General features: G+C 38.1%; 8 protein-coding genes, 2 long non-coding RNA genes, 4 other non-coding genes and 3 pseudogenes across 15 annotated transcripts; 7 read left to right on the top strand and 10 right to left on the bottom strand.

Moving 5' to 3' along the window:
• Positions 1-2,678: 2,678 nt before the first annotated feature.
• On the bottom strand, positions 2,679-17,157 carry LOC147568472 (ARM repeat superfamily protein). Its single transcript, XM_086654913.1, has 24 exons — positions 16,697-17,157; positions 16,475-16,584; positions 15,736-15,808; positions 14,958-15,019; positions 13,992-14,133; positions 13,547-13,750; positions 13,378-13,444; positions 12,066-12,465; positions 10,701-10,848; positions 10,420-10,580; positions 9,968-10,067; positions 8,677-8,751; positions 8,405-8,539; positions 7,639-7,728; positions 7,348-7,530; positions 7,152-7,256; positions 5,746-5,904; positions 5,495-5,539; positions 5,132-5,353; positions 4,229-4,335; positions 4,090-4,140; positions 3,914-3,986; positions 3,366-3,594; positions 2,679-3,253 (listed from the first exon to the last, which is right to left on the bottom strand). Exons 1-23 carry the CDS (start codon positions 16,835-16,837, stop codon positions 3,433-3,435), a joined length of 3,015 nt encoding a protein of 1,004 aa, XP_086511039.1. The 5' UTR covers positions 16,838-17,157; the 3' UTR covers positions 2,679-3,253; positions 3,366-3,432.
• A 6,572-nt stretch (positions 17,158-23,729) lies between these two features.
• LOC147568473 (uncharacterized) lies at positions 23,730-31,971 on the bottom strand. The gene is made up of 3 exons (XR_015231049.1): positions 29,791-31,971; positions 29,419-29,663; positions 23,730-23,849 (listed from the first exon to the last, which is right to left on the bottom strand). It is a non-coding gene; the product is annotated as an uncharacterized LOC147568473 (long non-coding RNA).
• On the top strand, positions 23,866-28,988 carry LOC147568474 (uncharacterized). Its single transcript, XR_015231048.1, has 7 exons — positions 23,866-24,260; positions 24,720-24,813; positions 24,924-25,065; positions 25,197-25,326; positions 25,879-25,980; positions 26,555-26,701; positions 26,929-28,988. It is a non-coding gene; the product is annotated as an uncharacterized LOC147568474 (long non-coding RNA).
• LOC147568475 (small nucleolar RNA snoR27) lies at positions 31,357-31,452 on the bottom strand. Its single transcript, XR_015231668.1, has one exon. It is a non-coding gene; the product is annotated as a small nucleolar RNA snoR27 (small nucleolar RNA).
• On the bottom strand, positions 31,515-31,607 carry LOC147568476 (small nucleolar RNA snoR26). Its single transcript, XR_015231669.1, has one exon. It is a non-coding gene; the product is annotated as a small nucleolar RNA snoR26 (small nucleolar RNA).
• A 4,852-nt stretch (positions 31,972-36,823) lies between the features above and the next one.
• On the bottom strand, positions 36,824-42,380 carry LOC147568477 (glucosamine 6-phosphate N-acetyltransferase-like). Of its 2 annotated transcripts, XM_086654918.1 has the most exons (5): positions 42,003-42,329; positions 41,407-41,502; positions 39,283-39,603; positions 37,208-37,548; positions 36,824-37,109 (listed from the first exon to the last, which is right to left on the bottom strand). In XM_086654918.1, exons 1-3 carry the CDS (start codon positions 42,297-42,299, stop codon positions 39,520-39,522), a joined length of 477 nt encoding a protein of 158 aa, XP_086511044.1. In that variant the 5' UTR covers positions 42,300-42,329; the 3' UTR covers positions 36,824-37,109; positions 37,208-37,548; positions 39,283-39,519. The 2 variants fall into 2 exon arrangements, with proteins under 2 accessions (XP_086511044.1, XP_086511045.1); XM_086654919.1 differs by lacking the exons at positions 36,824-37,109; positions 37,208-37,548; positions 39,283-39,603 and adding an exon at positions 40,182-41,116 and having other exon boundaries at positions 42,003-42,380.
• Positions 42,381-42,424: 44 nt separating this feature from the next.
• Positions 42,425-42,498, top strand: TRNAV-AAC (transfer RNA valine (anticodon AAC)). Its single transcript has one exon. It is a non-coding gene; the product is annotated as a tRNA-Val (tRNA).
• A 16,872-nt stretch (positions 42,499-59,370) lies between these two features.
• Positions 59,371-61,227, bottom strand: LOC147568479 (uncharacterized). Its single transcript, XM_086654921.1, has 2 exons — positions 59,882-61,227; positions 59,371-59,784 (listed from the first exon to the last, which is right to left on the bottom strand). Exons 1-2 carry the CDS (start codon positions 61,169-61,171, stop codon positions 59,764-59,766), a joined length of 1,311 nt encoding a protein of 436 aa, XP_086511047.1. The 5' UTR covers positions 61,172-61,227; the 3' UTR covers positions 59,371-59,763.
• LOC147568480 (disease resistance protein RGA2-like) lies at positions 61,192-64,099 on the bottom strand. The gene is made up of 2 exons (XM_086659879.1): positions 62,241-64,099; positions 61,192-61,342 (listed from the first exon to the last, which is right to left on the bottom strand). Exons 1-2 carry the CDS (start codon positions 64,040-64,042, stop codon positions 61,192-61,194), a joined length of 1,953 nt encoding a protein of 650 aa, XP_086516005.1. The 5' UTR covers positions 64,043-64,099.
• A 1,638-nt stretch (positions 64,100-65,737) lies between these two features.
• Positions 65,738-66,385, top strand: LOC147568481 (RING-H2 finger protein ATL66-like). The gene is made up of 2 exons (XM_086659890.1): positions 65,738-66,134; positions 66,229-66,385. Exons 1-2 carry the CDS (start codon positions 65,893-65,895, stop codon positions 66,383-66,385), a joined length of 399 nt encoding a protein of 132 aa, XP_086516016.1. The 5' UTR covers positions 65,738-65,892.
• Positions 66,386-67,460: 1,075 nt separating this feature from the next.
• TRNAV-AAC (transfer RNA valine (anticodon AAC)) lies at positions 67,461-67,534 on the bottom strand. The gene has a single exon. It is a non-coding gene; the product is annotated as a tRNA-Val (tRNA).
• An 86-nt stretch (positions 67,535-67,620) lies between these two features.
• Positions 67,621-68,149, top strand: LOC147568483 (glucosamine 6-phosphate N-acetyltransferase pseudogene; annotated as a pseudogene).
• A 17,382-nt stretch (positions 68,150-85,531) lies between these two features.
• Positions 85,532-103,951, bottom strand: LOC147568484 (putative disease resistance protein RGA1; annotated as a pseudogene).
• Positions 103,952-113,985: 10,034 nt separating this feature from the next.
• On the top strand, positions 113,986-118,070 carry LOC147568485 (disease resistance protein RGA2-like). The gene is made up of 2 exons (XM_086654922.1): positions 113,986-117,665; positions 117,762-118,070. Exons 1-2 carry the CDS (start codon positions 114,201-114,203, stop codon positions 117,780-117,782), a joined length of 3,486 nt encoding a protein of 1,161 aa, XP_086511048.1. The 5' UTR covers positions 113,986-114,200; the 3' UTR covers positions 117,783-118,070.
• Positions 118,071-126,977: 8,907 nt separating this feature from the next.
• Positions 126,978-127,712, top strand: LOC147568486 (uncharacterized). Its single transcript, XM_086659935.1, has one exon. It carries the CDS (start codon positions 126,978-126,980, stop codon positions 127,710-127,712), a length of 735 nt encoding a protein of 244 aa, XP_086516061.1.
• A 732-nt stretch (positions 127,713-128,444) lies between these two features.
• Positions 128,445-130,433, bottom strand: LOC147568487 (uncharacterized). Its single transcript, XM_086659947.1, has 5 exons — positions 130,386-130,433; positions 129,570-130,282; positions 129,152-129,311; positions 128,717-129,072; positions 128,445-128,634 (listed from the first exon to the last, which is right to left on the bottom strand). Exons 1-5 carry the CDS (start codon positions 130,431-130,433, stop codon positions 128,445-128,447), a joined length of 1,467 nt encoding a protein of 488 aa, XP_086516073.1.
• A 9,425-nt stretch (positions 130,434-139,858) lies between these two features.
• On the top strand, positions 139,859-142,402 carry LOC147568488 (putative disease resistance protein RGA1; annotated as a pseudogene).
• Positions 142,403-143,871: the final 1,469 nt, after the last annotated feature.

Raw genomic sequence — 143,871 nt, forward strand, 5'->3', positions numbered from 1 at the left:
GATTTGATCAAAAGTATAATATTTTTACTAGTAAAACCCATATCATAAAAGCTAAGAAAATACTCAAGGATGATTTTTTCAACTATTTTACATCACCTCACTAAACCAATAAAATATGAAATCTTCAATTAACTCTTAAATTACATGTTAAGGATTAATTACTGAACTAAGTAATGACATTGACCTTGTTTTTGCTCATGGTAGATGTATTAGAATATCCGAGGATCAACTTCAACCTCAAGATCAACTGTCAGTTGAATGTTTTTTTTTACGTTGACCTTCAAATCTTGACAGTTGATGTTGACTCTGATTTCCGAATAAACTAAAAGAACACCAACCTTGAACAAAACCAAGATCGACCTCATTATTTTCTTCAATAATTACTTGTCCCTAACAACGAAATTAACATAAGAGGTAAGTTGAAGACAAAATTGTTACTGGTGGTACCTAAGGTGATGTTAGGTTAATTATCTTTCCTTTTATGGAGGGTCAAGAATTGAAGTAAATAATGACATTAAAAATTGTTATTTTTACTTGATCTTGTTATATAGTTGTAATACGCGAGAACATCAATATACTACATTTTGATCACTAATGTTGAATTCGTATATTATAACTACAAAAACATCAGAAACAAGGTATACAAACACAACAATTACTAATTAATCCCACTACTTCATTCATAACCCTAATTCTGATTAAATTTCTCTTCTTTGTATATGATATGCATAAACTTTTATTTAACCAAAAGCGAAAAGATTATTCTTTTCTCCTTAAGAAACTAGTATTATTTCAAAATTGCTACTCACAACAACGAAAGCAGTTCAATATTGAAATTAATGAAAAAGACTACAATGGAAAGAACAATTAACTATGATATATGTCAATAAAAATTGAGGAAGTATAATTACCCGTTTAATTTAATGAAAACTTGATAATGAATGATCTCAAAACATTCCCTTCCCCCATTCATGTTGAAGAAAGAAAGATAGCAGTTCCTCAATAAATAATTAGGATCGAAGTAAGATGAAAAATCTGCATTACTAGTTGTTAATTATTAGGGCAAATAATATACAAGAATATTAGAAAGAAATTAGTTACTCCATTATTTACAGATTAGGAAAATGAGACGTTTAGGAAGTAATTAGAACATAATTAACACTAAATCATGCTGGGAAAATATGCTAAAAATCAATTGTTATGATCAATAAATTTTCTAATTTGATTAAAACAAAACAATAATAACATTATCGATAAATATTATATCACCCATACATGCAAATATAATGAGAAATTGATGGTGAATGATTTAAACAAGGTTGGTTAAACCCTTGACTACAAACCAAAAAAAAAAATGTAGAAAGTAATAAGTAAACGAGGTTATAGTAAAATAAAAAAGTTAATAACTACTACAAGTTGAAGAAACGATTAAATACCTGAAGCAAATCTGAAGAACTTTCATGAAGTTCCGACTAGAATAAAACTCACAACTATTTGCCTCCCCAAGCCTTCCTTTTATATAGGGAAAGATTTCTTGAAGACTTTCTAAATCCTAAAAACGGTTAGGGTGTTTTCAGTTAACAGGGATGTTTTCAGTTAGGCCCCTCTAAAAGATTGAAATAGGCAAATAGCATGTGCAAAGTGTACATGATTTCAGTCATATAGCATTAACGTCAAAGCTTCACTTAACCGCCAAGCTACCACCACATATAAGAGCTTCCTCCACTCTTCTCAACTAAGAAGGGTCAATGTGGGACTATACAATAGAATAGGGCATCTGAAATAACACAATATAGTGACCGGTTGCTCCATCGCCCAAAACCCAATATACCGGACAATCTAAATGGGCATGGGCGGACTTTGGTTTCCAATTTTGCCCGTCCGAATTACCCGGTTGCCCGATTAGCCTTTTTGGATTTACACCAGACTCACGTCGAGCCCGAAGGGAGGCTATCCCTGGGTGCTCATATGCCAACCCCTACCGAAGATGTCCAGTTTTGGAATGACCATTTTTAAACAACTTCCCATTTTCCGTTTTTTATCTTCACTTTGAAAATTACCCCTCCAGTCCTCCACGTCCTTTATCTTCTTGTTTTGTTGAAGAAGGGTCAATGGCTAACTAGCCGACGAGTTCTTTCTCCTCTCATTTCTTCCACCACCATCACCATTAACGGCTACTGCCATGTAACCACCATTAACGACCATCAGCATCATCTTCTCTCTTTCTCTCTGCTTCATTTGGGGTTTCAATTCATTTGGCAGAAATATAGGGACCGATTCCGGCTAACACTCTGGGGTTTGGGTCAACTTGAAATCCGGTGGAGTTTCAGGACATGAAGCTAGAAATTAGACTTTTAATGTTTTCACGATTTCAATTTACTGATCAACCCACACAAGACTACCACCCATTTCCACTCCCATCTCCCGATTCTACGACCTTCTGCATTCCTAAAGTACTAAACCAATTCTATGTAAAGATCTTTTACAGCAACTAAACACCTTACAAAATTTCCCATTGAATGAACATATTCTAAATCCATTGGGTAAATTAGAACAGTGAAAGTTAGAAACTGAAAATTGCTTATTTGCTAAATCACTCAGGGTCCTAAAATTCATTATTTTAACCTTCGATTAAGAGGATCTTCAATCTTGGTTATCATTAAAATGAATAAATCTAGTTTTCATAATTGTCATTCATTTCAAACCCAGCATGATCTATAACATCAAATATTTACCTCAAGTATTCGACTAACCAAAAACTCAAAAAAAACACTCAAGCTCATACTAAAACAATGTAAAATACACACTCAAAGAGGAATCGACCTCCTTGAAGTCAAACAAACACTGCCTAAGTATTTGACTACAAATAATGTTCTTCAACAAAATCCAGACTAGCTAACTAAAACAAATCCCAACCAAAATCAACCCCCAAAATCAAATTTTGTTCCTAAGTATGCATTTCTTTTGCATTTTTTTTTTGTTTCTCTTTCTCCCAAAATTCCATTTGCTGTCACAAATGAAGCTATGGATCTGTGAACCTCTCATCTCCATTGCTTTATAAACCAGCACAAGAGATAGAGATAGAGAGAAAGATGATAATCTATATTTACAATACTTGCCTGTGACTATTCATCCTCATTCAGTCACAAGACAATTTACAACAATCTCAAATGAATAATCTAGAAATTCTACTGGCTCGCCGAATAAGAGAATGTCAAACCTCGTCACAAAATGTAGAAACTTCAATAATCACCTGGATAAATGTAAAAACTTGCTCATCAATTTAACGGACCTGATAGTTGATGAAACATAGAGATAGGCAAAGTAGAAAGAATGAAATAAATGGATCGTTCAGAGTAACTCACCATGTAAAACTTGAATATGCTGAGAAAATTGTGTAAAGAATGAATTTCAGATGAATTTACTGGGACTCTACTGCATCTTCAGTGCCTGCTGTAATTGCTTGAATGCAACTGGATGGATTTTGCTAATGGCAGCATTAAAAGCCTCCCCATGGATTGAGGAGCATGTTTGGAGGTTTTCTTTTACTGAGTTCTCCAACGATAGCTGTTTAATAGGATCTGAAGCTTTTATCTGATGAGAAAATGATCGTCAGTTAGAATACGATTTCGACGCCTTAGATGGCGATTGTTAAGAATTTCAGATTCAAAATCTAACTTGTCGAATCTGACTCGCTCAAAGAGTCCGACTCTGAGCTATTTCAAACCTTTTCGTATCAGACTTTTTTGCGAGATAGATATCTAATATCCAACTCTTTTGAGAGTCAAATTGTCAGATGAGGTTCAGAAAGATTCAGATTTCAAACTCAGATTGAGGAGGGAGAATCAAAATTGCTACCTTAATGGCTAACTTTGCTCTCAAGGATGTGTTCTATAAAAGAAAAGACAATTACCTGTCTCTTTCTAAAATCTTTACTCGGAATAGTACCATCAGGTAATGACGCAGAACCACTTACGTTATCACCGCTGACATCAAAACGAACAATTAATACTCCAGCAAAAAGTAGAAGCATTGTAAGATTAAGAAATTTAGAAGAGTACACTTTTTAGCGAAAAGAAAGGTCCTAACCTGGACTCTTCCTCACTTAGGTCATCACCCATAATCACACTTGTACAGACACTGCATGAATTAAATACAAGTAATCCATGAGATTCAATAAAATGCTATCTGATGCAGTTAGTATAGAGTACCATAGTTAAAGCAGTACCTTAGGATCTGATCAAGTTTATCAAGGACTTGGGGTACTCTTAAAGTCAAAATAATAGCAAGAGCTAAACCAAAAGCTTTCTTCTGAATCGCTGTAACATTGTCAACCTGTAGTCCACGAATAGGGCCAATATTAAAATTTGAAAGTTAATTTGAAATGAAAGGATAGATATATACATTAAAAAGAAAATTGATTTAGACCATGAACAAAACCCTGGTCTACAAAGTTGTACTAATTATTATCTTATCCCCACCCGGCACTTGAATGGAGGTGATTTCTGAGGGCAGTAAATTGAGGAAGAAAAAAAGTTGGGGTTTATAAAGAATAACCTGTAGATATTAAGTTTCAGATATAATTTCGAAAGCAATGAGTTCTAAAGCAGTAATTAGAAACTTGCTAAAACATTACAAAATTAATTTCTCGAGGCCATTAACTCTCTACAGAACGAGTGGATAAAAAAAATTCATCTGTTTCTATCACAATCCTAGAGGGTTTATGCATCCAAAAGCATGGTGATGAACTCTCAACTTATTTCTTTCATAGGTCATCTGGGAATCATCAAGTCCCATGGACCTTACCAGTAATAATTGGAAATTTGGAGCTTAATTACACATTTGTTTTTTTCTTTATGGGTTGTCTGTCATTAATTCTCCGAATTGTTTGTCATGGGTGATCAGAGAATAATTAAAATTTTATGACTTTTACGTTTTTTTAAGAAACTAATACCCATTTTCCAATTTCCATATGTACATGAATTAATAGGAACTCATTTTTTGAAGTAAATAGAATAGGTGATTTTAGGTATTGTAAGAGTAATATAAATCCAGAAACAGATAAAAATGTAGAAGATCGCGAAAGATTCAAGAATTTCAATATCATGGAAATTTGTTGTTGCATTATTACCTTCTCAACCCATATGTCAACCAAGCAAAGAAGCAAATTTTCCTCCACTGAAACACCAGCCTGTTGAAGAACCACAAATGTTGATGGTTCTGACGTTAAATGGGCAAGGTAATTGGTGTTGGTTACCAATATTCGTGCTAGAATAGCTGCAGAAGATGCCTTGACGGATGTCTTAAAAGGATCTCGTTCGTCTCCCCCACTAAGACATATCACTACTAATTTCTACCATAGGATCAAAAAAATATGTCAGGCAAGGGAAGTACCACTAGTGAAAGATGAGAACAAAGTAATCAACTACTTAATATTAATAACTTTACCTATCAAGAATCTACATCTACACTGACCAATAAACAACCCAATTACCTGAAGTGTACTACCTATCAACGGGGGAGCATCCATTGGAAAGCACTGCAAAAAAGCAAGTAGAACTACAACATTAATAAAAATCTTCTTCATTAGCAGATTTCCGCAAGGGTGCTCTCTAAATGACCAGATGACCTCACCAAAACCACCAACTTTCCAGCTCAAGTGCTCCAAAGGTGCAAACTTTTTTATTTATAGAAATTAAACCTAAGCAAGCAAAGGTTAAATTACAATTAAGCAGATTGAGATACCTGAATTAACGTTTCAATGACCGGTAATGTTGAGACGAGCCCCCTATCGTTCACATTTCCAACAATTGCATCAAGAAGTTTAGCCACAGATGAAGAATGCATATTCAGAAATTCTCTTCCACCTAAAATTATATAGGCATCAATGATACTGACAGCAACCTGAAATTGGAAAATAAATATTTATTCAGTAACAGTATACAACAAAATTGTAAACAAAATCAACTGCCATCTACCTGCTCACTACTGAAATTTTAAAAAAACAAGAAATTAGTACCAAACATAACACACACACATAAGGTAACAAATGTTCCGCAAGCAAACAAGTAGAGAAATAGAGCTACAAATTATTTGCAGGCGCTCCATCTTCATGAAGTCATCATAAAATGTCTGCACAGTTCTCCCATTTATGTCACTACATAATTACTCTACAAAAATCTTAAGTCAGAACAGAACTGAAGACCATGTCACATTATCAGAAGTTGATCCCCTGAAAACAATTTTGGAACTTAACAATCACTGGAACAAAAAAAAAAGCCTAACACAAATGTGGAAGAGGTAATATATGTGAAGATGAACTGTGAGAAAACCAAGGAATGAAACTTCCCGAAATTTCGCGAAACGTTTCTTAAAATGACATTAGGTGCACGAAGTAACACTTGCAACTATTTCCTGCATAGTTTCCACCGACATGATCGAAATGCCACCGAAGTTGTGGGAAATATCGAAATTTCCACCGACATGATGGAAATTTCGACCGACATAGTAGAAGTCTAGCAAAAAACCGGAGAAACTAATACTAGAAACATATCCATTTCTTCGTCTTTTTCATCTTCATTTCTCTTAGATCTTTCTTGATTTTTATGTTATGTTTTCCATGGTCTTAAATTGATTTTATCTTAGTAACACCTCTAATATAACTGTGTGATTTACGCCTTGACTTAACTGCCTAAATTGATTTTCTCTTACTAACACCTCTAATATAACTGTGTAATTGACGATACCTTCTCAAACTAACATAGCTTGTTAATTATTATTAGTAAGAATTTTATCTTTTGGGTGTTATAGCCAAAAAATTATTCAATTTACCCCCGAAAGTAACTGTGTAATTGTTAATACTCCCTCAAACTAATAGATAATGTTAAACATCATTTTTATGCTTCATTATGGTTTAATAATCTAGTTATACATAATTGCATCATATTTCTATCATTTCTGTAGATTTGTAAGATTTCCACACTGACCGAAACATTTCTACGAAACGTTTCCACTTTTGGACCGATCGAAATTTCCACTGAAACCGAAATTTCATTCCTTGGAGAAAACTATAAAAGCTGAAGCTAGACCACAAAAGATAGAATCACAGGAATATATGTTACTGGAGAGAAGTTGGTTTGAAGTAAGTTAACCTGCAAATGATCGAAGCTTCTTTCCATTATATCTACAAGGTATGGGAAGAAGCTCAACAGTTGGGGCACCATCGAAGGAGCATTAGAAAGGGTCACTTCCCATAGCTGCAGAACATTTTAGATGTCAGCTATGTAAAATATTTCCAACCGCTACTAGTAAAAAAAATAATAATAAAAATAAAAACGTGTGTCTAACCAGCACACTATCTTCGAGGAGATTGAGCTCGTCGGGGCTATTAATGTCAATGCCCTTCTGGAGAATGGGTAGTAGCATGTTGTAGCAAATAGGTGACTGATAATTGAGTAAACCCACAAAATTCCTTAGTGCCACAAGAAGTTGAATCTGTAGTAGACTTTCCCCAGTAGATTCCTCCCAAATCTTGTCAAAATAAATATAATGCAAAAACATAAGATCATTAGGCATACAAAGCTTTCCTGACAAGCACTTCACAAATGTTTGTTACAACGAATTCAAGTTAAACTATACCTTTTGGAAAAACTCCACCAGTTGGTTTGCAAATGGAATAGTTCCATTAACATGTGCAATAAGCACCGAAATTAAATTCAAAACCTGAACCTGTAAATAGAATGTGTTTAAGAAGTTCAGATACGAATGAAAGGAGTCAAAGGACAAGGTCGGAAAATAGTGACGAAGTAAACAAAACCTAAGAACACTAGCAATATTCCTTATTGAATATAATGAGAAACCATGAATTGCAATTCCAAGACTTTACGGCTGCTCTGTGTTTCATCCAACATTGGAATCGTTTAATACAAAAGGCAGTAAGGCACTCAAATTCAAATAACATGTATGTCCAATCATAAACGCCCAAAAGGGCAATATAATAATCTTCTCGGCCGGGAACTTGTTTTCTCCATGAATAACATTCCATACAAGTGACATTTGTCCAAACCTTAATGACAAATTTAATTATTTCACTGACAACAAAAAGGTTATCACCTTGTCAAACAGAATAGAAGTTGAGAGTAGGAAGAGAAAATTGAAGGACATCCTAGCAGTTCTTATTGTAGTTAGGGCATAATTAAGTTCCCGGGCTAGACTGCCTAAAACAAGTTCCCAATCAATTATTGTGATCAATCTAATGGAGATAGAGAAAAGAAGGTAAAACGTCAGTAACACATGAAGATCAACAAAAAACAGCAAGAGATAACAAACTCCTTCACTTTGGTCTGAAAAAAAAAATACTGATTGAAATAGTTAACAGTAAACAAAACCAGTTCCAAGAATTAACCTTTGAATCAAACTCCTGCACTTCATTTATCAAATTAAAGCATAAACTCCAACATGTAGGAAGAAGATCCGTGAAATCTTGTTCAGAGAAATTTGCATCTTCAATAAGAAAATTTAGAGATCGACATGCAGCCAGCTGAAAAAATGAAACAAGTAACAGAATTAAATGTGAAGCAAGTCTAGAAGTCAGTAGCTTAGGGTTATAATATGAGGCTGTAAAATGAAAACCAGCAAGGAACATAACACTCTGATAGGGAAGAATGAGCACCATACCCTAACAGCTAAGTCTTTATCCTGAAGCAATCGGATCAACGCACAGTAAACCGGTCTTTTCATATCGTCTTTAATCTGTCAGAAGAGAAGCATCAGAAGCCCAAGTTCATTGAAATTCCATCATCCTCAATAATAAGTTCATTCACGACTGTCAGACAATCATAGATTTAGAAAAAAAGAAAGTGTCGTTAAACAGGTCCATCGTCTTAAGGTTGTGGAGAATTGTAAAAAAGACACTCTTCTTACAGAGTCCAGGAATAGCGGCCGTTCATATTTTATCGTGAAGTCACAAAATTGACCACCATTTTCAATCATTTCTCAGTGCTCAAATATAAGACCAAGCGACACTGAATAATCATGATTCATGGACACTCGGCGCTTATAGGCTTTTTGGCCATTGTGGAACATCCTAAGGCTTCATCAATTATATCCTCCTTGATTAGCTTTCTAATGTGTTATGTTAATTTAACATTAAAAAAAATCAGTAAAATTTAGCACTACTTCTTTTTCTCGAAAGACCCATCACTTTCTTAATGCGGAAGCACTTCATTAACAGGATTGTGCAACCACAAGGGAAAGCAGTTTATACTCATGAGAAGCTAGAAGCTAAGAAACAAAGATTACTTATGACAATGTAACATGGCGATAGTGGTGAGTAGGATAAGAAACTGAAGTGTTTGCAAGTTGATGCTGTTGTATAACATGACAATTAAACTTACTGACAAGGTGTCAGCGATAGTGGTAATGTGTTGGAGAGGTGATTGAGTTCAGTGGAGGTGGTAATGAAGATGCATCGAGGCAGGAATAAGTTCAGTTGCATGCAGGTGATGCTATATTAACATGGCGTAACGTGGTGATGAGGCAAGGTGGTGGTAAAATAGAGTGGTGGAGATGTGCCGTGGTGGCGGCGGTGGTAGTGTTGTTGGTGAGATGGTGGTGGACAAGGAGATGCATGAAGCCATGAACTAATACAATTTACGAGGAAAAGTAACTCTTCTGGGAATTCAACATAAAAAAGATAGAATTTGTTTCAAATGTAAGAGGAAACGCGTAGTCGCGTAGCATTTAACAGATGCAAAGTCTTCAAATATAAACAAAATATAACAATAGTATTTGTTTATTTGGAAAAAAAGTATAAGTTGGGAAAAGGGAAATAACATCTCAGCTCTGATTAGCGATAGAAGTATGGACACAGACTGATGACAAAATGCTTCATAAACAATAACATCCAGATATGAGACATCAACCAGTATAAAATTCAAATACAATAGAACTGAGAAAACTACTTCACCTCGGATATCCATTGGCCCAGTATCAGGGCCACTTTTCGACGAATAATGCGCATATTTGGGTGTTCGTTTGTGAGTTCATGGGATAAAGCACCATTGAACCTGCAAAGAAGAAGATCACAACATTGATGTGAAAGATACAAGCCACACCAATACATAAAAATAGCGTTAAATTTAACACAAAAAGTACAGAGAAGTCATTATTAGTGTTAGGTTACAGTTTTAATTATAATACTATGAAGTATGAACTACCCTGGGAGCAGCTATACCGCGTAGTGCAAACGTAATATGTTGGAGTTCAAAAAATAATGTAAATACGACAGCAAATGCTTGCATAAAACTCTAAGATGTCTGATCAAAAGATAAAATATATCATAGAAAGAACAACATAGGCCTTCCTCTGGGAGAACCTAAAGATAGAAGAAAACAAGACAAAAGAAAAATGTAAACCTACCAATCTTTGAAGTTAAGATAATTTGAGAGCTCATAGTATACATGTCCAGCAGCACCATAAGCAGCATCCTTCAGAAGCATTCCTGGAGTGACTGCTGTTTCTGAAGTTGACGAATTACTCATTGCTTCTTGAAGAATGGATACAACCACGGGACCTAAGAGCTGAAAAGTGAAAAGAGCGGTCATTTACCCACAATCCTATATTCATGCTTAACTTAAAATAATTATATACACAATCATTCCACTGCGCAGAATAACTGAATACCAAGAAGATTTTCTAACCTGACTATGGTTTTCAAACAAAACTATATATAAAGCTTCAGCACATGGCCTCAGCTTTTCTGTCCACTGGACGGCATCTTGCTCATGATGAAAGGATTCAGGGTTTTGATACCACTCGTCCAAATCACTTGTTGTGAGCACGAAATACCTATGAAGGAGTTACCAACACAGAACATAAGTTAGAAAAACATTTTTGAAAGAACTTATAACCAGATCCGAAGGAGCACTTGGGGAGTTCAAAATCTGATGGGGTGTCTGAAAGCACACCATTTCCATAGAGTTGGATGGTTCTTGGGAAATAAGCATGGTCCAGTTGTTTGTTTGCAATTCAAATTTCCAAGAGCTAGGGGCAGTAAAAAAAAAAAAGGCTTGACCTATGTAGTTGGTCTCGGCCGAGACGGCCGAGACGGCCGAGAATCTCGGGTTTCGTTTCGATCTCGGCCCTCTCTCGAGACGAGACTCGGCAGAGATTCCGAGTTAGGGTTTGACCGAGTTTCTCGGCTATCTCGGACGAGGCAGACCGTGACCCGAGACATAGACTTCTAATTTATTTGGAAATTTTACATCCGAACAGTATACTACTTATTTTATTGAACTACTAGTCATTATGGAAATTGAAGATGATGATTAGAGTACTACTAGTTACTAAATACTAAACTTATTACTTATTAGTTATTGAATGATTGTAAATTATGAACTGCGTTATTTACTTATTTTATTGCACTATTGAAGTTAACTATAATAGGATTTTGTTTATGATGAATGATTGGAGTAATTTTATGTTTACAGGCCGGAAAATTATGAGGTAATGAAGAGCCAAGGAGTTGAACTTATCACTTCGTACATATTATTTATGATTAACTATACATGTTGTCTCGACCTCATCTCGGTCTCGGCCTTCGGCCGGACCGAGACCGAGATCAACTACATAGGGCTTGACAAAGAGTTCGGTTTCTAACATTATTCCGCCCATAGAGTTGTTTTTACTTTTCTTAGGATCTGGTGGGGATGAAGCCATTTCCAAAGAACTTACTATCAAACCTAGCCACATAATAATGCATTTCTAAATTTTAATTTCGTACATAATGATGTGATTGTGTGACAAATAAAGAGCTAACAAACTAGTGTAGTTCCTCTATAACTTTATAAGTTTGCATCCACATGAAGAAACTTAATAAACTCGTGATAATATTACTTATCATAGGAAGGAAATAGTGAAACTGGGGAAGAGATTTCCCGTGTACGAAAAATTTGGAAGCGACTGGAAACTCGAATTATTTGAAGTTAGAAGTCAGAACGAACAAAAAGTAAAAATATTATTGAAAATTGAAATTTAAGCGAGAATATGGTTTGAAACTATATTACCTCCGTATCAAAATGTTACACAAGAGCACTACACGCTCATTGGGCAATAGAGAGGTTAGTATGTCTACAACAGCTCCGGATATGTTTTTCTTCATCTGCTCAAATGTATTCCCGCTCTCATTTATTACACGACCAGTGAGACTCCGCTTGTATTCTTTACATTCCAGTATGGCTTTCGCCATGACCATACACTGAATCAAGAATTCCTCGAAAGATCCTACCTCGGGTTCAGGATTTGAAATCCTACTCAAACAGAAGTCCATGACAGGTGGAAGAATACATTTGTCACCAAAGGAATATGGGTGTCTGCTCTGTAATGTGACTAAGACTTTCATCAGTTTCACACATGCTGTCTCCGCGAATTTCTGAAACTTTTTATGTTGCTCCTGGAGAGATGAACCTGCAGTGTGGAGCAAGTGTGAACAAAAAAAACTCGCCTGTAAATTAATTACTATCTGAAGAGCAATGAAGTCCCACAGCCAACTTCAAGTCTTCAAGTTTGGAACATATACTAATGATTATGCTCATGACTCATCAATTGAGGTGTCAAAGGTGTACTTCACGGCTGGCACATTGCAAGAAAACAACATATATGGACGACACAACCCATTACTATAAAACGCTTCATGGCATGGCTTGGTGCAGGCCAACATGTCAAATTACCAGCTCCCGTCCCTCCCGTTTCAAATGTTTTTAATGTACCAAATGCCAATGTTGAACTGGAACATACAAGTCTGCTTTGTTTAGTAGTATAACCTTACTGTTAAGCTTATTTATTTTTTCTTGACCTCAATTTATGCTACGTGGTGATTTCATTTTAAGACATATTTTAGCTATATATTAATATTGATTAAACACTTAAAAATAATAATTAAATTTAAATAGAACAGACAAAAGGAAACAACTAAATGTCTTAATATAAAAATTGGGTTGCGTCGTGTGTATGTGTGTGTGTGTGTTTTCCTCATGGGTCATGTCTCGTGCTAGATTGAGGGGTCAATTGTGAACTTTGAGCCACATGCTAATGGGCGGAGATCTTTGGCACGACAAGGCTCGTTCCTTCATGGTCAACACAAGCAAGATTTTTAGTCGTGTCAGGTGAGATTCGGCCACCAATTACGCGAGTTGGGTAGTTTCCGCACAGACTGATTAAGCCCTCTACTTAAGATCAAATATAATGAAGAAACTCTAATGTCTAAAACTCACCTTTCAAGATAAGTTGATGGAGGACAAAAGAGACTTGTGATATGTGCTTAAAATCTCTAGAATGGGGGGTAGAGGGGATAAAAGAGAAAAGGAAAAAAAGACTTACAATACGGAAGAAGTGACTGGATGGCATTGAGGAGAACAGGGCACACTTCCACAACTGGCCGGACCTCCTAGAGAAGCAAAATAGAGAATGGTTATAGCTCTCTGCAACGTGGAGAGTAAATAATAATAATATTAAGCCAACTGAAAGTTGATAAGCAACACTTAACAACCTGAAGAGATTTTGCATCACTTTGAAATCCTGAAACAATTAGCTGTCTTATTATCTTCAAGCATAATAACCATCTTTCACAAGTCAAATACAATTCTTCTTGATTCTCCACAACATTTTGTGCAAGAGCAGTGAATCCATGCAGTATCGTATGCACATCACTCTGCCAAAGGCGCCAAATATACTCGAAAAAATGGGAGGATATCTGTAATAGGAATAATTTAGACCGCTCATCATTTTATATATTAGGTTCCGTTCTTGATAGTTGACACAGAAATTGATAATGTAACATAAAGAATGAAAGCAAGGAAATAAATTTCGAAATATTTCGGTCATGCCTACCTAAATTTCCACCGAAACCGCAACTTCATTCTTTGAATGAGAGTACAAGTGAAGTTAACTACTGGATTAACATGATAATAACATGGTACAAGCACAGTTATTACCTCTGCGAAGTTCTTTTGGTCAGAAGTAAGGCGCTTGGTAGACAACTCCTTCAGGGTTCTGAAGAGAACCATAAAGATCCTGTGAGAAGTGAGTGTATCTGCTGATTGAAGCTGTTGTGCTAAAACTGAGAAGATCTCTGGCCTGAATGAACAATTTCATCAATGAGTGTACAACCTAATAAAAATGTAATTTCAAGAAGAAACTAAATTTCTGTACTTAGTAAATCAGTGATAAATAAAGTGAAAGAGACTAAAAGAGAACTTTATCACTTCGCATACTCTAACACTGAATTCACCATCAAATTCATCAATCAATTCTATGAGTTAATCGGGAAATTAACATAAATCAAGGGTTCAAAGTTTGGCTGTGCTTGTTTCTAAACAACTGCAAAGCAAAGTAGTAAACCACATTCCAGATCAAATGAAAACGTAAAATTCCCACGTAACACTTCCAACTCTTCAAGGAAGATCTCACATAAATTTTCTCTACCTCTATTTTCGAACCACTATACAATCTTTTTTTTACAGTCTCTCAAATCTGGTGAAAATATCTAACATTGACAACCGTAGGTTTTAAATGCACCAACCTACAAAACTCAATAGGAGGACACGGCTGTAGAAATAATGACATATATATATATATATATATGTATATATATTTACTTTTTTCGTAAGTATACATTTTATGCCTGTATGGTCCTAGCAAGAACTGTTCAAGTATAACCAATCTACAAGTTCTCACACTTCATCCATTAAAAGGACTGTAACTCTGTAAGTACCCAAGAAGTATGTAAAGTATTTGTATCAGTTATGGCAAAAAATACAAAAAGAAAGAGATGTTTCCATCAAGCAGCAGAATTTGAAAGATACCCAAATTCCATAAGGCAATGTTTTTTACTTATTTGTCATGCAGCAGATTGTAGCTATACAAATACAAAAAAGTAGATGTAATAGCAGGAGCTGTACCAATCTTTTGGATAATCAATGCGAGCAATTTTGGAGATTAGAACAGCCAGCTGAACAGCAATCTGCATTGAGCAAAACATGCAAAGGTTTTACATTTTTTATGACTAAAATGGATCAAGAATCCTCAAGGTTACTCAATTAGACACGTAGAGCAGCTAATTTGAAGAACATATTCCTTTTGCCCTAATTCAAAAACAAAAAGATATCTTGGTGTTCAAATAATTTGCTTAACATACTGAAAAACACTGATGGATTTTCATTGTTTAACACATCGACACATATCCAGACTGCACATAATAATATCTCTCTTGATAAAAATGAATAATTGGAAGCAACAAATTTCCAAGATGTTTACTTGACTACTTCTACGGTAATTGTGTCCTTGTGTTGCTTCAGTAGAACATTAATTCCATGGATGAGATTAAGTAAAAGTTCCTCTAATCTTTTGTGGGAGAGGTACAAATCAAATGAGTAATTGTTGGCTATCATACTACTTTATTACCAGTGTTTGAAAAATGTTGCATCCAACAATATTTTGTACCCTTTCCCTTTCGCTATTATACTACTTTCTTCAAACAAGATTCAAGTGTGATGTAATTAATTCTTCTAGCATGTTACTGCATCTGTAGTGTAGAGAATCGCAAAATCATTTCCCCTCTTTCTAATGGTACAGAAACTAACTTAGGGGAAGACAGGAGTGTAAAGGAAATAATCAAAATATTCCACATTAACCCAAGGTCTCAGATAAAATGTTGTAGAATACACAAGACTAAATCACCTGATAATTTTCTTCTCGCATGTGCGATAATAGTTTCTGTCTCAAATGTATCTTCTCTTCATTGCTTATTCCTCTGCAATAAAGAATTACTATAAGTCTATAAGGTTTTAAAGATATGGATGCGAGGGACTGGATTCTCTACAATCCCAAATAGTTAAATTAACCGTCTAAAAGATAAAAAGATTAAGAATAATATAAAACAGGAGAAACTTAAGTACCTAACAATGTAACATGGTTGTTCATATCTCGGAAGTTGGGACTCGGGACCAGTTAAAGTTCATACTTTACCAATAGTACGAAGTATGTTTCAAACCTTTGGAACTTAACATATACTTCGACCCTATCGCAACTGCTCAGAGTTCGCTTCACACTTTTATTATACACATAACTATTTACTCGTTCCTAACCAAGAAATCAATGCTGTGAATTGGTACTCAAATAGAATCAATGGTCACTGATTCCTTTTCATAGCTGTTTTTCGGGTTGCACGACTAGTATATCACCAATAACCATCATATATGCAAATTGTAATAAGCTAAAGTTCCTATGCCATCAAATAACTCAAGTGAGGTTTTCCCATTATGTTGTCAACCTACTAAACTATAAGCCTAAAAATGAATATGAAATCAACAAACAATTCTTAGCATTCTCAACTTATTAAACATAAACTAAACCAAACAATTTTACTAGTTTTTAACAAAAGAAGGAAGAACTGCAAAAAAAAAAAAAATCTCCTTACTGTGAGTCACGCCTAGTTCTCCAATACCGATTAATGCTATTCTTAAAATAAACTGAAGCCATAAGACGAATATCAGGTTGAGAAACCAGATCCTTTGCCGTAATCACTTCCTGCATTATAACAATAATCTTCTTCAGTATCAATTTGATACATACGACAAGTTTCAATTCAAAATGAGAAGAAAACAACAGAATCAGATGATCAAGAAGAGGTAAAGATTACCATTAAGCAAGAACAAAATCCAGGTCTACTTTCAGACTGTGAAAGAGCGGTTTCAGCAGGTTTACGCAAGTTTTGATCTCCGCTAAGAGAATTGGCAATCAATGAATAGATCGTTGGAAGATCAGAAGCAGATAAAGCCATAATGATTTTACTCAGAAATTGAATCTGAAAGATGAAAGATTATTCGACCTAGATAGATAGTGAGGAATGAAATTGGGGAAGTGATGATAAGTAATGGCGTCCAAGGAGAAATGAATGGTGAGATTTTGAAGAAGAAGAAAGAAATGGAAGTAACTTGTTTTACAAGGTAGCAAAAGTGGGAACCATGTTTTTATATCAGATTGGCTTTCCGGCGAAATGAAAATATTAGAGAGAGAGAGAGAGAGAGAGGAGACAGAGAGAGGAGAGAGAGGTACTGTTTTAGTGTCCAGCCGCGAGTGTTGGAAAAGAAAGGAAGTTCTGGACTTTTATTATATATGGGTAACCGGGTATGGCCCGAGTGACGTAGATTTAATATATGCCAGCTCACCAAGAATTAATGTCCGATAGGATATACCTGGCCAGTTTGGCTAAAGTAGGGTCAGAGTTTCGGCGGGTTGGCTGTAGAGAGCTCGACCCTAACTCGTTTGGGTACAATCGTTTAGAAGAGCATCATCTCCAATGCAAAACTCTAAAAAAAACTCTATTTATCATTTGTTTCAAGTTCTAATTGAAGTTTTCACTTCTAGGTAACGAAAATAGAGATCGTCAATATTTTTTGTCTTCAATGCAAAACTCTAGACTTATCTTATTTACTTGTGTGGCATAGTTATTTTTTTGAATAAATTATTAGTTATTTAGAAAATATAGAAGACTCGGTTTCTATTACTCCGTTGAAAATCAATTATCGATGAGTTGGACAATTAGAGATTTTTCAAGAGGGCACTCTAGAAATAGAGTGTACTCTTAAGATATCTTTATTCCACTCTCGACACGTCACCTTAGAGATCAAAATAGAATGTTCTATTGGAGGAAGTCTTAAAGAAAAGATTCTAAAGATGATAAGTGACACTCATAGTTTTTAAGATTGAGTAATGCACTGAAGATGTTCTAAGAATTATTACACTGTAATATGAAATGGTCGTGTTATAAATAAATAAATGAATTAAGAGTTATTTCCTTTTTGGCCCCATACTTTGTGACCAGCTTTCTTCTTGACCATCCATTTTTCATAAATTCAAATTTAGCTCCTTTTTTGTAGTAAATGCCATAACCACCCTTCCTAATTACAAAATAAAAATATAAAAAAACTGAGTTATTTCCACCTCACTTCTCTTTTCCGACGAAAGTCGTCGGGCGAAAAATTTTCAGGTCGGCGACCTTCAAACATTAAAAAAAAAAAAAAAGATTCTCCTCTCTCTCTCTCTAAACACTCCGACGAAGGGGTTTTCCTTCGCCGGAGGTCTGTTGAACTAGACCTTCGAAGGTCTGTTTTGAACAGATCTGAAACAGACCTTCGAAGGTCTAAGGTCTGTCCCGAACAGATTTCAAGGTCTGTTCGAAACAGACCTTCGACTATCCCTTCGCGGGAGTGTTCAGAGAGAAGAGTTTTTTTTTTTTTGAAGGTCGTCGTCGGTCGAAAAAAAATTCGGTAGGCGACCTTCGTCGGAGAAGAGAGGGGTGAGGTGGAGAGATAGAGAGGTGAGGTGGAAATAACTCATTTTTTTATATTTTATTTTAAAATTAGGAAGGGTAGTTATGACATTTACTTTAAAAAGAGGTCAAATTTGAATTTAAGAAAAATAAGGGGGCAAGAAGGAAGCTGGTCATAAAGTAGGGGGCGAAAAAGAAATAATTATGTACTAGAATTATCTTCTTTACGAATATCTTGGATCCGGGTCATAAAAATTCTTAAGGCTATCTTAGGACATAAAAGTCTAAGGGTGCTTCTAAAGGCACCGGGCCAAAAGACTGTTAGCATCCGGAAATTTTATTGACTTGGGTCAATGGCCATTGACCCTAGGTCTCTATAAGCACCTGGTTTTAATGTGGGTGACGTTCACCTTCGTTTCCTTCTTCCATCTCTCTTTCTCTCTCTAGTTTCTGCCTTCGGCTAGTTTGAAGATTTCATAAATTAAGATTTTTAGGTTCAAGTAACTGAATTCAAGGAAGAACTCTACAAGAAGTTTGAGTTCACGATTTTGAGGTTTTAGAGTGAGAAAAATGAAAGATTGTAAAGAAAGAAGAGTTTGATTTTGGATTATGACGATGGCTCCGTCGATTAACTACCAGTAGTGTTGTTCCTAGTTCACTGGAAGAGCTGTTAGATTCATTAAGACAGAGAGATGAGAAACCAAAGGATATACCACCGGCATTACCAGTTCGTCCAACTTCAAAACCAGACATATTGATTTGGATATTGTACCAAATCAAAACGCATCTCATCTATTCTTGAGATTTGACTTCTACAACTAAACATCCTTCTCCTTCAGTGATTCATATCCTACTCGTTCCTTCCAAAATCGATTTTACTACTGAAATCGATATCATCACCGACCAATAGGAACTAGTTCTTGCACTATACATTGATATCATCACCAACCAATATAATTGAAGTGATATGACCTAAAACTTGAAACACATTCCCTGCCATATAATTTTCTTAATGTTGATGGTTTATACCCATCTTCTTCCATTGATTCTCTGAAGATTTTGCTGATGATGGATTTGGGGTTGATGATGTTGGAACATCTTCAATAATAGCAACATCTTCAGTATAAAAGTACCTTCTTGGGTAAGAGTTGAAGTTTCTCTGTCTAGGCCTATGATTAATTTGGGGTTGATGATCTTGAAAATTAGTAGAGACATCATAAAAAATGGCAACTTCTTCACAGTAGTCAGACATTCTAGAGTTGTTTCTCTGTTTAGGTATCATCTGATGAAGTTGATGAAAAAAAAAGTCCAATACAGCAACCCCACCATCCAATTGAAACATCCCATTACTCTAACTTGATGAGAGAAAGAAGGAGATAAGACCGATGGGAGTTTTATAGAGGAAGAGAAAGGAAGCTGGTTCTAAGAAAAGTTTTATTGGGGGTAAAAAACGGTTGAGTATTGTGGTGGATCATCAAGTTGAATCTCCTTACCCTAGGAAAAAGGTAGATAAGACCAATGGGAGTTTTATAAAGGATAATTTTGGTGAGAGATTTGAAGAAAATGGTGATAACATTGGGTTTGTTCTTAAGAAGGTAATGGATAGGGTTAGGGTTAACAGAGAAAAGACCGGTGCCTACATAGTTGGTTGGTGCCATTAGAGAAAAGAGTGGTTAGGCATGGTGCTAACAAAGATGGATGCTAACAACATTTTGGCCCGGTGCCTTTAGAAGCACCCAAAGTCTAACCATACCTTTACTTTATTAGTTTATTCACATCACCTACACAAGTCAATAAGTGATGGATTTCAATTCTATCGTCGAATTTGAGACTTGCGGTAGGTAGATGCACAGCTAAATAGTCAAATTGTTGTCAAGAGTTTATTAAGAGTTTTTCTTTCAAAATTCAAGTAATAATGTTCCCTCGCAAATTGTTTGTTTGTTCCCTTTATGCCTTCTCAACATCATGGTACCATACTTCCAAAAAATAATCATTGTACTATGTTTCGTCTTCATAGTTTAATAGTTATCAACTCCATAATACTACAATATGAATCAAAATGTTTCTCAAATTTAGGAATGATGTTTGTGAAAAGAATTGGTGAATAGAAAGAGATAAAAATTTTATTTTGATTTATCAATGATAAAAACTTACAAAGCAAAGAGAATTCTCTCTTATGTCTCTCGATTCAAATACCACCTTTATTTTTATTGTCGAATCAAGAATTAACTCTGCCTCTATTCGATTTTTTTAACTTTCTGTCGGGTATTTGAAACCTAACTCCTCATACTATAAATCTTTTACAATCTGATCTTGTCCTAATACAAATGTTTAAGGTTGTGTTTGATATCTCCTATTTCCATGAAAATAAAAGAATTTCCATGGAAATAGATATTTCCACCATTTGATATTAATTTTATTTTCATGGTTTCAATTTCCCTGAGAATTTGTTTTCGTGAAATCAAGGGATGAAAAATCGACATATTTCGCTGAAATATGTCGGTTTTTTCCAGATTAGGCAAACGAAACATCACTTACAAAGTTTTCTTGTATAATTTCGATCGAAATCATTCAAAATTTCACTTTCTTCATCGTTTTTTTCTTGATTTCTTCATCATATCTTCTTGCTTTCTTCTTCATAGCTTAGGGTTTCAGATTGTAAGGGTGGAATTAAGGTGAAGAAGAAGAAAAAGAAAGGGGTTAGGGTTTCTTCTTGAAGAAGAAAAGGGAGAGGCGCGGCTGAAGAAAAAAAGGATTAGGGTTATGGGTTTCTCAAAAAAATAATGCTAAACATACCCCTACAAAGGTTATCCGACACCCCTTTCATTCACTGTCCCAATGCCTTGTAGGGGTGCCAGTAACAATTTTGAGGGGCGCCTTAACCCGATATTTATTTTATTTCTTGAAGGTCATCTTTTTACTTAACCCCTAAATAATTATTTAAGTGAAGATAGTAGGTTAACAACAATTCTATTTACCTCCTAAACTAACTATTTTATCAAAGATTAACCCCTGACTTAAGTGTTTTAGGGTTATCAGAGGTGAATAATTCAATTTAGCCCCTAACTTAACTACTCCAATGCATATTAGGCCTATAAGATATAACATTTCATACTAAAGAGACGTTGATAAGGAAACTAACATTTCTGCAGATTTGTAAAATTTCCACATAGACCGAAACGTTTCCACAAAACGTTTCCACTTTTGTGGACTGACCGAAAATTCTATCGAAACTGAAATTTCATTCCTTGCGTGAAATACCCACTTTAATTCCTGGCTCCACCCTAGGAATTAAAATTCACGGGAATCAAAGAAATAGTGTTTCAATATATTTGGATACTTGAACCTATATTTATTACTATATTTTCTTTTAAAAAATCCCTCGTCACTTTTATACCTATAAATTAGAAACTATTTTCGAAATTGTTTTATGTGTACTTTTTTTCGAAGTATGTTAATTTTTTTTTTGTTTACTTTGCTAAAGTAGTGTTTATTTACTTTAGATAAAGTTCTGACTTCAGATTTTCTTAGTAATTAGGTTGGATTTTGTGGATTTGTTTACATTAAAACTTTTTCTGTAAAAATTAATTAATGTTTTCGTTCATATTTTTGAAGAATATAGAGTAATATTATAATCAATTCTACAGAAATTAGTTCTCTACCAACAACAAAATTTCACTTACAAAATTATTACTAAAATCTTATCTGAGAGATTAAAATACAACCTTAACCCCATCATATCTCCCTTCCAAGCTGCTTATGTCCCCGGGAGACAAATATCTGATAACATCATTATCGGTCAAGAACGTATCCACTCCTTTAAAAAAATGAAAGGATCCACAGACTACTTTGACCTTAAATTAGATACGTCTAAGGTTTTCGACTGGGTCGAATGGTCTTTTCTTGTAGATATTATGAGGAGGTTGGGCTTTTCGGATCACTGGCTTAATATGATCTCCAACTGCATCTCCACCGCCTTTATGTCCGTTTTCATCAACGGTCGTCCAGGTCCCACCTTCTTCCCTTCCAGGGGCATCAAACAGGGTGACCCGCTATCTCCTTTCCTCTTCACTTTGGCCATGGAAGGCCTTAGCAAACTCCTCTCTTCCAACTCTAGCCAAACCCCATTCTTGGGGTTTCCTACCAACAATCCAAATCTCACTATCTCCCACTTACTGTTCGCCGATGACTGCATCATCTTCGGCAAAAACTCGATGGTTAACATCCACAACCTCAATATATCTGATAGTTCAACAAAAAAACAACAAAATTTCTCAATTCCACGAAATAACAAATGACAACAAAAAAAAAGGAATTTGTATTTCCGTGAAACACGTTCCATGGAAATATTTCTATGAAAACTCTTTTATTTCCATGGAATTGTTTCCCTGATATCAAACACAACCTAAAAGACTTTATATCAAGCTCGTCGAGTGAGTATAGATCATGGTGTTGGACATATGAATGAATTTTTTCTCTAAACATAGTCAAATCAAACATGAACAGAAGTTAAGCAGGGAAAATCATTTATGAATAATCTAAAGGCATGTGACATAAGGGGCAAGCTGACATGGAGCATGTGGGGGTACATGCCCCCACAAGCCCAAATGTGAACTCCTTTAGGTTTTAGAGGTGTCTTTAGTATATTCCTTTTACGTAGCCAAATTAATCCTAACAAACCCGTCATTAGCCGCCCACTTATTCATTAACCCAACCAACGCCAACCCACTACTCCCTCCCATTTTGTTTGGTTGTTATTCTTTTTATGGATGTCCCAAAATGTTTGTTACCTTTCCTTTTTATAACATTCATTCAAATAATAAAATCACGGGACTTCCAAAACCACCCTTTGTTTTGAATACCAATAAAAGTTTCTAATTGGTTCTGCACTTCTACCAATGATATATTTAAGGGTTATTTCCCAAATAGCCCCTAACTTTGTGAGCAGCTTCCTGCCTAGCCCCTAACTTTATCAAATATTCCCATATGGCCCCGTTTTTCAGTTACCGTTAGCACACCGTTAACTAGTCATCACCTTCTCTCCTCCATCTCATCTTCTCTCTCTGCCACATCATCTTCTCGTCACCTCATTCATTCAAACTTATGGTATGGTAATACAAACGGGTATGGTTTTGATGAGTATAACCCTCGAAATCGAGAAGGAAATCTTTTGTTCGGCTCTTTGAGAAGCTTAACTCTACTATGTTGTCAAATGTGCACCATGGTGTCACTAAGTCAACACCTGACAATAAATGGAGGCAATGAAGGCGGAAAAGACAACTTTAACTTTTTTATTATAAGGTTTAGAGGAAGAAGACGGTTTTGAGATTGAAGAAAAAGAGAAAATGAACGAGGCTTTTAAAGCTTAATATCGATCTAAAGGTCACGATTAAATAACAAATTTAATGGTCAAATCTTAGGTCTCGAATGTATTGTTTAAAGTTTCATCAGAGATTTTTAAAGACAACAAAGTTAAGAAATTCTTTTGACCAAATCTAAACTTTTGACAATTTAATATAATCTTCTATATTCTATATAATAAGGGAGGAGGGTATCTTTCCCCCTCCTCCCAACGGGTCAGATTGAAGCTCACAGGTTATATCAAGTGGTGGAGATTAATCTAAGATTTGGTTTTTCAAAATTGGATGGCCTATATTTCATGAAAAATTATCGAGGGCTAAGATCATGAGAAAGAGCATCTCCCAAAGATGCCCAATTTCAAAAGGTTAGGATTTAATTTTTCCCTCTAATACTCTACTTCTAAAACTCTTTCCCGCTCATCTCCTTGCACGCCCATCTCCCTCCGCCTCTCTCTCCGTATCTCTTGCAGGGATCTATCTCTCCCCCACCCCCTCTATCCCTCTCTCTCTCTCTCTCTCTCTCTCACAATCTCTATTTACTATCACTGGATTTAGGATTTTAAGGGTAGCAGGTTAGTAAACTCTACTCCTCTCTGTAGAAAGTTTTGAGATTAAATTTGTTGGGTTGGTTTTGATAAATTTTAATGATAAATTTTAGGTTCAATTGGTTGAGAATGTTAGGGTTAGTAACTTGCTGGGTTTGAACATCAATGCAACTAACCCAAACAGTTTTAGGTTAGTGAACTTGGTGGGTTAGTTTTGATAATTGTTGAGGATGTTTGAATTAGTTTTGATGTTAAATATGATTTATGATAACAAGTGGGTTAATGAGTCTATGTGACCTTCCTTCCTGTAGTTACGGTGCTTGAAGAAATGTATAAATCAAATTTCTTAGATTACTTTCTTTCTTGAATTATATCATTACTTCATCTCAGTCTTTATTTCCTAAATTTTATTTCTTACTTTAACTAAAATCATATGTTAAATATAGGGAAGAAATCTGATAGGTCATGCTAATGTGTTTCAAATAGGCGATGAAGATGGAAATCACCCTTGGCTTTCGAAGTTAGGCTGTTGTCTCCCCCACCCTCATCTGAAAATTCAGACCAGGTTGTTCATATTGAGGTTAGTGTTCCATATTGTTTACATTTTCAATTTGGGTTTGTTTTCTTATTCCATTTTGTTAACCAAACATATCAGTTTTACCTTCAGAAAAATGTTTTTCGATTTCATAGGTTTTACCTTCTGAAAACACACTCCGATATCAGATTGTGGTAAATGAAACCCTAGCTCAAATGGATTTCAAAATGATCACTGAACCACAAACATGATTTCTGAAGAAGATCATCAGTACCCAATCATTTAACTCAATGGCAGGTATCTCGGTAACCTTGCAGTTGGAGAAAATTTTATCTTTCTATTTCTTACTTTGGTTATTTGTCTGTATGTTCTTATTGGACTTCTTTCCAGTTCATTTCTCTAACCAAAATGACTGTGTGTGGTGATAGGAAGAGTGTGAACTTTAAAGACTAAAGAACACCGCGACGACTATCTGAACTTTATATAAGATAATTCAAGTGGGTATACTGTAGTCTCCCTAAACGTAAAAAAGACTACAAAATGGTAATATCTATGTATGTAAGTACTTAACCATTCCTTTTATTCTGTTTCCTGTTTTGTTAATGTTAATTAGGTTGATGATGGATGATGATTGATTAGGGCTTTTATATTTTAATCTTAAAAATCTATATAATAAGTGCATAAACATTCATTTTATTCTGTCTCGGTAATTTTCGATTTTCATTTTCATTTGATCAGGATAATGGAGAAGACGAGTTCGAGTCAAAAACCCATTTGTCGCTATTGGTAATGTCGCTATTGGTAATGTCTCTATCTCTCTCATATTTTTTCCTTTCTCTTTTGTAGTCGTTTTTACTCACAAGATTATGAACCTTTTAGATGTGTATTAATTGTGTATCTATGATCAACAGTAGTTGAAAATTTAGAATCGCTTTTATACCGGGCATTTGTTAACTTCTATTAATTTCGTGTTTGTTTGGTCAGATCATATGTTATTTTGTAACTTTTACCGATTTTTGATACTTGAACTGCTCAAATTTCTTTATCATTTTGAGGTTCAATTACAAAGTTTATTGATCAACCAAGCTAATGAAAACTAGGATTTTGCAGCTCATTCTCGCCTAACCCTTCCTTTCACCTTCTCGCTCCCCTTTATCTCCCAATGTTTTCCCCTCCTCCCCGCGCATCCCCTCTCAAGGTCTCTCATCGCAGGTAACCCTCTCTATATCTCTCCGTGTCACCCTCTCTCTCACTTGCTGCCTGTCTCTCTCACTTAGGGTTGAATCAACTGGGTTAGTGAATGAATTGAATTTCTTCGAAAACGTGAAAGAACAATTTGGGGTGTTTAGGTTGAAAAGCAATGAAATTAACATAATTTTTTTCACTCTTTAATAGTCTATACCCGTTGTCGCCCACTCGCCCACAAAGTCGGCAAAGCGAAATATAAATAGGAGCGATAGACACAAATACATCTATTAAACCAATGGATTTGGTGGTGCAACTAGCATCAGAGACCATGTTAATGTGTGATTTGTATTCATTCCCATAGTTCACCAAAACCAAATTCAATGCAAACCCAATAAATGGGATAGTTAATGAAACGTATTCTAAGCAAATTCTTCTCAAACTTTATAAGCAACTACTTTTTTTTGGTAAATTTTTGGTCTGCCAGGCTTCGACTTGACTTAAGTTTTTATTTTGCATTCCTGTTATTATCTAATTTACCCGACCAAAGATTTGTATGTAATTATTGAGTTTTTTTTCATCTTTATCTTTTTTGTTCCAGAAAAAGTTGAACCATATACGATCATCCTCATTTGTTTGAAGTCTCCACTTAGCTAAATTGATGCCAAATCTGAAAATTCAATGTTCACTGATAGTAGTTTTGAAGTGTTTAAAAGAACATGGCGTCGAATGAGAGGCAAACTTCATTGTAAGTATCTTTTTCATGTTTACTTTTTCTGTTTAGGTTTGGATGAAAGTCATGTTAGGCTTGATCATTTTAGGTTCAATTTTTTTTTCGCACCTTTGACGGAGCAGCTCTTGCGTCTGTAAAGATTAGGTTCATCACATTTTTTTCTTAGTTTTGTTTGTGCTTTGAAAATTATACTGATCTTCTTTGTTTCTTAGCATGGTTTGAAAATATTATTTTGTGTGTAGAATAGCTACTTCACCAGGTTAGGATGCGTTCCAAATTTACTGAATCTCTCTCAACCAAATACTGTAAATTTTACAGAGAAATTGACAGGTATGTTACTGTTCACGGATCTTACTTTTTTTCTATTACTCTGAGATGCTTTTTTTTCTACTTACAAGTTTATAGATAACTAACTAGAAATCAAATATTTTGGTCGATCAGTTATAGTTACATCTATTTTCGCATACGCACTTCATTTAATGCACTTGATGAAACTGCAAGAAGTCGCTCACTTATTTTAACTGAAATTTAGGAGTTTGATTTGTAGCATGAGTAACCACTTTGTTCGAACTTATTCTGGGTTCTCTAATTTTGTAAACATGATTTTCGCTTGCATTTGGTCTAGGGATCTTGCAGTGAACAAATTAAGTCTAAACTGTAAATCTTAGTTTAGCGGTAACACACTGCTCATCAAAGAGTCTACCAGGACGGTTTCCATCCTTGAGCCTTCCAGAATTGTAAGTTCTTTCTCTATTTCTTTCTCCTAATTGTGGAGATTCTTAGATGTTAAGTTCAAAACTCATTTTATATCTCTGTTAAAATGATATGAATATGATATATGTCGGTTCGTTAGGTCTATTTTGATTTTTCTGGTGTTGTTGATTTTAAGATTTTGATGATGAATTTGGGAGAATTGCAAATCTTAGTTAACGATAACACACTGCTGCTCGAAGAGCCTATCAGTATGGCTTCCTTCCTTGAGCCTTCCAAAATTGTAAGCTCTTTCTCTCCTCATTGTGGAGATTCTTAGATGTTGAGCTCAAAACTCATTTGATATCTCTGTTAAAATTGATATGAATTTGGATCTAGGTTGGTTCATTACATCCATTTTGATTTTTCTGTGTTGTTGATTTTAAGATTTCTCATGATGAATTTTGGAGAACTTTTACTCTACATTGACAAGAATCGTCGAAACACTAGGTTCTAAATCGAGATCATTCGAGGTTATTTTAGGATGTCTGGTACGATTTAGGTCTTCAAAACTGAACCATTACTGGCAGGCATGCTTTTCCCCCTAACTCATTTTGAGGAAATATTTTGGATTTCATAGGTCTACATTTTGAACCGATACTGGTAGGTATGCTTTCCCCCCTAACTTATTTTCGACTTACCCATATAGACGATTAATGAGAAGATTGTCTTTCTGAGAAGATTGTCTTTCTGAGAAGATTGCACTGTTCTCAAAGAAGCTCTCTCTCTCTCTCTCTCTCTCTATGTCATCTGATTCCACGACAGTGGGTGAGTCTTTGGAAACATTGATTTGTTTTTGGCAATAGTATTACTTCAAATCATCTTTTTGGCATCTTTTTGTGTAAGTCTGGATTTTCGAAGTTTGGGTTGGTTGAAATTGTTCACAATTAGTGTTTGATGCTGAATATTATGCATGCTTTCAAGGTTATTTATTCAGAGTGAGTAGAAAAGGGTTATTTATTCTCTTTTTAACTCTCATTCTCTCCATCTCTCATGCACAGTCGCTCGTTGTTTATGTCTCTGTCTCGCACATATAAACTTTTTTATTTCTTTCTCAATGTAGGGTTTGCTACTTGATATAGTTTCTAACTGTTTCTTCTGTTTTTGCAAATGTTATGTAGGGGCTAGACCATCCATTACATAAAAAAAACCATACACCATTATCTTAATGCATATTGGTTCTAGCAGTGCTCAAAACTTCTTTTTGTTTGTTCGCAGCTTGAGAGGATCATCGGGAATATAGAGTTTGTGTCAGAAAGGTCACCCCAAATTCAAAAGACACGGTGAAGGCCTATCTGTCGAGCACAGATTGATTAGGATTGAAGCCTTCTACGGGTTGCATTTTCTGTTGTCCCATTTGGGCAGTAGACATCTACTCTTAAGACCAACTCTGGGGAAGTTGTGAACTATGGTAAGATGCAGTTTTTCATTGATAAGAGGAATGTCAAATATACTGCAATCACGATAGGTATTTTTAAGATTAATAACAATAGGAATGTGTAGATTCATTCAAGGCGTTAAATGATGAGGAATGTTGATGTGCCAGAGGCCATTTAGGAGGGAAAAGCTACACAAACATTTCACTGTGGAATTTCCTGACTCTTCGACTTTAAACTGTTCGAGGAACTAGAGCATCTGTTCCCCTGTTAGGGAAGTAACTCAAATGATCGATATGCAGTTCGACGAACGAAAGGATATATCAATACATGATGTGAACGTCATAGACTATATGATCCTTTTGTACTAAGATCAAGCTCAAAAGGCATGTGGAGGGGATGAAAGAGGGCCCAATACTTCAATGTGCCTCGCAGTGAGGTGTATGAAATGATTTTGACTATTTTGACTATTTTTTGGTGCTTTTTGCGTAATTGATTTCGAGTGTTCAACTCATGTTTATTTCAATATATGTTTCAAATTGAATGTTTAACTCTTTATTGCATTCGATAAAACTGTCTGTGCCCCACGGGGAGCACGGGTTACACCCTCGTCTAATATAAGTGTGACGGTCTAAACCCTTTTAGGTCTTCCGCAACAAGCACCACATTTCCCTTTCATCTTCTTTTCTTTTTCATCACTACTCTTCTTCACAACTTTCAGTCCCGCCAAGGCGAACAAGGTTCAAGGCAAGCAAGGAGCAGGCAAAAGCTTTGTTGCCTCGTCTTGAGCTTCAAACAAGCCTCGTCTTGAGCTTCAAACAACAAAGTTGTTGATTCATTTGCTTCTCTAACTATCTACTTTGAGAAACTTAAACCCCAAATTCTAAAATCAACACTCTTTTGCCTCGTCTTGAGCTTCAAACAAGCCTCGTCTTGAGCTTCAAACAACAAAGTTGTTGATTCATTTGCTTCTCTAACTATCTACTTTGAGAAACTTAAACCCCCAACTCTAAAATCAACACAGTATTTTTGTCATCATAAAAGATTATCTAATTGATTGTCTTTCTTTTTTTCTTATTATCTTCAGTTTTTAATATAATGTAATAGCTCTCTAAGTTAATGAAATTGTGATTTTTTTCTTTTCTTTCTTGTCAAATGACAATGTATACCATGTGCCCAACCGGTGTCATGTATGTGCACTTAAAAGAAACTTTTTTGTAAAGAAAACATCAAAATACAAATCCAATTTGTAAACGAATGCAATTTGTAAACGAATGTTTCACCCACACCAGATGGTAGTTGTATGTGGTCAGCCAGACTGATTCTCACCCCTTTTATTTGATTCACATTACGAGGCAAAAAGAAAAAATCACCAAAATTGCAAGACTCAATTCTAGAAACCCAACTACAAAAACAAATGAAAATCCAATTATAATAATTAACACTATAGGATAAGAAAACATGAATAAAATTAGCTCATTAGATCCCCAAGAGTCTATCTTGTAAATCTTGGAGCAATATGACTTATGTGAAAAGGCAACTATTTTGGTGTACTCCCATTTTCTTTAATATGAATTCAAGAGTCATTACACAGTTGCATTACATAGATACATCATGAATATATTAACATATAAACTGAATAAACTCTATAACTAGAAATATAAAAATATCTTAGTCTTAAAGGCTATATAAAGACCCTTAAGATCATCCAATGATGTCTAGAAACTTGTTCAATAAATCAAAGATTTTCCACTTCTATAATTATCAAACTTAGAACAATCAAAATACGGAGTAAGTATCCAACCACTACACCAAGTAACTATGAACATGGATAAACCCCACCGATTATTTAAAACATACTCATTGCATGTCATAAAATTCAGAGTGGGTATATATATACATTTTGTACTATAAACAATATATATGTTCATCGAAAGGTATGTGCATTTGACCGAATAAATATTTGTACACAACATATTCAAAATGTGCAAACGTCATTTGGTAGTGTACACCTGACATAAACCATGTACACCTTTGATGAACATATTACTACACCTTTGATGAACATATTACAATTAGCACCCATATGACATTTTCACATTCAAATCTAACTTGAAACCCACAATTTCCAAAAGTCATATTGAGGCTAAGGGTCAAATTTCCAAAAGTTGGAGAACTTCACCCTACAATTGTTTCAGATAAAGGTGCACACTGGATTGTATCAAATGTATTCAGCCAAATGATGCAACACATATTAAAGGGAATGATATACACATAAACTTTTATATTTTACAATCTTTACATCACTTAGTGCAGTGGTTGGACACTCACACCACATTCCATTGATTTGAAGCTCAATTCTAAAAGAAGTAGAAATCCATGACCCATTGAACTATAAGATGATCTTAAGAATCTTTATATACTTTTACGACCCAAGATACCAAACTAATGATAATTACAAAACTTATTCAAGTGTGATATAGTATGTCTATAAATCGAAAAAGGCATAATATAAAATGCATAATCTATATAATGAAGTGATAGTGAGGATCTCAGTAAACAAGTTTGTCATCGAAAATACTCCATTATTATGAAGTTTTCAGATAGATAACGCAGTTTAATAAACATCATTGATCCTGAAACAGAGAAACCATGAATAAAAAAATTGATCTTGTTTCAAAGAGAAAACCAGAAGAAATAAAAAGCATCTCAGAGTAAATTCCCCATGAATTTCTTCATTTAAGCAATCAAAGTGCAAGGATAACAAAAAGGAGTTTGTTCATCACTGATGCTAAAATAGACACCTGGGTAATATTTGTTTCTAACTCAGATCTGAAAGAGAAATCTGACTGAAGATGGTTCAAAAAGATTCAAATAAACTAAAAAAAATAAGATTTAATCGAAAAAAAAATACTGAGAAATTAATCTGTGAAAACGAAACCTAACTGATTCTAATATCAGTAATTGAATCTGTGACGGCTTGATGAGAGGAGCTTAAGAAGAGGTGAAATGATAGGCTGGAAGAATCGGAAACCTTCGGTAAGAGCGGAAGTGGGAAGGAGAAATTATTTTTCTTCATTCCGAAACCACTAATACGATAACTTCAGATTTTTCCATCTTTCATTTCAACTCTGGAATAGTCACTGACCAAACCCTAGCTCAGCTGTAGGAGAAATCTGTGGTCGTTGATTTATAGTTTAAAAATTAGGGCAAACCAGTTGGAAAATGATGGTTACCACTTACCAGAAACACCCCTGACTTTAATAGTCTTGTAGTAGTACATCATCTGAAGACGGCCCAGCCCCCCTAAGGAAACGTCCCATAGTTTAGAAAATTGAGTGGGGCAGACTTTTAAAGGCACCGTCTAGACTTTTTGCCGTTGATATCCACACTAAAAGAAAACCCGTAACTAATCAATCTAAGAGCAAGTCCAACCCCAGCCTGTCCCAGGCTGCCAGACCCTAAAAACCACTTTTTCATTCAAAATTTAGGGCCCGGGCTCAGTCCCTAAATTCAGCTCAACCCCAGCCTATCTTGGGGCCTCAAAATTTGAATTTGAATTAATTTTTTTTTTTACCCTTCAACCACCATATTAAATACTTTATCGGACGAATTCAGCTCCAACCCCAGCCCCTAAATTCTTTTTTACCCCTAATGGGTTCGTCGCGGAGAATCTTTATCGGATGAATTGCTTAATCGTATCGGTCGAGTTAGAAGCCATGACATCTGTACCCGATTGAAAGCAGATCTTGTGAACACTTGTGGAATACGAGATCTAACGACAACGAATAGATTATTTAGGTTTTTAAGTTTTTTATTAATGAACTATTTTTTTTAATTATTTATATTTTTAAAAAAATGGACGGTTGGATATGAGATCCCTTGTGACCGTTGGGGTGCTCCCCAACGGTCACAAGGGGCGCCCCAACTCCGGTTCAGGGTTGGACCAAAGGGGAGGGCCCCTAAATTCAAAATTAGGGTCCCTCCAGCCCTGGGTCGGAGTTGCTCTAATTTAGGGGTGACAACTTGGTTTGAACTGACGGATTTTCGTCCAAACCTGCTCCTAATAGGACAGGTTTTACCGAACCATTTATTTACCTGTTCAGGTATGGTATGAAGTTAAAACGAATTATCGGGTTCGGGGGGGTTGGTATTAGATCGTACCCCACCCAAATTAATATATTATATATTAAATATATTTTAAGATTTGCTTCGTGTTTTGAAATTGTTTCATCTTGATTTTAGTTCAACATTTTGATTGGGAGATTCGTGTTTTGAGATTTGGGATTTACTGAGGTCTGATAGTTCTAAAGCACTAAAGAAAACACATGTGAAGTCATTCATTAAAGATTATCAATTAGTGTGTGAGAGAGAGAGATAGAAAAGAAATGAAGAGATGAATATTAGAGGAAAAAAGATATCAAGACAAATTTTGGACCCAAAATGAAGATGCCTCATAGGTCAAATCTCACTGATTGTAGTCTTTATGCCCAAAGACTATTCATTATGTCCCAAAGCCACATTTTTTTTTTCTTATCTATTTTCTTATGTCTCTTGTTCACCTTTTCCGTCCGTCGAACAATCCCTCTCTTTTCTCCAGAGCACTTTCACACGAATGACAAAAGTAGTGGAACAAACGCAAAACAGGTTATTGGTATCCATGAATTGAACAAGATGAAGATACAACATAGAGAGGTGGTAACAAAAATTTATGAAATAAATACGAGGTACAACCCATGCTTGTTGACCAGGACAAATATATTAAATGTGTAATCTCACCTTTTGGAGATTAATTCGGGAGACAACTTTAGCCATGTTTTGAGATAAGTTTTAGGGCAAGTCCAATGTAGGGGATCGACTCCCAATTTCGGGAGCTCTCAAATTTTTTCAACTCCAATGTCAAGCCCCTGATAACGTAGGGGTTCGAGCTCCCAACTTTGGGAGCCCTCGAATTTTTTCAGTTCCAATGTTGGGATCCCGACAGGGGTTCCTTAATCCAAATTATGTATGTGTGTGACGGCGTGTGCGAAATTTTGATTTCAATTTTCGACTATAAATAGCCATACAAGACTGATTACTGATTGTCTATCAAATTCCTAACCAAGATTACCATATACTCTCCTCTACCCTATGTACCGCGTACCCGATTCACCGTACCCGAATTTTGTACACGTTTTAGGTGGGTTCGCGATCCAGTACCCCACAATTAGTGTACCTGAATTTTTAGTCTTAATTAACCTAATATCTTTGTAGAAAACTATAAATTCGATTACTTGGGTAGTTAAACCACAAAAACATTTTTAATTGGCTTGATATATTGTAAGTTTGATGGAGAAATGATGTCTAAGAGTAGGTGTATCTATTATAAATGCATCATAGAGAGTATTTATTGTCTATGAAAAATAGTCCAAAACGTACCGAACTCGAAAACGGCGTACCGGAGAAGTATACCCCTAGCGTACCCGATGCTCACATGGTAGCGTTCCGCGTACCGGTACCCGTACCACGTATCGGAGCGATTCGCGTACGAGGTAACTTGTTCCTAACCTAGCATGTTAATAAGAACCTGAACCAAGAGCAGCTAAGCTGCAGATTAAATAAAATCAAAAGTCCTAGATCAAGTGCTAATATGAGATGAAGATCAACTAAAAGGTTAATAATTTTAAGAAGCAACTAATGAAAATAGAGATTTCTGCCCTGATTATTGAAAGAAGCCTTGCTATTTGACGATTTGAGCATAAATCCACTCTCTCACCTACTTCCACTTGACTAATTTGCTGTCTTTTAAACGCCGATCAAGGAGAAATCATCATGCAGAGCATTTTCTGATTGTTTGTTGTTGTTGTTTATTTTGAGTGTTTTTGGTCTCTTTTGTTGGATTAAAGTGTTGATTTGGACTGTTCGGTGTTGGGTTTGTGAGAATATGTGGTTGCATGTTGGTTGTGGTGGAAGGATTGATTGATTTTTGGTGGTATTTGCAGGTGGTTTAGGATTTCAGCCGTGGGAAGAAAGGAGTCTTGGTTGTGGCGGAAGGATTGATTAGAAATGCCTTTAAAGGTACAATTTCAACCCTTTTAATAAGAGGCGTAAATTAAAACCTTTGAAATAACTTTGAATAAATCCGAGAGATACATCCCAACTTTTTAAATATATAAATGTGAAAGATATAATCTCTAACTTTTTGAGATAATTTTCTCGTTAGTGTGTGTGGTCACAGACTAACCGTTGACCCAGTTGACTAAAGACGGTCGATAGCACCAGATTTGGTGAAAAATGTGTGGAGTTCAGGGATGTATACACCGTCAGCATTGCGACAGACACGAACCCTGACGATGATCTACCGTTGGTAGAAAGACAAACTGGAGTAGCTTAAGTCACTCTAGCGGACCTAATACTTAACATAGTCCCCTTCAATGTAGCTAGGATTATTAAGTTCCATTTGATATTTGTGAAAAATATTTTGCAAGACACAAAGATCCTAAGATAAGAAAGACACATGCCATAAGAACGAAGAGAACATGATATATAGAATTTGTAAGAAAAATAATCACATGTTTCGAGTCACTGGTACAACAATTTCCGCATCGAAAAATAAGCAACAATTTGAAGACACGCATCAAGTGTAGAATATTAAAGTGGACTCATCTTTTGGAGAGGTCAAAACAAATCTCTACCAAATAGAATCTTTAATGAGTCCTCAAACAAAATCTGAATGTCAAATTTAAAACTAAAACTTATCAAGAAAATATTAACAATTTAAAAGGAGTCAAGTTTTAGTTTGGAAATGTCATTTGCAGAAGTTACCTACAAATGCTAGTATATGTAACATTTTACGTTACGTGCTTTATGTTCCCTCTACGAGCGACATATTAAAATCGATTAACATTTATATTTTTGATTTACATTGCAATTTTGTCAGATTGAATATCATGCTTTTATTCAATCGACATGTTAATTTCCTTCGAGGGTCAACAAAAAATAACATTAGCATTTGGGACATAGACCAAATATTCCTATTCTAAAATAAAATCATATACATTGACCAATTTTTAGTAGCTTACCTCATCAAAGATTTCAACTTTAGTTATGCTACTCTTTTAACACAAAATACATATGCTTTCTCAACATTCAATGAACACCATTGAAGGAAGGTTTCTGAAACATTGTTTGGGTGAGGTATCAATCCCAAAACAAATATTAAGATGACTAAAAAAAGACGGACAACAAGTTCTATTTAACTGAAGAAAAGCTAAAATGAAAATATGAAGCTACAATAATTGCCGATTAACCCTCACAGAAGCATGGGATAGGTGAAAACAAATGAAAGACTAATTCTAATAGTGAATACATTAAAATGCACAAGAAGTTGAGGACAGCATGGGAAAAGGGAAAGGGAATTAACATTATCGAATATAAGAGTTCTTCCTGACCTTTGAAAAAAGAAATGAAAATGAACTAAGCTTAGAGAACAGGATGAAGCAGGGGAAGAAAAGGGATATAACATTATCGAAAATAAGTTTTTAGATCTCCAGGACAGCAAAAATAAAGTCTGATAACACGTACCTAAGGGTAGAGCTAGTACTTGGTAATTTCTATGGTTCCACAAAAGGCACAAAGGAAAAGCAATCTACCAATAAATAATCCTAACACCAATTCCCAAAACACTTCAACACGAAGAATCCGTGAAAATGTAAAAGTCACCAAAAAAAAGCAATCTGCGAATAAATAACCCTAAACCAAATACCAAAACACTTCAACACGAAGAATCGGTTAAATTGTTATCGCCAATTCGATACTAAGATGCTAGTAGAGAATGAACAACTTCCTATATGGTAAAAAAGATTAATCCTAACTAATTGATGTCACATCATTATATGCCCTAGAAGTGACATTTAAACAAAGAACATCTTTACAAATCAAAGCATATAAAACAGCAGAAATCAAATACTAGCATTATCAGTAACAGATTATCAAGGAAATAAAGATTAACAAACTAGATTAACAAACTAGATTAAGCAAGGTAAATTTAATCATGAAGTCATTAATAAATCCTGGATGAAAGTTGAACGACATCATTAAACCAAGCTAATAAAATTCATCAAAGTGAATGTATCAAAACTTTCAAATATAAACCCTAAATCAATTGTCTCATTGAAAAAACAGAAAGCGAAAAAGAGTTACGAGAAATCTCTGAGAGAGAAACCTCTGGCTGAGCAAGAACCAACAAGTTTCTACTTAGATCTCTGCCTCATCTTTCGTCGCTTCCTCTTCAATCTCCTCATACGCTTCTTCTTCCACTGTAAAACCACACAAAAGCAAGAAAAATCAGTATCCGAACAGAAGATTAATCGTTAAATTGAAGAAATAAAGAAGAGAGAGAGTTAGGGTTTCAGACCTTGGCTCTCATGATGACGACTCCGAGAAAGTTCTTTTCGCTTCTTCCAAAACAATACCCTAAACAATTTAGGGTTAGGTTAGTGACTATTTATATTGGCCAACAGCCGAGTTTTTGTTGTAGTTTAGCTCCACGTTTATCTCACGTGACTTGGTGTTATTGAACCGGAACGTATTCGAACCAGAATCATTAGCCTATTTGGAACCGCTATCCTTGCAATCCTTTACTATTGGGAAAGTTTTAAAAGCGCCTTGTATCTGTTCTCAAGGTAAATTTGAGGAGTTTGCTGAGGGATGAGGCGCCTTACACACTTATAAGAAGCGCCTTTAAATTTTTCTTCTCTAGCACCCGACCAAAGCAAATTTTGGAAGGGAAATTTTATGGTGGACAACCGTTTTTCTTATATGGACAACTATTTTATGTGGACAACCAGAAAAATTTAAAATTTTATATGGACAACAATTTTTAAGTGGACAACTCTCTATTATTTTCATTCAAGTCATCTTAAAATTAGATTTATTATTTTAACTCTTTTTTTTTCATAAACCCTAAATTTGGTCTTCTTCATCTACTACTTCTTCATCACCAACACCCAAATTTCTAGAGAGAGAAAATTTTTGAGAGTCATTGGAAAGCAGACATTATGGGGCTATCATGTTTAACCTTTCAAGTTATTCCACAAAAAAAAATTCTTTCAAGTTAAATGTTTGAAGACATACTCTTGAAACTAGATCGCTATTATCTAGAAATTACACTTGAATCTTGCCACCAAAGAGAAAACATCATTCCAAGATACAACCAAGGAACCATCATGCCACCAATATTATCATGAACTGCCGGAAGCATGATCTTTGCAACTTGGGCAAGTTATTTAGATTCCATTGAGTAGAAGAATACTCCTCCCAGACCTCAACTGATGATGGTCTTGAATAGTTGACAGGAGGATTTGCCCCCTACACCCACATAAGCCATCCATTCATAAATTCTAAGTATATAATTTTACTTCCCTAGCATCATATGTAAATTCTCATAAAACAAGAAAAATAGAACATCAATCGAAAAGACTCAAGAATTTAATGAGAAAAAAATTGAAAGAATTAGAAACTAGGGTTTCAAGAAATTGGCCAAACTAGGGTTTCAAGAATTAGAAATTGAAAGAATTTAATACTAGAAGAAGACAATTAGGTTTTCTATTTTTTACTAATTGTTTTTGTTAATGTTCCACAAACTAGTAACGGTTAATATTTAAGGCTTTATGGAGTTATCCCCTTATTAAATCAAAGTCAACTAAGTCAAACAAAGTTGACTCGCAGCGACCCTAAAAATAGTTGTCCGTATAAGAAAAACGGTTGTCCACGTATTGGCCACCAATTTTATAAGCAATGCCTTTATTGTTAATGACAATGTATTTTGCAAAATTGACTTAGTCAATTCATAATGACCAATTTTGGTTAAAGACAATGCTATATTTAGGGTTGATTTTTTTCTCTCTCTTCTTCCTTCTTCATCCTCCTTCATCTTTTCCGTTCCTCCTTCATCTTCTTCTCCTCATCTTCCTTCTTCTTGTTCCCTCTCACCTCTATCTATCAGAAAACTAAATTCTAAAGAAGGAACAACGTGGAGAGAGAAAGTGTATTTGAGGTACACACCATATTCGTATTTGTTGTAAATACAAACTAGATTAAATGAAAGAAAAGTTTAACAAAAGCATATTAGAAAACTAATAAGTACAACAGAGCATATTTGGATATGGAAAGAGAACTTTCTGAACTTTTAATTGTTGAACATTTGTATTAGCTTATCAACGTGAACAACAATATCATTGATATGTGGGTGAAGTGTGGCTTGAGGCTGGAGTATCCAATTTAACAATACCTTGTCGTCAGGCGATTAGAGAAAGATGTGAACAAAAAAAAAGATGAAGAAAGAATAAAAAAACAGTCAAGATCGATGGTCGGACGATGAGGTTGTTATGTCAAACATTTGTTGAGGCATTGCCTTTTAAACACACATTGTCTTTAACCAAACTCGATATTGCCTTTAGCGAGATTGCTTTTAATAACTTTGGTCATTGCGTATAAAATCTCTCATTTTGGAAGAAAGTGTGAGAAAAAGAGAGTCAACAACATTATTGTGGATGCCTTACAAAATTACCCTTTTCGTAATGTTGGGCAAGAAAAACTATGTAGATATCGTGTAGACATTCTATGTGGTTTGTTGTGGTTCGAAAGTCAGTGACTCGTAATCATCAGAAGCACGAAGCAGTGCAAAATATTAGATATCATTCTAAAGTCAGCCTGTTTTTCTTGCTCTCAATCTTTGAATTCTATTAGCCATGCCATTTCTCTCATCTCCAGCTTGTCTTGATGACATCGCACAACAACATACTTGACATCCTACATGGCGAAAATTGTACTCTTGTCATTATCATGAAGCCAAAATTGTCCACTTGAGGTGATATTCTAATTCTTATTATCCTATCAAATTAAACAAATTCAAATTAGTCCACCAAGTAAGAGAAAAACAAATCTAAAATATGACTCAAGTCCATTTGGAGCTCAAGTAACATTTTGAAGGATAGGAAAATGCTAGTCGGAAATCAGGCACTTTGAGAGTGTAGGTGAATCAGGTACTTTGAGAGTCTAGGTGGTAAAAGTGGTTTGACCAAAGTGGCCTGGGTTTGTAAACCCAGACTCTCAAAGTGTCTGATTTCGTGACTTTGTCAGCACTTTCAGAGTCCGACTAGCATTATCCTATTTTGAATATGGAAAACACTCTCTATAAGAAGAATGACAATCCTTAAAAAGAGGCTTAAAACCATTGTAGCAGTATGAGATTGAACAAAACAGGAACATCACACACTCCTTATGAATGCTTCCTTTCCTTATTTCATTTAAAAAAGTGTCTCTCTCTCTCTCTCTCTCTCTACTGAAAAAATGACCAACTAAAATTACGGATTTTATAGATATAAGAATGGAATACAAAACAAAATCAACATTTTCAACTTCATGAATCTTTACAGAGTCCAGTAACCAACAACTTCGCATAATCCGATAATCATATGATCATGAATACCGACCAACTTTTCCACGCTCCCATCTACCATATCATTACACAACTCCATTGCTTCCTGTGATTTTCCAACACCAGAAAGAGCTTTAATCAACGGAATATAAGTGAAAGTAGATGACTTCAAACGTGACTGAACTAGTTCTTCATACAATTCAATTGCCTTCTCTATATATCATCTGATCCCTGCAAAACCCTTGAATCATTATATTATACGTAATGGTATCCGGTTTAATTCCCTTCTCCGACATTTCTTCCAACATGGTGGAAGCTTTGTCCATTTTCTATGTAGTTGTAAACCTGATAACAATGTACTATAACTTATTGTTGTTTCTTCCGGACCTTGATCACACATTTCACTGTAGATTTTCTTAGCTTGCTCTAACTTGCCAACCTTGCCGAATGCCGACAACCCTTGGTTGGAGTGGTAAGAGGTTTAGTCTTCCACCTTAGAGGTCAAGGGTTCGAGGCACGCCGACAATTCAAAAGAAAAACTTACCAACCTTGCAATATCCATGAATGAGCACGTTATATGTGTATCCGTTTCATTGTTTGGAACAAACTCATTAGAGATCATCTTGAACCAGAGTTTTCATGCTTCTCTGATCTTACCCATCTTGCAAAAAGACCGCCAATAGTCGTGGTGTACATACTCCTATCAGGGGCATAACTTCTCTAGACACGGAAAGCTTCAGTCCCTATTCGGTTCTTGCAGAGACCATATATGATTTCCTAATAAGTAACTAGTGTTGGAAGATGATTTGTGGCAATCGTCAGATGAAGAAGCTTCAGCCCCATTCGGTTCTTGCGGAGCCCATATATGCCGTGTATTCAGGCGCACTTGATATTCCCCAAACAACAACATAGCCGAGAAATTGAGAATCTTAATTTATCTAAATATGGATAATTTTCAGCATTGTACACTCTGAAAAGTAAAATAAGTAGTAGTATGTGCAAAAAGGACATGGATAGTGGAAACCACTAGTTCTTGCATTACGAACTGGGCTCAAATGTATCCGAGTTCTTCTTTAAAATCTTTAAACTCAGTTTTGTTTGCCTCAAACCTCTTTAGCATGTTAGAGCAGGGTAGTAATAAACCGACAGTAGGCAACAAGTTCGAAATATAATACCTCATGTGCTGGTATATGGGGCCTTCGGAAGGACAGAAATATGCCATACCCACATACATTGAGCAACATACCCACATTCTCGTCGCAACGGAGCATCTATTAATCAAACAAAAATAAACAAGAATATCAACAAAATGAATCAAACACAAAGTGAACAGAATCAAAACCATTTTGAAGGTGCTCCTATTAATCTCAAGTAATAAAATTATCAAGTAAACAACTATAATAAGCATGAGCAAATAAAATGAAATCAAATTCAAAAGAAGAAATAGGGTTATTAGGGTTACTATTTCGAGACATGAAGGAGCTTCTTCATCCTCTTGTAATAATGATTGATCTAGATTTGGGTATAGATTAATTGCATGATCATGTAAATTTAGGGATAATCAAATATTGATCCAAATAAGAACAAACAAAAAATACATTAACAATCAAAATACTTGGACATCTAAATACCCTTTTGCTCAAAACCACAGTTGTCATAAAACCCTTTCTTTTTTCTCAGAATAATCAAGAATTACTTTATAACAACCCATTGATTTAGCTCGTTCATTAAGAAATTCAACAATTTTTTGCCCTAATTTCAACCCTCTTACATTTGAATCCATAATCACATCCTCAATATGACCTACTTTCCCACAATTCCTCAAAAATTTCTTCTCCACAAATAAACACCCAGTTGCAATTATCTTCTTGGATTGATTGTCTTCAATGACGGCTATTAAATGGTCTTCACCATCAAACCTTAGTTCTTGAAATCTCGCATCAAATTCTTCATCTGAGAAAGAATCACAAATACTAAGTTGTTGGAGAAGTTCAATGAAACCCTTGGATTTGTCTGAAATTTGCAACCTTCTAATCTCAAATCGTTTATTTCCTCCTTCCATTGCCATTATCTTTGATCATGATCCAACTTCCAAGAAAGAAACAATCTGAGGAATTTCAAGATTAGGTTTTCAATTTTACAAATTTAAAGACAAACGTCTATAATGACAACCTGATGCTTTCTCACATCCAAGGTTTCGTGGTGTAGTTGGTTATTACGTCAGTCTAACACACTGAAGGTCTTCGGTTCGAACCCGGGCGAAGCCATTTATTTCTGTAACAAGATAATTTTGGGAGGCGCCTTTAAATCTCCGTGGGAGGGATATAGGCGCACCAAAAGTTTATCATCGGTCCAGTTAGCGCCCCACGCTAGGACTGAACCTAATTCTTGCTGGGTTTAAACAGCCCAAGTATCCTCAGATTGCCCTCTCTGTGGGCTTCGGACTGAACGAGTATCCTCAGATTACCCTGTCCGTGGGCGTCGGGCGGAACGAAAGGCCCTTTTGAGTACTATTGACTAGATTGAAAGAAGTAATAACATATGTTATTTGAAAATTGTATTTTGTACAACAAATAAAAGCACACTCTTGTATCTGTAAGAGTGTATTTCTTGTAACTTTTTCCTTATTCATATAGGACGTAAATGATTCTTGAATAATTGAAGAATTTAGTAACAAAGATGGCATGACAGAACTTACCCACATAACTTTTCATATACAAGTCATCTGATACAGGCGCATAAGCGTGTGGGCTCACGTCCACGCGTGCCCACACCCTATTGAGTCATAATAGTAGTTTATTTAGCAGAAGAGAAGTTACTTTAATTTGATATTTCTTTAATTTTAAGTTTCTATGTTGGAGTAGTTTATTATTTTAGGAATCCTAGTTTGAGTCTATCTAGGAAGGTTTATTATCTTATAAAAGGAGATCTAGTCTACGTTATTATTCACCTTGAAGAGACAAACAATTGAAGTTATTAAGAATTTAAGTTTAGTTTATCGTTTCTTACAGTTTTCTTTAATTGTTCTTAGTTTATTTTATTGTTCTTTAATTATTCCGCTGCGTCTACATCAAGTGGTATTCAGAGCCATTTTTTTTTAACCAATCACAATAGTTAATCCTACCGTTCCTACTCCAACAATCAAAGAGAAGACACCAACTTTTGCCTCCGAATGGGACAACATCAACAAGAAGTTATCCTCGGTTACAAAATTGGAAGAAGCTTTCGAAAATTACAAGAAGGAAAATATGAAAAAATTCGATCAAGTCAATGATTCCATCATGAAGTTATCTAAACAACTCGAAGGCATATGTAAGTCTCCCTCTTTTACCACCACTCCTTCTTCTACTACTTCCATTCAAACATCATTACCACTCCCAACCACAACACCAATTTCAAATTCCCTACTTGGACAACCTAACACTAACCCAATCCCGACCACTTTCCTCCCACCGATTCACATCAACCCTACATCACCACTCTCACCGGTTTTCCCACTAACATACATAAACCCTACAACCATTCCAACCACACCACCTTTCTCCTTCAACGAACAACAAACATCAAACCAACCCGAATCGTTCTCCCACCATTCTACTACCAACCCAAGTATCACCCAACCGTACCCCTTTCAAACACCTCGGCAATATTATTCACCAAACACCATCCCACTCGATACCCAAACCCAAAGCCGCCACACCGAACCCTCACGAACCAACATGGACACACATATTCGCCAACACTCTCGTGCCATCTCTCTACATCTCACGCCCAATCGAGGAACACCCTCTTCTGACCAACAAACCGATAGTCACCACCCCTCCCATCACCACGAACCGGAAACCGTAACCCACCACACCCATGAATTTGCCGATAGCTACCAACCTACCCGAACCCGTATACCCGAACCGGCCATCAACCGACCCACTGCCTACCCGCCTCCCTCTCATAACCGAGACATAGGGTCCCCATTAACCCATACCCAAAATCGAGAAGACCTATTTGAGCCCGACTACTCCCCTTACCATCATGAAGCCCGTCCACCAAACCGATCACACCTTTATGAACCGGCTAGAACCAAAAACCGACCCACCTTTCCGGAACCACATCATAACGGGTCCATGCAACGTAACCGTTATACTCGTCCCCGTCCCAAGTATAATGAACCAAACGACTATCACCTAGAGGATGATCACGATTCTCCGCCACCTTCTTCTATGTACCGTGTCCGAATGGACGTCCCGACATATGACGGTTCAATCAACATTGAAAACTTTTTGGATTATATAGCTCGAATGGAAATCTTCTTTGATGTTATGCAGGTATATGGACAAGAACAGGTTAGATGTGTCACCGGATATCTTTCAAAAATAGCTTTAACATGGTGGAAACAAGAATCTGAACAACGACGGTTATCAAATCTTCCTCCCATATCCTCGTGGTCTGAACTTAAGCCACTTATGATGGCCCGTTTCCTCCCTCCCGATTATGAAAATCAGTTATGTCTGGAATATCTTCGTCGTCGTCAAGGACGACGTTTAGTTGAGGAATATGCCTCCGAATTTCAGCGTTTAAGTACTCGGCTTAATCTACCCGATACTGAATCCATGAAATTGGAAAAATTTAAAGATGACCTTCGAGGTGACATTAAGGATCTTGTCAACCTCCGTCCATTCTCTTCCGTATCGGAATGTATTAGTGTGGCTCGTTCTTTTGAATCGGATTCTCGATCTATTTACAGGGGGAACTACAATCGTACTAATTATATTCGACAACCTACAGATGATACTGATCTTTCGAAACAAACAGATGACGGAGCTAAGATTGTTCCTGAAAATCCTTACAAAAAACAACCTCCAGGTAAGTGTTATCGTTGCTTTGAGACAGGTCACTATTCTAATAATTGCCCGTTACGTGGTAAGGCAAATTTAGTGGAAAAACAGGATTACTTGGATGAGAAGACCGATCATGTCAATATTGACCCGGATTCAGGTGACCGTGTTATGTTAGTCACTCGTCGGGTACTTTTTACTCCTCTTGAACATGACCATTCTCAACGGAAAAATTTATTTGTTACACGAGGAACAGTCTTGAACAAAGTTTGTACGATTGTTATTGATAATGGGTGTGTGGAGAATTTGATTTCTTCAAAACTTGTGGCTTACTTGGGTATTCCTACTATTTCAAAACCACACCCTTATCATACTGCTTGGATTCAATCCGGTACTGCTACCCGTGTTGATCGAATGTGTACCTTTTTCCTCTCTTTTGGCTCTTTCTATTTATCTGACGTTACTTGTGATGTTACCGATATGGATCTTTGTCATATTATTTTGGGACGCCCTTGGCAGTCGGATGTGGATGCTATTTACAAGGGCCGTTTGAACGTTTATGAGTTTCCATGGATGAAGAAGATTATCACCTTATTACCGATTGCGAAAGGGTCTGATGAACTTGCTTCCATCTTACAATCGGTTCGGGACGAACCTTCTGGACAGGGTGCTGATGCAGGCGCATAAGCGTGTGGGCCCACGTCCACGCGTGCCCACACCCTATTGGGTCATAATAGTAGTTTATTTAGTAGAAGAGAAGTTACTTTAATTTGATATTTCTTTAATTTTAAGTTTCTATGTTTGAGTAGTTTATTATTTTAGGAATCCTAGTTTGAGTCTATCTAGGAAGGTTTATTATCTTATAAAAGGAGATCTAGTCTATGTTATTATTCACCTTGAAGAGACAAACAATTGAAGTTATTAAGAATTTAAGTATAGTTTATCGTTTCTTACAGTTTTCTTTAATTGTTCTTAGTTTATTTTATTGTTCTTTAATTATTCCGCTGCGTCTACATCATCATCATAACATCTTTGTAACTCACATTACAAATTTGGAACTAAAAATGGTGCTTTCATGAGTTTGAGAGGGGAAACATAGAAATTTGCTCCTAGTGGGTCGACGTTGTGAGCGCCTGGACATTGACTCAAGGCCATTTAACCTACCCGTCCACGCTTCAAAAGCGAAATCACTTCTTTTTTGCAATACTTAGAACCATTCTGATGACGTTTCAATGGTTTATACCGGGGCCTAAAGTAAATTACTTGAGTTTACACTCCAAATTCATGTGATACTTAGTACCATTTTGTCAGCCCCGTTTTTCTTCTTATCACAAATTAAGTCATTTAATAAGTTGAACCATCAAGAAAGTTCTTGCAACAAAAAAAAAACCAAGAAACTAAAAAAAGCGAGAGAGAATTTTTTAAAAAATAAAAGAATAGAAATTCAGGTTCACAAGAAAGTCTAATTGAGCATTTGAAACCGGCAAATAGGACAGTAATGACTTGTTTGCAGCCATTGAGTTATACAATCAATATGAAACATATGCAATCTTTGTCAATGATGAACCTTTGTCGAACTCCTCCAAACAGACGCTGCAACTAGTATTCTTTGTCAATCGAAAATCACTATCAAATTCCACCAAAGCCCTTTCGATCTCGGACATTGCTTCATAAACATAGACATCAGATACTTCGAAATCCATTCGAATTAGATACTTATTATTCTTAATCTTATCCTTGTTGGTTTTTTTCGTTGACCAGTTGAGTTGCAAAGCTTGTAATTGTCTTGACTGTTTCCAAACTTTCATCATAAACAAAATCTACTCACAATTTTGTTTGTTTCCAAACTTTCATCATAAACAAAATCTTCCATTTCTGATGATCTTATTATCCATTGAGTTTTTCTTGTGTATTCCAATATCAAACAAGAAATTAGGTGATGATGAACTAGTAGTAATAGTAGTAGTTGTGGTCTCTGTTTGATCATCTTTCTCCAACCAAATTTGATGATAGAGATTACTACATTCAAACTCAAAGGGGAACTCATCACTAACTTCTGAAGCACACATTTCAAACAAAAAAAAGGTAAAGTAGAGAGCTAGTCAATCGTTGAGGGTTTGAAAGATGATGAGAAATAGAGAGAGATGAAATCAAGAAGAAGAGGAAGATGAGTAAGTGTTGTTATGTGGGGGTCGATGGTGGTGGGGGAAAGTCTGTATTTATTTATAGCTGCTGAGATGTTTCACCGGCTTGTTTCTAATTTTTTCAACCCTTGGGAGGTTAAGCGAAAATAGAAAGTTTTAAACAAAGAATTAGACACTTAGGTGCTGTTTGTTTTTTTATTTTTTCAGATCTGAAATCTGAATTGGAATTCAGATTTCAGATCTTTGTTTTTGAATTTAACAAAATCTGAAAATCTGATTGAATTGGGTCAAGATCTGAATTGACTAAAAAATGACCCATGTATTTCAGACTTCAAAACAAGTCTGAAAGGGAAATCACCATTTGAAAATAAGACAAATGACAAAAATACTCTCATGAAATCAATGAAATACTTTCAATCTCCATCTTCACTTCAACTCAAAAAATTCTCATCTTCACTTCATCGACCACCACCACTACACCACCGACCGCCGACCACCACCACACCTCCGACCACCACCACTACACCTCCGACCACCACCACTATGTAGGGATTTACACCCTTCTACTAGTGTTTATAGCGGAAATATGACATCTAATGTCTACACTAGTATTCCCAGGATCACATGCAAAACTAGTAATTAATCTAATGGAGATAGTAGATTACCTTAATCGCTTTTCCCTCGAACTAGTTGAATTGATTAAAGAAGACCAAGAGCTTCAAGTGTAGCTCCTCTACTTGGGACACGAGCAATCAATTTGATCTCCCACCTTGTTGTATAGCTAGCACACCAATGGTGGTAGGAAAAGAAGAACACCTTCTTCTTTGACTAGATTGATAGTTATGGGAATTAGCTCACTTTCTCCTCTCTACTTGATGTGGTAGAGTAAGAAAGCTTAGAGAGAAATTCCACACCTTATTCTCTGTCCTAAGAGTGTTTATATAGAACCCTAATAAGAATCCACCTCCTTTTAGGTTTCCTAAAACACCCTTTAGAATAAGATTTAGGGAAATAGTCGAAAATAACAACTATTAGTATTTTCTCAATTCCCTAAGGAGGAGGTTCCCAAACACCACGAAAATTGGCAGATATAATGTTTATTATATCAGCAACTAACCCTCCAAAATTCAGCCCAATCCGAGTCCTAGAAGTACCCGAACCGGTCTAGGCCCAAAAACCCTGTTTTTGGCCTTTTTGTACTATCTTTGCCTAATTCCTTTTTAGGCCTATGAGATATGTTTATGGGACACTCCCATGATTATATCTCACTCCCACTAGTCATATCCTAGATCAATTTGTCACTCTTATGTGTAACCCGTTGTAGGATCCGATCGAAGTTAGCCGCGAATTACTTCGTAATTCGACGATCGTAGTTGGTCTCTAGCTACAACTCTACGATCCCTAAATCAATCGGACTTGATGATCTTCCACATCAATTGTCCTATCCGACAAATTGTTCGCATTGTCACCTTGGTCGAAGGACATCTCCTTCAACTCCTTCAGACTCCCACTTGGACTTAGAACAAGTGCAATGCCTCGATTCCCGTGTCAATTTAGTATCCCATCTGATACTTCACGTCATTCAGACTTTATTGATATCCGAGTACAACTGTAAAAGACAAACGATTAACTTTTAATCCGTTTGAGCGCGGCCACGCATTTTCAGTTGCTACTCATCAAGTGGCCTTGAGACACTTTGTACCTAATGTGATTAGGGTGACACAATCCATTCTTGCGCTCCCACTTAACTTCATGTCTATCCTGTCCTTCCCAGTATCCGTCTTTATAACCTCCTTTTACGGCGCGGCGTTTAACGGAACCAAAGTCGGGCATTCCTTACATAAGATGAGTGGAGCACTCATGTTTTGAGGAATCTCTCCAATTGTCTTTATGAGAAGTATTGACGTTCATCACGAATGATGTACTTCTCATTTGAGGGTTATCCAGTGTATAAACCTTTTATACACCCACGTAGTCGAATAGAATATACTATTCCTATAGCCCATGAAACTGCGCTAACCCATCGACTCCCGTGCTAGTCTTCATGAGTCATTGTTGTCCATGCAATGACCTGGACCAGGGATTTTTGATAATAATTATTCCAAGTTCACTTAATAGGGTTTCATTCATCAGATCACGTATCTGACAAACCTATTCGGAACGTTTTATTATCGATGGACTGTCGTTTAAACACTAAACCAAGTTTAGACGACTGGTGAAATAATTCTTATTATTTCTGATAACGAGAGTTGTAAATCTGAGCCTCTTCCGTAAAACTCCTTTTACCCACTCAGTTTTACTTGTCGAGGTTTAAAATTTATACCTCATGCCTTAGACTGTGTATGAATCTCATACTATGTCTTAGGTGACAGTTTAGTTTGACTACGATGGTAGTCGGTTTTAAACTTTGCTTATTATCAATTAATTTGAAGATTACTATCTTCAACCTTGATAATATCTAGTAATCTTTACTAGAGTTAAGGCCTTTAATTCTTTGTGCAGTATTTGCAACAGTTCCCGGCTTAAAACACTTTTAGCCTACTTTCCTTCCATGTCTGGAAGTTTGCTACGATGACATGTTCAACTTTGTACTACTTCATCCTTTAGCCTTCTAGGATGTACTAAGTAGTGTTTCGGTTTTCCAATCCGAATTCGGATGTTTAAATGCTAATCATGTCCAACATGATTGACTTTATGTTTTCGAACATAAATGTCTCTCTCATGCGTGCTAGCTCATCGGTGTCTTTTAGACTCCGAGTTTTGTAACGCCCTCTATCATGAGTTTTTGGGTCGAAATTCTTTTAGACTTTCCGAGTCTTAGATTTTCTGTTTCGGATCTCAAACATCTCAGCGTACTGAGTCTCTCTAATCCTATCATCCTTTTGATCTATGCTTATAGATCTTCAGATGCCCAAAATGACATTTTATCCTTTTGTGTGTGGTCCTTTATTGAGTCAGTTCGTTACTGTTATACAACACCTTATGTCGTACTCAATCTTTTGTATGTACTCTGCATACGGACCCGGAAGGTTTGTTTACTCCCACTTACCTTCTTGAAACTCGTGATTCAAGATTTTCTTCATTCTCCAGGAATCAAATTTCTCTGATTGCCTTTTGAATCGAAGATTCTAACTCTTGCGTGCTTTTAATCCGTCGATAGATTTCTGAAGCATGCTTGTGGACATAACTTGATTGGAAGAATCTTTATTCTTCTTGTCTCGTTTCGGGAAACACGAATGTTTCCATCCTTCTCAGTTTTCTATTTTGGAAAACCAATTTAGGTCTTTTGTTGACTTAAATTATCAAGCTTCATGTCTTGACGAGATATGGATTCCACGATGATTTTGGGTTCTAGCCAAAATCTAGAGTCAGTTTCCGTTTCTGCGCAGGTCTTTTATCTCTTCAGAAATAACCTTTATTTTCTGTGTCTTTGAGATTTGACCTTTTAGGGCTTTTGAACAACAATTTGGAATTTTCTCAATTACTTTAAGATATTCCTTTAGAGACACTTTCACTTGTTTTGAGAGTTCTCCGGCGAATGACATTCGCTTTTGTGCGGTGGGTTTATAAGATCATGTCTTTAACCTTTCCTTTTCCGAGGAGCCGCAGTTTGTTGCTCTTGGTCGACTTTAATCGTCTTGTACAAGTTTCATGATTGTTCTTCATGACCCTCCATGATTTTTCTCATGATCGAATTAAATCGACTTGTACTTTTCTCCCACTTATTCTTGTAATAATTAGTGTTTTTCTCCCAGACGACCAGGTGTGCTAATTATTAGAAGAATACTATCATGAGCAACAAACACTTTCTTCTCTTGATTGGTTGTGGAAGAAGCCCAAATTTCTTTCAAAAGAAATTGCGTCAGATATTAGCTAGTTTTTGTAATGCTTTTACAAGCTTAGCTGTTAGACGGAATTTTGGTAGTTTTGTGAGAAGCTATGTCTAGACTAAATGGATTTTGGAGGATAGAGTTTGATTCGTGTTCTTCATCTTAATCCTTTTGGACACTCCAAATATGGATAGGTTAGAAGTACGTTTGAAGATCAATCTCTGTTTTTGACTCAAGGCTTTCTTTCTTGTCAGTTTGATTCATGTTTTGGTTATAGTGGACTTGTTGTCCTCATCCCTTTCCGATTGGGATGAACCTATCTTATAGGTTTTTGACCAATTTTAGAATCTTTTGGTATAGTTTGTTAAATTTAACACTTATTAACATCTCAATTTAGAAATAATGTTCTTTATTGATTCTCCATAATACTTAGTACAGAGATGATGTTAAAAACTAGAAAACGATTAATCTAGAATAGTGCCTAAAGTAGACTTCGATCCCTTTCAGCATCCTTAGCAGTCGAGGCTTCTGCTCCCTCTTGGATCTTGTCTTCCTTAGCCAAATACTCAGTTCCCAGCTGCGCCTGTACATTCACAATGAAAGGGCAATTTTAGGTATTACATACCATAATTTGGGAATTTTACAGTATTTGATAAGTTAACTGTTTATGCCTGAATTGGAAGCTACTGTTCCATTCTTTTTGTCCTCCAAGAACTTAGGGCAGTTTCTTTTCCAGTGGCCTATGCCACTGCAGTAGAAACATCTTGACGTAGATTGAATACCTTTGTTTTGAGGTTTAGCAATACGTTTGCCTTTTCCTTTTAACGCGGGTTTCTTCTTCTGCCGCTTGTTCTCTTGAGCCACATGAATCTTATTCTTTGGCTCCAAGTCCATTGTTAGTCGTTCTGCTGCCTGAAGCATTGCATCAAGTTCCTCTAAAGGCTTGTTCCATCCATTCATCGCATATTCCATCTTAAATAGATTGAACCCTTCATGAAGTGAATAGAGGATCATGTCATTAGCCGCCGATTGGCTAACAGGAGAACCCAGCTCTTCTAGTTTAGCAAAGAGTTCTATCATTTGCCGAACATGAGGACCTACTGGTTTTCCTTTCTCGAGGCGCAGACGCAATAATTTACTGGTTGTATCAAACCTCTCCACTCTCGCTTTGCTTCGGATTGAATCCTCAGTTTTCGGAGTGATGGAGGGGACTTCCATGTTCAGAGGTTTCTCGTTAAGAGTAGCCTCCATGGCTGATAACAATCGAGAAGTCATTGATTCTGGTTCTGCCCTCTTTTGATCATCCTCTTGATGCTCTATTTCCTTAGCAGTCAAAAAATCCAAAAATGGATAGTCTGAGACATTTAGCTTGTTTTTAAACTCTCCATCCAATATTTGAAGTATCTCCCGATTCCTTCCTTCATGGATGTTTTCGTTTAATACCTTCCTTAGGTATGTTCCAAGGTCGAACTTGTTTCCTTGTGTCATCTTTAAAACTACATAAAGTAATGGCAAAGTTTTAAAACTCGTTATCGTTTTTGAAAAACATTAGTTTTCCCACATTATTCAATATAAAATCGTCCCCGATTGAATAAGTGATTCCAAGACCCCAGTTCTTCGAAGTAAAGCGGACAAAGGCCCTACCCTTTGACTCCGTCGTTCCGGGTGAGCGAACTTCTTCACTGATCATACCTTATGACTCTTGGTTGATAGATTTCATTAATGAACGACTAATCTATCCTTTTGCCTCGAGTATCCAAGACTCTCTTGCTGATCTCGTTGAGTAGAACCATTTAGACGTGTAGGCCTCTTCTATAGACCTACCCGCATTGTCCCAAGGTAGAGGAGGTACTCTGCGAAGGCCGACCCACCTTCCTCGAACAAGGGCGCAACGAGTGTCTTAATCTGGATAGGCGATTACTCAAAATTACTTTTGGGGACTTTTACGCTAGTCTGGCGTTTGTTATAGTGAACTATTTAGCCTAACTAACATCCACGACATAAAGCGTAAATAAGTAAGTAAATGCGTGCGAGAAAGTAAATCAAGCAGACATGGATCCTAGTATGGCCCCTAACCTAGAAGATCTAATCACCCTTGGTTTTCTTCTTGTTTCGCCTTTTGGTTCGTCTTAGATCGCCATCTTTGAACCTCCATTGATTTCTCCCACTCGCCTTTGGATTTCATCCTCGAGTTTCTTCAATGGACTCATAGACCCTAAACTCTAATTACAAGACTCTAACGATTCGCAGATCGTATAAACTTGAAATTAAAATTAATTACAAAGCATGCACCCATCCGTGCTTAAAACAAGAATAAAGAAATAAATCTATGGCCATACTAGTTTCCCGCATTCACATCACATGCAATCATATAATATATCAAGGCTAAGAATTATATATGCATGATTATCGTGGGAGATACTTTTGTTGACATCACATGTCACATTACGGACCTTAAGTCTAAATTCGAAGAATTCTACTAGTGGTGCTTTCCGGTTTTATCTTTTATGATTTCTAAAATCATCTTTAAGAAAAACTCCGTTTTGGGCTCGAGAAAGCCCGGGTCAATTTCGGAAAAAGTAATGGTTCGATTCTTAATGATTTCATAAATCAATTTAAAGAGAAATCCGTTTTGGGCTATTGGATGGCCCGGATTGATTTTGGAATTATTTGGTTGGAATCGGAAAATTTTTTGGCAAAAACTCCCACTCGAATGATGGTCCCTTTTCGTGGTCCGAAAAGCCTCGAAAAAGCCCGGGACAAGTCCTAGACAAGTCCCGGCCCAAGCCCAAAAAGGGCTCGGACAAGGTCCGGACATAGCACGGCCCATAGGGCCGGCATGTCCTGGCCGAGGCCTATCAAGGCCTGGTCTCGTCCTGGCTGGAGCCAGGACGCTAGTCCATGTACCAGACGCGTCCTAGACGTGTCTGGTACTGGACCGGACTAGCAACTAGGTGTCTCGGACTAGTCCGAGACACCCAGAACCTCCCAGACGCGTCTCCAAGACGCGTCTGGTCGAGTGCTCTGGACGCGTCCAGGAAGCTCCTTCGCAGCTGCTGGTCGCATCTTAGACGCGACCTGGACGCGTCTTCAAGACGCGTCCTTAGTAGCTGCTCTGGACGCGTCTCAAAGACGCGTCCATAGTAGCTGCTCTGGACGCGTCTCAAAGACGCGTCCAGAAGCTTCTGTCGCAGCTGCTGGTCGCGTCTTCAAGACGCGTCTCAGCAGCTGCTCTGGACGCGTCCAGAGGACGCATCCAGGAGCTTCTGGTCCGGCCACTAGGGTTTTTCAAAACCCTAGTTTCCAAAAAGAAATTTTCTTTTTTTTTTTCTTATGCAACTCTAAGTTGCTATTTTCCAATTTTAAAACTTTTCTTAAATTTTTGAAATTCCTTTTAGAACACTTCTAAAATTTTTTTTTAAAACTTTTAGAAACTTTTAAATTTTTCCAAATTTTTTTTTGAGAGCTTCCTAAAGTCAAAACTACTCTTTTTAGAACACTTCTAAAATTCTAAAATTCTAAAATTCTGAAATTCTAAAATTTTGTTTTTCAAAAGTTTCCAAAACTTAAAAACAACTCTTAATCAAACCAATTTTGGATCAAAATCTAGGTTTTTGAATTTTTTCAAAGAACAATTTTGAAATCAATTTTGAAAAATCTTTGAATCCAATTCAAAATTAATCAAATTTTATGTTTTAAAATCTTTTTAAACATAACTATCAATTTAATCAAGCATGGATTAGTTTGAAATTCAATCAAATTGAGACTTTTAAAACACTTTTAATCATCAATGTGATTCTCAATTTGAAAATTTATTGAATCCTATCAAATTATGAGTTAAAAATACCTTTTAAAACACCTTTTAAAATACTTTTATAAACTCAATTTTCAAACTATCAAGCATATGAATTAGTTCGATTCTTAGCAAAAACTAGTTAATAGCAAGAGGTTCTGACGCCACTGTAGGGATTTACACCCTTCTACTAGTGTTTATAGCGGAAATATGACATCTAATGTCTACACTAGTATTCCAAGGATCACATGCAAAACTAGTAATTAATCTAATGGAGATAGTAGATTACCTTAATCGCTTTTCCCTCGAACTAGTTGAATTGATTGAAGAAGACCAAGAGCTTCAAGTGTAGCTCCTCTACTTGGGACACGAGCAATCAATTTGATCTCCCACCTTGTTGTATAGCTAGCACACCAATGGTGGTTGGAAAAGAAGAACACCTTCTTCTTTGACTAGATTGATAGTTAATGGGAATTAGCTCACTTTCTCCTCTCTACTTGATGTGGTAGAGTAAGAAAGCTTAGAGAGAAATTCCACACCTTATTCTCTGCCCTAAGAGTGTTTATATAGAACCCTAATAAGAATCCACCTCCTTTTAGGTTTCCTAAAACACCCTTTAGAATAAGATTTAGAGAAATAGTCGAAAATAGCAACTATTGGTATTTTCTCAATTCCCTAAGGATGAGGTGCCCAAACACCACGAAAATTGGCAGATATAATTTTTATTATATCATCAACTAACCCTCCAAAATTCAGCCCAATCCGAGTCCTAGAAGTACCAGAACCGGTCTAGGCCCAAAAACCCTGTTTTTGGCCTTTTTGTACTATCTTTGCCTAATTCCTTTTTAGGCCTATGAGATATGTTTATGGGACACTCCCATGATTATATCTCACTCCCACTAGTCATATCCTAGATCAATTTGTCACTCTTATGTGTAACCCGTTGTAGGATCCGATCGAAGTTAGCCGCGAATTACTTCGTAATTCGACGATCGTAGTTGGTCTCTAGCTACAACTCTACGATCCCTAAATCAATCGAACTTGATGATCTTCCACATCAATTGTCCTATCTGACAAATTGTTCGCATTGTCACCTTGGTCGAAGGACATCTCCTTCAACTCCTTCATTTACAACCAATAACACAGACTTACCTTCGGGCAATGGGACAACCTCCCATGTCTTGTTCTTGTGAAGAGACTCCATCTCTTCTTGCATAGCAACCAACCAACTATCTCTTTCCTCCGCGGTAATAGCTTGTTTGAAGGTGACCGACTCGTCGTCTTCCACCGAGAGTGCATATTCAGCCACATTTGCCTGCCCGTAATGCCTAAGAGGTTTGTCTGACCCTAACCTCTGTACCGGCTTATGTAACCGTTTCGGCCTAGTGTGTACCGAAACATCCTGCTGCTGTTGTTGTAAAACTTGTGTACCTTCCCCTTGAACCTCCTCATGATCGGGTTCATCAATTTCCTCATCCTGAGTACTATCCTGATGCTCCACCTGATCATGATTCCTAGAAACCCACTGGTCTTCGGCTTCTACTTCCAATACTTGAGCTTTAGTAGACCCAACATCACCAAAACTAGGCACCGTAGCTTTCGCCATAGCTACAATAGACGACTCATCAAACACCACATCTCTGCTTATTACAAACTTCTTGTCTTCCATACACCATAGCCGATAACCTTTGACTCCTGTAGCATATCCTAAGAAAATTGCCTTCTTTGCTCTATTGTCAAGTTTGTTACCTTTAACATGGTAATGGGTCGCACAACCGAAAACCTTAAGTCTCCCGTAATCTGCATGTTCACCTGACCACACCTCGTAAGGTATGCCGCCATCTAAAGAAGAATGTGGAGACATGTTCACAATATAACAAGCTGTAGCAACAGATTCTGCCCACCATTCTACGCCTAACCCCGAATTGGAGCGCATACATCTAGCCTTCTCAAGTAGTGTACGGTTCAATCTCTCTGCGACTCCATTCTGTTGAGGTGTGTTTACTACTGTCCAGTGCCTCACAATGCCTTCCTGATTACAAAACTCCTTGAATTCCCCATCCGTGTACTCGGTCCCATTATCTGATCTTAACGTCTTCAGCTATCAACCAGTTTTGTTCTCAACCATTGCTTTCCACACCAGGAACGTGTTGAATACCTCATTCTTATGCTTCAGAAACTAAAGCTAGACAAATCTCGAATGATCATCAACGAATGTAACAAAATACCTGGAACCACCCTTGGAAGGTACCTTTGCCGGTCCCCAAACATCGGTATGTAAGTAGTCTAATACCTCTTTGCTCCTGTGCTTGCTTGTAGAGAACGTCACCCTGTGTGCCTTCCCGAACACACAATGCTCACAAAACTCCATGCAAGGCTTATTCATGTCCTTCAACAAGCCTTTCCCGCACATCAAAGATAGACTCTTTTCTGACATATGCCCAAGGCGCATATGCCAAAGCCTCGTACTAGCCGTTGGATCCCTTCCACTGATGCCTACTGCTACATCTCCTGTAATTGTTGTCCCCAAAATTTTGTATAAATTTCCGTAACGAGTACCTCTCATTACCACCAAAGAACCCTTAACGACTTTTATGGAGCCATTCTCTATAATCATCTTACAGCTGTTCCGCTCTAACACACCAAGGGAAATTAGATTTTTCCGCAAATCGGGTATGTGTCTTACGTCCGTCAATGTTCTCACTACTCCATCGTGCATCTTGATACGTATTGTTCCAAGTCCCATAGTTTTACATATACTATCATCACCCAGTATAACTGTACCACCATCTATACTCCTATAGGTAGTAAATCACTCCCTATTTGGACACATATAGTGTGACGCCCCTGAATCAAGCATCCACTTATCGGAGATCTTCCAAGACACCTCTGTTACCGAGAAACATTCGTCAGGATCTTCTGACACATATCCCGCCTCTTGCATCTCTTGTTTCCCCTTGTAGCCTTTGTTCTTTTGCTTCAACTTTCTCTTTGGACAAGCCGCTTTAAAGTGGTCAAGCTCACCACAATTAAAGCACGTTTTCTTGAAAGAGCCTCTAGATTTGGATCTAGATTTCCCGCCCTTTCCCTTTCCCCTTTCATTACTCCTCCCCCTCGTTACAAACAACCCTTGTGCTTGATCCTTGTCTACTCCACCTGACGTCATACTGCTAGTAGCAACCTTACAAAGGTCATCCGCTAATAACGAATTTCTCGTCTCTTCCATGCTTAGACTGTCACCAACAAGCATCAAAGTTTGAACAAGGTTCTCTTAGGATTTAGGCAATGAAAGTAACAATATGAGGGTTTGGTCCTCATCATCAACCTTAACATCAATATCCTTCAAATTTGAGATAATCCTGTCAAACCTATTCACATATTCCTGAATAGAAGAACCCTCTTCCATTCTACATGTGAATAATTTGGATTTTAAGTAGACCCGATTCGTTAAAGTTTTCGTCATGAAGTTGCTTTCTAGCTTTAACCACACACTCGCCGCCGTTGTTTCTCCGTCTACTAGGAACGCCACGTCCCTCTCAAGACACAACATAATGGTGGCCCGTGCTTCGAGATCTAACTCCTCCCAATCCTCATCTGACATATCTCCTGGTTTCTTTCCCATCAACGTCTTCTGTAATTTCTGCGAGATTAACAGATTCTTCATCTGCATCCGCCAATAAGAAAAATCGTTTTTCCCATTGAACTTCTCTATCTCATATTTTCCTGATTTGACCGTACCACTTCTCGATCCCATCTTCTCTTCGTTCAATCTCAACAAGGCTCTGATACCAATTGTTAGTACTAAAAGTCGCGGAAGCTATCGAACCTATCCTAGAAATTGATCCGATTATGAAAATTAATCGAAAAGCTATGCCAAAAACTAAATATGTAAACAGATATTAACGAGGTTCGGCCTAAAGCCTACGTCCTCGGGCGAACAAGAAATCTTTATTGAAGGATAGATGAAGACGACTCACACAACCCGCAAGTTCGTCCCAAGATTGTACCGAATAGAAATTAACCTTCTATACTAGATCTTCGACGACCGAGAAATTAAACACCGCTCAAAACTATAAACAAAATCTCTCTAGCTCTCTAAAGAAGAGTTGTTGTGTTTGTTGTTGATGGTTTTACAAAACACTTAAACCCCCTATATATATAGTATAAGCCACCGCCCATAATAGGATTCAATTTAGTTTCTAAAATTTAGAAATTGCCTCAATTTGAAACCCAACCAACCCGCCTAAAGCCATCCTAAACCGCCTAAGCGATTTTTTAGAAACTGCCTCTTACACACTCTCTCTCTCTCGTATTTTCATCATCTCCAACTTAAAAATCTTTGGTTAGACTCAAACTTCATCATCTTCCATGTTTGTTTGTTTGATAACTATCTTCATCCATTTCTGATTGTTTGTTTTGTTCATCATTGTTTCAATAGTTTTGGTCAATTTCGTTATGATTTTGGTCATGTTTTGGTTTTGATTGTTAGATTAGTTTTTAATGGATTCGAAAAAAAATTCAGAAAAGAAAGAAATACAAATTTGATCCATTTTTTTTCGTGGTCTCTCTCATCAACTGTTGTTTTTGCAGCATTAATTATTTTTTACAAACTAAATTGTATTTTGGCGAGAGGCTAGAGCAATATGTATTTTGTTTGTTCTAAAGATATTTTGCTTTCAGCAAAATGTTGTTTGATTTTCTAAGAAATACAATTTCAAATTTCAAAAAGGCGGCATGTCTTTATCGCACACTTGATTTTAATTTTGGAGCAAAATACATTTTGTAACACCAATTCTCTCTGTTATGGCTCGTCATAAGTTAATTCTCTGTTATTCTATCTTTTCTTACACCGTTCTTACATCGTCTTCTTCGCTAACAACTTGCTTAAGGATGACATTGACCTACTCGATCGATCGTTTGAGGATCTGAAGATTCATTTGTCATATTCAGATCGCTGCAAGTATAAGCAAATTAACCATTAGAATATGAAATTAATTCAGTAACATAAACAAGAGATAAAAAATAATTAGGTATAATGATAAGATTCTGACCCAGTCGTTAATGGTGATCCGTGGGATGTGGGATATGATGTTCCAATCTTCTCCTTCACGCCAATGTTGTTCCTTCTTTAAGGAACTACTACTGATATACAGTTCTTGAAGATTTGTGAGATCATGGATGAAATGTGGGATACACATTAATGAATTATATTGTTCTATCTTCAACTTTCGAATTTGTTTGAGTTGTGAAATACCTCCGGGAAGTGATAGTTGATCGTAATTATACGCAGAACACGTCAAGGAAGTAAGGTTGGGTAAGATTGGTAATTGAGATATTGATGGACAATTATCTACAACTAAAAACTTAAGGTTTGGTAAGATTGGTAACTGAGATATTGATTGACATTTAGTTAAATTCAAGGATGCAAGGTTGGGTAAGATTGGAAATTGAGATATTGATGGGCAATTATTTATATCCAAGGATACAAGGTTGGGTAAGATCGGTAACAGAGATAGTGATGAACATTTGGTTATATCCGAGGACGCAAGGTTGGGTAAGACCATTGGTATCTCCAAAAGGGATGGACAGTTAGTTATGTCCATCTTTTGGAGTTGTTGATGATCAGACAACGACTTCAACATTTTGCAGCTATCAAGCTGTAAAATTTGAAGACTTGGCGTGAATTGATAATTAAATACCACCATTTCGTCCACTTGAAGTATATGTATTTCTTGAAGAGAAGAGTGTTTGTTCACAACTATCACTTTCAACTTGTTTAGAGATGAAATATGGATTTTTTCGAGACATGGCATTACAGTAATAATCTCCATCTGTCGTGGTTGTGGTTGTGGTTGTGGTTGTGGTTGTTGTTGGCTTCCGTTGCTTTGCTCTTCTTTTTCTAGTACACCTACTAGGTCTAGTTCCTCTAATAATTCAACCCTCTCACACGATAGAATTTTCAATCTGGGGAAAAGTATTGTTTTTCGGACTTGTTGCTGGCGGTTAACATTGGAATATGTACCAGTACCGATTCCAAGGTGTGTTAGTTTCTCGGCTTCATATATCCTGAGATATTCTAGAGACGGTAGAAGTCCCAAACTAGCAGGTAGTTCTATACATTTCATGCAACGTTGCAATACCAAACTACGTAGATTTGGCAACATTGAACCGTTACCTATCCAACTTGGAAACTTCAAACCAGAGTAAGATTCTATTGACAACTCTTCCAAGTTGGAGTGCGGTTGAAGTTCCCTAAGCATTTTTTCCACCTTCGGGTTTCCCTCTTCATAGCTTTCACTAAATTTTAGACATAGACTAGTAAGATGTTTCTTTTTATTCATCTCTGCTTCTAAAACTTCATTCAAATTTCCAACTTATCAAGTTTCTGGACAACCAATTTTCCTTGTAACAAGTTAAGGTCTTTAAGTTCTTTGATTTTGCATCTTTGGCCTCCGTTCCCGTACCAAGAGCAAACTTGGTTACAGTCCGAAGACACTTTAATTTCCCAATGCCTTCGGGTAAGCAACGTAATCGTGAAGTGTTTTGAATCCCAAGGTGTCTCAAGTTAACTAGTCTACCTATTCCTTTTGGAAGTCGACGGAGGAGAGAACAATATGAAAGTTCTAAGGTTTGTAAATTATACAAGTTACAGAGTGAATCCGGTAATTCTTTCACAAGAGGATTAAAAGACAAATCAAGGCATCGTAAGCGTACTAGTTTCTCGATCTCACTTGGGATGCTTTCCAACTCACCATGCACTAAAGATAGTACCCTAAGATACCTTAGATGATGGAATATATAACTAGGCCAACATGAGGCAACCTAGTGGTGGCCAACGGGCCGTGCCGTGTCGTGTCGTGCCTAGACTACAAGGTCTTGGCACAGAAACGCCCTATGGCAACGACCCAGCCGTTGTCGTGCCGTTTTCGTGGCGGTCCCAGCCGTTTCTGTGCCGGGTTGTGGCTAATGGGCCAGTTGTTGCCAGACGTAACAAAAGAAAGCACTAAATAATTTTTAAGTCAAACGTTGTTTGTTTAAACTGTAGAATCTATGTTTATTTTGTTACTTAATAATTTTATTAACTATTAATTTTATCAATTAACAACTACTTTGAACAAAATAACAGTAATGTTTTGTAAATTAAGTACCCGTTTCTAACGGGTTAGCGTGCCGTGGCGGGTTAGGAACGCCACGGGCCGTGGCGTGTCGTGTTTTCGTTCCTAACGTGTCGTGGTTGACGGGTCTGGGAGCTTAAAATCTCAGACCCGCCACGGCCCGCTTGACCCGTGACGGGTCGGCACGGCCCGCTTGACCCGTGACGGGTCTGCACGACACGACACGCGACGTTCCGTGCCGTGCCGTGTTGCCTTATAAACGGGTTGTGCCGGTCCGTTTCCGTGCCGACACAACCCGTTGGCCACCACTAAGGCAACCACAAAAATTTCAAGAGTTCGTAGTTTCTTAAACTTACATACTGAGGATACTTGAAACTCTATGGATACACCAGACAAACTTAAATGGTGGATATCTCTACCCATATTCCACAATTCATGAGTATCCCCTTCGACAGTAAGAAATTTATTCTTCATGAGAAATTGTGCAAGATCATGAACAATATCGTGCATCTTGCAACTCGTTATGGTCCCATCATTATCTGTGCTGAAATTTTGGAAAAATGAGCGCATACCTAAATCAACAAAGTAACTTTCACCAACTGACTCTAGATCATCTTCACTTGATCCACTACTTGATGATGAGTTAAGAAAACCATGAGCCATCCACGACTTGATTAGCATGTCCTTTCCTATGGGCTGTCTTCTTGGGAATGTGACACAATATTGGAAACAATTTTTTAATGGCGGTGACAAGTCATTATAACCCAACAATAAAGCAGGTTTTAGATATTCATAAGCCTTGTGATCCAAGTCCCAAATATTACTATCCAAAAGACTTAACCATTCGTTTTTGGTTTTCTTGAGGCCTAAGAGGCTCCCTAAACTCTTCGCCGCAAGAGGTAAACCTTTGCATTTCTTTGCCAGTTGATTACAAATGGCTCTCAATTCATCACAATCTTCTTTTTCTTTATCTTGAAACGCTATACGACTCACCAGTGAGCAGCAATCTTCGTCAGATAATTCTTCGAGACTATGTAGGTATGTAGCGCCTATAATATCCGATACTATTTGACTTCTAGTGGTAACTAGAATTCGACTTTCCCGGGCTCCATGCTGTAGAGAAAGTCTTAAAGGATCCCACTTGCTCTCGTCCTCGTTCCACACATCATCGAGCACAAGCAAATATCGTTTCCTTTCAAGAGATTCACATAATGACTTGTGCAAATGATTATTCCACCCGGGACAATCTTGTGGGATTCTTCCACCAGCCTCTTGGATGATAGATTTGGCAACATTAGTAATATCAAAAGGACTGGAGACACAAACCCACATAGTCTTTTCGAAATATGTTTTCACTTTGTCATGGTTAAAAACTTTTCGGGCGAGGGTAGTCTTGCCAAGTCCACCCATGCCAACTATAGAAATGATCTGGGGTCCTTGATTAGTATTACTACTAGTAGTAGTATTACTACTCTCATGAACACCTAATAGTTTATCCAAGATGGTCTTTTCGTCGTGATCACGGCCACATATATCCTCCACATCAATAATAGAAGTAGTATTTAGTCGGCTGTCATTAATATGATGATTAACCGAGTTTGGAATAAACTGGAACTTAACTCTATTATCTTCTATCAATTCTAATCTCTCTCTTACTTTTTGAATTTTAGAAGCGATTTCATGACGTAAAGGAATTGTTTTAAGCCAAGAGAAAGCAGAGGACAATAAGGAATATACCTTCTTTTTGTTCTTCTTGTGGTTCGAATCTTCTTCTTCATCACTACCATCGGCAACTCTAGCTTCCGCGGGCATTTGTGTTGCTGCTCTTATTTTAGTTTTAGTTATCCACTCGTCTAAGAGGTCTTCCATGTCGTAAACTACTTCTTTCAAATTTTCTAACCATAACTTTACAGGTTCTTCGTGGATTTGTCTTCGCTCTGCTTCATTGATCACGGTCTTGATACTCAGGAAAGTTTGGGTCAGCTTGTTAATCTCGTCTCTAACACCTCTCACCAGCTTCACCTGTTCTGTGACTCCATCTATCAGGATTAGAGCTCCCAAATGCTCAATCAGAAGGGAAACAATTGCTCCAGCCATTTGAACCAACAAGAAGATTGAATATTAACTTTAGAGCCAAGCCAAATTCTTGAGAGGTTAAGGTTACCAAGTTAAAGTACTAATTCTTATATAGAGAAAAATGTTTATGTGAAAGGGGCCTACTCTTGGCAATGTTAACCTAATATAATGCTATAGATACATACTTCACACAAGTGAGCACTTGGCTGAGATTGTTAGAAGCGTATTTTTCCATGCTCTTGACTCAAGTTCGAAACTCCCCTGCTACCTATTAATTTTGCCTCCTTTTTGTAAAGCTCATGGTACCATGCTAAGTGAACCTTTATTTCTACTCTGCTACACTTCATTTTATTTGGGTGTGATTCTACCCTTTTTGGAGCTTTTCAAACTTAAAAATTTAATAATTACATAAAAAAATTCGAAAATATGTAGGTGAATTATGATACAGAAAAATTATATTTAGATACTCACTTTTAGATTCTAAACTATATCTTGTACGGAGAACGAATATCTTTAACAAAAAAAACTATACCTTGTTAAATTTTGCTTGTAATTTTTTTTGTTTTTCAGAAGGCCCACATTAAAATTTTGCACGGGGCCCCTAAATTCACAGGCACGGCCCTGGAATGGAATATGATAACAACATATTATCACACTAGGAAGGAGACCAAATCCAGGGTTCCTAGCAATTATTGAAGTGATAGCTGTTTCTTTGGGCATTTTGGTTGCAAAACAAAGTCAACAAGTTGTTTTATTCTTAAACAATTTTTTGGGTTATTGACTTGAGAAATGTTGTTTGGCCCGACTTGCCCGGCCAACTCGGACCCGAGATCTGACATTCTAACGTGGACAGTCGGATCAAAACCCATTTCCGTGGAGAGAGAAACTAATTTTATGCCCTATTTTACTTGGGTCCCTGCTTTTCTCTATTATTTTTTAACACTTCCTTCTTCAATCTTAAGCCTAGAGAGAGGGAACTGGCAACTTATCCAGCTCGAATTTGCCGGGGATTTATCACAAGGAGCTCCAAATCTGATTTCCATGAATAATGTCCATCACAGACAAACCCACCTCACATTTGCATAAAAATCACTAAAGTAGTCATTTGTTGAATGTAAACTCTGGTAGTTTAGCACAAACATGTTCGCAACTATTTAGGCAACAAAAACTGTAAGTCCGGATAGCTCAAGCTATACCCCGACCGCCTCAAAAAATCATAAGCACATATAGCTCAAGTGATAACTTGGAAGATCAAAAATTGTAAGTTCGGATAGCCCAAGTGATAACCCGGCAACCTAAAAAAAAATTATAAGTCCAGATAGCCCAAGCAATAACTTAGGAGATCAAAAACCATAAGCCCAGATAGCCCAAGTTGTAAACCACACAACCTCGAAAAACCATAAACCCAGATAGCCCAAGCTATAACTTGACATACCAAAAACCGTAAATCCGGATAGCCCAAGCGACAACTAAGCAGTCAAAGAAAATGTCTTGGTAGCCCAAGCTACGACCAAACACAAAGAGAAGCCTTAGTCAAAACTTAACAAAGAAGAGTCTTATTTGAAACTCAGTGAATATGGTCATAACTAGTATATAGGTTGGTGAAGCTTTTGCTATGTTATCACATAGAGAAGTAGAATTTTTGTATCACATAAGGTCATATCTAGTTCTTTTTTCTAGTAAGTATTAGAGATCTTCCTCTCTTAATCACCTCTTCAAAAGGAAAAAAAAAAAGGAAGTATGGATCGTGAATGGGTAGGTCATCACTAGCTGGCCAAAATTCACCAACTCTCATATCAACAAGTTCATGGCTACTCTCAAATGAACAAAACCGACAACCACCACCACACCAGTAACACCACTACTCTCTAATGTCAACCTCTCGTCCCTTTCACTGGCACTACGCTTACCTCGACGACAAGAACTTCCAAGTCCATGGCAGGAGCCTCCTCTTCATTATCATCATTCTCGCTCTCTTACTCCTCTTCTCTCTCTTGTGCGCCCGGTGGCTCTATCGTTATCGCCACCATTTATCATCTTCATCTTCCACCACTCCCATATCCATTACTACTACTCCTCACCAAGATGAAACGAGACATGGTCGCCCGGTCGGGCTAGATTTAGCTACCATTAATAGCTTCCCTATCATACTACACCATTCAACCCATTCCTACTCTGGATGAAACTCCGTGCTCTATCTGCCTTAGTATACTCCAAGATGAAGAGAAAGTTAAGGTCTTGCCTTTTTGTAAACACTCTTATCACCCGGAGTGTGTTGATCAGTGGCTCAGTACTCAGTCTAGTTGTCCACTCTGTCAAGCTTCTCTACAAGTTAACTCGTCTATGCCCGACTCAACCAGCTGACTCGGCAACTCAACCAGCTGACTCGGCAACTCAACGAAAGTACGAAACTAGCAACTAAACTATACTTATTAATACTTTGTTTAGATTTTCTATTTGTCAAGAAAAGTGACTGAATGCGTCCGGGTAAAACGGTAATATATATTGCAAATTTTCACGTAATATGCATCATTTCTCACAAAATCTACAACAAATAAGTGTGTAATATATTTTAATCATTTAGATGGTTCTCAATAAATCATATGATCATTTGTAGTAAATGATTGCTTTTTCTGAAATGTGACTTGAGATCTGACTGATTCCAATTAGACTTTAAATTGCTTTTTTTGTCTTGTTAGCCTCGACATATTTTTATCAAATTTAGACGAGTCAGATCGATACGTAAGGAAAAACAAACGCCACCTTCATTCAATTATGGATGGTTGTTATGTTTCAACCAGTGGGTTTGCCCATTTTAAGGTGGAGTTGTCCCATTTTTCCTAACAAGTTTTATGTCATCTAAACATGGATTTTGTTTTCTTGTACTTCCCATCTCACAAAAACAAGAAGGCCAAGATATGCTCAAAAGCTAAACAGATTCATATTTAAATGTTGGTTGTATATGAAAAGTTTGTGTGGGTAAGTTCTGTTATTCCATCTTATCTCTTTGTTACTCATTCTTCAATTATTCAAGAATCATTTACGTCGTCGTCCTATATGAATAAGGAAAAAGGTACAAGAAATACACTCTTACAGATGGATACAAGAGTGTACTTTTATTTGTTCTATCAAATACAATTTTCAAAAAATATATGTTATTACTTCTTTCAATCTAGTCAATTGTACTCATATGGGCCTTTCGTTCCGTCCGAAGCCCACGGACAGGGTAATCTGAGGATACTCGTTCAGTCCGAAGCCCAGGGAGAGCGGGAGAGGGCAATCTGAGGATACTTGGGTTGTTTAAACCCAGCAAGAATTAGGTTCAGTCCTAGCATGGGGCGCTAACTGGACCAATGATAAACTTTTGGTGCGCCTACATCCCTCCCAAAGCAAGATTTAAAGGCGCCTCCCAAATTATCCTGTTAGGCAAAAAATTAAATGGCTTCGCCCGGGTTCGAACCGGAGACCTTCAGTGTGTTAGACTGACGTGATAACCAACTACACCACGAAACCTTGGATGTTGAAAGCATCAGGTTGTCCTTATAAAAAGGTAGTCTTTGAATTTGTAAACTGAAAATCTAATCTTGAAATTCCTCAGATCGTTTCTTTCTTGGATCATGATCAAAGACAATGGCAATGGAAGGAGGAAGTGAACGATTTGAGATTAGAAGATTGCAAATTTGAGACAAATCCAAGGGTTTCAATGAACTCTCCAACAACTTAGTATTTGTGTTTCTTTCTCAGATGAAGAATTTGATGCAAGATTTCAAGAACTAAGGTTTAATGGTGAAGACCATTTTATAGCCGTCATTGAAGACAATCAATCCAAGAAGATAATTGCAACTGGGTGTTTATTTGTGAAGAAGAAATTTTTGAGGAATTGTGGAAAAGTAGGTCATATTGAGGATGTAATTGTGGATTGAAATGTAAGAGGCTTGAAATGAGGACAATAAATTGTTGAATTTCTTAATGAACGAGCTAAATCAATGGGTTGTTATAAAGTAATTCTTGATTGTTCTGAGAAAAACAAAGGGTTTTATGACCACTGTAGTTTTGAACAAAAGGGTATTCTTTTTTTTGATGAAGGAACAAAAGGGTATTCAGATGTCCAAGTATTTTGATTGTTAATGTATTTTTTTGTTTGTTCTTATTTGAATCAGTATTTGATTATCCCTAAATTTTACATGATCATGCAATTATTCTATACCTTAATTTAGATCAATCATTATTACAAGAGGATGAAGAAGCTCCTTCCTGTCTCGAAATAGTAACCCTATTTCTTCTTTTGATTTTGATTTCATTTTATTTGCTCATGCTTATTATAGTTGTTTACTTGGTAATATATTGCTCTCTAGATGAAAACTTCTTTCAACTTTGCCAATGCATTTCCATATGATTGTTGTATTACTTAAGATGAATAGGAGCACGGGGGTGTACATGAGCCGAGCTTTTAACGAGCTGCTCGAGTTCGAATCGACTATTGCTCGTGTTCGACTCGAAGATTAACGAGTACGAGCTTAACACGAGTCCAAAATCATGCTCGTTTATGTAAACGAGTCGAGCTTGATCATTCTGTAGTGTATCACGAGATACTCGTGAACAGTTTGTTTATATAAACGAGTCGAGCTTGATCATTCTTTAGTGTATCACGAGCTACTCGTGAACAACTCGTTTAACATACTCTTATAATAGTGTAATACATAATTACGTATTAGTATTGAAACTTGTACATGAAATATCAACCATTAAAAGATTATTGGAATATGAATCATTAATCATTATTATTGTATGTGGCAAATGATCAATGAAGTATTTTGATAGGGCCGGTTATTATTAAGCCCAAAATATGGGACTCAAGAGAGGATCAGGCCCAGTCTTAAATATTAATGAGAAAAAGACCCACTCTGCGAAAGTACAAGATTACCCTTTGTTACACAATAAAGTAACACCTATATCCTTTCCCCTTTTCCCGCCCAAAATTAAGGATTTTGAGATGTGACTGAAAAAGTTTCTCTCTCTTCCTAAACTTTCTTACTAAAACAACCCAACATTTTCAACTTCTCACTCAACAGTTTCCCAAAAACCATTACCACTCCTAGTTTTTCTCTTTACTTTCTCTGAACCGTTTAAACCTTCCAAAAAACCAAAACCCATTTTGGAAGATCTCTTAGCGTTTCTCGACCGAATCTCTTAGCATTTCTCGACCGATTGAACACTTTTAGGGTTTTGTTTGAGAAAAATCATGGATTTTATGTTCTATATTTAGTGGAAACAATATGATAGATTGATTTTTAGGGTGAAAAATTCAGGGTTTTTTTCTTCTTTATATTTAGGGTGAAAAAGTGCAATCTGTTTGAACACTTTTAGGGTTTTGTTTGGGAAATATCTTGGATTTTATGTTCTATATTTAGTGGAAACAATATATATTTGATAGATTGATTTTTAGGTGAAAAATCTAGGGTTTTATGTTCTATATTTAGTGGAAACAACATATTTTACAGATTGATATTTAGGATTCTATTGAAGATTCTTAGTGTTTGGAACACATGTTTTTTTTTTTTCTTTACATTTAAGAATGATTTTTTATCATGGTTGATTTGTTTTTTACATTCATTGATATGTAATCAACATTTCTGATTATGCAGAAGTTTTTACGCTATCAAAGAAAATCACTAAAAATCCAACTATGACATCTGCTTCATCTAAGGCAAATCAGGTAATTTCGGAAACACTTTTCATTGTCAACAAATTCAGATATGTTTTCATTTTGGATGAGCCAATTTCTTTTTGCATGTAAACATATTCAGATATGTTTATGTTTTGGATGAGCCAATTTCTTATTGCATGTAAACATATTCAAATGTGTTTCCATTTTGGACGAGCCAATTTCTTTTTGGATGTCAATAGAGTCAGATATGTTTCCATTTGGATGAGGCTATTTATTTTTTGATGTCAACATAGTCAGATATGTTTCCATTTGGATGAGCCAATTTCTTTTTGGATGTAAACATATTTAGATATGTTTTGAAATACCTAAAATATGTTACTTGCATACGAAACTTTGTCTGCATTAGCCAACATATGTCCTGTTGTGCAAACAATATATTTAATGGGAACTTTGTCTGCATTAGCCAATAATGTAGAAATCTAGGGTTTTATGTTTTATATTTAGTGGAAACAATATATTTTACAAATTGATATTTAGGGTTCTATTGAAGATTTCTAGTGTTTGGAACACTTGTTTTTTTTTTCTTCTTTACATTTAAGAATGATTTTTTATCATGGTTGATTTGTTTTTTACATTCATTGATATGTAATCATCAATTATGATTATGCAAAAGTTTTTACGCTATGGTAACATCAAGGAAAATCACTAAAAATCCAACTATGAAATCTGTTTCATCTAAGGCAAATCAGGTAATTTAGGAAACACTTTCTTTTTTGATGTCAACAAATTCAGATATGTTTCCATTTTGGATGAGCCAATTTCTTTTTGCATGTAAACATATTCAGATATGTTTCCATTTTGGATGAGGCTATTTATTTTTGGATGTCAATAGAGTCAGATATGTTTCCATTTGGATGAGGCTATTTATTTTTTGATGTCAACATAGTCAGATATGTTTCCATTTTGGATGAGCCAATTTCTTTTTGCATGTAAACATATTCAGATATGTTTCCATTTTGGATAAGGCTATTTATTTTTGGATGTCAATATAGTCAGATATGTTTCCATTTTGATGAGGTTATTTTTTTTTTGATGTCAACATAGTCAGATATGTTTCCATTTGGATGAAGCTATTTATTTTTTTGATGTCAACATAGTCAGATATGTTTCCATTTGGATGAGGCTATTTATTTTTTGATGTCAACAAATTCAGATATGCTTCCATTTTGGATGAGTCAATTTCTTTTTGCATGTAAACATATTCAGATATGTTTCCATTTTGGATGAGGCTATTTATTTTTTGATGTCAACATAGTCAGATATGTTTCCATTTTGGATGAGTCAATTTCTTTTTGCATGTAAACATATTCAGATATGTTTCCATTTTGGATAAGGCTATTTATTTTTGGATGTCAATATAGTCAGATATGTTTCCATTTTGATGAGGTTATTTTTTTTTTGATGTCAACATAGTCAGATATGTTTCCATTTGGATGAAGCTATTTATTTTTTTGATGTCAACATAGTCAGATATGTTTCCATTTGGATGAGGCTATTTATTTTTGGATGTCAACAAATTCAGATATGTTTCCATTTTCGATGAGTCAATTTCTTTTTGCATGTAAACATATTCAGATATGTTTCCATTTTGGATGAGGCTATTTATTTTTGGATGTCAATAGAGTCAGATATGTTTCCATTTGGATGAAGCTATTTATTTTTTGATGTCAACATAGTCAGATATGTTTCTATCTGGATGGGGCTATTTATTTTTCGATGTCAACAAAGTCAGATATGTTTCCATTTGGATGAGTCAAATTCTTTTTGGATGTAAATATATTTAGATATATTTTGAAATACCTTAAATGTGTTACTTGCATACGAAATTTTGTCTGCATTAGCCAACATATGTCATGTTGTGCATATAGCATATTTTAGTATGTTCAGATAATAAGACCTATATTTTGTGAAACATTTTACTTTATTCAGATAATAAAATCGTTTATATGTTCTTCAAGGTTAAGGAGGAGCTGGAAGCAGAGAGTGAAGAAGAGACAAGATTGTTACAATTCAGTGAAAAGTTGGTTCTTCAAGTGAATATGGAAGACAATATAAAACTTGTCGAAGAAACTTAATATTTGGTGGAGCAATGTAATAGTTGCTTAGAGCATATCTAGATTTGTTTAGATAAATCTGTTTCTGTTGTTAACTGGTCTGAGAATGTATATTGAGGATCTTCATTTTGAAGTTAATTAATTAAAAGAGTAATTGGCTTATGATACTGGCATGAAAAACTTAATATTTGGTTGGAGCATATACTTAATATTTGCTTAACTTTAGTTGCGAATGTTTTTTTGGTCAAAACAAATTTTTAAGTTGTCAATTTTCTTCATGCAAAAACTAATTTGATCGGAAATATTTCTGAGGTTGTAAATTTTCTTGGAGCATATATGAATTTGTTCGGAAACAAAAAATTATTGAGAACAAACAAAGATTTGTTCAAACAAATCTTTGAAGTTGTAAATTTTCTTCATGCAAAAAATTAATTTGTTCGGAAATATGTTTGAGGTTGTAAAATTCCTTGGAGCATATATGAATTTGTTCGGGATTACAGAATTATTGAGAACAACCAAAGATTTGTTCAAACACCTTTTTGATGTTGAAAATTTGGTTGGAACAAAACCTAATTTGTTGGGAAATATTTTTGATGATATAATAATATACTCGAACACAAAACTAAATGTTAGGGAGTACAGAAATAAAAGTTAAAACATCTTAAAATTAGGTAGAAGGCAAAATAGATAATATTCATAAATTTCCTAATTTGTCTTCCATATTCACTTGAAAAACTAACTTTTCATATTCACTTGATGAACCTGTATGGGCAAAAATCCGCCCCACGAGGTGCCTGTAAAATAAAGGAAACAACCGCTTCGTAAGGGTAAAATCCGCGAGGCTAAATAAGAAGGCCCGATAATGGCCCAAGTCGTTACTCGGGTCACCGAATCCATATCTGTTTGGCACTAAGCGTATCTGACACGTGTCACGCGATAGCCACCTGCCAGTACTAGGCAATCTTACGGCCAGAGGATTATTGTGCAATCCATAACCGCACTAGTGGTAAATATCCCGTATCTGCCACTTAAAGACGGGTGTTACTGGCCAGTAGCTTAACGCACACGCGGTAACATCTTAGCCGTCCCTCGAGAAATTCGAATATTCATCTGACGGTCAGATCCTCTTGCCCCTAACGTATCTCGCAGGAGTGATGACACGGAATAAATACGTCGGTTACTAGCTGGTTGTCATCAAGGCAATCCCTTTCCACCACTATAAATACGAGAAGCAAAACTCAGACAAAGGCATCCAATATTCGACTGCAATACTCGAGTAATCCATCTTCACTACCATTCCCATCGATAAGTCTCTCAAAGAGCTCTCCATTCTTCCAAAGTCTCTGACTCATCGTCTTAGAAGTTGGGAGATAAGAGCTTGGTAGTCCCGAATTGAACAGTAATTGGCTAGTCGTATCGACACCATTACCACCACCACCTTATCGCAGAAGAAAGCTCTCAAGTCTCATATTCCTCTCATCCAGCAGTAACTAGCTGGCCGTAATACCCTTTTCGCAGTAACTAGCTGGTCGTATCACCATCCTAATACGGCTACCTCCTCACCACATCATTTCCCTAGCGATAAGACGCTAGACGTATCATCACCATCCATCCAACGATTCTCACCGTCCGATCCACTTACGACCAGCACCTTATCGCAAGTTCACTTACGACTAGCAAGTTAACGACAATATATCATCACCATCACCCTCTTAGTACAGTAAGTATATCATTACCGTGGGGATCTGTTCCGAAAACTCCACGAGCCGAGACACCTAAGCACTCCGACGACGGTTACCTCCTTATCGACCATTTTCTTTTATTTATATTTGATCGAGTGTCTGACTTGACCGTCGGAGCCCCCTTAGGCCGGCACCATCCCGGTGTCCCCGAGGCTTCACGATCTCTTCTCTCTTTTTGTGTGCAGGTTCTTTTCGACACGTAGCCGGTCCCCGAAGCATCCGACCCGACCCGACAAGACTTTTGACCGTCGACCCGTTGACTGTCAGACTTTCCGACCCGTAGACATTTTACCGTCTACAATTTGGCGCTAGAAGGAGGGGGGCCAGCCACTAACTATCGAAAAGACAAGTACCATGGAAGGAGACATGTCCAACGCTTCTGTGGATTTCTCATCACAACTCGCTGCACTCACTGCCCAGATGCAAGAAAACGCCGAAAGATTGAGAGCTTTGGAGGAGGAGAACTCTACTGTCCGGGCAGAGAACATGCTACTGCAAGAAAGAATTACCGAGTTGGTGGTTCCAAGAAGACAAAGTTTGGGGGACAATCGACCACCTCCCAACGGTTCTGAAGTAGGAGGACCATCTAATCGCCCAACACCCCCTCACAACACTACCGCAGGCTTCACCACCAGCCAAGTAGGGACAGGATCCGCAAGTGCTCCATTCATAGCTCCAACACATACCTTTCAACAACCTCTCACTCCACAGCAGACCATGGCTGCTCCTCTTTACTCATCTTCTACTATTGCTATGCCTACTATCTTCCCTATGCCTACTCAACCCACCATGGCTTCTAATCCCTTATTATTTTCACATGCAGGTACCCCTTTAGAGCAAGCTTTAGCAAAGAGGCTAGCTGAAATGGAGGCTCTGATCACTAGAATTCCAGGAGTCCCGACCCCCTTCAAGAAGAGTCTTCCTCAAAGCTACGCCGATTCTCCGTTCGTCGATGCAATTGCTCTGGTAGAGATGCCCAGAAAGTTCACCTTTCCCAACATGAAGATGTATGACGGCACCTCTGACCCGGACGATCACATAGCCTCTTACAAACAGAGGATGTTTACTGCTGCGATTCCAAGGGACTTGCGGGAAGCGTGTATGTGCAAGAGTTTTGGGTCTAGTCTGATTGGCCCAGCTCTGCAATGGTACACTAACCTCCCCCATAACTCAATCGCGTCATTTGCCCAGCTGACAGACACCTTTGTCGAGCAATTTGCAAGCAGCAAGAAGCTGGAGAAACTCTCTGGTGATCTCTACCGAATCCAACAACGAAGAGGTGAACCACTCAGAGAGTATGTGGGAAGATTCAATCGGGAGAAGGTTTCAATTCCTTACTGCAACCAGGAGACAGCAGTTGATGCATTCAGGAAAGGTTTACTGCCTGATGGGGAGTTGTACAAAGAACTCACCAAGTTCAATTGCACAACAATGGAAGATGTCCTTTCCAGAGCCTGGGTTGAAATTAGGTGGGAGGAAGACGAAGCCCACAGGAACAGATACTATTCACAGGAAGATAGGTCAAGAGACCGTCACTCTAGAAGATACGAACGACGGTCAGAAGCCAGGAGCAATGATCCATACCCAACCAGACGACCAATTCCAAGGGAGAACAGGAGGCCATTCAACCCTCCACCTAATCGTCAAAACGAGAAACCCCAAGGACCCATCCGTACCAAGATTCCAGAATACAACCTCAACATTGAACCAAGTGAGGTGATTGCTGTAATGAAGGGGATGGGTAATACGGTAAGGTGGCCAGGGAAAACAAAGACGCCAAGCGACAAGAGGGATACTTCCAAGTGGTGTGAATTCCACTCGGACCATGGGCACATTACTGCAGATTGCATTGCCCTCAGGCTCGAAGTTGCTGAGCTCTTAAAGAGGGGTCACCTCACCGACTTACTGACAGATAAAGGCAAGAAAACCATGTCCCAAGGAGATGCCAGACCCAAAGAGCCAGAGGAGCCGATTCCAACATTGACTTGCAACATGATCACAGGTGGCTCAGAAGTGAGTGGAGTAAGCCACTCAGCAGCCAAAAGAAGTGCACGAATCGTAACAAATCCAACTGCCCACTCGACAGAGGCGTCAACCCTAACTTTCACCAACCAAACCATTAGCTTCGTTGACAACGAAGTCTCAGGGCTCGTCAACCCTCATCATGACGCTCTCGTCCTCTCTCTCACTATTGCGAATGTGTTAGTTAAACGTATACTTATTGATAACGGATCCTCCACTAATGTCTTGTTTCTTCATGCCTTGCTAGGAATGGGACTAGAAGAATCGAGCATCTGCCGACGTTCTACTGTCCTTATAGGATTTAGTGGTGAACAGAAGTATACCTTGGGAGAAATCGTATTGCCGGTATATGCAGGAGGAATTAACCTTAGCACCACTTTTGTGGTACTGGACTGCCCATCAGCTTATAACATGATCCTTGGAAGACCTTGGATCCATGAGATGAGGGCAGTACCATCAACATACCACCAAGTTTTGAGGTTTCCAACACCTTGGGGAGTACGGGAAATCAAAGGAGACCAAGGAGCTTCCAGGAACTGCTACAAGAACACGATGAAGGCTCCCAAGAAACCCTTGTAGCAATTACAGAACAAAGTGCCCCCTAACTCGAACCTTAACCAACCGAACATGGAGGAGTTAGACGAAGTCCAAATTAACCCCAACATCCCAGAGCACAAAGTTCAAATTGGAGCACAGCTAGCTCCTACTCTGAGAGAAAAACTCATTGAATTCCTAACCGATAACTCTGATTGTTTTGCTTGGTCTCATGCAGATATGACGGGGATAGACCCCTCTATAATAGTTCATGAATTACAGGTAGATCCTTCCCATACCCCGGTTAGACAGAAAAGAAGGAAATTCGCACCAGAACGCAACAAGGTGATCAATGAGGAGATCCAGAAGCTACTTGACATCGGATCTGTAAGGGAAGTGCACTATCCAGATTGGCTCGCTAATGTGGTGGTCGTTAAAAAGAAGAATGGTAAGTGGCGGGTATGTATTGACTTTACAGACTTGAACAAAGCATGCCCGAACGATTCCTTCCCACTACCTCACATCGACATGCTAGTAGACGCCACAGCCGGACATGAACTCTTGAGCTTCATGGATGCATTCTCGGGCTACAATCAGATCCTTATGCATCCAAACGACCAGGAGAAAACCGCCTTCGTCACGGAGAGAGGTATATTCTGTTACAAAGTCATGCCTTTTGGACTAAAAAATGCAGGTGCCACCTACCAGAGGCTCGTAAACAAAATGTTCGTCAACATGCTAGGCGACACTATGGAGGTCTACATCGATGATATGTTGGTCAAGTCCTTAGTAGCAGAACAACACTTGGAACACCTCAAACAAGCATTTGAGGTACTCAGGAGGTATAATATGAAACTAAACCCTGCTAAGTGTTCTTTTGGTGTGTCCTCTGGAAAGTTTTTAGGGTATATGGTGACTCAAAGGGGGATCGAAGCTAACCCAGATCAGATCAATTCGGTGATGGGTATTCCTTCCCCGAAATGCATCAAGGACGTCCAGAAGCTTGCAGGTAGAGTGGCGGCACTTAGCCGATTCATTTCTAAATCTTCCGAGAGATGCTATCTGTTCTTCACCACTCTGCGAAAAGGGAAAAATTTCGAGTGGACACCTGCCTGTGAAGAAGCTCTACAACAGCTAAAGAGATACCTCACTTCTCCACCTTTGCTCTCCAAACCAAAAGATGGAGAGAAATTATTCATATACCTGGCTGTTTCAGAGACAGCGGTAAGTGCAGTACTCGTTCGTGAGGAAGACGGTAAGCAACTGCCCGTTTATTACACAAGCAAGTCATTGCTAGATGCTGAAACCCGATACAGTCAGCTAGAGAAGCTTGCCCTTGCCCTTGTTACTGCAGCCAGGAAGCTAAGACCTTACTTTCAATGCCACCCAATTGTAGTGGTTACAACTTTCCCAATGAAGAATATTCTTCACAAACCAGAGCTGTCTGGGAGATCGACCAAATGGGCAGTAGAGTTAAGCGAACATGACATCAGCTACCAACCAAGGACAGCAATCAAATCTCAGGTACTGGCTGACTTTATCGCAGACTTTACACCTAACACCTTAGTGCAGGCACAAGGAGAATTGCTCCATCTACAGGAACATAGCCAACTCAAGTGGACCTTATCAGTAGATGGTTCCAGCAACATGAATGGAGTAGGACTTGGTGTTGTTCTCACTTCCCCAGAAGGTGACCTAATCCAACAAGCAATAAGATGCGGGTTCAAAGCCACCAACAATGAAACAGAGTACGAGGCCTTGATCGCAGGTATGAACCTGGCCAAGGAGATGGGAGTCCAGAAACTTGCGATAAAATCAGACTCCCAACTCGTAGTTAACCAGCTACAAGGAACCTACCAGGCTAAAGACGTGAAGATGGCAGCCTATGTGTCGCATGTAAAAGAACTACAAAGTCAGTTCACCGAGGTTAGTTTTGAACAGGTACCCAGACTCGAGAATGGGCACGCTGATGCCTTGGCCAATTTAGGGTCATCAATTCCAACCAAGGATGCACAGACAATACCCCTAACGCTACTTCAGTGGCCGGCAGTATGGAAAACAAAGCCTTCAGAGGTAGCGGTTACAGATGCAGAAGAGACCTGGATGACGCCAATAATCAGGTACTTAACTAACGATGAGTTGCCACAGGATCGAAATGAAGCTAGAAGGCTCAAAGTCAAAGCTGCAAGGTTTTGCATCATGGACGGCCAGCTCCTTAAGAGATCATACTCTGGGCCTTACTTGAAATGCATCACCCAAGAGGAATCCAAGTATGTCCTCAAGGAATTACATGAGGGGGAATGCGGTAACCACTCTGGCGGTCGCAGCCTAGCCAACAGAGCACTGACTGCAGGTTACTACTGGCCGACTATGAGAGCAGACTCTACTGACTATGCTAGACGTTGCGACAGCTGCCAGAGGTTCGCCCAAACTTCCCACCTCCCTCCAGAGAAGTTAAGTTCAATTCTATCCCCATGGCCTTTCATGAAATGGGGGATGGATATAGTAGGCAAACTACCAACGGCCCCAGGCCAGAGAGTCTACATGCTTGCTGTCACAGACTACTTCACCAAGTGGGTGGAAGCCGAAGCCTACCACCAAATCAGAGACCGCGAGGTAAAAAGTTTTGTTTGGAAACATGTCATTTGCAGGTTTGGAGTTCCCAAGGAGATTGTCACAGACAATGGTTCACAGTTTATCAGTTTTGATTTCCAAGACTTCTGCAAGGAGTGGGGAATCAAACTAAGTTTTTCGACTCCTAGATACCCTCAATCCAATGGGCAAGCAGAATCGTCAAACAAAACGATAATGAATTCACTGAAAAAACGACTCAAGAAAGCTAAAGGGGCATGGGCAGATGAACTACCAGGAGTGTTGTGGTCATACAGAACCACTTCAAAGACCCCAACTGGGGAAACCCCATTCTCCCTTGCATACGGGTGTGAGGCGGTAATACCAGCTGAAACAGGAGTTCCCTCTGCCCGATACCAGTGGACCACAGAAGAGAGCAATTGGGAACTACTTAATCATAACCTGGATACAGTAGACGAGGTGAGGGACATGGCGGCAATCAGGAATGCCGCATACCAACAGAAAGCAGCCAAGCATTACAACAAGAACGTTAGGGTTCGTATATTCAAAGTTGGCGACTGGGTTCTGAGGAAAGTATTTCAAAATACTAAAGAAACAGGAGCTGGCAAGTTAGCCCCTACGTGGGAGGGCCCATACCTCATTACCAAGGTAGTGGGACAAGGAGCTTACAAACTTCAATCAAAAGATGGCCTAAACATAGGCAATAGCTGGAATGCCATTCACTTACGAAGGTACTACTTCTAACCTTGAAACTTCTCCTATTTTGCCTTTTTTCCAAAAGATCACCTACTGACTTGGGCGTCGGAGGGTTGTTGGCTACGCCAACAACCACCCCTCACTATCTACGTGTGATGACAGGAACTGTCTCCAAGACACAACAAAGTAGCAAAAACAATAAGAGGCTGGACGTCAGAGTCGAAGTCCAAACCACCAGAGGAGTTCCGCACTTCGACTGGGGGGCATGAGGATACTATAAGAAGACGATGAAGAAACTGAAGAACAATACGGGTTAAGCAACCCTCACCTGTCTAACAGGCAACTCGAATCACCAGGCACCTAAGTTGAATGACGAACACTTCTTCATTTGACAACAACAAGTTCAACGTACTGTTCATCAAAATTAATTTAGAAGGAACAAAGTCCCGCACTTATTCCTCAAGTTCAATGTAATGTTCTTAAATCTAAGATATCACTTCCGATGTAAACAAAAATTTAGAAATAAAATCTCAAGTATTTATCCAGTAATTACTTGTGTTTAAACTTTATCAATATCGATGTCATTTCACTACAAGGGCATATAATTACTTGTCTGGAGAGAAACAGTAGGTCGCTAGACGATCCCAAAAACAAAATGAAGTGTTGGTCGTATCACTTTTATAAGTGAAGATTGGTAACCCATCCAAGATGGGACAACAAGCAGCTGGTCGTCACCGGAACACAATAAGGTGCTGGCCGTATCCCTGATATAAGTCAGGACTTGTAACCCATTCAAAGTTGGGACAACAAGCTACTGGTCGTCACCGGAACACAATAAGGTGCTGGCCGTATCCCTGATATAAGTCAGGACTTGTAACACATTCAAAGTTGGGACAACAAGCTACTGGCCGTCACCTGAACACAGTAAGGTGATGGCCGTATCCCATATATAAGTTAGGATTTACAATCCATTCAAGTTGGGGCAACAAGCTGCTGGCCGTATCAGTTATATAAGTAGGATTAGTAATTCATCCAAGATGAGACAGTAAGTTGTGGCCGACGCCTAAACGCAATAAGGCGCTAGTCGTCTTCCCTACATAAGCTGGTATCACAACCACCCAACTAAGAAGAATAACAACAGGAACATAACCATAGCAATACATCTTTAAACGAAGAGTCTCAAAGAAATCCAGTGGGTTCACTTGAACCGTTAAAATACAAATCCAGAAGTCTAGCTGAACCAGGAGTCAACAACAACATATATCCGACGCGTGTCGTCCAAACAAAAGGGCTGAGCGCCTGACGACACACGATGACGACTACATATAGTTCGTCAACAACAACATATATCCGACGTGTGTCGCCCAAACAAAAGGGCTGAACGCCTGACGACACACGACGACCAAATATGGTTCGTCAAATAGATCAACAACACACATAGTATTTCTAAACAAGTCAAGTAAAGGAAAGCACTAATGAGGCGAACTACCTCCAGTTGCATCATCACCCCTCATCACCTCGTCCATATCTATCGTCATCTCTCCCGCCCGTCGCTCCGCCAAAAGCTCCTCGTAACGAACCCGCCAGGCCTCTATGTTATCATCCATATCCCATCTGTCGGGCCCATGCTCGCGGTACTCGACGAACAAGTCTGCACGAGTTCGTAACGCCGCGTCAGTTGCAATCTGATCCCTCTCACGGGGAAATTCATCAACTAGCTGTTGGTTGTACGCCGCTTCTCTCTCCAGCACAGTGTACCGCCCCCAAAGATCCTCCAACTCTCTCTCCCGGGCACGCATCCTGTCACCCTGCTCCTGAAAGGAAACCACCTGGCTGTCGTAGCGAGTCTGCAATTGGGAGAATGATCCTGTCAACTCCGCAACTCGGTCCACACTCTCGCTCAACTGACGACGAGAGGAAATCGATGCCATGAAAGCCTACAAAAACCAAAAAATAATGATGAGCTCGTAAATATAACAAAGAATAGCTGCAACTTAAATGAGAGGTGAATACCTGGTAATGGTGCGAGACACCATAGTCTGCGCCTCCACAAGGACCATAAGCAAGGAACTTCTGGTGGTCCTCAGAAGAGAGCAGTTGATCTCCTCCAGTAGATAGGAAAGTGGAGCCGTCAAAGGGAGAAGCAGAAGGATGATGCCTCCACATGGGAACCCCACCAGAAGACCCAGATAGAGGTATCGCCGAATAAACCGGCTCTGAAGCTGGGGCCTCCTCAGTAACAGGAGTAGACGAAGAAGAATGCGGAAGAGAACTCGAACCAGTACCTGCCTTGGACCTCTTCCTCTGGCCACCCTTCCGGATGTCCGAGTAAGGAGCAGGGATGTAACCAGATCCCACCATTTGCGATGATGCGAATGACTCTGTACTTGCTGAAGGAGGTGGGAAGAGTACCGGAGCACCAGATGACTCTTGGTAGGCTAGAAGCGCACCTTGAATCTCTATAGCCGTCGCAGGAACAGAAAGGCGATTTGTTAAAGTCGCACCAGGAACAAAGTCCCACAAAGGAGTACCTGAAATAAGGGAGTGACTCAGAAGGAAGGCAGAACTCCTCTCTGGATCGCGACGCTCAAACAACTTGGAGATCCTCTCCTTCCAATTCTCCAGCCGCTCAACGTTCTTATTGTTGAACGAACAGTCTGTCAAAGGGACAATACACACTTAAACTACAACAATGTAAAAACATGAGGTATTCCACGATAAACAATAACATACTTACGAGCATCTTGCCAATGGGAAGGAATCTGTCCTACCCCTCGGTCACCATATACAAGGTCACCGCGAGCAAGGAAATAACCAGTTTGCCACTTTCGGTCGGTAGCCGGCATTGCAGTGATTAAATGAGCACCAGGCTTCCGCAATTTGAAACCATAACGACCATTATCCCTGGAATGGCTCGTCAAGTGATAGAAGCGAACTACATCGCTAGCTGAAAGCTCTACCTGCTGTAGGTAGGCCAACACTTCCAAGCACAAAAGAAGTCTCCACGCGCTAGGCATGAGTTGTGAAGGAGCTATCTCGTAGTAACTCAAAACCCCATGCACCAAACGGGGGACGGGAAACCTAAATCCCATCAAGAAGGGAATTATGTAGAATGCGGTCCAACCGCCATGGTCCTCGTCGACAAGTTCGTTGGGCTGCGGAAGCCTAAGCTCTATGGAGGCAGGGATATTGAACATGAATCGTATATCCTTTAGTCCGTCCTCCGTAATGGTTGAAGCCGGATTTACCGATAGACGTTTCAAGGTCACTCGTTCGAGCACCTTCTGTCGCCGGAATTCAGAATGTTCTGGCACGCGAAGCGGCCTAGAGGAATTACCGTGTCCACGATGACTCATCCCGGATGGCAAAAGTCTGTAGGACAAAGGGATAAGGTTTCAAACCCAACAATTGGTTTGAAGGGAACATTCAAACGAGACATAAGCCTAGTAATTCACTCAAAGTATTGATCCTGGCAGTAGTTCACTCAAGGTATCGATCCTAGCAGTAATTCACTCAAGGTATCGATCCTAGCAGTTATTCACTCAAGGTATCGATCCTAGCAGTAATTCACTCAAGGTATTGGCCCTAACAGTAGTTCACTCAAGGTATCGATCTTACCAATAGTCTACTCATGGTATCGATCCTAGCAGTAACTAACTCAAGGTATGCAATCTCAAAAACACATGCCAACAAATAAGGAAAGTAACTTAGAAGATCAAACGCTATGAACATTCAAGAACGAATCAAGAACAATTGAAGAACACAAAAATTTCAAGCAAAAAGCTCAACAAAACCAAATAGGGGAGAGAAAAATACCTGATTACAAGTGAAGAATCCCTTAAAAATCTCTCTCTTCAAGCTTCAAATGGTAAGTAAAATAATGATACTCCACCCCCGTTATAGGGTCTAATCCAAGGTGTCATCCACCTCCTTCCCGCCAAGGAGGTCCCCGTGTCCGAGTACCCTCGAAAACTCCGGATACGCACAAAGCGACTGAGTGGCCCATGGACACGCAGACACACAAAGACGCAGCAAGGACCCTCGAAACGCGAGAACAAACTAGGTGTCTCGGGGGCACTCGATTGACGGAAGAAGATACGGTACCAGTGCCGGCGCGCGTCGGCGCGCCCGCGCAGACCCGAGCAGGTCGTCCCGGACGACCAGCGTCCGCGCAGTAGCAAGCTGGTCGTCCCGGACGACCAGCGCCCGCGCAGTAGCGAGCTGGTCGTCCGCGGACGACCAGAGGCCGCCACGTGGCGCGCTACTGCGCGCCCGCGCAATAGCGAGCTGGTCGTCCGCGGACGACCAGAGCCCGCCACGTGGCGCGCTACTGCGCGCCCGCGGACGACCAGAACCCGCCACGTGGCGCGCTACTGCGCGCCCGCGCAGTAGCGAGCTGGTCGTCCGCGGACGACCAGAACCCGCCACGTGGCGCGTTACTGCGCGCCCGCGCAGTAGCGCGCTGGTCGTCCCCGGACGACCAGCTTCTGCCACGTGGCGCGCTACTACGCGCCCGCGCAGTAGGGCGCTGGTCGTCCCCGGACGACCAGCTTCTGCCACGTGGCGCGCCCGCGCAGTAGCAAGCTGGTCGTTCCCGGGCGACCAACGCGCGATATCCGAACCACCCCTTGCTGCTCCGTCGCATCCTTTTCCGCGACTATTTTCTTTTCGACAAGTCCTTCCGTGATTCTCTGTCTGACCACGTCTCCACAACCTATCGGCGCCTCGATAATTCGAGCAAAACACTCTACAATGCAAAGTGGCATTCCCGCTGATAAAATATGATCGAGATGCGCACTCTTCCGCTGACATGGTCATACCTCACTACTCTCTAACTCTGCATACGGACTTAGAGAGTGGGGGGCAAATTGTATGGGCAAAAATCCGCCCCACGAGGTGCCTGTAAAATAAAGGAAACAACCGCTTCGTAAGGGTAAAATCCGCGAGGCTAAATAAGAAGGCCCGATAATGGCCCAAGTCGTTACTCGGGTCACCGAATCCATATCCGTTTGGCACTAAGCGTATCTGACACGTGTCACGCGATAGCCACCTGCAGTACTAGGCAATCTTACGGCCAGAGGATTATTGTGCAATCCATAACCGCACTAGTGGTAAATATCCCGTATCTGCCACTTAAAGACGGGTGTTACTGGCCAGTAGCTTAACGCACACGCGGTAACATCTTAGCCGTCCCTCGAGAAATTCGAATATTCATCTGACGGTCAGATCCTCTTGCCCCTAACGTATCTCGCAGGAGTGATGACACGGAATAAATACGTCGGTTACTAGCTGGTTGTCATCAAGGCAATCCCTTTCCACCACTATTAATACGAGATGCAAAACTCAGACAAAGGCATCCAATATTCGACTGCAATACTCGAGTAATCCATCTTCACTACCATTCCCATCGATAAGTCTCTCAAAGAGCTCTCCATTCTTCCAAAGTCTCTGACTCATCGTCTTAGAAGTTGGGAGATAAGAGCTTGGTAGTCCCGAATTGAACAGTAATTGGCTAGTCGTATCGACACCATTACCACCACCACCTTATCGCAGAAGAAAGCTCTCAAGTCTCATATTCCTCTCATCCAGCAGTAACTAGCTGGCCGTAATACCCTTTTCGCAGTAACTAGCTGGTCGTATCACCATCCTAATACGGCTACCTCCTCACCACATCATTTCCCTAGCGATAAGACGCTAGACGTATCATCACCATCCATCCAACGATTCTCACCGTCCGATCCACTTACGACCAGCACCTTATCGCAAGTTCACTTACGACTAGCAAGTTAACGACAATATATCATCACCATCACCCTCTTAGTACAGTAAGTATATCATTACCGTGGGGATCTGTTCCGACAACTCCACGAGCCGAGACATCTAAGCACTCCGACGACGGTTACCTCCTTATCGACCATTTTCTTTTATTTATATTTGATCGAGTGTCTGACTTGACCGTCGGAGCCCCCTTAGGCCGGCACCATCCCGGTGTCCCCGAGGCTTCACGATCTCTTCTCTCTTTTTGTGTGCAGGTTCTTTTCGACACGTAGCCGGTCCCCGAAGCATCCGACCCGACCCGACAAGACTTTTGACCGTCGACCCGTTGACTGTCAGACTTTCCGACCCGTAGACATTTTACCGTCTACAGAACCAACTTTTCACTGAATTGTAACAATCTTGTCTCTTCTTCACTCTCTGGTTCCAGCTCCTCCTTAACCTTGAAGAACATATAAACGATTTTATTATCTGAACAAAGTAAAATATTTCACAAAATATATGATTATTATCTGAACATATTAAAATATGCTTCATGCACAACAGGACAGATGTTGTCTAATGCAGACAAAGTTTCGTATGCAATTAACACATTTTAGGTATTTTAAAGCATATCTGAATATGTTTACATCCAAAAAGAAATATGGCTCATCAAATGGAAACATGTCTGAATATGTTTACATCCAAAAAGGAATTGTTTCCGAAATTACCTGATTTGCTTTCAGCACATCAATTTCTTTGTCCAAACCTGCAAAGAAGTAAAATAAAACATGAAATCTGAAAAACATGAAACATCAACGAAAACATACAGATGAACAAGAAAGTTTTTATGTGAAAACCCCAGACAATATTTACTACCTATAAACACAACAAAATATGCTTCCGTAAACAGTAAATAATCTGAACAAAAAAGTTTATGTCAGTGAAATTGAAAATATGTTCAAGAAATTTATGAAAACAGAAATTTGGATTTTGATGGTAACAACTATAAAAATACAAAAAACATTTTTCAATTTGCTCATTGTATTAACATCGTGCTAACAACATATTCTAAAATGCTTAAAATACTTGTCAATTTGTCTGTTAAACATCAATATCTACTAAAACGTAATTTCTAGAGAGAGAAACCAAAAAATAGATCTAAGTTTGTACTTTTTGAATTCTTAAACAAAAAACTCTGTAAAAGTTGTTCACCATGTAAGAAATTAATTAATGAGGAAGTAATACTCAGATATGAAATTTCTAGAAACATCAAGAAAAACCTCATTAATGGTGTTTAAAATCTTTATGTTTCTGAAAGTTATGTGTTCACCATGGTGCCTGATCTGGTTGTAGGTCAACCTCCATATGCAAGTGTTGTAGAAAAAATGTCTTCAAATTAATATATATTCTGAGAACACATAACTTTATGTTTCTGAAAATGCGTTGGTTCGAAGACAAATCCTAACAAACTGACAAAAACAAATTCAAATGTAATGTTCTTAAAAGGAAGAGTTTTTATGTGAAAAACGCAGACAATATTTACTACCTATAAACACAACAATATATGCTTCTGTAAACATAAAATAATTTGAAAAAAAAAAATATGTGTTAGTGGAATTGGAAATATGTTCATGAAATATATGAAAACAGATAACATGAAATCACAACAAGGTGAAAACATGAGTATATACTTCCGAAAACAGAAAATACTCTAAACAAAGGAATTTGTGTTTGTGGAAGTGAAAATATGTTTCATGAAATTTATGAAAACTATACACATGAAAATTATGAAAACAGAAAACATATTGGATTTTTCTTAGGACATAACTTGTTGTGTCACAAAATCTGAGTGTAAAAACCAAACGAAATTTCATATAGACAAAGTTTAAAGAAAAAAAAATGGAAAACAAAATGAAGATGAAGAACAAAGAAGGTTCTATGAACAAAACATGGTTGAACAAAACATGGTGTTGGTGATAATGATGATGAAGATGAACACAAACTCTCTAAAAACTAAAGAACGTTCATGGAACAAATCATGGTGTTGATGATAAAGATCATGAAGATGAAAAAAAATACAGAAGAAGAAAGAAAGTTTTATGAAACAAAAAAAATAAAGAAGAAGAAAGTTTTATGATGTTTTAAGAAACGAAAATTTAAAGAAGAAGATGAAGATGAGGGTTTATGAAACGAAAATTTACAGAAGAAGATGAGTGTCTATGATGTTTTAAGCAAAGTGCAAATAAGATGAAGATGAGGGTATATGTTGTTTTAAGCAAAATGCAAAGAAGATGAAGATGAGGGTTTATGATGAAGATGAAGGGATGAAGATAAGGAAACTCTAACCTTTAAAACTTTCCGGATCCGTGTAGCTTAGTAGTTGTTAAGGAGATAGAGAGGAGAGAGAAAAATGGAAGGAAAGATTTCTTTCTCTTATGGAGGAGAGAGCAGATATAGGAGAGAGAAAATGGATGGAAAGTTTTGAAGAGGGAAAGAGAAACTTTTGAGGAGGGAAAGAGGTATAAATGGAAGGAAAAAACCCAGGCATCTTCTCTTATATATATATAAAGGGTATAATAGGGATTATTTAAAGTATGGGCTTCCTAGAGATGGGAAAAGTGACCTAGGGATCCGAAATTGGGTTGGATTAGGATTATTTTTGAAAAAATGGATTTTGTAAGTTATAATAATCTATGGTGGGCCAAATCCTAGTTATAGGGTCATTTTTTGGACTTTTGAGTAAAAATTTCTATTTTGATAATTTAGGAAGTTTTAATTTGAAGTATTTTGATAATTTAGGGAGTTTTCATTTGAAGTATTTTGATAAACGAGCTTAAAACAATGCGAGTCGAGCTCGAGCTCTTTCAAACTTATACGAGTCGAGCTCGAGCAAGTGGAGAATTACTCGAACGAGCTCGAGCTCGACAGTCAAATACACGAACCGTGCTTGAACATCTTACTACTCGGTTCGACTCAACTCGAGTACACCCCTGGGAGCACCTTCAAAATGGTTTTTATTTTTTTCACTTAGTGTTTGATTCATTTTTTGATATTCTTGTTCATTGTGTTTGATTAATAGATTCTTCGTTACGACGAGAATGTGGGTATGGCATTATTTATGTCCTCCCGAAGGCCCCATACAAGCGCATGAGGTATAATATTCCGAACTTGTTGCCTACTGTCGGTTTAGAACTACCCACCCATTGCTCGAACACGCTAAAGAGGTTTTGAGGCAAACACCAACTGAGTTTAAAGCTTTTAAAGAAGAACTCTGCTGGAACATGCTAAAGAGGTTTTGAGGCAAACACCAACTGAGTTTAAAGCTTTTAAAGAAGAACTCTGAGACATTTGAGGCCACTTCATGATGCAAGAACAATTGTTTCCACGCTCCATGTCTTTTTTTGCACATACTACAACTTATTTTACTTTTCAGAGTGTACAATGCTGAAATGAATCCATATTTAGAGAAACGCTAATGGTGTGTTTGGTTGCAGGATTCCTATTAAAAGTAAGATTTGGTAGAATTGAAGAATCTTTGGTCTATTTGGCTACCAAGAATCCTAGGACTCTTGAATCCTTATAATTTCTAATTTCAAAATTTGTATTGGACTAAAATCCCGCCCTACCCCTTAGAATTTGCTAGGATTTTGGATTAATAAATCTAGATTTCAAACTTAAAATAAAAAAAAAAAATATTTTCTTCAATAATTACTTTTTTGACTTTTTCTCGAAAATCATTTTTTCCTTCAAAAAAGCGTTTTTTTCTGCCGAAAAGCGTTTTTTTCCCAAAACCCAATCATTTCCCGAACTCTCATTGCGCGATTCCCACCCCTAATATTAATAGGTAACGAGTTATTCCATGTTTGTGCTACAAAAAGGCAAGGAGAAAAAAAAAAGATCATACTCGCACCATTTAAACATTTGAGAACATCTTAAAGTAATATAACTATGAAACGAAGACAAAGATTAAGTATTATAAGACCAAACTAAGACCTCTAGCTGCAGGAAGCAAAAATGAAATGAAATAACCATTTGTAAGATCTGAAAACTCACCAAGATCGCTGCAGACAACAAAGATTAGAATAGACCTTGACAAGTAAATTGAGCGGGTAAAAATAGTTTTACGGAAGAGGCTCAAATTTACAAACTCTCGTTATCGGAAATAAAGTTAATTATTTCACAGTCGTCTAAGTTTGGTTTAGTACTTGGAATATCTATTATCATCTCCCTAGTCCAGGTCGTTGCATGGACAACAACGATTAAGGAAGACTAGCACGGGATGTCGATGAGATAGCGCAGTTTCATGGGCTATAGAATAGGAGTATTCAATTCGACTACGTGGGTGTGTAAAAGATTATTCACTGGATAACCCTTGATATGAGAAGTACATCACTCGTGATGAAACGTCAAAATACTTTTCATAAAAGACAATTAGAGAGATTCTTAAAAACATGAGTGCTCCACTCATCTTATGTAAGGAATGTCCGACTTTGGTTCCGTTAAACGCCGCGCCGTAAAAGGAGGTTACAAAAATGGACACTGGGAAGGGCAGGATAGACATGAAGTTAAATAGGAGCGCAAGAATGGATTGTGTCATCCTAATCACATTAGGTACAAAGTGTCTCAAGGACACTTGATGAGTAGCAACTGAAAATGCGTGGTCACGCTCAAACGGATTAGAAGTTAATCGTTTGTCTTTTACAGTCGTACTCGAAGATCAAGAAAGTCTGAATGACGTGACGTATCAAATGGGATACTAAATTGACACGGGAATCGAGCATTGCACTTGTTCTAAGTCCAAGTGGGAGTCTGAAGGAGTTGAAGGAGATGTCCTTCGACCAAGGTGGCAATGCCACAAATTTTTCGGCTAAGACAATTGATGGAGAAGATCATCAAGTCGGGTTGATTTAGGTGTCGTGGAGTTTAAGCTAGAAACCAACCACGATCGTCGAATTACGAAGTAATTCGCGGCTAACTTCTACCGGATCCTACAACGGGTTACACATAAGAGTGTCAATTTGATCTAGGATATGACTAGTGGGAGTGAGATATAATAATGGGAATGTTCCATAAATATATCTCATGGGGCTAAAGAGAAATTAGGCAAAGATAGTACAAAAAGCCCAAAAATGAGGTTTTGGGCCTATATCGATTCGGACACTTTTAGGGTTCGGATTGGGCTGATTTTCGGAGGGATGTTTCCTTATGTTATGAGCATTAAATCTGCCAATTTTGGCTGAGTTTGGACTTCATCTCCTTAGGGAATTGAGAAAATATCAACTAGTTGCTATTTTCGATAATGTCCCTAAATCTTATTCTAAAGGGTGTTTTAGGAAACCTAAATGGAGGCGGATTCTTAATACACTCTTAGGGCAGAGAATAAGGTGTGGAATTTCTCTCTAAGCTTTCTTACTCTACCACATCAAGTATAGAGGAGAAAGTGAGCTAATTCCCATTACTATCTATCTAGTCAAAGAAGAAAGGTGATCTTCTTCCAACCACCATTGGTGTACTAGCTAACAACAAGGTGGGAAATCAAGTTGATTGCTCGTGTCCCAAGTAGAGGAGCTACGTTTGAAGCTCTTGGTCTTCTCAAAACAATTGGAAAGGTTCGAGGGAAAAACTAGCGAATAAGGTATTCATCTTCTAGTTTTGCTTAGTATTAATATGGGCTTATGCATGTGATCCTGAGAATACTAATGTAGATATTAGATGTATTTTTTCCGCCATTGACATTAGTATAAGGGTGTAAAACCCAACAAAAAGCAATCCCAGTGAACCAGGAATTAGTCATTGACGGTGTTTCGTTCAATATATATGCAGAGGTGGAGTCCCTCTAGGATACTGAATCAAAAGTATGGCAGGAGATGTTTCCTCCTGTAAGAGTCCCAGTGCGATTACCTAGGAACTCGTTCCCGATCCTGTGCAGGACCACTCGCCCTGTCAATGACAGTAGCTTGAACTCCAACCCTAGTGGAGCTCTTTCGGTGGGTTCAGTAAGTAGAAAGAAAGACATCACCAATAGACTAAGGAAACCGGAGGGAGGAATAAAGACACAAGAGAAGGAGTTACAGTTAGACCAATGTACGTCAGATAGAGGGACTGGGAATGAGGTCCAAACAGAAAAAGGGAAGGAGATAATGGGGGACAAGGTGGAACCGTGCAAAGATAACCTTAATTCAGTCAAAGAAACACCCCAACCGGAGGAGGTACTGTTGGCGGTGAGGGTCCTCATGGATATGTCGGTAAAGTGGGCTAAAACTAATGTTGGGCCGGAGCGCCTCAAGAAAGCAATTCACAAAGCAAAAGGCTTCAAATGGGCAGTGGACGAAAGATGTCAGAGCCTGGCTGCTAGAGGCACTTCTAATTCTCAAGTCTCAAGTTAGCTATCGTTGGAAACCCCAACTCGGTTTCAGAACAACAAGGAGGAGGCCTCGGGATCCGGAAAGGATAAGTTGGGAGAAAAGATGAAGGAATAGGGGTGGTAAGTTGGGCCATTTCAGAGCACGGCAGCAAAAGAAAAAGAGGTAATGCAAACTGACCATGGAGAGACCATCCTAGCAAAGCCTCTCAAATTTCTGGCCTCTCTGCCACCCCATCAGGATCGAGTAACGGAGTATGAATCTTCTTTGGATGCCTTGAGAGAGAGAATTAAAAAGAAGAGGTTTGCAGGGCAAACTAGAGAACTAAGGCTCCTAGAATGGAATTTATCTACCCCCAGTAAGCATAATCCAATAAGAAAAACTCAGAAGGAGAAGGAAAGTGATGCAGGGAGATTTTCATGAGATATTCCAAGTATCTTGGATATCTTAAAATCTAGTTATTTTAGTAGTATAATATTTTTGTTCGTAGAGAATTATTATTTTTAGCAGTTTTATATTTTTTAGGAAACCTTTTAGGTTTTAGATTCTAGTATTTTATTTATTTAGAAGTTGTTATTAGAAATTGATTAGGTTTAGGAAGTAATATTTTATTTATTAGAAATTATTATTTGAGTTTGATTAGGTTAAGGAAACCCTAAGTCTATATAAAGGGGGATCTAGGAGTTGTTGTATTCATTCAATAATCAATAAAACTTCAGTATTTTAGTATTACTTGTTCTTTATTTTGGTTCTATAGTCTTTAGACGAAGTTCTAAGACTCTTTTCTAAGTTTCAAAGTTTTAGACAGAGTTCTAATTCTTTCCGGAATTTTTCCGCTGCGTCAGTTGGCATCAAGAGCGAGGATTTGCCTGGTTCGATATCATCTACGCGAAGATCACTTTAGAACACATCGATGGATTTGCCAAAGATGCATCTAAAGTTGGTTTAGAAAAAAAATCAGATTATTATTAGTATTCTCTATTTTGTTATCAATCGCTCAATATGGAGAATTACTATCATGGTAACAGTTTTTCAGTGCAAGTGTACCCACGTAGAGAGTATAATGAGTATAAGATCAACGAAGAAATACCAATTTTCGATGGGTATTCAACTATTGAAGAGTTTTTCGATTGGCTAGATAAGGTCGAACGACATGTCACTAATAAGTGTGCTACTATTCTCAATGAGCAGATAGTTAAAATCATTGTTTATAGACTTAGAGGGAGTGCTGCAGATTGGTGGGATCAATTACAACTTCTAAGGAAGAGACAAGGAAGGGCTCCAATTCAGAGTTGGTCGTCTATGAAAGAGAACTTGAAGGAGTGGTTCTTACCTCCTGATTATCAACGACACTTGTTAAGGATATACCAAAATTGTAGACAAGGGTTGCGTTCAGTGAGTGAGTACTATGAGGAGTTCTCAAAACTGGCTCAAAGAAACAATATGGAGAACATTATATAATATGAAGATGTTGTAGCAAATCGATTTTTAAGCGGATTAAAATTTAGTTTGCGAGAAAAGGTGGGGATAGTTACAGTATGGACTATTCAGGAGGCGTACAACTTGGCCCTAAAAATTGAAGCTCAAGAACGGGAATATAGGAAGTTTGGATTTCGGGGGGAAGAACAACCTCACTTAACTATTAAAAAGGTAAAAACGACTCCCTTAGAGAATGTTGAACCACCACGAATTATCACCATAGACGATTCAAACAGTATTGTTCATGAAGCAAAATCCGACGTTATTGTGTTCAAGGATAAGTCTCCTAAAATCAATTTACACAATAAAATAATTGTTTCTGAAGAAATTATTCAGAAAATTGAGTTAAAGGAAGTAGTTCAACCAATTGAGTCAAAGGAAGTTGTTCAGGAAATTGAGACAACGGACGTTGTTCAGGAAATTGAGACAAAGGACGTTGTTCAAGAAGCTGAATCAAAGGAAGGTGAAAAACTTCGGAAGTCAGACATTAGTCCAATTGAAGTTCCTTCATACGAAGATCCGATCTCAGAATTTTGCGAATCTCAAATTGTTTCACATGGATTGACAAGTAATTTTATTCGAAAGTCTTCATCGAAGTTCATAATTTTCAATCACTATACTCATGATCTGTACAAGTTTATTTTTGGGGTGAAAAGAGAGCTTGAGTCAAATTACAAATATAGGCAGAAAATATTTTATGGCCTAGTAAAATCGTCAGTCAAATCTGAAAGTTTGGTAATTCCTATGCATAGTTCACGAGAAGGATATATCAAGGGAGTGTCAATCAAGATAACATTCAAGTCAATTAGTAAACTCGAGGCGAGTTTCTTTGAAGTGGAGGAGACTGATGCAGGGAGATTTTCATGAGATATTCCAAGTATCTTGGATATCTTAAAATCTAGTTATTTTAGTAGTATAATATTTTTGTTCGTAGAGAATTATTATTTTTAGCAGTTTTATATTTTTTTAGGAAACCTTTTAGGTTTTAGATTCTAGTATTTTATTTATTTAGAAGTTGTTATTAGAATTTGATTAGGTTTAGGAAGTAATATTTTATTTATTAGAAATTATTATTTGAGTTTGATTAGGTTAAGGAAACCCTAAGTCTATATAAAGGGGGATCTAGGAGTTGTTGTATTCATTCAATAATCAATAAAACTTCAGTATTTTAGTATTACTTGTTCTTTATTTTGGTTCTATAGTCTTTAGACGAAGTTCTAAGACTCTTTTCTAAGTTTTAAAGTTTTAGACAGAGTTCTAATTCTTTCCGGAATTTTTCCGTTCTAATTCTTTCCGGAATTTTTCCGCTGCGTCAGAAAGGGAGGAAGGGAAGAGCAAGGAGGATGATGAAGAGCAGCCAGACCGGGCGTGAAGGTTTCAATAGTCGGGGAGGGTCCAAGGAGGGGGACCAAAGGGTCTTAGGTCATTCTGTTTATAGGGGTCAGTTGATGTCGTTTTTGTATGGGGTGGGGAGGATTATTAATTTGTTTAGGTTAGTTAGGTAGGTAGTTTGGTGGTCGTGGTGGGAGGCGTGTTTCTTGAAAGCTTAAAAGTAAGAGTTCTAGTTTGGTTCGTTGTGGGTGGTTTAGGGGTCGCGGCGAGCAATTTTTCCTGTTAGCTAAGGACCTACCCTTGATCCGGCCGAGAGGGGCCTGTTTTTTGTTTTCAGTTTCTCGCCGTTGGGTGGTTGCTCTTACGGGGGAGTGGCCGCATCGCTCCCCCGTTTTTTTGGGCTATTTTCGGGTCTTGTTTAGTTCTTGTAATCAGTTTTCGTTCTTTTTAATATTAATTCAAATAGTTCAAAAAATATATATATTAATAGGTAACGAGTTATTTCATGTTTGTGCTACAAAAAGGCAAGGAGAAAAAAGAAAGATCATACTCGCACCATTTAAACATTTGAGAACATCTTAAAGTAATATAACTATGAAACGAAAACAAAGATTAAGTATTATAAGACCAAACTAAGACCTCCAGCTGCAGGAAGCAAAAATGAAATGAAATAACCATTTGTAAGATCTGAAAACTCACCAAGATCGCTGCAGACAATAAGGAAACCATTAAAATATGAAACAATATCGATAAAATACATTATCACAAAAAAAAGAGTTAGGGAAAATCATGTTTTCACCTGGTCATTAATGGTAATTCGCTGGATGTGGGATATGATGTTCCAATCTGCTCTTTCACGCAAGCTAGAATATTGTTCCTCTCGTAAGGAATCGCTCACAATACACAATTCTCGAAGATTCGTGAGATCACGAAAATGTTGTGGGATGCGCGCCAATGAATTGTTTTCAATATTCAATTTTTGAAGTTGTTTGAGTTTTGAGATACCTTGTGGAAGTGATAGTTGATCGCAATTAAGTGAGGAGCATGTCAAGGAAGTAAGACTAGGTAAGATTGGTAAATGAGATATTGATGGACAATCAAATATCTTCAAAGATGTAAGGTTGGTTAAGATTGGTAAGTGGGATATAGATGGACACATATCAATATGTAAGGATGTAAGGTTGGGTATGAATTGTAACTGGGATATTTTTGTAGAGCCGGCTATTTTCAAAGATGTAAGTTTTTGTAACATTGGTAATTGAGATATTAATGGACAATAACTTATCTCCAGAGATATAAGGTTGGGTGAGATCATGGGTAACTGAGACATTGATGGACATCTATATATCTCCAAGGATATAAGGTTGGGAAAATTTGGTAACTCGAAAATTGATCGACAATCACTTATTTCCAACTTTAGGAGGTGTGGATGAACTGCCAACGATTTCAACATTCTGCATCTTTTAAGATGTAAAATTTGAAGATATGGTGTGAATTGATAATCAAGTACCACCATTTCTTTCATGTCGAATACTTCTATTTCTTGAAGAGATAGGAGTTTGTTCACAACAATCGATTTCAACTTATTTGAAACATTAGTTGATATTTTCTTAAGACAAGGCATTATAGTAATAACGTCCCCCACTTGCCGCGTCTTCCCCTTGCTTTCATCTTCTTCTATTACCCCTTCTAGATCCAATTTCTCTAATTCATGTGTCGAAGTTAGGCATAGAGATTTCAACTTAGGAAAAAATATTGTTGTCACAACCTGTTGCTGATTAACGTTGTATCTGCCAGTACTATTTCTAATGGTATAGCCCTTGCAGGTCGTGTCGAAGTGTGTTAGTTTCTCTAGTCCATATATGTCAAGTTTTTCAAGAGATGGTAGCATTCCTAAAGCAGGTAGTATCGTACAGTTGCCACAACTGTGTAATTCCAAAGTGCGTAAATTGGGTAGAGTCAAACTGCTTCCCATCCAACTCGGGAACTTCGACCCCAGGTAGTGAAGTATCGTTAGCTGTTCCAAGTTGGGATGCGGTTGGAGTTCCCCAAGAATTTCTTCCACCTCGGATTCTTCTTTGTTCATTCCGTTTAATTGTAAACGCAGAAAATTAAGATGTTTCTTTTTGTACATCTGTGCTTCAGAAACTTCATTCAAATTTTGTAACTTATCAAATCCCTCGATTTCCAAGCTTCCTCGTAAATTGTTGAGCTCTCTAAGTTCCTTGATTTTGCATTTGTAAGAGGCAGTTTCTAAAAATTGAAGAGGAGGTTTAAGAGGCAGCAATAGGCAGTTTCCAAATTGGGATGGTTTCCAATTTTTTGGCTCAATAGGCAGTTTCCAATTTTTTGGCTTATAATATATATAAATAGGGGTTGAGTGCTTTGTAATCAACACACCAACACAAGCAAAAACAACTCTTCTTTAGAGAGCTAGAGAGAGTGAGCAAGTTAGAGAGAAATTTTTTGTTCATAGTTTTGAGCGGTGTTAAAATTCTCGGTCGTCGAAGATCTAGTATAGAAGGTTAATTTCTATGCGGTACCATCTTGGGACGAACTTGCGGGTTGTGTTAGTCGTCTTCATCTATCCTTCAATAAAGATTTCTTGTTCGCCCGAGGACGTAGGCTTTAAAGCCGAACCTCGTTAAATTCTGTTCGCATATTGATTTTGACTTAGCTTTTCGATTAATCTTCATAATCGGATCAATTTCTAGGATAGGTTCGATAGCTTCCGCGACTTTTAGTTATAACAATTGGTACCAGAGCCTTGTTGAGATTGAACGAAGAAGAAGATGGGATCGAGAAGTGGTACGGTCAAAGCAGGGAAATATGAGATAGAGAAGTTCAATGGGAAAAACGATTTTTCTTATTGGCGGATGCAGATGAAGAATCTGTTAATCTCGCAGAAATTACACAAGACGTTGACGGGAAAGAAACCAGGAGATATGTCAGATGAGGATTGGGAAGAGTTAGATCTCGAAGCACGAGCTACCATTATGTTGTGTCTTGAGAGGGACGTGGCGTTCCTAGTAGACGGAGAAACAACGGCGGCGGGTGTGTGGTTAAAGCTAGAAAGCAGTTTCATGACGAAAACTTTAACAAATCGGGTCTACTTAAAATCCAAATTATTCACATGTAGAATGGAAGAGGGTTCTTCTATTCAGGAATATGTGAATAGGTTTGACAGGATTATCTCAGATTTGAAGGATATTGATGTTAAGGTTGAGGATGAGGACCAAGCCCTCATATTGTTACTTTCATTGCCTAAATCCTATGAGAACCTTGTTCAAACTTTGATGCTTGTTGGTGATAGTCTAACCATGGAAGAGACGAGAAATTCGCTATTAGCGGATGACCTTCGTAAGGTTGCTACTAGCAGTATGGCGTCGGGTGGAGTAGACAAGGAACAAGCACAAGGGTTGTTTGTAACGAGGGGGAGGAGTAATGAAAGGGGAAAGGGAAAGGGCGGGAAATCTAGATCCAAATCTAGAGGCTCTTTCAAGAAAACGTGCTTTAGTTGTGGTGAGCTTGGCCACTTTAAAGCGACTTGTCCAAAGAGAAAGTTGAAGCAAAAGAACGAAGGCTACAAGGAGAAACAAGAGATGCAAGAGGCGGGATATGTGTCAGAAGAGGCGGATGAATGTTTCTCGGTGACAGAGGTGTCTGAGAAAATCTTCGATAAGTGGATGCTTGATTCAGGGGCGTCACACCATATGTGTCCAAATAGGGAGTTGTTTACTACCTATAGGAGTATAGATGGTGGTACAGTTATACTGGGTGATGATAGTATATGTAAAACTGTGGGACTCGGAACAATACGTATCAAGATGCACGATGGAGTGGTGAGAACATTGACGGACGTAAGACACATACCCGATTTGCGGAAAAATCTAATTTCCCTTGGTGTGTTGGAGCGGAACGGCTGTAAGATAATTATAGAGAATGGCTCCATAAGAGTCGTTAAGGGTTCTTTGGTGGTAATGAGAGGTACTCATTACGGTAATTTATACAAACTTTTGGGGACAACAATTACGGGAGATGTAGCAGTAGGAATCAGTGGAAGGGATCCAACGGCTAGTACGAGGCCTTGGCATATGCGCCTTGGGCATATGTCAGAAAAGGGTCTATCTTTGATGTGCGGGAAAGGCTTGTTGAAGGACATGAAGAAGCCTTGCATGGAGTTTTGTGAGCATTGTGTGTTCGGGAAGGCACACAGGGTGACGTTCTCTACAAGCAAGCACAGGAGCAAAGAGGTGTTAGACTACGTACACACCGATGTCCGGGGACCGGCAAAGTTACCTTCCAAGGGTGGTTCCAGGTATTTTGTTACATTCGTTGATGATCATTCGAGATTTGTCTGGCTTTATTTTCTGAAGCATAAGAATGAGGTATTCAACACATTCCTGGTGTGGAAAGCAATGGTTGAGAACAAAACTGGTCGAAAGCTGAAGACGTTAAGGTCGGATAATGGGACCGAGTACACGGATGGGGCATTCAAGGAGTTTTGTAATCAGGAAGGCATTGTGAGGCACTGGACAGTAGTAAACACACCTCAACAGAATGGAGTCGCAGAGAGATTGAACCGTACACTACTTGAGAAGGCTAGATGTATGCGCTCCAATTCGGGATTAGGCGTAGAATGGTGGGCAGAATCTGTTGCTACAGCTTGTTATATTGTGAACAGATCTCCACATTCTTCTTTAGATGGCGGCATACCTTACGAGGTGTGGTCAGGTGAACATGCAGATTACGGGAGACTTAAGGTTTTCGGTTGTACGGCCTATTACCATGTTAAAGGTAACAAACTTGATAATAGAGCAAAGAAGGCAATTTTCTTAGGATATGCTACAGGAGTCAAGGGTTATCGGCTATGGTGTACGGAAGACAAGAAGTTTGTAATCAGCAGAGATGTGGTGTTTGATGAGTCATCTATTATAGCTATGGCGAAAGCTACGGTGCCTAGTTGTGGTGATGTTGGGTCTACTAAAGCTCAAGTAGTGGAAGTAGAAGCCGAAGACCAACGGGTTTCTAGGAATCATGATCAGGTGGAGCATCAGGATAAAACTCAGGATGAGGAAATTGATGAACCTGATCATGAGGAGGTTCAAGGGGAAGGTACACAAGTTTTACAACAACAACAGCAGGATGTTTCGGTACACACTAGGCCGAAACGGTTATATAAGCCGGTACAGAGGTTAGGGTCAGACAAACCTCTTAGGCATTATGGGCAGGCAAATCTTGTTGAATATGCACTCTCGGTGGAAGACGACGAGCCGGTCACCTTCAAACAAGCTATTACCGCGGCGGAAAGAGAGAGTTGGTTGGTTGCTATGCAAGAAGAGATGGAGTCTCTTCACAAAAACAAGACATGGGAGGTTGTCCCATTGCCCGAAGGTAAGTCTGTTATTGGTTGTAAATGGGTGTACAAGAAGAAAGAGGATTCTTCCGAAATCAAGGGTACAAGGTATAAGGCAAGACTAGTGGCCAAGGGTTATGCACAGAAAGAAGGGGTCGACTACAATGAGATTTTCTCACCGGTCGTGAAACATACTTCTATTCGGGTGCTATTGAGTATTGTTGCTCACAGTGATCTTGAGCTGGAACAACTCGATGTTAAAACAGCCTTCTTGCACGGTGATTTGGAAGAAGAAATTTATATGGCTCAACCTGAGGGATATAAGGTTGAGGGCAAAGAAAATCAAGTATGTCGTTTGAGGAAATCTCTTTACGGATTAAAACAATCCCCTCGCCAATGGTACAAACGATTTGATTTTTTCATGCTAAAGCATGATTTTCGCAGAAGTGACTATGATTGTTGTGTATACATCAAGAAGCTTCGCGAAGGTGACTTTATTTATCTCCTTTTGTATGTGGATGACATGCTTATTGCTTCTCGAAGCATGGTGGAGATAAATAAGTTGAAATCTCAACTCAGTCAAGAGTTTGAGATGAAAGACATGGGCGCTGCAAAGAAGATACTGGGAATGGAGATTAAGAGAGAGCGGTCAAGTAAGAAACTGTACTTGAATCAGAAAGGTTACATCGAACGAGTAGTTTCTCGGTTCGGGATGCAGAATGCGAAGGCGGTGTCAACACCTTTGGCACCACACTTCAGGCTCTCGGGAAAACAATCTCCCACTACTACGGTGGAGAAGGATCATATGGATCGTATACCGTATGCTAGTGCAGTTGGCAGTTTGATGTACGCTATGGTGTGTACTCGTCCGGACATTTCACAGGCGGTCAGTGTGGTTAGTAGGTTTATGGCAAACCCGGGGAAGACACATTGGGAAGCTGTGAAGTGGGTCTTGAGGTACTTGAAGGGTACCGTTGATACGGGTTTGTGCTTTGGTGGAGACACATGTCAGGTAAGCGGTTATGTTGACTCGGATTATGCTGGCGATCTAGATAGAAGACGATCTACTACTGGTTATGTATTTAGGGTACATGGTGCTCCAGTTAGTTGGCGATCGATGTTACAATCTACAGTTGCGTTATCTACTACGGAGGCCGAGTATATGGCTATGGCCGAGGGTGTGAAGGAAGCATTGTGGTTGTGGGGTCTTCTGGATGATCTAGGGATTAAGCAGGAGTGCGTGGATGTATGGTGTGATAGTCAAAGCGCGATCCACTTGGCGAAGAATCAGGTTCATCATTCTCGCACTAAGCATATCGATGTCAGGTATCACTTTGTACGAGATGTCATAGAGGAAGGTGATGTTTCTCTTATGAAGGTACACACAGATGAGAATCCCGCGGACATGTTGACTAAAGTGGTGACGTGTAGCAAGTTTCAGCATTGCCTGGAATTGCTACAAATCGGCTCGTGTTAAGTTGCCCGAAAGGGCGTAATGGCGACAAGGTAATCTCTATGTGAAGGGTTGGTAGAACTACGGTAGGCTTGATCCTGTAAAAGGGTACGTAGGCAACCATGGTCATATGGTGCAGTCGGATGAAGTTGCAAGAAGCAGATATATCTTACAAGGAGTATCCTGGTGTTCGTCCAAAATTTGAAGTATATCAAATTGTGTACGAGGTGGAGAATTGTAAGAGGCAGTTTCTAAAAATTGAAGAGGAGGTTTAAGAGGCAGCAATAGGCAGTTTCCAAATTGGGATGGTTTCCAATTTTTTGGCTCAATAGGCAGTTTCCAATTTTTTGGCTTATAATATATATAAATAGGGGTTGAGTGCTTTGTAATCAACACACCAACACAAGCAAAAACAACTCTTCTTTAGAGAGCTAGAGAGAGTGAGCAAGTTAGAGAGAAATTTTTTGTTCATAGTTTTGAGCGGTGTTAAAATTCTCGGTCGTCGAAGATCTAGTATAGAAGGTTAATTTCTATGCGGTACCATCTTGGGACGAACTTGCGGGTTGTGTTAGTCGTCTTCATCTATCCTTCAATAAAGATTTCTTGTTCGCCCGAGGACGTAGGCTTTAAAGCCGAACCTCGTTAAATTCTGTTCGCATATTGATTTTGACTTAGCTTTTCGATTAATCTTCATAATCGGATCAATTTCTAGGATAGGTTCGATAGCTTCCGCGATTTTCAGTTATAACAGCATTCCTCAATTCCAGTACTAATACAAAACTTGGTTAAAGTTCGGAGACACCTTAATCTCCCAATTCCTGCTGGTAAAAAATTCAGTTTCGTAGTACGTTCAATCTCAAGATGTCTCAAGTTAAACATTCTCCCTATTCCTCTTGGAAGTTGGCAGAGTCCATAACAACCATTAAGTTTTAAGGTTTGTAAATTATATAAGCTACACAATGAATCAGGTAAATCTTTAAAATCCTGACTACTAGACAAATCAAGATATCTCAAGTGTACTAGTTTCCCAATCTCACTTGGGATACTTTTAAGGGTACACATTCGCAAACTTAGTACCCTTAGATATTCTAGATGATGGAATAAAGAATTCAGGGAAGGTGAGTCAGACATCCTAATTAGTTCAAAAATTCGTAGCTTCTTAAACTTATACAATGAGGAGACTTGGAACTTTTTCAAACCACAATTCAAAGTTAAATGGTGGACTGCCGTATTTACATTTAAGAATCTGTCTCCCTCCTCGGTAAAAATCTTGTTCTTCAAAAGAAATTGTGTAAGATCATGAACAATATCGTGCATCTTGCAATGCTCTATGCTCCCATCTTTGACATCTTTGGAAAAATTTTGGAAAAAAGAGCGCATTGCTAAAGCATTAAAATAATTCTCACCAACTGATTCTAAATCTTCACTTCCACTATTTGAATTGAGAAAACCATGTGCCATCCACAACTTGATTAATGTGTCTTTGTTGATCCAATGGTCTTTTGGGAATGTAGCACAATATTGGAAACAACCTTTTAACCGTGGTGACAGGTCATCGTAACTTAACAATAAAGCGGGTTTCAGATATTTATTTTCAGCCTTATGATCTAAGTCCCAAATATTACTTTTCAAGAGACCTAACCATTCATTTTTCGTTTTTTTGAAGCGCAAGAGGCTCCCTAAACTCTTCGCAGCAAGAGGTAAACCTTTGCATTTCTTTGCTAGTTGATTACTAATGTCTATCAAGTCAATACACTCTTCCTTTTTCCTCTCATGAAAAGCTATACGACTCAACAATGACCAACAATCTTCATCAGATAATTCCTCTAGGCTATGTTGGTAGGTTGCGCCTATAATATCTGATACAATTTGACTTCGGGTTGTAACTAATATTCGACTTTCTGGTGCTCCATACTTTAGAGAAAGTCTTAGAGGATTCCATTTGATCTCATCCTCATTGTGAACATCATCGAGCACGAGCAAATATCGTTTTCTTTCAAGAGATGCACATAAAGAGTTGTGCAATTGATTATTCCACTCGGAACAGTCTTGTGGGATCCTTCCGTCAGCCTCTTGGATGATAGATTTGGCAACATTAATAATATCAAAAGGACTAGACACACAAACCCACATAGTCTTTTCGAAATATGTTTTCACCTTGTCATGGTTAAAAACTTTTTGGGCAAGGGTTGTCTTACCAAGTCCACCCATCCCAACTATAGAAATGATCTGGGGTACTCGATTAGTATTACTAGTACTACCCTCAATGCCTAATAGTTTATCCAAGATGGTCTTTTCGTCGTGATCACGGCCACATATATCCTCAACATCAATAATAGAGGTAGTATTTAATCGTGTAGAAGTACCCTCGTTAGGATTACTCGTGTTTGGAATAAATTGATACTTGACTCTATCATCTTCTATCAATTTTAGTCTCTCTCTTAATTCTTGAATTCTAGAAGCAATTTCGTGGCGTAAAGGAATTGTTTTGAAACAAGAGAAAGGAGAACACAAGAAGGAAAATACCTTCTTCGGCTCTGTAATCACTTGGTTTCCATCATTGTTGCTGTCATCATCTCCAACCTCTCGCCTATGTGCTCTTATCTTAGTTTTTGTTATCCACTCGTCTAGAATATCTTCCATATCGTAAGCAACTTCATTCAGATCTTCTAACCATAACTTTACTCCTTCATCATGGATTTGTTTTTGCTCCGCGTCATTAATCAAAGCCTTGATAGCCTTAAGGGTCTGTTTGATACGTGGGAAAATATGGATGAGAAAATCGTTTTCGCAAGAAAATCGTTTTCGCAAGTTTGATTGCATCAAAATGGTGTCAAAACCACTTTCTCATGAGAAAAAAAGGTAGGAAAAAAGACTCAATTTTTTTCCCACCCTCCACATGGGAAAACCACTTTCTCACGCCTCTCCCAAATTGACGCGCTCTCTCTCCTCCCGTGTTTCTCTTTCCCTCTTTCACTTTCACTTCACTTCCTGACTCTTTCTCTTCTAAACTACCTCTCCATCCCAAATCTCTCTCAATTTTACATGATAACAATATGGTAATCGGGATTCATTAGATTTCACCGAATTTAGAGTGAAATCAGAACCAATAGATGTATGTATATGTTACTAATTGTTATTGTTGAAGTCCTTAGAGTGAAATCAAGAAGCTTCACTAGATTTCACCAAATTTGCATAATCAGAGAAGGATAACTTCAGAAATTAGGTAAATTTGATATTTCTACTCTACCAAAACCCTAATTCTTGATATTCTTTTTCTTTCTTATCTTCTTATTCTTCAACAATACAAGTTGAATCTGGAACTCTTGTTAAAAAAAAAACGTTAGGGTTTATCGCTTTTCCCAGAACTCAATTTCTTTGCTGCAAATATCTTGGTTTTACAAAATGGGGTGTTGATGGACCTGGGTGTATTTAGTGTTGTTAAGGGTTTTTCAAAGAGAGAGAGAGAGAGATAAGGGGAAGAACAAATAGCTAAAACAATAAATGAACCAGCTTTGATTTTTAAGGGATTGCAATAAACTATAGTTGGCTGCAATTAGGATCTACCCTTTAGGAGAACTTGAAATCCCAAATAAAAAACTCGGATTCCTAGAGTAAAAAAAATTAGGGTCTTGTGAGAGAATCTCAATTTTGCACAGTGCAAATGGATTGGCTTTTAGGTCAACATTGTATGTATCCCAATGGCCAGGCATCTGATACAAGGGAAGAATACTAAATATTTCCATGTCAGGTCTTATCTAATTAAGTAATTATATCATCAAACAACTTCTGTAATCTGTTTATGAAGTGTAATTTTGTCCATTACTTGTTCTACTTATGCAGGTTCTTTGATATCACAAGTACTAAAAAATATGAAGGTAATCACTCATACTGGATTTATTAAACCCAGTTTGTTACTCTCACATTCGGAGTTTTGCGCTCTTACTTTCCGTATTCCCCAGTTGAATTCATCTTTGAGTACTGATGTTACAATTCCATGTCAGAAGAAAGTTGGGTTTGTAACTAGAATTCAGTGTTCCCATAATAGGGCAAGCAACAGAGTTTGATATTCTGTTGCTGAGAGAACATTATCTTCTAGATCAGCAGGATCATCTTTGTCCAATTCAACTTCTACCCGTTTGGATCGAAAACCAGGATCATTCTGTTGCTGAAACGCAATTATCCGGCAACTCCGAAGCTACCTTACGGACCATGGGTTGTCTCAATTTATGCTACCCATTGTGATACTACCAGGGCCATGTGCTTCTATGGAGAGGGAACTAAACACCCAGATCTCCCTGTTGCTGAATCATGTGGATTTCAATTTATGCAACCGAAGTACATATATTGTCGTTGGAGATCATATTACGGAGTAATTAGTAGCCACCTACTGATATTTCTTCGATGGAAATTATAGTGTTGTTGTCAAAGAACATAAGAAGCTCTTTCCTAATGGTCGTGATGGCAGAGCTTTTACTCTCAAGGTACTCTCTTATTGGGTGTCCATTCTCTACCTTCAGGTCCTAGAAATGGTGAACATATTTTGAACCTCAACTTGAAGATCGGAGTGTCATACTTGGACCGACACCAGAGGTGGTCTTCAAAATGAGCAATTAGCAACAATTATGTGGGAGGGGTATCGTCGGTGAAATCATACATAGATGTCTTTTACTCCCTATATGTTGTTTATCATTTGTTTCTTTGAATACTAGTATTGAATCAAAACCAGTATCTATGTTATATTTCAATCTTTTGGCCATTAACTTGGTTTATTTTGTTTAGTCTTTATGGGATATCTATCACAATGGAATAGCATTGACATTTAGAGGAGATATACCAAGTAATCTTTATGATATTAGATTGAAATTTCATGAGAGAAACTAAAGTTTGAAGGAATTTTTTAAAGGCACTCCAAAATTTTCCCACAACCAACCAAACAGTGGAACTTGATTTTCATATAAGTAAGAAAGTCCTTTTCTTTCCCATCAGAAAATGTTGATTTTCTTACCCAACGTTTTCTCACGTATCAAACGGACCCTAAATGTTCTGGTAAGCTCGCCAATCTCTTCTCTCACGCCCTTCACCAGCCTCACTTGTTGGTTGAACTCATCTAAAAGGACAGTGCCTAATTGTTCAATCACAAATGATATAATTGCTTCAGCCATATCCAACAAGATATTGTAACCTCTCAAAAATTGCTTCACAGACTTGGATGCCAAATTGTTGAGAGGTCAATGTTTTTATGATATTGTTTGTTATATATGCACGAGTGGACTCCCAACAGCTAATGAGATGGAGAACTCCCAACAGCTATTGACATGCCTCCTCTTCCTTTTGACATTTTTAGTTGCAAAGCCAAGTCAATGAGTTTTTTCTTGTTAAACAAAGGGAAGGGGTACTATTATTGTAAGAAATTCTAAGAACTCTATTTTATTTTCCAATCAATGATTTTCTAGTTTATTACAAGTTTATTTATACTAATGAAGAAGAGAAAGGAAAGATTAGAAAGTTAGTTAGACAACTAAAACAGAATTAGTTGTAACTAACTTTAGTTGTTTATTCTTGTTGCAGGTTGACTGGTCAGAGGACTTTGCTTGACTCGGTTTGACCAGAGAGTTTCTTGGTCTTCACTTGACTTGACATTGGTCTTCTCTTGTCTTGACTTTGACTAGAGTCTTGGTCAGAATATAACCTAGATATAAAAGGCAAAGTTTTGCCCTAATCTCTCATTTCGACTTCTCTCTATTTCTCTGTAAAACCCTAGTTTCACAGCCACCCTTAAACTCATGGGGAGGAGCTGCGATGAAGCATGAGTTTGCTTCGAAAATAGGTGAACAGATCAAGTGAAACCCCCTTGGTAAATATATCTGCGATTTGTTCCTTCGTTGGGAGATGGTGAATCACCAAAGTTCCATTCGAAACTAGATCTCGGACATAGTGAAAATCGACCTTTATATGTTTCGTCCTGGCATGAAATATTGGATTTGAGGCTAAATATTTCGCACTAATGTTATCGCAGTAGAGAAGCAAAGGTTTCTTCAGAGAACAACCAAGTTCATCCATGAGGTACGTAATCCATACCATTTCTGTAGCAGTGTTAGATAAAGCTTTATATTCTGCTTCCGTTGAGGATTTTGCTACTGTTGCTTGCTTTTTCGAGCACCAAGAAATTAGGGTTTTACCAAGAAACACACAGTAGCCTCCTGTCGACTTGCGTGAATCAGGGCAACCAGCCCAATCCGAGTTTGAATAGGCTGTTAATGTTGTTAAATCTGAAGGAGAGATTAAAAGACCTGAACCCAAAGTCCCTTTTACATATCGCAAGATCTTCTTAACCAAAACTAAATGAGTATTTGTTGGTTTGTGCATGAACTGAGCGGCGTAATTGACTGCAAAGGAAAGATCAGGACGGGTCAAAGTGAGGTATTGTAAAGCCCCTACTAAACTCCTGTATTCTGTTGGACTTGGTAGCTCATCTCCATCTGTAAGTGAGACTCTTTTACCATCTGATACTGGTAATTTTGATGGTTTTGAATTCAATAAGTCTGCTTTTTGAAGTAGTTGAAGTGCATATTTGTTCTGTGTGAGACTGATAGACCCTTGTTGTTGAGTATGAGTTACTTCAATACCCAGAAAATAAGCTAATGACCCCAAGTCCTTCATTTTAAAACCATACTCAACTCCTTGATGAGACAATTGATTTGAGAGTCAGAGCTGCCTGTAAGGATGATATCATCCACATATAGTAATAATATCATGCTGCCTGCACTAGAGTGATACACAAACATGGAGTGGTTTTTCTTGCTCTTGTGAAAACCATATGAGTATAGAAAAGTAGCAAATTTGTTGAACCATGCCCTTGGTGCTTGCTTTAGCCCATATAGGGCTTTGTGTAAATATAAATTAGGCGGTTATCGTGTTTATTACATCTTCATGATGCATCAATGTCTTGTAACGACTAACGTAGATCGTACCCGAATTCTAAAAAAAAAGTAATAATAAAAAACACACTTTTGGAGTGTTTTTATAAAAAAAAAACAATTAGGTGGGACTATTTGACTTAAGCCCACTAGTAATTACCCTTACTAATTGTCATGCGTGACTAGTGTCTGGAACTGGAATGAAGAGTGCCTTTGGTTGGACGAATTTGTAGGAAGATTTGATATTAAGATACTGAAGCATCAACTTCAAAAAAACAAAAAAATAGAGAGATTCAAATTGGAATCACATATGAAAACGGTCATAACTTTTTAGTAAGGTGCTGTTTGTTTTTTTATGTGTGTCTGAATCTGAATTAGCTGAACTGAATTGGTTGAATCTGAATTTGCTGAATTTTTTATAAGTTAAGATGTTTGTTTTCTAAATCTGAATAACTAAGTCTGAAATAAACTTTTGACAGTTATACCCTTACCCTTATTAACCCAAAAAACCCTAACTTCTAAACTTCTCAATCTCATTCTCTTCCCTGCTTTCTCTCTCTCTTTTTCCTCAACTACAGCCGCCTCTCTCCTTCTCTGTTTATGCAGCCGACAATGAGAGTTTCACCCTAGCCAGATCCGGCGAGGGTTTTGAGCCGAAATCAATCCAGAAATTTAACGCCGATTAGGAAGATATGAAGGAGATTCAGAGCTTTTAACTTGGGAGGATTAATGTCTAGTAGATATTGAACATGGTGCTATGGAGAACATGAATCTAGGGTTTCGTTATATTAGAAGGAAAGGAGTAGGAGATCAGACCTTTTAATCAATTGTTTGTTCTTTGAAGAGGATCTACTGGTGTTGTGGGTATTATGAAATTTATGGTGTTGTAGAGAGAGAAATATGTATTTTTAAGCTTTACTTGATGAGAAATTGGTTCAGGTTCAGGTGGTCTCCCTCCATTACCTCCAAGCCAAGCATGTTTTGATTTTTCATGGGATGAGGGTTTAATTGTTTACATTGATTAACATAATTTAATTAATAAAGTTGGAAGATGTGATCATCATCTCCTTGCTTCAAACTTGGCCATTCAATTTGTTTTCCCTTTGCTGATGGATTTTATTTTATTTCGTGGTGGTTGTGGTGGTGGTCGGAGGTGTAGTGTGAAGGAGTTGAAGGAGATGTCCTTCGACCAAGGTGACAATGCGAACAATTTGTCGGATAGGACAATTGATGTGGAAGATCATCAAGTCCGATTGATTTAGGGATCGTAGAGTTGTAGCTAGAGACCAACTATGATCGTCGAATTACGAAGTAATTCGCGGCTAACTTCGATCGGATCCTACAACGGGTTACACATAAGAGTGACAAATTGATCTAGGATATGACTAGTGGGAGTGAGATATAATCATGGGAGTGTCCCATAAACATATCTCATAGGCCTAAAAAGGAATTAGGCAAAGATAGTACAAAAAGGCCAAAAACAGGGTTTTTGGGCCTAGACCGGTTCGGGTACTTCTAGGACTCGGATTGGGCTGAATTTTGGAGGGTTAGTTGCTGATATAATAAACATTATATCTGCCAATTTTCGTGGTGTTTGAGCACCTCCTCCTTAGGGAATTGAGAAAATACCAATAGTTGCTATTTTCGACTATTTCCCTAAATCTTATTCTAAAGGGTGTTTTAGGAAACCTAAAAGGAGGTGGATTCTTATTAGGGTTCTATATAAACACTCTTAGGGCAGAGAATAAGGTGTGGAATTTCTCTCTAAGCTTTCTTACTCTACCACATCAAGTAGAGAGGAGAAAGTGAGCTAATTCCCATAACTATCAATCTAGTCAAAGAAGAAGGTGTTCTTCTTTTCCAACCACCATTGGCGTGCTAGCTATACAACAAGGTGGGAGATCAAATTGATTGCTCGTGTCCCAAGTAGAGGAGCTACACTTGAAGCTCTTGGTCTTCTTCAATCAATTCAACTAGTTCGAGGGAAAAACGATTAAGGTAATCTACTATCTCCATTAGATTAATTACTAGTTTTGCATGTGATCCTGGGAATACTAGTGTAGACATTAGATGTCATATTTCCGCTATAAACACTAGTAGAAGGGTGTAAATGAAGGAGTTGAAGGAGATGTCCTTCGACCAAGGTGACAATGCGAACAATTTGTCGGATAGGACAATTGATGTGGAAGATCATCAAGTCCGATTGATTTAGGGATCGTAGAGTTGTAGCTAGAGACCAACTACGATCGTCGAATTACGAAGTAATTCGCGACTAACTTCGATCGGATCCTACAACGGGTTACACATAAGAGTGACAAATTGATCTAGGATATGACTAGTGGGAGTGAGATATAAGCATGGGAGTGTCCCATAAACATATCTCATAGGCCTAAAAAGGAATTAGGCAAAGATAGTACAAAAAGGCCAAAAACAGGGTTTTTGGGCCTAGACCGGTTCGGGTACTTCTAGGACTCGGATTGGGCTGAATTTTGGAGGGTTAGTTTCTGATATAATAAACATTATATCTGCCAATTTTCGTGGTGTTTGGCCACCTCCTCCTTAGGGAATTGAGAAAATACCAATAGTTGCTATTTTCGACTATTTCCCCAAATCTTATTCTAAAGGGTGTTTTAGGAAACCTAAAAGGAGGTGGATTCTTATTAGGGTTCTATATAAACACTCTTAGGGCAGAGAATAAGGTGTGGAATTTCTCTCTAAGCTTTCTTACTCTACCACATCAAGTAGAGAGGAGAAAGTGAGCTAATTCCCATTAACTATCAATCTAGTCAAAGAAGAAGGTGTTCTTCTTTTCCAACCACCATTGGTGTGCTAGCTATACAACAAGGTGGGAGATCAAATTGATTCCTCGTGTCCCAAGTAGAGGAGCTACACTTGAAGCTCTTGGTCTTCTTCAATCAATTCAACTAGTTCGAGGGAAAAGCGATTAAGGTAATCTACTATCTCCATTAGATTAATTACTAGTTTTGCATGTGATCCTGGGAATACTAGTGTAGACATTAGATGTCATATTTCCGCTATAAACACTAGTAGAAGGGTGTAAATCCCTACAGTAAATGGATGTACAAGAAGGAAGAGGATTCTTCCGAAATCAAGGGTACAAGGTATAAGGCAAGACTAATGGCCAAGGGTTATACACAGAAAGAAGGGGTCAACTAGAATGAGATTTTCTCATCGGTCGTGAAACATACTTCTATTCGGGTGCTATTGAGTATGGTTGCTCACAGTGATCTTGAGCTGGAACAACTCGATGTTAAAACCGCTTTCTTGCACGGTGATTTGGAAGAAGAAATTTATATGGCTCAACCTGAGGGATATAGGGTTGAGGGTATTGAAACAATCCCCTCGGCAATGGTACAAACGATTTGATTTTTTCATGCTAAAGCATGGTTTTCGCAGAAGTGACTACATCAAGAAGCTTCGTGAAGGTGACTTTATTTATCTCCATTTGTATGTGGATGACATGCTTATTGCTTCTAGAAGCATGGTGGAGATAGATAAGTTGAAATCTCAACTCAGTCAAGAGTTTGAGATGAAAGACATGGGCGCTGCAAAGAAGATACTGGAAATGGAGATTAAGAGAGAGCGGTCAAGTAAGAAACTGTACTTGAGTCAGAAAGGTTACATCGAACAAGTAGTTTCTCGGTTCGGGATGCAGAATGCAAAGGCGGTGTCAACACCTTTGGCACCACACTTCAGGCTCTCGGGAAGACAATCTCCTACTACTACGGTGGAGAAGGATCATATGGATCGTGTACCGTATACTAGTGCAGTTGGAAGTTTGATGTACGCTTTGGTGTGTACTCGTCTGGATATTTCACAGGCGGTCAGTGTGGTTAGTAGGTTTATGACAAACCCGGGGAAGACACATTGGGAAGCTGTGAAGTGGGTCTTGAGGTACTTGAAGGGTACCGTTGATACGGGTTTGTGCTTTGGTGGAGACACATGTCAGGTAAGCGGTTATGTTGACTCAGATTATGCTGGCGATCTAGATAGAAGACGATCTACTACTGGTTATGTATTTAGGGTACATGGAGCTCCAGTTAGTTGGCGATCGATGTTACAATCTACAGTTGCGTTATCTACTACGGAGGCCGAGTATATGGCTATGGCCGAGGGTGTGAAGGAAGCATTGTGGTTGTAGAGTCTTCTGGATGATCTAGGGATTAAGCAGGAGTTCGTAGATGTATGGTGTGATAGTCAAAGTGCGATTCACTTGGCGAAGAATCAGGTCCATCATGCTCGTACTAAGCATATCGATGTCAGGTATCACTTTGTACGAGATGTCATAGAGGAAGGTGATGTTTCTCTCATGAAGGTTCACACAGATGAGAATCCCGCGGACATGTTAACAAAAGTGGTGACATGTAGCAAGTTTCAGCATTGCCTGGAATTGCTACAAATCGGCTCGTGTTAAGTTGCTCGAAAGGGCGTAATGGCGACAAGGTAAACTTTATGTGAAGGGTTAGTAGAACTACGGTAGGCTTGATCCTATAAAAGGGTACGTAGGCAGTCATGGTCGTATGGTGCAGTCGGATGAAGTTACAAGAAGCAGATATATCTTACAAGGAGTATCCTAGTGTTCGTCCAAAATTTGAAGTATATCAAATTGTGTACGAGGTGGAGAGAGAGATAGAGAGAGAGAGAGAATAAGAGATTGTGTTAGGAGATATTTATGGGGGTTAAGAGTGAAAAATAATTTTTGAAATCTTTATATAAAAGGTTAGTTTGGGTGTTAGAATGAAATAAGTAATCAAAGAATTTATGTTTTGCATAGGGATTGCACTAAAAGGACTAAATTTCTGTTTTTTTTAAGGGTCTATTTGGACCCTAAACCTAAATTATATAAAAAAAAGGAAATGCTGTTTGGAGCGAAAGCCCAAAGCGAATAAAAAAGCGACCCAACCATTAGCGGACACGCGGCGGGAAAAACTGCATGATTCTATCTACTTTGAAAAAATTATATTTTGGTCCTTTATTTGTTCGTGTTTAGTTTTCAGTCCCTCGACATTTAACTTTCAATCCCTCCACATTTAGCTTTTAGTCCTTCGTGTTTAGCTTTCAGAAAATAAGATCTGGATCGTTGATCTTTTCAATGGTCCAGATCATATCTAACAAAAATAAACTCAGGCCCAGATCTCCCCCTCTCTCCCCCTGTCTCTTGGTTTTCGGCCAGGTGCCCCTCCGTCGACCAACTTATTAGACCACCATGAACCTCTCTCTTGGTATTCATCAATTAGTAAGATGTGAACCCAAAAATAAAGATGCTATGGGGTTTCAATGTTTAATGGAGTTTAGGTAATTTGACACTTTCGAGAACTTAATTAGTAAACGAAAGTGTTCAACAGTAGCGGTCGGACACCCCCTCTTAAGTCCGTGAAAACGTGGAATCGAGTCTCAATGGAAACAGTTTGCCATCAAGATTTATCCCATGTAATTTAGGCAATATATATAATAAATAATATAATAAATTTGTCGGGTTTTAGTCCTCTTTCATGTTGTTGGACTTTAGGCCTATCTCGTTCATGGTTTAAATTAGGCGGCTATCGTGCTCATCACATCTTCATGATGTATCATTGCCTTGTAAGGACTAACGTAGATTATAGTCGATTTCTCGAAAAAAAATGAGTAACCGAAAGTGATAAAATAGGATCAGCTGGGCGTAGGTTTGTTGGATATGATCGGGTCCTTTCAACTGTCCAAATCTTATTTTTGAAAGCTAAACACGGAGGGACTAAAAGCTAAACCCGGGGGACGGAAAACTAAATGAGGGACCTAAATATAAAATTTTGGAAATGGAAAGAATCAGGCAGTTTTCTTCGCCACATGTCCGCATGTGGTTGGGTTGCTTTTTCTTTGGCTTTGGGCTTTGGCCCCCAACCAGCATTTCCGTAAAAAAAAAAAAGAGACCTTATGACTGTGTTTTGCAACCAAAATATCAATAATTGCTACCTAGAATGACCTTTTTCTTTTTTTATTTTGTTGCAATAGGAATTGGCATCTTTCCTAGTGTGATATGTGTTACTTATATTCCATTGACATTGAATCAGTACTTTAACTTGGGAACCTTAACCTCTCTCTCATCAAGAATTGCTTGGCTCTCAAGTTAATATTCAATCTTCTTGTTGGATGAAATGGCTGAAGCAATTGTTTCCCTTCTGATTGAGTATTTGGGAACTCTAAACCTTCTGGATGAGGTCAAACAACAAGTGAAGCTGGTGAGAGGTGTTAGAGATGAGATTGACAAGCTGACCCAAACTTTGCTGATTATCAAAGCTATGATCAATGAAGCTGAGCGAAGAAAAATCCATGAAGAAGCCGTAAACTTATGGTTAGAAAATTTGAAAGAAGTTTTTTACGACATGGAAGACTTCCTAGATGAGTGGATAACTGAAACTAAAATAAGAGCACAAGTGTCCGAGGCTAGAGTTGCTGATCACGGCAGCAGCGATGCCGACCAACATAAGACGAACCACAAAAAGAAGGTATCTTCCTTATCTAGTTCTAAAATGATTCCTTTACGTCATGACATCGATTCTAAAATTCAAGAAATAAGAAAGGGATCGGAATTGATAGAAGATTATATAGTTAAGTTCCAGTCAATTCCGAATCCTGTTAAACTATTTAATGACGGTCGATTAAATACTACTTCTATTATTGATGTGGAGGATATATGTGGCCGTGATCACGACGAAGAGACCATCCTGGATAAACTATTAGGCATTCATGAGAGTAGTACTAATCGAGTACCCCAGATCATTTCTATAGTTGGGATGGGCGGAGTTGGCAAGACCACCCTTGCCCAAAAAGTTTTTAACCATGACAAGGTGAAAACATATTTCGAAAAGACTATGTGGGTCTGTGTGTCTAGTCCTTTTGATATTACTAAAGTGGCCAAAGCTATCATCCAAGAGGCTGGTGGAAGAATCCCACAAGATTGTTCCCAGTGGAATAATCAATTGCACAACTCATTATGTGCATCTCTTGAAAGAAAACGATATTTGCTCGTGCTCGATGATGTGTGGAATGAGGACCAGAGCAAGTGGGATCCTCTAAGACTTTCTCTAAAGCATGGAGCACTAGAAAGTCGAACTTTAGTTACCACTAGAAGTCGAATAGTATCGGATATTATAGGCGTGACATACCGACATAGTCTGCCAGAATTATCTGACGAAGATTGCTGCTCACTAGTGAGTCGTATAGCGTTTCAAGGTAGAAAAAAAGAAGAGTGCGATGAACTGGGAGACATTTGTAATCAACTGGCCAGGAAATGCAAAGGCTTACCTCTTGCTGCAAAAAGTTTAGGGAGCCTCTTACGCTTCAAGAAAACAAAAAACGAATGGTTAGGTCTTTTGGATAGTAATATTTGGGACTTAGATCACAAGGCAGCTGATTATTTAAAACCTGCTCTACTGTTGAGTTATAATGACTTGTCACCACCATTGAAAAATTGTTTCCAATATTGTGTTACATTCCCCAAAGATTGTGAGATAAGAAAAGACATGCTAATTAAGTCATGGATGGCTCATGGTTTTCTCAACTCATCAAGTAGTAGAAGTCATGAAGATCTAGAGTCAGTTGGTGAAAGTTATTTTGTTGATTTAGCTATGCGATCATTTTTCCAAAATTTCGTTAAAAACAATGATGGAACCATAATGTTTTGCAAGATGCACGATATTGTTCATGATCTTGCACAATTTCTCATGAAGAATAAATTTCTTACTGTTGACGAGGACAATGAATTGTTAAATAGCGATACCGAATTGATAAATATGGGTAGAGATATCCACCATTTAAGTTTGTCTCGTGTATCCGAAGAGTTTCAAGTATCCTCAGTATGTAAGGTTAAGAAGCTACGAACTCTCAAAATTTTTGGGGTTTCCTCATGTTGGCCTAATTATATGTTCGATCATCTAAGGTGTCTTAGGGTACTATCTTTAGTGCGTGGTGAGTTGTATATCATCCCAAGTGAGATTGAGAAACTGGTACACTTACGATGCCTTGATTTGTCTTCTAATCTTCTATTGAAAGAATTACCCGATTCACTCTGTAACTTGTACAATTTACAAACCTTAGAACTTTCACATTGTTCTAACCTCCGTCGGCTTCCAAAAGGAATAGGTAGACTAGTTAACTTGAGACATCTTGGGATTCAAAATACTTCAAAATTACGTTACTTACCCGAAGGAATTGGGAAATTAAAGTATCTTCGTACTCTAAGCAAGTTTGCTCCTGGCACGGGAACGGAGGGATGCAAAATCAAAGAGCTTCAAGTGCTTAACCTTTTGCAAGGAAGATTGGTTGTCGAGATGCCTACTAAGTTGGAAAATCTGAATGAAATTTCAGAAGCAGAGATGAATAAAAAGAAACATCTTAATAGTCTATGTTTAAAATTTAGTGAAAGGTACGAAGAAGGAAGCTCAGAGGTGGAAGATATTCTCAGGGAACTTCGACCGCATTCCAACTTGGAAAAGTTGGGGATAGAATCTTACTCGGGTTTGAAGTTTCCAAGTTGGATTGGTAGCAGTTCAATGTTACCCAATCTACGTAGGTTGGTATTGGACCGTTGTATGAAATGTATAGAACTACCTGCTACTTTGGGACTTCTACCATCTCTAGAATATCTCAGGATATATGGAGCCAAGAAACTAACACACCTTGGAAGTGGTACGGGTAGATACAATGATAACCGTCAGCAACAAGGTGCGAGAACAATACTTTTCCCCAAGTTGAAAATTCTATCATGTGGGAATATGGTTGAATTAGAGGAACTAGACCTAGTAGGGGTACAAGAAAAAGAAGATCGAAGCAATGGAAGCCAACAACAACTTACTATGATGCCATGTCTCGAAAAAATCCAAATTTTAGGTCTCAACAAGTTGAGATTGATGGTTGTGAACAAAGACTCTTCCATTCAAGAAATACATATACGTGGAGCGGACGAAATGGTCGTGTTTAATTACCAATTCACTCCTTGTCTCCAAAGTTTACATCTTGATAGCTGCAAAATGTTGAAGTCATTGTCTGATCATCAACAACTCCGAAAGATGGATATAACTAACTGTCCATCACTTCTAGAAATACCAATGGTCTTACCAAACCTTGCATCCTTGGATATAAATAATTGTCCATCAATATCTCAGTTACCATTCTTACCCAACCTTGTATCCTTGGATATAAATAATTGCCCATCAATATCTCAGTTTCCAATCTTACCCAACCTTGCATCCTTGAATTTAACTAAATGTCAATCAATATCTCAGTTACCAATCTTACTAAACCTTAAGTTTTTAGTTGTAGATAATTGTCCATCAATATCTCAATTACCAATCTTACCCAACCTTGCTTCCTTGACGTGTTCTGCGTATAATTACGATCAACTATCACTTCCCGGAGGTATTTCACAACTCAAACAAATTCGAAAGTTGAAGATAGAACAATATAATTCATTAATGTGTATCCCACATTTCATCCATGATCTCACAAATCTTCAAGAACTGTATATCAGTAGTAGTTCCTTAAAGAAGGAACAACATTGGCGTGAAGGAGAAGATTGGAACATCATATCCCACATCCCACGGATCACCATTAACGACTCGGTGAGAATCTTATCATTATACCTATTTTTTTTTATCTCTTGTTTATGTTGCTGAATTAATTTCATATTCTAATGGTTAATTTGCTTATACTTGCAGCGATCTGAATATGACGAATGAATCTTCAGATCCTCAAATGATCGATCGAGTAGGTCAATGTCATCCTTAAGCAAGTTGTTAGCGAAGAAGAAGACAATGTAAGAACGGTGTAAGAAAAGATAGAATAACAGAGAATTAACTTATGACGAGCCATAACAGAGAGAATTGGTGTTACAAAATGTATTTTGCTCCAAAATTAAAATCAAGTGTGTGATAAAGACATGACACCTTTTTGAAATTTGAAATTGTATTTCTTAGGAAAGAAAACAACATTTTGCTGAAAGCAAAATATCTTTAGAACAAACAAAATACATATTGCTATGGCCTCTCGCCAAAATACAATTTAGTTTGTAAAAAATAATTAATGCTGCAATATTATGGGTATTCGACCCATATGATCAACCGGTCAACCGGGCACCATTATAGTCGACCCAAGTCGACCCATGCACGCATGCAAGATCTCAACCGGCCTCACCAAAGATCACAACAACCTTAGCTATCTTAGATTTGATGTATCTTTATGTATCTTCACCTTGTGCTTATCTAATGTATACCTATATATATACATCATTATGTAACCCTAAATACACAGAGAAATATAATTGAATTTAAATCTCTAAACTCTTCTCTGTTAAACCGATTACTCTAGCTTCTCCCCTCTCGGTTTCTCCATTGCAATTGTGAGATCACTCACTTCACATGGTATAAGAGCTATTCCTTATTTTTATTTTTTTTATCAATGACGACTCCTGAAGAATTCACTTCTGAAACAACTATGTCGATTTCAACGACATCTTCTCCATTTGCCGTCCATCCTTCTGACTCACCTACTACGGTGATGATAACGCCTCTACTTAGTGGAGATAACTACCATTCGTGGTCTAGGGATGACTAAAGCATTACGAGCAAAAGACAAGCTCGGTTTTGTCAATGGGACTATCCCAAAACCTACCAATCCGAATGACCTCCATTCTTGGGAGCGTTGTAATGATTTGGTAGTGAGTTGGATCACTAACTCTATTGATCCTAATCTTCGTGATTCCGTCCTCTATGACGATGTTGCAGCGGATATATGGAAGAACCTCCATGACCGCTTTCACCAAACCAACGCCCCTAAAGTTTTCCAACTCAAGAGGGCGATTGCTTCTTTAAAAAGGGAGGGTTCCGATGTCTCCTCGTATTTTACTCGTCTCAAATCCCTCCAAGACGAATTGCTTTCTCTAATGACCATTGATCCGTGTATTTGCGGACATGAAAAGTCAATCATCGATCGATCTAATCAAGATCGATCAATGGAATTTCTCCAAGGTCTTCATGACCGTTTCTCGAACATTAGGAGTCAAATCCTATTGATGGATCCCTTCCCCTCTCTTTTAAAGATTCACTCGTTAGTCAAGCAAGAGGAGATACAACAAACCATCGTGAACTCTTCTCCCACCACTGTTGAGGCTGCTTCCTTCGCCGTCGGTCACAATGATGGCCGACCTGGGTCTCGTCCCGATCGGTTCGACAAACCAAAGGTGAAGAGACCCCGGCCATTTTGTGATTTTTGTAAGTTGCATGGCCACCTTCAGTCGACGTGCTATAAGCTACACGGTTACCCGACCAAAAACAGAACAGGCCCATTAGCGGGTTCTGTCTCTAACGACGCCCCAGGCTCGGTGGTGACTTCAGCAACTTCTATGTCCCTGGACCAGTACCAGTACCAGTACCAGTACCTCCTTAATCTCATTGAACAGCAGCGTGCACAACCCAGCTCATCCCAACCGGCTACAGGCACCTCCAGCAAGACCGATCCAGCAGTCAACTTGACAAGTAAGTCGTCTTTCTTTGCTCCATGGGTCGTTGACTCGGGAGCGGCTAAAAGTATTTGCTTTGACCTTTCTCGTTTTTCCGACTTTTCGTTGGCCCCTCCAAATTATTTTGTGAGACTTCCGGATGGCACTCGAGTTCGAGTTTATCACATAGGATCAATTCGTTTTACTCCTACATTATTTCTTCGTAATGTTTTTCACATTCCGTCATTCAAATTTAATCTCATTTCAGTTTCTGAAATTACTAAATCACTTAATTGTGTAGTAGCATTTGGATCTTCTTCTTGTGTCTTTCAGGACCTCGCAACGACAAGGACGATTGGACTTGGTGATTGTCATGAAGGATTATATTTTCTCCACACGGAACCTAGGATATTTTCTATTTCTTGTTCTAGTAGTAATCGTTGTGTTAGTTCTTTTGATTTATGGCATTGGCGCCTAGGCCACCCCTCTATTTCTCGTTATAAATATTTTGCTTCCCGTATTCCTTGTATGCGCTCTATTATTATTAATGAAAATAAAGTTCCGTGTGTTATTTGTCCTCAATCAAAACAAACGCGTTTACCTTTTCCAATTAGCACTTCTACGTCTTCTCACACTTTTCAACTCATCCATGCGGATGTATGGGGACCCTTTTCGGTACCCTCCACTTCCGGTTGCCGATATTTCTTAACACTCATCGATGACTTTTCTCGATCAACATGGGTATTTCTCATGCATAACAAATCCGAGACTAAGACTTGGATTACTCATTTTTTTAATTATGTTATTACTCAATTTCGAACAAAAATCAAAACAATTAACTCGGGAAATTGTACATTAGTTTTCCCTCTACTCCAAAAATTCCGTTCCGATAATGGGACTGAATTTATGAGCAATGATCTTCAACATTGGTTTTCCGAACATGGGATTATCCACCAACGGAGTTGTACTTACACCCCTCAACAAAACGGGGTTGTTGAACGTAAGCACCGTCATATCTTAGAGGTCGCTCGTTCTCTTCGAATTCAAGCCAATATCCCACTCTCCTTTTGGGGAGAATGTGTTTTAACGGCGGTCTATTTGATCAATAAACTACCAACACCAATTTTTCATGGTATTTCTCCCCATGAAAAATTACTACCCCGCCTTCCTTCTCCCACATTCGTGTATTTGGTTGCTTATGCTTTGCCCGCATACCTTCCCCTTCTACGAAGTTGGATCCTCGAGCCAATCCGGCTATTTTCGTGGGATATCCACATGGGCAGAAAGGTTATAAATTTTTCGATTTACGATCACATCGTATCATAATTTCTCGTGATGTCACTTTCCACGAATCAACCTTTTCGATGACTTCACAACCATCTAATCCTCTTAAACATCAAAACCCGACACCTTTTATATCAATTGAGGACGATGGTTCCTTTATTTTTCCTAAGCAAGCCCCTTCGATTGCTCCCACGACTGGAACAACCACGGTCTCTGACCAGTCTGGTGTGCCTACAGAACCGACAGACAATACCGTTGGGACCTCTGAAGCGGCGCCCACAGACAACACTGTTGGACCCTCTTCGGGCACCCACTCTCATACGTCACCAGGGCCGCTTGCTGCAACACCCGATTCTGCAGGCACGCCCGTTTCTGCAGGCACCTCGTCTTCTTCAGCCGCAGCTTCTCCCGCCAACTTGGATGATTTTCCAGTTGTCCCGATCCAACATGATGACGTGGAGCCTTCTCCTCCACTCGATATTTCTGAACCCTCATCACGGCCTTAGAGACTTCGTCGTCCACCCTCTCACTTGGATGACTACATTTGCAATACCAATGTATTCCCATTTTCCAGTACATCATCACATGTACGTTATCCATTATCCCAATCCCTCTCGGCCACTAATCTATCCACGACCCACAAAATTTTTTTGGCCTCCGTCTTGTCCAAAAATGAACCATCCTCATTTTCTCAAGCAATGAAGTTTCCCCATTGGAGAGACGCAATGACCAAAGAAATTCAAGCTTTGGAATCTAATAACACATGGTCCCTAGTCACCCTTCCACATGACAAGCGACCAATTGGTTACAAATGGGTGTATAAGATCAAATTTAAACCTGATGGGTCCATTGATCGTTACAAAGCCCGTCTTGTTGTGAAGGGCTATACGCAAGTCGAAGGCCTTGACTATCATGACACCTTTGCTCCGGTTGCTAAACTTGTAACCGTTCGTGTCCTACTATCTCTTGCGGCTATTAAACATTGGCCTCTCCATCAACTTGATGTGAATAACGCATTTCTACAAGGTGACCTCGACGAAGAGGTCTTTATGAAATTACCACCCGGTTATTCCATTCAGGGGGAGAACCGTGTCTGTCAGCTCAGTAAGTCCATTTATGGCCTTAAACAGGCTTTAAGACAAAGGTTTTCGAAATTTTCCTCCGCCCTAGTTCATAAAGGATTTGTTCAATCACTTTCCGATTATTCGCTGTTTTCTTACTTCAAATCTAATGTCATTATTCATGTTCTCGTATATGTTGACGACATCATCATTACAGGAAATAATGACTTAGCAATTTCAGAGCTAAAATCTGGTTTAGGCAATGTCTTTTCCATCAAAGATCTAGGTAACCTAAATTATTTTCTAGGCATCGAGGTCTCCCGTTCTTCTTCTGACATTTTTTTATGTCAACGTAAATACGCTCTTGATATTCTTCAAGACTCGGGTCTCACTGCTGCTCGCCCTTCGCCTTTTCCAATGGAGCAGAAACTTCGTCTAACTTCCACTGATGGCACCCCTCTTACTGATCCTACCATTTATCGTAGATTACTGGGTCGCTTAATCTATCTAACCGTTACCCGGCCTGATATCACCTTCGCCGTTAATAATCTTAGTCAGTTCATGCAGAATCCTACCTCCGTCCACTTAGATGCGGCCCATTGTGTCCTTTGTTATATCAAGGGTACGTTGGACAATGGCATTTTCCTTTCATCATCCAGTTCCCTCCACATCTCTGGTTACTGTGACTCTGACTGGGCTGGTTGTCCATCCTCCCGTCGATCTACGACGGGTTATTTCACCATGATAGGATCCATTCCGTTATCCTGGAAGTCCAAGAAACAGCACACCGTTGCTCGTTCTTCTGCTGAGGCAGAATACCGCGCTCTAGCCACTTTAACTTGTGAGCTACAGTGGCTTAAATATCTCCTTAAGGATCTAGGAGTTGATCACTCTTCTCCTATGACAATTCACTGTGACAACCGCGCGACTCTTCATATTGCCGACAACCCTGTTTTTCATGAACGAACAAAACATATAGAGATAGACTGTCACCTCGTTCGTGAAAAGCTTAAATCAAATCTCATTGCAACAAAGTATACACCAACAACGGAACAGCTGGCGGATATATTTACTAAACCTTTAGGAGCTGACGCTTTTTCGAAGACAGTTGGCAAGTTGGGCGTTCTTTCTCTCTCCGCTCCAACTTGAGGGGGAGTATTATGGGTATTCGACCCATATGATCAACCGGTCAACCGGGCACCATTATAGTCGACCCAAGTCGACCCATACACGCATGCAAGATCTCAACCGGCCTCACCAAAGATCACAACCATAGCTATCTTAGATTTGATGTATCTTTATGTATCTTCACCTTGTGCTTATCTAATGTATACCTATATATATACATCATTATGTAACCCTAAATACACAGAGAAATATAATTGAATTTAAATCTCTAAACTCTTCTCTGTTAAACCGATTACTCTAGCTTCTCCCCTCTCGGTTTCTCCATTGCAATCGTGAGATCACTCACTTCACATGCAAAAACAACAGTTGATGAGAGAGATGATGGGCCTAGAAAGTTTCCTAAATAGGTCACCACCCGCAAGTATACGGGCGTCAAGTGATAGTTCCTGTAAGTCCGGTTCGTTCCTCAGAGACTAAGTGAAACCTATTCTAAGACTTGGAAGTAATAAGATTTTCTTTGAAAATTGTTTTGGTGATGTTAAAATCAAATACTAAAATAACGAAGAAAAATAATACCGGTAAACAGATCAATGGGGGAGAGGACCTAGGGTTTCGAATCCAGTCTAAACATACATAAGGATCGATTTAAATCTAATATCTTTGTATGGCTCAACATGATCAATTTTCTGACAACTCTAACTATTACCTATCAACTAGCAAGTATCCACCATTAAAGAACCTAACCTAAACATGGTGGATCAAGCTTCAAGAAGCATAAGTAATGAAAGATTATACCCGTCACAACAATCGACTATTACCTAAGAAGTATTGGCCATTAAAGAGACTATTCTAAATATGACGAATCAACTCGAAAATGTAATTGACGATGGAATCACGAATATTGTCGAACATCAATGCATATGAGATACTTAACAAACTAATGAATTCATAAATCAATATCTCATGCAAATTTCAAACTTCATCCAAAACCCTAGACAAAAGAAAGGTTAGCTATTCATACTCATCAAGGATATCATAAAGAGTTCCATCACATGAATCAAAATTAAAAACAAAAGTAAATTAGAAATCACCAAGTATTTGAAGATGAAGCACTTCTCTGTTTTCTTTCTTATTCTCTCTCTTTCTTTTAGCAACACTTTTTCTGAAACTGTTTTTGATACAATGAATGGAATGGAAAAGATAAGATGATAAATTTATAATGAATAATAAAAATTGCTCTTTGAATACTCCTCTGAACTCTTTCTCTCTCTCTCTCTCTCTCTCTCTCTCTCTCTCTACAACAACCACCTCTCTTTCTCTCTGTTTACTCTCTTCACTCTCTCACAAAGAAAAGAAAGAAAAGAGGATAGAAGATGATGGTTAGTTGATGAGGAACATCCTTGTTTTTCATGCCCTTGCACCTCTGTTTTTTTTTTTTCAATTCCCTCTTTCTGTAAAATGTAGTTACTGTTCTTCTCTTCTCTCTAAAAATCTATCTTTTATGATCTGAGAAGAAGAAGAATATAACCTTGTTTCCTGTCCAAGGTCTCTGGTAATTTCTGTCCCCCCAAAAGATGAGATGTCCTATCTGATCAAGAGCTCCCTGTTTTATAGAGATTGAAGAAGAAAAACCCAAAATTCCCAAATAAAATCTTCATAAAAAACCTTCCAAAAAATCTTCATTCACCATCTCTCGGTTTCTCTTATCTCTCTTTATATTCTCTGTCCAAAAGGATCTCAATCAAGCTCTCTTTCCTTCTTGTTTCATTAATTTCTAGTATTGAGAAGATTATCCCTTTGACAATTTCTTAGTAAAATCCTCTTTCTATCTTTGATGTTCTCTTTCCTTCTCTATTCGAAATATCATCTTTAGAAACAACTACCATTAATCTATGAAAATCCTCATGATTCTGTTATCTTCAAGAAAATCCTCATGCCTTCTTCTCTCTCTTCTTTATAAGGTTTATTTCCAAAATAATATGTGGGAAATGAGTCATTAGGTAGTAAATAATTTCAAAATAGCTAAAAAAGCCCTAATCTTTTACTATTAGGGCTTTCCTACCAAAATATTAAGGCTAATTAGAGGTTAGGTTTAAAATAATTTCATTAATTATTATTCAGGTCAAAAGTTTAAAAGAATTTTATCAATATTCCATTAATACCCTTAGGTCTATTTTGCTCTCTCTCTCTACCTCATGACTGCAACTCGACGGGAGAAATAGGGCACAGATTTTCGATTTTGATTGGGGAGAAGACGAAGAAAAGAAGATGATTTGAAGTTGCTTCCATCACTGATTCATATTTAGTTCTAGTTCTTCTTCTTATCTTGGTTTTCTTTTTATACAAAGAATTAGGGTTTTTCATCTTGCGGAAGTTTTAGTATTCGTCCCGTGATTTGTTCATCAACTATTCGATTTCGTTTCCTCAGTTCATCGTCTTCATCTTCTTCACTGTAAGTTAGTTTTCTTCATCTTTAACCTAGTTGTATTTATATTATAGATTGTTATTTATCTTTTGATTTGTTTCCTCTGTTTATATTCCTATACTTGATGAATCTTCAAACCTATATATGTTTGTTTTGTTTATGTATTATAGATTGCTTTATGTTTAGTGTTTTGATTTTTTTCATACATTTGTTTGTTGGTTCTGACGATTATCAATTTCTAATGAATTTTGTTCTGCAAATTGTGTTTGCACAATTTGGGTAGAACTGCAACTCGTGTTTGCACAATTGAGTAGAACATTGCTTTTGTATTTGCAGCATTGTTAACAGATTTGTTTTGATGTTCAGGAAATGGAATTAGTTGAGTCATCTAGTGCTTCATCTTGTTTTACTCAAGCTGATTCTTCATCGAAGTTGTTCCAACATCCTCTCCGGTCTGAATCTTGGGGATCTGTGTTTACTGAAGTTGGTCAGAAGTTTGAAGGAGGTGCTGATCAATTTAGGTTTGCATTGAATAGATATTGCATCAAATTTGGTTTTGGGTATAGAATGAAGAGGAACCATGCTCATAGGGTAGTAGCAGTATGTCCGGTTGAGGGTTGTGGGTGGAAGGTTCATGGTTGTTCAAGGTTTGGTATTTCATCGTTATTTTATTTGAAGAAATATGTTCCTGAGCACACTTGTGGTGGGGGGTTTACTGATATAAACAAGCCAGCAGTTCATTCTCGTGTTGTATCTAATTTGATAGAAAGTGAAGTAAAGGTTGATCCGAAAAAGAAAAACAAGGCTATTATTACTACTTTCCAATCAGATTATGGTATTAAAATCCCGTATTATATTGCTTATAATGCAAAGAAAAAAGCACTTGATTCTGCATTTGGTGATGAGGAATCTGGATATGCTAAACTTGATTGGTATACGAAGTCCATTATGAAGTGGAATCCTGGTAGTTATGTGCAGCTACAACTTGATATGGACACTTATCAGTTTGAAAGGGTTTTTATAGCATACGAGGCTTGTATTCATGGCTTTAAGTACTGCAGGCCTGTTATTTGGATTGATGGGACGCATCTTAAATCCAAATATAAGGGGACTTTGCTAACAGCTTGTGCAAAGAATGGCAATGAAGGTATGATTTGTAAGTTAATGAATTTGTTTAACAAGTCTTCTAGTTGCAATTATTTATTTAACTACGTTTTCTTTTTCAGGATTTTTTACTATTGCTTTAGCTGTTGTTAGTGTTGAAAACAATTCAAATTGGAATTGGTTTTTGGAGAATTTGGCTCGTGTTGTTGATAGAAGTCGTACATATACTTTCTTATCTGATCGTCACCCGAGTATTATCAAAGGAGTTAGTGATCTTTTTCCAGATGCCCACCATAGTTATTGCGTGTGGCATATTAGGAACAACTTAGTTAATGCAATTGGTTATGGTGCTCAAAGAGCAGATTACATTGAGTCTTTGTTATATCGGGCTGCTCGTGCGTTGACTAAGGATGAATTTATCATTCATTTTAAAGAGATGGAGTTAGTAGGTGGTAGACGTTTAACGGATTTATTTAAGAATTGCCCATTTGAAAAATGGGCAAACTCTTATTTTGTCGGTAAAAGGTATGGTGAGGTTTGTTCATCTTTATGTGAGAGTTATAATTCCTGGATTAGAGAGGAAAGGGGCATGTCGATAGTTCTAATGTTAGAAATCATTCGTGTACGAATGATGGAAATGATGCAAACAAGACTTGAACTAGCTGGAAAATGGACTAGTTTGTTGTGTCCGGAGATAGATAAAATCATAAGACAAAGGCGTAAGTTCGGCTCTACATGGAAGGTTGTAAAATCATCGAAATTTGTATATGAGATCTTTTCAACACCAAGCCAGTTAGTTGATTTGAGTTCGTTCTACTGTTCATGTTTGAAATGGCAAGTAGAATGCCTCCCATGTGAGCATGCTATTATAGCTATCAAGTATGATGGACGACCTATGGATACATTTGTTGAACAATATTTTACGACCGAGAGCTTCAAGAAAACTTATGAACACGCCATTATCCCCATTCCAAACAGTGATGAACCCAAGGAGTTTGCAACAAATGAGACGATAATCAATCCACCATCAAATAAGAGACCACCTGGTAGGCCAAGGAGTGTGAGAATTGAGAGTGCTGGAGCAGCCAAGTTTAAGAAGAAGAGAAAATGTGGACGTTGTGGCAAGTTATCGCATCACAACAAAAGAACGTGTGCAGCAATATTGAATTAAGATTTATTTTGACATTCATTTCTTTATTGTTACTCTATGTAAAGGATTATTTGACATTTCAATATGATATGTTTGTTTTGGTTAAATGTATGAAAATGTATTGTGTTGCAGGTAACTGTTCTAGGTATACATTTTAGGTTACTGTGTTGCAGGCCTGATGGGAACAATTTGATATGCAACCGTTTGTTTGCATCTGTGTGAAATGCAACCATTTGTTTGCATCTGTGTGAATGCAACCATTTGTTTGCATCTGTGTGAAATGCAACTATTTGTTTGCATCTGTGTGAAATGCAACTATTTGTTTGCATCGATATGTCCATACAAGCCAGTGCCTTCAAAGAGTTTTCTCCAAATAAATTTAATGAAAATGTTGTTTGCATTTTGTTTGTTTATTGCAAGCAGTCATTAAACAAAAGATAAATTATGGGGGTTCGGGGGCGAAGCCCCCGATTTTTTGAAAAACATTCATTATACATTTAATATATATGTTATTGTTCACATTGTATAAGATTCATAGATGAATAACTTAACTTAATGCTATGCTAATCTGGGATTGACCTGAGTGTAACATTAGCTTTTGAAAAACATTCATTTGCATTGAGATTTAAACAAACATATTACCTAATTATATTAAATCCTGATGTTCAAACACTCCCATCATCTTTTAAACAAAATTAAGAAAATCAAATTTTACCATATCAATATTCAAATGTTAATCAATAATGCAGAGTTTTAATCTTCACTAATTGCTCCTGAAACCCAAGGTTTGTTTACAGAATCACTCAAGATTGAAACTGCAATTTCAGCTCTCTTTCTGGATGCCATCTTATCCATATCTTCAGGCCATTCTACATTAGACTCTGGGAATTCACCTCTTTTGAATCTTTCGACATATAGAAGCACATACATTCCACAATCAACCCTACATTACATGATAAATTAATTAACATTCATAATTTTTATGGCAAACATAATGAAATAAAAATCAATAAGTTTATACTTACGAATTTTGCTGTTTTGGGCATTTTACTTTTGTGATCTTTTCATTTTTTTTGAGGGGTTTATCTGTCAATTCTAGTTCATTGATTTTGTCCACCAAAGCATTAATGAATAACTTTGCATCCTTTGAACATCGTGCAGTTGTCTTTGGTGTGTTCTTCATAGAATCATAATGAAACCATTTTTGATGCATTCTGTCGAAAGCAACAAGGTGCCAATGGAACCCTTCATTACTTCCATCTGCAGAACTTGTGTTGAATGGAAATAAAAACCAAGGACTACTCTTTCTATAACCTTCTTTCAGCTTCTTGGTTACCAACTCTTCAATTGTGCCTTTGGAAGCATTAAATTTCATCAATGTCTACAAATATAATGTGGTTCATCTAATTAGAAAACTAAACTAAAACAAATACAAATTAGTAATGATTTAAATAACTTACCCATATAGTTGAACTGAAAACAGTTGTGAATTTGTTGAATTTCAGTTTATGTAAAATATACCAATCTATTATTTGACTGTCAACAAACTGATTCATAAGTAGTGCTTCAATGTATTCTCCAAGGATGATTATGTTTGTATTCCTGTTCCATGCAATTGAACTACAAAACATATACAATGTAATTAGTTCAAAAATAGATTGCAACCCACTGTTTGCATTTACTTATTGCAACTCATTGTTTGCAGACCAGAGTATGCAACTAACTGTTTGCATGGCAGTGTATGCAACTAACTGTTTGCATGGCAGTGTATGCAACTAACTGTTTGCATGGCATTTGTTGCAAATCAATGTTTGCATAAAGTAAATGTGTTGCAACTCACAGAATTAAAAATAAATTTTGAAGTAAATTTGTCATTACCTTTTGTTTGCCAATGCATAGAATTCTTTAACTATATTCATTTCTTCTTTGTTGATAAGGTTCCAAATTTCCGAAGTATCCCACTTAGCAAATGCATCATTATCTCTCACAACAGTTAGAGTTTTCGAAGTATCTTCAGTTACTTCTACCTTCTCAATTGCAGAACCCCTTGTTATGTTGCATTTTACTTTTAACTTCTTTGACTTGGATTCTTTCTTCTCAGATGTATCAAAGTCCGAAGTTTCATCCTTTTCTTTCCTTTTTAGGTTAGTCTTTGTACCAACCTCCTGATTTTGTTTTTCTGAACTTACTTGATCTCCATCATTCAAACCCTTCATGTTGATGGTACCTTTTGACTTTGAAGCTACTTTTTTTTCAGTACTTTTTGACTTTGTAGCTGACTTCATCTTTGACATGTTCTCATCAACTTCTTCACTGCACTTTGTTTGTTTTGCAGCTTTCAATTGCTCATTTTCTTTGATAAGAATCAAATTTGATTCTCTTATGCAGTACAGTTCTTCTTTCAACTTATCTATTTCTTCATCTTTAAACTTCAAAGCTCTTTTCTTTTCTTCACAATCAGCTTCAAGTTTCCTTACTTTTTCTTCAAGATGCTTCGAATACAAATCATCAGCATTTGAAATAGTTAATATTCCACCAGCAATCAACTCTTCTTCACTTTCAGAGAGTGGAAACATAAAATTATCTGAAACCTGAAATTGAACAGTATGTTTGCAAATTTCAGAACGCCTTAAACATATGAAAACATCATATGCAACTAACAGTATGTTGTTTGCACCACTGTGTTATACAAACAATTGTTTGCATAACACATGTTTGCAAACACATGGTTGCATCAGACATGTTTGCAAACACATGGTTGCATAAGACATGTTTGCAAACACATGGTTGCATAAGACATGTTTGCAAACATGTGGTTGCATAAATAAAATGACTACAGTATGCAAATAAAAATTTAGGAGAATATTATAACATACCTGGTTCTCTGATATTTCTTCTAATGTTTGAAGAAAATCAAGCTTCATGTGATCCAGACTCCATCTCAGAATTCGAGGACATTTGTCCTTCTTTTGATGGATTCTTCTATAGAGGTTCGTATGCTCACAAAACCAAAACTGCATAAAGTTAAAAGTAGAATAGTTGTTATACAGTTCAGACTAAGTAATCAAATTACACAAAGTTAATAAATCACACAAATAATCGATTTTACCGGAAGTAGAAGAAGACATCCTGATGCCTTTGATGGTTTATCAACATTTTCTTCAATTGATTTCATCATGTATTTGTGAATCACAGTAGGCCATGAAATAGATTTGATGTTTTCAATTGACCTGACTAAATTTGTGAATGACATTTGAATTGTTGTTCCAGCTTGTGTCGCGAAAAGGAATGATGAAGCTAAATGCATTATCATCAATTTAACAAGATCATCTGTATGCTCATTTTTTTCTTCAATGAACTTTTCAACAACAGTTTCTATAAACGCTGTAGAAACCTTATGAGCTTTTTCTCCAAAGTAAGTTCTAACAAATTCTTCTTCTTTTATCCCTTCAAAGGGAGAAACAGCAACACCTTCCTTTGGCAAACCCAATAGGATAGCCACATCATCTATTTTAAATTCCATTTCAACATCTCCAAAAACAAATTTTCCCCGCTCTACTGAATATCTACTGACCAATTCATATATGATAGAGATTGGTCTTTCGTAATTTGTTTTCTCTATTTCATCATTGTAAAAAGCTTGGAATAATCCCCCGAAAGGTGATTCTGATAAAGCTTTTACTTGGTTTAAACTTAATTTCTCATATATTTTTTGCATGAAAACTGCACCATTCTTCATAGTGCTTCTATAACATGTTGTATCATAGTTTTTCTTCAACACCTTGTTGCTGTCTTTTATGACTATTTGCTTTTTTTCTTCACCCTTTTTAGCCATTTCTGCACACATAAAGAGAAACTATTAATGAAAATACTATTTGCACAAGTAGAATTTCCATATGAGCTAATGCAAATAGTGTTTGCATACCCCAGTTGCATATCTACTAGTGCAACTAGGGTTTGCACACCCTACATACCAAAACCAATATCAAATAACATTTGGTATGTAAACCCTAGTTGCAGATCTACCAGTGCAACTAGGGTTTGCACACCCTACATACCAAAACCAATATCAAATAACATTTGGTATGTAAACCCCAGTTGCAGATCTACCAGTGCAACTAGGGTTTGCATACCCTACATACCAAAACCAGTATCAAATAACATTTGGTATGTAAACCCCAGTTGCAAATCTACCAGTGCAACTAGGGTTTGCACACCCTACATACCAAAACCAGTATCAAAATAACATTTGGTATGTAAACCCCAGTTGCAGATCTACCAGTGCAACTAGGGTTTGCAAACCCTACATACCAAAATCAATATCAAATAACATTTGGTATGTAAACCCTAGTTGCAGATCTATAACTGAAACTAGAGTTTGCATATTCGATTTAACACCATAACAAGTAAGAGAAAAATCATGTTATCAGAATCCATTAAACAACCACGAACAACAAAAAAATATGTTTAACAAACCAAATGCTTCTGTAAAATTTGACTGATTTACAAACCCAAAAATTTCGAAAAAATCCAGAAGTCGAAGAAGATGAAGTATATTTTAGTGAAAAAAATCTTGAGAAATGGAAGATTTAGTGAATTTATACTTACTTTAGTATTGATCAAGTATATTTTAGTGAAATCGGATGGATTTGAAACCCTAGAAGTCGAAGAAGATGAAGAGTCGTGAAGTCAGCGTCTCTGCTATTCGCGAGGGAAAAAAAGAGTTTTGATTTTTTTATTTCCGAGAAATCTTTATATAGGTGGGATACGGGGCGTCATTTTTTAATTTGTTGAGGGTGGAGAGGAGAATTTACTATTTCGGGACAGCTTCGGGATTTTTTTGACCTTTTTAATAATTTCCAAATGTTTCAAACCTTTTCAACTATTTTTCATTTTTTTTTTGACCTAAATAGTTATTATCCCAATAATATGAGGTAGTAGGAGAAAGGAAGGGAAACACGAGCTGGTATGTTGGATGTCCCTTGATTCCATCCAATCAAATCTTCAATTTCCTTTTTCTTTCTTTCCCTAAAATAATACCATTTTTGATTTTGAAAGAATATAATAATACCCTTTAATATCTTACCCTTTTGAAAAGAATAAAGGATCCTATTAATTTGGACCCCAATTGCAAGCTGTTGGTGTTATCTAATTAGGGAGGATGCTATGGTGTAGCGGAAGCCACTGAAACAAAGATGTTCCACCGTGGATCTAAGATGCTCCACTTTTTTTGTCCGCTAGATGTGCATGGTACTACCGTAATAAGCTGCGACCAGTACACTAGATCTTTAGAACCTGATATCCCTTGCGCACGCGATTCAATCCCGAGAGAATTCCCACCTTTCACAGATTTCCGCCACGTGTTTACTAAATGACTTGGTCAATTGATTTTGACCCCAACTTTGACTTAGACTATCTCCCTGATCCGGACTCCGATTCCACTTCCGCTTTCGCCGATAGATTCGTATTGGACTATACTTTCACATGAGCCCTAATATTGACCAGAATACCCTTGTCATTAAAATGACCAAAATGCCCCTTAAGTATGTCTTTATCACGATGTTTTTGTATCGAACTCCGTAAATGAGACCTGAGAAAGAAAATCAAACAAACCATCAGAGTAACCGCTCGAACTGGACTAACTAACCCTAGTTAAGAGATTCAGATGGGACATTTTCATGTCTCATCAAGAGACCACGAAAAAATGGATCAAATTTGTATTTCTTTCTTTTCTAAATTTTTTTCCGAATCCATTAAAAACTAGATCTAACAATCAAAACCAAAACATGACCAAAATCAAAACGAAATTGACCAAAACTATTGAAACAATGATGAACAAAATAAACAATCAGAAATGGATGAAGATATTTATCAAACAAACAAACATGGAAGATGATGAAGTTTGAGTCTAACCAAAGATTTTTAAGTTGGAGATGATGAAAATACGAGAGAGAGAGAGAGTGAGAGAGAGAGAGAGAGAGAGAGTGTGTGTGTAAGAGGCAGTTTCTAAAAAATTGCTTAGGCCGTTTAGGATGGCTTTTAGGCGGTTTGGTTGGGTTTCAAATTGAGGCAATTTCTAAAGTTCAGAAACTAAATTGAATCCTATTATGGGCGGTGGCTTATACTATATATAGGGGGTTTAAGTGCTTTGTAAAACCATCAACAACATCAACAACAAACACAACAACTCTTCTTTAGAGAGCTAGAAAGAGAGAGCAAGTGAGAGAGAAATTTTGTTCATAGTTTTGAGCGGTGTTTAATTTCTCAGTCGTCGAAGATCTAGTATAGAAGGTTAATTTCTATTCGGTACAATCTTGGGACGAACTTGCGGGTTGTGTGAGTCGTCTTCATCTACCCTTCAATAAAGATTTCTTGTTCGCCCGAGGACGTAGGCTTTAGGCCGAACCTCGTTAATATCTGTTTACATATTTAGTTTTTGGCATAACTTTTCGATTAATTTTCTTAATCGGATCAATTTCTAGGATAGGTTCGATAGCTTCCGCGACTTTGAGTACTAACAATTGGTATCAGAGCTTTGTTGAGATTGAATGAAGAGAAGATGGGATCGAGAAGTGGTACAGTCAAATCAGGAAAATATGAGATAGAGAATTTCAATGGGAAAAACGATTTTTCTTATTGGCGGATGCAGATGAAGAATCTGTTAATCTCGCAGAAATTACAAAAGACGTTGATGGGAAAGAAACCAGGAGATATGTCAGATGAGGATTGGGAGGAGTTAGATCTCGAAGCACGGGCCACCATTATGTTGTGTCTTGAGAGGGACGTGGTGTTCCTAGTAGACGGAGAAACAACGGCGGCGAGTGTGTGGTTAAAGCTAGAAAGCAACTTCATGACGAAAACTTTAACGAATCGGGTCTACTTAAAATCCAAACTATTCACATGTGGAATGGAAGAGGGTTCTTCTATTCAGGAATATGTGAATAGGTTTGACAGGATTATCTCAAATTTGAAGGATATTGATGTTAAGTTGAGGATGAGGACCAAACCCTTATATTGTTACTTTCATTGCCTAAATCCTATGAGAACCTTGTTCAAACTTTGATGCTTGTTGGTGACAGTCTAAGCATGGAAGAGACGAGAAATTCGTTATTAGCGGATGACCTTCGTAAGTTTGCTACTAGCAGTATGCCGTCAGGTGGAGTAGACAAGGATCAAGCACAAGGGTTGTTTGTAACGAAGGGGAGGAGTAATGAAAGGGGAAAGGGAAAGGGCGGGAAATCTAGATCCAAATCTAGAGGATCTTTCAAGAAAACGTGCTTTAATTGTGGTGAGCTTGTCCACTTTAAAGCGGCTTGTCCAAAGAGAAAGTTGAAGCAAAAGAACGAAGGCTACAAGGGGAAGCAAGAAATGCAAGAGGCGGGATATGTGTCAGAAGACCCTGACGAATATTTCTCAGTAACAGAGGTGTCTGGGAAGATCTCCGATAAGTGGATGCTTGATTCAGGGGCGTCAAACCATATGTGTCCAAATAGGGAGTGATTTACTACCTATAGGAGTATAGATGGTGGTACAGTTATACTGGGTGATGATAGTATATGTAAAACTATGGGACTTGGAACAATACGTATCAAGATACACGATGGAGTGGTGAGAACATTGACGGACGTAAGACACATACCCGATTTGCGGAAAAATCTAATTTCCCTTGGTGTGTTAGAGTGTAACAGTTGTAAGATAATTATAGAGAATGACTCCATAAAAGTCGTTAAGGGTTCTTTGGTGGTAATGAGAGGTACTCGTTACGGAAATTTATACAAAATTTTGGGGACAACAATTACAGGAGATGTAGCAGTAGGAATCAGTGGAAGGGATCCAACGGCTAGTACGAGGCTTTGGCATATGCGCCTTGGGCATATGTCAGAAAAGAGTCTATCTTTGATGTGCGGGAAAGGCTTGTTGAAGGACATGAATAAGCCTTGCATGGAGTTTTGTGAGCATTGTGTGTTCGGGAAGGCACACATGGTGACGTTCTCTACAAGCAAGCACATGAGCAAAGAGGTATTAGACTACTTACATACCGATGTCTGGGGACCGGCAAAGGTACCTTCCAAGGGTGGTTCCAGGTATTTTGTTACATTCGTTGATGATCATTCGAGATTTGTCTAGCTTTAGTTTCTGAAGCATAAGAATGAGGTATTCAACAAGTTCCTGGTGTGGAAAACAATGGTTGAGAACAAAACTGGTCGATAGTTGAAGACGTTAAGATCAGATAATGGGACCGAGTACACGGATGGGGAATTCAAGGAGTTTTGTAATCAGGAAGGCATTGTGAGGCACTGGACAGTAGTAAACACACATCAACAGAATGGAGTCGCGGAGAGATTGAACCGTACACTACTTGAGAAGGCTAGATGTATGCGCTCTAATTCGGGGTTAGGCGTAGAATGGTGGGCAGAATCTGTTGCTACAACTTGTTATATTGTGAACATGCCTCCACATTCTTCTTTAGATGGCGGCATACCTTACGAGGTGAGGTCAGGTGAACATGCAGATTACGGGAGACTTAAGGTTTTCGGTTGTACGACCCATTACCATGTTAAAGGTAACAAACTTGACAATAGAGCAAAGAAGGCAATTTTCTTAGGATATGCTCCAGGAGTCAAGGGTTATCGGTTATGGTGTACGGAAGACAAGAAGTTTGTAATCAGCAGAGATGTGGTGTTTGATGAGTCGTCTATTGTAGCTATGGCGAAAGCTACGGTGCCTAGTTGTGGTGATGTTGGGTCTACTAAAGCTCAAGTAGTGGAAGTAGAAGCCGAAGACCAACGGGTTTCTAGGAATCATGATCAGGTGGAGCATCAGGATAGTACTCAGGATGAAGAAATTGATGAACCCGATCATGAGGAGGTTCAAGGGGAAGGTACACCAGTTTTACAACAACAGCAGCAGGATGTTTCGGTACACACTAGGCCGAAACGGTTATATAAGCCGGTATAGAGGTTAGGGTCAGACAAACCTCTTAGGTATTACGGGCAGGCAAATGTGGTTGAATATGCACTTTCGGTGGAAGACGACGAGCCGGTCACCTTCAAACAAGCTATTACCGCGGAGGAAAGAGAGAGTTAGTTGTTGCTATGCAAGAAGAGATGGAGTCTCTTCACAAGAACAAGACATGGGAGGTTGTCCCATTGCCCGAAAGTAAGTCTGTTATTGGCTGTAAATGGATGTACAAGAAGAAAGAGGATTCTTCCGAAATCAAGGGTACAACGTATAAGGCAAGACTAATGGCCAAGGGTTATGCACAGAAAGAAGGGGTCGACTACAATGAGATTTTCTCACCGGTCATGAAACATACTTCTATTCGGGTGCTATTGGGTATTGTTGCTCACAGTGATCTTGAGCTGGAACAACTCGATGTTAAAACCGCCTTCTAGCACGGTGATTTGGAAGAAGAAATTTATTTGGCTCAACCTGAGGGATACAGGGTTGAGGGTAAAGAAAATCAAGTATGTCGTTTGAGGAAGTCTCTTTACGGATTGAAACAATCCCCTCGGCAATGGTACAAACGATTTGATTTTTTCATGCTAAAGCATGGTTTTCGCAGAAGTGACTACATCAAGAAGCTTCGTGAAGGTGACTTTATTTATCTCCTTTTATATGTGGATGACATGCTTATTGCTTCTAGAAGCATGGTGGAGATAGATAAGTTGAAATCTCAACTCAGTCAAGAGTTTGAGATGAAAGACATGGGCGCTGCAAAGAAGATACTGGGAATGGAGATTAAGAGAGAACGGTCAAGTAAGAAACTGTACTTGAGTCAGAAAGGTTACATCGAACGAGTAGTTTCTCGGTTGGGATGCAGAATGCGAAGGCGGTGTCAACACCTTTGGCACCACACTTCAGGCTCTCGGGAAGACAATCTCCTACTACTACGGTGGAGAAGGATCATATAGATCGTGTACCGTATGCTAGTGCAGTTGGCAGTTCGATGTACGCTATGGTGTGTACTCGTCTGGATATTTCACAGGCGGTCAGTGTGGTTAGTAGGTTTATGACAAACCCGGGGAAGACATATTGGGAAGTTGTGAAGTGGGTCTTGAGGTACTTGAAGGGTACCGTTGGTACGAGTTTGTGCTTTGGTGGAGACACATGTCAGGTAAGCGGTTATGTTGACTCAGATTATGCTGGCGATCTAGATAGAAGACGATCTACTACTGGTTATGTATTTAGGGTACATGGAGCTCCAGTTAGTTGGCGATCGATGTTACAATCTACAGTTGCGTTATCTACTACGGAGGCCGAGTATATGGCTATGGCCGAGGGTGTGAAGGAAGCATTGTGGTTGTGGAGTCTTCTGGATGATCTAGGGATTAAGCAGGAGTTCGTAGATGTATGGTGTGATAGTCAAAGTGCGATTCACTTGGCGAAGAATCAGGTCCATCATGCTCGTACTAAGCATATCGATGTCAGGTATCACTTTGTACGAGATGTCGTAGAGAAAGGTGATGTTTCTCTCATGAAGGTTCACACAGATGAGAATCCCGCGGACATGTTAACAAAAGTGGTGACATGTAGCAAGTTTCAGCATTGCCTGGAATTGCTACAAATCGGCTCGTGTTAAGTTGCCCGAAAGGGCGTAATGGCGACAAGGTAAACTTTATGTGAAGGGTTAGTAGAACTACGGTAGGCTTGATCCTATAAAAGGGTACGTAGGCAGCCATGGTCGTATGGTGCAGTCGGATGAAGTTACAAGAAGCAGATATATCTTACAAGGAGTATCCTGGTGTTCGTCCAAAATTTGAAGTATATCAAATTGTGTATGAGGTGGAGAGAGAGAGAGAATAAGAAATTGTGTAAGGAGATATTTATGGGGGTTAAGAGTGAAAAATAATTTTTGAAATCTTTATATAAAAGGTTAGTTTGGGTGTTAGAATGAAATAAGTAATCAAAGAATTTATGTTTTGCATAGGGATTGCACTAAAAGGACTAGATTTCTGTTTTTTTTAAGGATCTATTTGGGCCCTAAACCTAAAAATTATATATAAAAAAAGGGAAATGCTGTTTGGAGCGAAAGCCCAAAGCGAATAAAAAAGCGACCCAACCATTAGCGGACACGCGGCGGGGAAAACTGCATGATTCTATCTACTTTGAAAAAAAATTATATTTCGGTCCTTTATTTGTTCGTGTTTAGTTTTCAGTCCCTCGACATTTAACTTTCAATCCCTCCACATTTAGCTTTCAGTCCTTCGTGTTTAGCTTTCAGAAAATAAGATCTGGATCGTTGATCTTTTCAATGGTCCAGATCATATCTAACAAAAATAAACTCAGGCCCCGATCTCCCCCTGTCTCTTGGTTTTCGGCCATGTGCCCCTCCGTCGACCAACTTATTAGACCACCATGAACCTCTCTCTTGGTATTCATTAATTAGTAAAATGTGAACCCAAAAATAAAGATGCTATGGGGTTTCAATGTTTAATGGAGTTTAGGTAATTTGACGCTTTCGAGAACTTAATTAGTAAACGAAAGTGTTCAACAGTAGCGGTCGGACACCCCCTCTTAAGTCCGTGAAAACGTGGAATCGAGTCTCAATGGAAACAGTTTGCCATCAAGATTTATCCCATGTAATTTAGGCAATATATATAGTAAATAATATAATAAATTTGTCGGATTTTAGTCCTCTTTCATGTTGTTGGACTTTAGGCCTCTCTCGTTCATGGTTTAAATTAGGCGGCTATCGTGCTCATCACATCTTCATGATGTATCATTGCCTTGTAAGGACTAATGTAGATTATAGTCGATTTCTCGAAAAAAAAAAGTAATCGAAAGTGATAAAATAGGATCAGCTGGGCGTAGGTTTGTTGGATATGATCGGGTCCTTTCAACTGTCCAAATCTTATTTTTGAAAGCTAAACACGGAGGGACTAAAAGCTAAACCCGGGGGACGGAAAACTAAATGAGGGACCTAAATATAAAATTTTGGAAATCGAAAGGATCACGCAGTTTTATTCGCCACGTGTCCGCATATGGTTGGGTTGCTTTATCTTTCGCTCAGCATTTCCGTAAAAAAAATAATAGACTTTGTGACTGTGTTTTGCAACCAAACAATATTTATATTGCTGCCTGGAATGACCTTTTTCTTATTTTATTTTGTTGCAATAGGAATTGGCATCTTTCCTACAGTGATATGTGTTACTTATATTCTTGGCTCTCAAGTTAATATTCAATCTTCTTGTTGGATGAAATGGCTGAAGCAATTGTTTCCCTTCTGATTGAGCATTTGGGAACTCTAAAACTTCTGGATGAGGTCAAACAACAAGTGAAGCTGGTGAGAGGTGTTAGAGATGAGATTGACAAGCTGACCCAAACTTTGCTGATTATCAAAGCTATGATCAATGAAGCTGAGCCAAGAAAAATACATGAAGAAGCAGTAAACTTATGGTTAAAAAATTTGAAGGAAGTTTTTTACGACATGGAAGACTTCCTAGATGAGTGGATAACTGAAACTAAAATAAGAGCACAAGTGCCCGAGGCTAGAGTTGCTGATCACGGCAGCAGCGATGCCGACCAACATAAGACGAACCACAAAAAGAAGGTATCTTCCTTATCTTGTTCTAAAACGATTCCTTTACGTCATGACATCGATTCTAAAATTCAAGAAATAAGAAAGGGATCGGAATTGATAGAAGATTATATAGTTAAGTTCCAGTCAATTCCGAATCCTGTTAATCGTATTAATGATAGCCGATTAAATACTACTTCTATTAGGCATTCACGAGAGTAGTACTAGTAATACTAATCGAGTACCCCAGATCATTTCTATAGTTGGGATGGGCGGTGTTGGCAAGACCACCCTTGCCCAAAAAGTTTTTAACCATGACAAGGTGATAACATATTTCGAAAAGACTATGTGGGTCTGTGTCTCTAGTCCTTTTGATATTACTATAGTGGCCAAATCTATCATCCAAGAGGCTGGTGGTGAAAGTACTACACAAGATTGTTCCGAGTGGAATAATCATTTGCACAACTCATTATGTGCATCTCTTGAAAGCAAACGGTATTTGCTTGTGCTCGATGATGTGTGGAATGAGGACGCGAGCAAGTGGGATTCTGTAAATCTTTCTCTAAAGCGTGGATCACTCGAAAGTCGAACTTTAGTTACCACTAGAAGTCGAATAGTATCGGATATTATAGGCGCGACATACCAACATAGTCTGGGAGAACTATCTGACAACGATTGTTGCTCATTGGTGAGTCGTATAGCGTTTCAAGATAGGAAACAAGAAGAGTGTGATGAATTGAGAGACATTTGTAATCAACTGGCCAAGAAATGCAAAGGTTTACCTCTTGCTGCAAAGAGCTTAGGAAGCCTCCTGCGCTTCAAGAAAACAAAAAATGAATGGTTAGGTCTTTTGGGTAGTAACATCTGGGACTTAGATCACAAGGGTGCTGAATTTTTAAAATCTGCTCTACTGTTGAGCTATAATGACTTGTCACCACCATTAAAAAATTGTTTCCAATAAGAAAGGACAAGTTAATTAAGTCATGGATGGCTCATGGTTATCTCAATTCATCATCAAATAGTGGATCAAGTGAAGATGATCTAGAATCGGTTGGTGAAAGTTACTTTATTGATTTAGCTACGCGCTCATTTTTCCAAAATTTCGTTAAAAAGAATGATGGGACCATAGAGCATTGCGAGATGCACGATATTGTTCATGATCTTGCACAATTTCTCATGAAGAATAAATTTATAACTGTTGAAGAGGATAATCATGAATTGTTAAATATGGATAGAGATATCCACCATTTAAGCTTGTTTGGTGCATTCGAAAAGTTTCTAGTACCCTCAGTATGTAAGTTTAAGAAACTACGAACTCTCATAACTTTTTTTGGACCCTCGTATTGGCCTGATTATATATTCGGAAGGTATCTTAGGGTACTATCTTTAGAGCATAGTGAGTTGAAAAGCATCCCAAGTGAAATTGAGAAACTAGTACACTTGAGATGTCTTGATTTGTCTTATAATTATAAATTGAAAGTATTACCTGATTCACTCTGTAACTTGTATAATCTGCAAACCTTAGAACTTTCAAATTGTTCTCTCCTCGGTCAGCTTCCAAAAGGAGTAGGTAGACTAGTTAATTTGAGACATCTTGGGATTCAAGATATACCAAGATTACGTTGCTTACCCGAAGGAATTGGGAAATTAAAGTGTCTTTGGAGTCTAACCAAGTTTGCTCTTGGTACGGGAATAGAGGGATGCAAAATCAAAGAACTTAAAGACCTTAACTTTTTACAAGGAAAATTGGTTGTCGAGATGCCAGATAAGTTGGAAAATCTGAATGAAGTTTCAGAAGCAGAGATGAATAAAAAGAAACATCTTATTAGTCTAAGTTTCAAATTTAGTGAAAGGTACGAAGAGGGAAATCCGAAGGTGGAAGAAATGCTTAGGGAACTTCAACCGCACTCCAACTTGGAAGAGTTGTCAATAGAATCTTATTCGGGTTTGAAGTTTCCAAGTTGGATAGGTAGCGGTTCAATGTTACCCAATCTACATAGTTTGGTATTGCACCGTTGTATGAAATGTATAGAATACCTGCTACTTTGGGACTTCTACCGTCTCTAGAATATCTCAGGATATATGAAGCTGAGAAACTAACACACCTTGGAAGTGGTACGCAGCAACAAGTTGCGAAAACAATACTTTTCCCCAAGTTGAAAATTCTGTCGTGTGAGAGGGTTGAATTATTAGAGGAACTAGACCTAGTAGGGGTACTAGAAAAAGAAGAACAAAGCAATGGAAGCCAACAACAACCACGACAGATGGAGATTATTACTATAATGCCATGTCTCGAAAAAATCCAAATTTCATCTCTAAACAAGTTGAAAGTGATGGTTGTGAACAAACACTCTTCCCTTCAAAAAATACATATACGTGGAGTGGACGAAATGGTGGTATTTAATTATCAATTCACGTCGTGTCTTCAAATTTTACAGCTTGATAGCTGCAAAATGTTGAAGTCGTTGTCTGATCATCAACAACTCCGAGAGATGTATATAACTAACTGTCCATCACTTTTCGAGATACCCATGGTCTTACCTAATCTTGCATCCTTGGATATAACTAATTGTTCATTAATATCTCAGTTCCCAATCTTACCCAACCTTGCATCCTTGAATATAACTAAATGTCCATCACTTTTCGAGATACCAATCTTACCTAACCTTACATCCTTGAGCATAAATAAATGTCAATCGATATCTCAGTTACCAATCTTACCCAACCTTGCATCCTTGAGTATAAATAAATGTCGATCAATATCTAAGTTACCAAGCTTACCGAACCGTACATTTTTATCCGTATTTAATTGTCCGTCACTATCTCAGTTACCAATCTTACCCAACCTTAAGTCCTTGACGTGCTCTGCATATAAGAACAATCAACTATCACTTCCCGGAGGTATTTCACAACTCAAACAACTTCAAACGTTGAGGATAGGATATTATGATTCATTAACGCGTATCCCACATTTCATCCATGATCTCACAAATCTTCAAGAATTGTATATCAGTAGTGGTTCCTTAAGAAAGAAACAACATTGGCGTGAAGGAGAAGATTGGAACATTATATCCCACATCAGAGATATCACCATTAATGATTGGATGAGAATCTTATCATACATGATTATTTTTATTTCTAATTTATGTTACTGAATTAATTTCATATTCTAATGGTTTACTTATACTCCGCAGCAATCTGAATATGACGTATGAGTTTTCAGATCTTGAAAAGATTGAGTAGGTCAATGTCATCCTGTTATAACTAAAAGTCGCGGAAGCTATCGAACCTATCCTAGAAATTGATCCGATTATGAAGATTAATCGAAAAGCTAAGTCAAAATCAAATATGCGAACAGAATTTAACGAGGTTCGGCTTTAAAGCCTACGTCCTCGGGCGAACAAGAAATCTTTATTGAAGGATAGATGAAGACGACTAACACAACCCGCAAGTTCGTCCCAAGATGGTACCGTATAGAAATTAACCTTCTATACTAAATCTTCGACGACCGAGAAATTTAACACCGCTCAAAAAACTATGAAAAATTTCTCTCACTCTTGCTCTCTCTCTCTAGCTCTCTAAAGAAGAGTTGTTGTTGTTTGTGTTGGTTGGTTGATTACAAAGCACTCAACCCCTATTTATATATATTATAAGCCAAAA

This window comes from Eschscholzia californica, unplaced genomic scaffold, assembly GCF_041429995.1.
Source record: "Eschscholzia californica isolate CP2 unplaced genomic scaffold, dmEscCali1.0.p SCAF_1, whole genome shotgun sequence".
Classification (NCBI taxonomy): Eukaryota; Viridiplantae; Streptophyta; class Magnoliopsida; order Ranunculales; family Papaveraceae; genus Eschscholzia; species Eschscholzia californica.

What these genes read in the sequence shown, in the direction of transcription:
- LOC147568472 (XM_086654913.1), bottom strand. Translation starts at nt 16,837, where the DNA reads ATGGCTTTATCTGCTTCTGATCTTCCAACGATCTATTCATTGATTGCC. An exon ending in TGGTGGAGTTTTTCCAAAAG is followed by an intron (nt 7,531 to 7,638) that starts GTATAGTTTAAC and finishes TATTTTGACAAG; the next exon opens with ATTTGGGAGGAATCTACTGG. An exon ending in TGATAGGTAGTACACTTCAG is followed by an intron (nt 5,354 to 5,494) that starts GTAATTGGGTTG and finishes ATCCTATGGTAG; the next exon opens with AAATTAGTAGTGATATGTCT.
- LOC147568477 (XM_086654918.1), bottom strand. Translation starts at nt 42,299, where the DNA reads ATGGCAATGGAAGGAGGAAATAAACGATTTGAGATTAGAAGGTTGCAA. An exon ending in ATGTGATTATGGATTCAAAT is followed by an intron (nt 41,503 to 42,002) that starts GTAAGAGGGTTG and finishes TTTGATTAATAG; the next exon opens with ATGCTCCGTTGCGACGAGAA. An exon ending in CCCATATACCAGCACATGAG is followed by an intron (nt 39,604 to 41,406) that starts GTATTATATTTC and finishes TTCGCCATGTAG; the next exon opens with GATGTCAAGTATGTTGTTGT.
- LOC147568479 (XM_086654921.1), bottom strand. Translation starts at nt 61,171, where the DNA reads ATGAATAAAAAGAAACATCTTACTAGTCTATGTCTAAAATTTAGTGAA. An exon ending in GGATCACCATTAACGACTGG is followed by an intron (nt 59,785 to 59,881) that starts GTCAGAATCTTA and finishes TTATACTTGCAG; the next exon opens with CGATCTGAATATGACAAATG.
- LOC147568480 (XM_086659879.1), bottom strand. Translation starts at nt 64,042, where the DNA reads ATGGCTGGAGCAATTGTTTCCCTTCTGATTGAGCATTTGGGAGCTCTA. An exon ending in GCCTTAGTGGTGGCCAACGG is followed by an intron (nt 61,343 to 62,240) that starts GTTGTGTCGGCA and finishes GCTTACCCGAAG; the next exon opens with GCATTGGGAAATTAAAGTGT.
- LOC147568481 (XM_086659890.1), top strand. Translation starts at nt 65,893, where the DNA reads ATGTCAACCTCTCGTCCCTTTCACTGGCACTACGCTTACCTCGACGAC. An exon ending in AGACATGGTCGCCCGGTCGG is followed by an intron (nt 66,135 to 66,228) that starts GCTAGATTTAGC and finishes TATCTGCCTTAG; the next exon opens with TATACTCCAAGATGAAGAGA.
- LOC147568485 (XM_086654922.1), top strand. Translation starts at nt 114,201, where the DNA reads ATGGCTGAAGCAATTGTTTCCCTTCTGATTGAGTATTTGGGAACTCTA. An exon ending in GGATCACCATTAACGACTCG is followed by an intron (nt 117,666 to 117,761) that starts GTGAGAATCTTA and finishes TTATACTTGCAG; the next exon opens with CGATCTGAATATGACGAATG.
- LOC147568486 (XM_086659935.1), top strand. Translation starts at nt 126,978, where the DNA reads ATGGAGTTAGTAGGTGGTAGACGTTTAACGGATTTATTTAAGAATTGC.
- LOC147568487 (XM_086659947.1), bottom strand. Translation starts at nt 130,433, where the DNA reads ATGTCTGATGCAACCATGTGTTTGCAAACATGTGTTATGCAAACAATT. An exon ending in TATGCATTGGCAAACAAAAG is followed by an intron (nt 129,312 to 129,569) that starts GTAATGACAAAT and finishes TATGTTTTGTAG; the next exon opens with TTCAATTGCATGGAACAGGA. An exon ending in TTTTCAGTTCAACTATATGG is followed by an intron (nt 129,073 to 129,151) that starts GTAAGTTATTTA and finishes TTATATTTGTAG; the next exon opens with ACATTGATGAAATTTAATGC.